The 144,179-nt window shown below is 35.5% G+C and overlaps 2 protein-coding genes and 2 non-coding genes across 53 annotated transcripts; 3 read left to right on the top strand and 1 right to left on the bottom strand.

Annotated features, from left to right (window-relative positions):
* The first annotated feature begins 1,678 nt into the window (after positions 1 to 1,678).
* LOC141390457 (uncharacterized) lies at positions 1,679 to 8,592 on the top strand. Its single transcript, XM_073963409.1, has 7 exons — positions 1,679 to 2,004; positions 2,080 to 2,693; positions 2,745 to 3,001; positions 3,059 to 3,205; positions 7,819 to 7,929; positions 7,991 to 8,148; positions 8,203 to 8,592. The coding sequence occupies exons 1-7, from the start codon at positions 1,833 to 1,835 to the stop codon at positions 8,508 to 8,510; spliced, it is 1,767 nt and encodes a 588-aa protein (XP_073819510.1). The 5' UTR covers positions 1,679 to 1,832; the 3' UTR covers positions 8,511 to 8,592.
* Positions 8,593 to 10,912: 2,320 nt separating this feature from the next.
* LOC141391625 (small nucleolar RNA SNORA11) lies at positions 10,913 to 11,037 on the top strand. The gene has a single exon (XR_012409705.1). It is a non-coding gene; the product is annotated as a small nucleolar RNA SNORA11 (small nucleolar RNA).
* Positions 11,038 to 13,493: 2,456 nt separating this feature from the next.
* LOC141391629 (small nucleolar RNA SNORA11) lies at positions 13,494 to 13,618 on the top strand. Its single transcript, XR_012409709.1, has one exon. It is a non-coding gene; the product is annotated as a small nucleolar RNA SNORA11 (small nucleolar RNA).
* A 17,081-nt stretch (positions 13,619 to 30,699) lies between these two features.
* On the bottom strand, positions 30,700 to 142,087 carry lap (phosphatidylinositol-binding clathrin assembly protein lap). 50 transcript variants are annotated; one of them, XM_073971641.1, is made up of 18 exons: positions 141,922 to 142,049; positions 140,051 to 140,517; positions 105,492 to 105,634; positions 100,200 to 100,275; positions 99,359 to 99,391; positions 99,011 to 99,113; positions 98,817 to 98,938; positions 92,618 to 92,811; positions 92,412 to 92,548; positions 90,586 to 90,615; positions 89,752 to 89,866; positions 89,379 to 89,688; positions 84,862 to 84,954; positions 83,805 to 84,071; positions 68,128 to 68,383; positions 56,149 to 56,248; positions 49,414 to 49,503; positions 30,730 to 31,129 (listed from the first exon to the last, which is right to left on the bottom strand). In XM_073971641.1, exons 2-18 carry the CDS (start codon positions 140,184 to 140,186, stop codon positions 30,923 to 30,925), a joined length of 2,412 nt encoding a protein of 803 aa, XP_073827742.1. In that variant the 5' UTR covers positions 140,187 to 140,517; positions 141,922 to 142,049; the 3' UTR covers positions 30,730 to 30,922. The 50 variants fall into 50 exon arrangements, with proteins under 50 accessions (XP_073827833.1, XP_073827742.1, XP_073827747.1 ...); XM_073971646.1 differs by having other exon boundaries at positions 89,421 to 89,688; XM_073971640.1 differs by lacking the exon at positions 90,586 to 90,615 and having other exon boundaries at positions 89,752 to 89,917; positions 141,922 to 142,072.
* Between the last annotated feature and the right edge of the window lie 2,092 nt (positions 142,088 to 144,179).

Genomic DNA, 144,179 nt, shown 5'->3' with positions numbered 1-144,179 from the left:
TTGACTATAAAAGTCAATGTCATTGACTATAAAACTCAATATCATTGACTATAAAAGTCAATGTCATTGACTATAAAAGTCAATGTCATTGACTATAAAAGTCAATATCACTGACTATAAAAGTCAATGTCATTCACTAGAAAAGTCAATGTCTTTGACTATAAAAGTCAATGTCGTTGATTATAAAAGTCAATGTCATTGACTATAGAAGTCAATATCATTAATTTTAGAAGTCAATATCATTGATTATAAAAGTCAATGTTATTGGCGATAAAAGTCAATATCATTGACTATAAAAGTCATTGTCATTGACTATAAAAGTCAATATCATTGACTATAAAAGTCAATGTCATTGACTATAAAAGTCAATGTCATTAACTATAAAAGTCACTATAAAAATCAATGTCATTGACTTTAAAAGTCAATGTCATTGACTATAAAAGTCAATGTCTTTGACTATAAAAGTCAATGTCGTTGACTATAAAAGTCAATGTCATTGACTATAAAAGTCAATGTCTTTGACTATAAAAGTCAATGTCGTTGACTATAAAAGTCAATGTCATTGACTATAAAAGTCAATGTCTTTGACTATAAGAGTCAATGTCATTGACTATAAAAGTCAATGTCATTGACTATAAAAGTCAATGTCATTGACTATAAAAGTCAATGTCATTGACTATAAAAGTCAATGTCATTGACTATAAAAGTCAATGTCATTGAGTGTAAAAGTTAATGTCATTGACTATAAAAGTCAATGTCATTGACTATAAAAGTCAATGTCATTGACTATAAAAGTCAATGTCATTCACTAGAAAAGTCAATGTCATCGACTATAAAAGTCAATGTCATTGACTATAAAAGTCAATGTCATTGACTATAAAAGTCAATGTCAATGACTATCATTGACTATAGAAGTCAATGTCATTGACTATAGAAGTCAATGCCATTGAATATAGAAATCAATGTTAATAAATATGGAAGTCAATGTCATTGACCACAGAAGTCAATGTCATAGATTACATTGACTACAGAAGTCAATGTCATTGAATATAGAAATCAAAGTTAATATATATAGAAGTCAATGTCATTGACTACAGAAGTCAATGTCATTGACCACAGAAGTCAATGTCATAGACTACATAAATCAATTTTATTGACTACAGAAGTCAATGTCACTGACTACAGAAGTCAATGTCGTTGACTTCTATAGTCATAAAATGCTTTAAAACAGAACAAATTTAAATCAATGTTTTAAATGTCAATTCCATTGCTTATATTTCAAACAAATCCTCTCAAAGAGGGTTAATAGGCCGTTTACATATAACAAGGTTAACCCAGTGGGTCTGGGTTTCAAATGTCATTTCCATTGTATGTACTTCAAATAAATCCTCATAAAGAAGGTTAACCCTGCAAAAAGCTGTAATATAAACAGCATATAAGGCCATGTTTATATTATAGCCTTTTGCTGGGTTAACCTTCTTTATGAGGATTTATTTGAAACATAAGCAATGGAATTGACATTTGAAACCCAGTGGGTTTGTTAAATCCGATTATATATAAACGTACTATAAATGTGCCTTGGTCTTTTGTTCTATTTAGAGAATTTTCAAAATGTGTTTATGTTTCTCCTGAGAATTTTTTTAGAACGACCCTATTATTTATTTGACATTTAATTTTCAATATCAACAATGTTGTTTTTGTAAATGTGTTAGTAGTTGTAATTAATGTGCCTTGGTCTCTTGTCAATATTTTCTTTTTAAACTTTCTAAAACTTACGAAACTGAAAAAATCCTCGCATTTATACGCATTCTGATAATCCTTAGCGTAACAAAATGAAGGCCATAAAAACTAGAGATGTGTTGGCTCCACGTCCCGTGCATCCCAGGGCTATACGTAATCATGGTCTGTTTGAGACAACTTTTCTCAGGCAACATATGGTCATTGATGAACGATGGTCGATGGGAGCGTTAATCGATGAATTTCAGGGAATGGCCGATTTACTGAGTAAGTAGGATACCAGAAGAAGAAGAACCAAGAAATATACAAATAACACTGTCCTACATCCTTTTCCGTTTTAAGGCAAGCGAATGATTTTCAAACGCCTAGAAAATCGTGCCTCTCGCAAGGGTCTACTCAAATCGGCACGTCGTTTGCGTATTCAGTGTCGTGATGGTCGGACCAAATTGCAAAATGTCCTCTTCGGTGATAATGTCCTGTGCGTACGCAATTTCCTAATAAATCACAAGGATATGCAACGTCTCTATGAGAAAATGCCTGTCCATTTGGTGGTGGAAAATATCAATCAAAGGACATTTGTAATGCGTAAGGAACGGGATCGTCTAATGCATCGACTGCGTCAACTAAAATCCGACTATGAATTGAAAATCGTACAGAAGGGAGAAATTGAAAATCGCATTAAATATCAAGATGAATTTGTTCTCGACGAAGAGTTGGAAATGCGTGAATATATGAAAAATATTGAAAATTCCAATACCCGTTTGAGGGCCATTAAGGCTGTCAATGCAACCTATAAAAAAATGATAGAAGTTCTACGCCACGATAGCATTTTCTATGAACCCATTTTGAGATCACTGAGTGAAGATATCAATGATCAGGCAAATTTTATAAAACATATTTTATATTTGGGACAACCGGCCATTACGAAATTTAAACAATTGGGTTTGGAATATAGGGTGAGTAAGGGGACCACATGGACAATTCTAAAAATTCTTATTTTTTCATAGCAAATGGAAGATAAATCTCGAAAATCTGCCCAAATAAAGCTGGACAGCATTTCCGGTTTAAATGATTCGGAATTCCGTCCACCGGGACAAGCTAAGGGTCCAAAACCTCCAGAGTTGGTGGTGAACATGGCAAAACATTATACCCGAGAAACAAAGTCTATGCTAAGCCTTCAACATGAACTGGAGACAATTGAAAAGGTCATCAAACAAATCAAGGAGGCCACATTGTGTTCCAGAGCCACGGAAATATTTCCAAGGTATCTTTGAATGTGTGTTTTTTTTTAATTTGATTTGCAGAATTTCTTTCTTTTTAGAATCAAAACCCAAGTTGAAATCAATTTTAAGCTAATCAAACAAAATGACCTGGATCAAATGCAAAATGATTTCCTCGCTTTCAAGGAGAAAATTGCCGCCGAACAGCAGAGTATTTTGTTGAACAACTATTTTGAGGAGGAAGAGAGGTAATCATGGGAAATAATGGCCTTCTTTAGTCAAAGTCATTAGCTATAGAAGTTAGTGTAATTTAATATAGAAGTCAATATCCTTAGTTATGGAAGTCAATGCCATTAAATATTGAAGTCAGACCATAGAAAGTGATACCATTGACTATAGACGTCAATGACTAAAGTATGAGTACAGAAGTCAATGCCATTGACTTATGAAGTCAATGCTATCGAATATACAAGTACACTGTCATTGAATATAGAAGTCAATGTTATTTACTGTAAACGTCAATATTATTCGAATGCCTTTCCTATAAAAGTCACTGTCATTGACTATGGAAGTTCATGTCATTGACTTAAGAAGTCACCATCATTGACTATAGAAGGTTATGTCATTGACTGCTGAAGTAAATGTCATTATCTACAGGAGTCAATGGTATTGATTATAGAAGTCAAGGATAAATGTAAAAAACATTGAACTTATAAGTCAATTCCATTAACGAAAGAAGTAAAAATCATTGACTATAGAAGTCAGTTCTATTGGCTATAGAAGTCAATCCTATTGACTATAGAAGTCACTTCTATTGACTATAGAAGTCAATTCTATTGTTTATAGATGACAATTCTACTGGCTATACTAGTCAATTCAATTGGCTATGGAAGTCAATGCTATTGACAATATAATTAAATGTCCATACGTTAAAAATCATTGCCACTGACTATCAAAGTCAATGTAATTGGCTATAGAAGTCAATGCCAATCAGCTTAGATACCAATTTCTTTAACCATGGGAGTCAATATCATTGACCATAGAAGTCAATTCTATTGACTGTTGAAGTCAATTCTATTGACTATAGAACTCAATATCAATAACTATTGACTCATTGACTTCTAATGTTATTGACTATAAAAGATAATGTCAGTGACAGCAGAAATATATGTCATGGGTTACAGAAATCAATGTAATTTATTAATGAAATCAATGCCATTGAGGATAGAAGTCAATATCATTGACTATAGAAGTCCACGTCATTGAGTATAAAGGTCAATATCATTGACCACAGAAGTCAATTCCATTAACAAATGAAGTCAATATCATTGACCGTAGAAATCAATGCCTTTGACTAAAGACGTCAATATCATTGACTGTAGAAGTCACTGTAATTGATGTCATTAATGTCATTGACTGTAGAAGTCAATGTAATTTACTATAGAAGTCAATGTCACTAACTTTAGAGGTCAATGGTAGTCAATGCCAATCGTATTATTGACTATAGAAGTCAGTGTCACTGACATAAGAAGTCAATGCACTGACTATAGAAATCAATGTCATTGACCATAGAGGTCAATGTAATTGACTACACCAGTCAATATCATTGAGTTTAAAAGACAATGTCTTTAAATATAGCAGTTAATATCATTGACCATAGAATTCAATTCTGTTGACTATTGAAGCCAATATCATTCACTATTTACGGCAATATCATTGCCTATAGAACTCCATTCTATTGACTATAGAGTCAACTCTATTAACTATAGAAGTCATTATCATTAACTATTGAATATTGAAGTATATGTCAGTGACAGCAAAAGTAAATGTCATTGGCTACAGGAGTCAATGTAATTGATTATAGGAGTAAATGTCATAGACTATAGAAGTCAATGTCATTGACTGTAAAAGTCCAAGTCATTGAGTATAGAAGTCAATAACATTGATATTAGAAGTCAATATCATTGACTATAGAAGTCAATATCATTGAATATAGAAGTCAATTCTTTAGACGTCATTGTAATTGACCATTGAGGTAAATACTATTGACTTTAGAAGTAAATGTCATTTAATATCAAAGTCAGTATCATTGACCATTGACGTCAATTGCAATCCCACGGCAGCGGGTTCTTTCCAGCGACTGCCAACCCAGCATTAAAGCTATGCTTATACGTAGGTTTAAATGCTGCTACAACAACAACAACATTGACGTCAATTCGATTGACTATAGAAGTAAATTCTATTGACTATAAGTCAATGCCATTGCGCGTTGAAGTAAATAACATTGACAACAGTTATTGTCCTTGACTATAGAAGATAATGTCATTGTCTATTGAAGTCATTGTCATTGACTATTGAAGTCAATGTTATTGACTAAAGAAGTCAATGTCATTGACTATTGCAGTAAATGTCATTGACTATAAAAGTCAATTCCGTTGACTAAAGAAGTCAATGTCATTGACTATAGAAGTCAATGTCATTGACTATAGAAGTCAATGTCATTGACTATAGAAGTCAATGTCATTGACTATAGAAGTCAATGTCATTGACTATAGAAGTCAATGTCATTGACTATAGAAGCCAATGTCATTGACTATAGAAGTCAGTGTCATTGACTATAGAAGTCAATGTCATTGACTATAGAAGTCAATGTCATTGACTTTAGAAGTCAATGTCATTGACTATAGAAGTCAATGTTATTGACTATAGAAGTCAATGTCATTGACTATAGAAGTCAATATCATTGGCTATAGAAGTAAATGTCGTTGACAATAGAAGTCAATGTCATTGACTCTAAAAGCCAATGTCATTGACTATAAAAGTCAATGTCATTGACTATAAAAGTCAATGTCATTGACTATAAAAGTCAATGTCATTGACTATAAAAGTCAATGTCATTGTCAATATCATTGGATATAGAAGTCAATTCAATTGACTTATGTTGACTATAGAAGTCAATTATATTGACTATAGAAGTCAATTATATTGACTATATTATGTCATTGACTGTAGAATTTATTGTCATTGACTATAGAATTCAATGTCATTGACTATAGAATTCAATGGTATTGACTATAGAAGTCAATGTGATTCACGATAGAAGAGACAGTCATTGACTATAGAAGTAAATGTCATTGACTATAAAAGTCAATGTCATTGACTATAAAAGTCAATGTCATTGACTATAAAAGTCACTGTCATTGACTATAAAAGTCAATGTCATTGACTATAAAAGTCAATGTCATTGACTATAAAAGTCAATGTCATCGACTATAGAAGTCAATGTCATTGACTATAGAAGTCAATGTCATTGACTATAGAAGTCAATATCATTGACCATATAAGTCAATGTCATTGACTAAAGAAGTCAATGTCATTGACTAAAGAAGTCAATGTCATTAACTAAAGAAGTCAATGTCATTGACTAAAGAAGTCAATATCATTGACTATAGAAGTCAATATCATTGACCATAGTCAATGTCATTGACTAAAGAAGTCAATGTCATTGACTATAGAAGTCAATATCATGGACTACAGAAGACAATTTCCTTGACTATAGAAGTCAATGCCATTGTCTATAGAATTCAATATCATTGACTATAGAAGTCACTGTGGTTGACTGTAAAATTCAATGTCATTGACTATAGAATTCAATGTCATTGACTATAGAATTCAATGTCATTGACGATAGAAGTCAATGTCATTGACTATAGAAGTCAATGTCATTGACTATAGAAGTCAATATCATTGACTATAGAAGTCAATATCATTGACTATAGAAGTCAATATCATTGACTATAGAAGTCAATGTCATTGACTATAGAAGTCAATGTCGTTGACTGCAGAAGTCAATGTTATTGACTAAATAAGTCAATTTCATTGACAATAGAAGTAAATTTCATTGACTATAGAAGACAATGTCATTGACTATAGAAGTCAATGTCATTGACTATAGAAGTCAATGTCATTGACTATAGAAGTCAATATCATTGACAATAGAAGTCAATGTCATTGACTATAGACGTCAATGTCATTGACTATAGAAGTCAATGTCATTGACTATAGAAGTCAATATCATTGACTATAGAAGTCAATATCATGGACTAAAGAAGTCAATTTTATTGACTATAGAATTCAATATCATTGACTATAGAAGTCAATATCATGGACTAAAGAAGTCAATGTCATTGACTATAGAAGTCAATGTCATTGACTATAGAAGTAAATGTCATTGACTATAGAAGTCAATGTCATTGACTATAGAAGTCAATGTCATTGACTATAGCAGTCAATGTCATTGACTATAGAAGTCAATGTCATTGACTATAGAAGTCAATGTCATTGATTAAAGAAGTCAATGTCATTGACTATAAACGTCAATATCATTGGTTATAAAAGTCAAGATCATCATTGACCATAAAAGTCAATATCATCGCCTATAAAGGTCAATATACTATAGTAGTTAGTGTCATTGACTTTGACGTCAATAAGATTGTCTTAGGAGTCAATGTCATGGAATATAGATGTCAATATCATGGACTTAGGAGTCATTGACATTGTCTTAGGAATCTATATCATTGACTTAGGAGTTAATGTAATTGACTATAGGAGTCAATGCAGTGACAGTTTCATTAACATGACATCGACTACTAATGTCAATTTCATTGACTACCGGCATCAATGTTGTTGACTAAAGGAGCTGTATATAATGTCATTGACTGTATAAATCGACATTTTTGTAGAAGTTAGTGTCCTTGTCATTTAAAGTCAATGTCATTGATCTTAGAAGTGTAATGTCATTGATCATAGATCTCATTGTTATTGTCTATAGAATCGATATCAATTTTTTTACTATTCCTAGACGCCTCAAAAACATTAAAAATTTGGAAGAGAAAATCAAGCTGGAGGATGCAAAGGAAATTGAGACACTGGCCCACATGAAAAACCGAGCTGCTGTCTTTGTTATACTCAGGTAAAACATCCTTCGGATTATTCCTATTACATATCGTGCTTTTCACTGTAATTTTTTTTAGATATGCCCTTTGGAACATTTCCGATATTATGCGTCATGTGGGTAGACCACCAAGGGTGCATAAAATACAATATCCAACACCCTATCTAAAATTACCTTTATTAAAATATGAAATGTTAACCATGTATGCTGTACCACCGGAACTTTTTGAAGAAGATAGTGAGTGAAAAAAATCATTTTTAAAAATCGATTTTTACCTTTCTTTTTCTTTAGCAAAAACAATTCTGGAAAATTCTGAACGTAAACTAAAAACTCTTATGGATGCCTATGACAAGTTGCTGGGTGGTCAAAGATCTCGCAAGTCCATACCCTTCGATTACACGCAACTATCCGAAGAATATCATCAGAAATATTTAGCCAGCATGGAAATTGAAGATTTGGCCGAGACCACCGCTAAACCCCTGCCCGAAGAGGAAGATGTCTTAGAAGATGCCAAAATTATCCAAAATGTACCAAATCGTAAACAGTTGAAAGCCCAGAGTGCCAAACTTGTTGAGGAGCTGTCGAAAAGGGAGGAATAGAATGGGGAGGGAAATTAGATTACCGATTAACATATATTTGGGGAGTAATAAACTTTTTTTATGTGAAAATTATTTTGTAAAAGTAGAGTTTTGATTTGGCAATTGGAAGAGAAGATTTTTGAAAATGAAAACAAGTAAGAAAGTATCAGTCGGTTCTGAAGACAGAAGTACAACCGCAGTCGATGACATTAAAAAATCTGCAATTTGTCAACTGTCTACGGGAACAAACGTTTTGGTTTGTGAAAGTAGCATATTTTTATCTGAACTTTTAGGGCCTTATCTCGGGAGGTATTGCCAACGATACCCTCACCCCATGTTTTATATCGTTGCAATTGGGACGCAAATGAGGCAAAAAAGCAATTCGACGCAAGCATTACGAAGGAGCTTATACACCTCCCATATTGATTTAAAAAGTTTCTCATTATACCTCGTAAGTTGCTGAAGAATTCCCAACGTTAAAAACAAAACAACAAATATTTATTCATTAAATTTTTATTTTTTCATAAAGATTTGTTTTCCTCTTTTCACATATGTATGTATATATTTATTTGTATATATTTTTTATTTATATATATATTTTTTTTTAATACATCAACATAAACACTATCTGTATACTCATAATAGGTGTTGTAATGGCCAGGTGTGACTTTGTGTATTGGGTCTGGAAAATGTAACGCTGTGATTTCTTTTTTGAAATATATTTTTTCGTGTAAATAACAAAGGAAATTTTTATTTATATTTTTTATGAATCAACAATTTTTATTTTTATTTATTTTTTTATTTTATTATTTTTTTTTTTTTTTTGGTCTTTTATCAGAGATTTATGTATTCAATATTTGTCAAAAGAAGATGTACAGTTTTCAGATGGTATATAGTACAGTTTGTTTTTTTGCAATGATTTTTTGGTTTTAGTAATTTTTATTACTTTTTTTTAATTTTTATATATATTTCCCAAATTGGTTTTAACACTCAAGCGTTTTTTTCTTAATTTTTTCTTGTTGTTTTTTTTTTCTTAAGAAAAATTAAAAGCATTTATCTTCTTGTGTTTCTCTCTAAAAAATATTGTCATACATTTTTGTATTTTTTTTTTTGTTGCTTTTTAATTTTTTTCAAAAAAAATATTTTTTTCTCTACAAAAAACACACATGGGATAGGAAGATCGCGTTCTTTAAAGTTTTATATTTTTTATAATTTTTTTCTTTTAATTTATAAGCATTTTTATTGATCTGCAATGATTGTTAATAGTTAATAAATTTACAACAACTTTGCCTTGGATTTCGTGAGTTTGAATTTTTTTATTTATTTCCATTTTTTTATAAATTGTTATTATTAATTGTGTGTGAATAATTTTCTGTGCTCTTGGCTTTAAAGTAAATTTTTCATTCGTCCAATTATTTTCTAACATTAATAATTGGCTTAAAAAGTCCCTAAATATTCTTTATTGCATTTATTTATGTTGCCTAAAATCATAAACAGAATAAAATAAAATTATAAACAGAATAAAATAAAATTATAAACAGAATAAAATTAAATTAAATTTAAAAATGAAAACTTAAACATTAAAAAATACCAATAAATATTAACTGCTCGATGACGAAGATTTCAATGGATAAAAACGACCTTCTATGTGGGTCTTCTATCCCTAGAAGAGCTCATAACAGGGTCTTCTATTTATAGAAGACCTCAAAAGAGGAGGTTCTATCTGTAGAGGAGCTAGCTAATAAGACCTCAAAAGAAGATCTCTTAAGAGAGTCTACTGTCTATAGAAGCTCTTTTAAGAGAGTCTTCTGTCTATAGAAGCTTTCTAAGAGAGTCTTCTATCTTTAAAAGTCTCATAAAGGGGTCTGTTGTCCTTACAAAATGGTCTTCTATCTATAGAAGACCTAATAAATTGGTCATATATGTATGTATAGAAGACCTAATAAGTGGGTCTTTTATATACAGAAGACTTCAAAAGAGGGTCTTCTATCTGTTAAGAAGCTCTCTTAAGAGAGTCTTCTGTCTACAAAATCTCTCTTAAGAGAGTCTTCGGTCTATAGAAGCTCTCTTAAGATAGTCTTCTATCTATAAAAGTCTCATAAAGGGGTCTTCCATCTGTTGAAAACCTCGCAAGACGGTCTTCTATCTGTAGTCCTTACAAAATGGTCTTCTATCTATAGAAGACCTAATAAATGGTTCATATATGTATGTACATATGTATAGAAAACCTAATAAGTGGGTATTTTATGTACAGAAGACCTCAAAAGAGGGTCTTATATCTGTTGATAAGCTCTCTTAAGAGAGTCTTCTGTCTATAAAAGCTCTCTTAAGAGAGTCTTCTGTCTATAAAAGCTCTCTTAAGAGAGTCTTCTGTCTATAGAAGCTCTCTTAAGAGAGTCTTCTATTTATGAAAGTCTCATAAAGGGGTCTTGTATCTGTAGAAGACCTAATAATTGGGTCTTCTATGTATAGAAGACCTAATAAGTGACTCTTCTATGTATAGAAGACCTCAAAAAGGGTCTTCTAATTGACAAGTATTAAGACAGAGGATCTTCTATCTATATGTAGGTAAAAGGTATTCTATTTAAAAAATACCTTATAAGAGAGCCTTCTACTTATAGAAGACCTCAAAAGATAGTCTTCTGTCTATAGAAGGCCTCTTAAGAGAGTCTTCTATCTACAAAAGATTTCATAAAAGGGTCTCCTATCTGTAGAAGACCTCGTAAGACGGTCTTCTATCTGTAGAAGTCCTTATAAGAGGGTCTACTATTTATAGAAGACCTCACAAGAAAGGCTTCCATCTGTAGAAGAGTTAATAAGAGGGCATTTTATCTTTAGAACCCCTAATAAATGGGCAGATGACTTTATAAGAGGGTCTTATATTTATATAACCTCAAAAGAAGCCCTTCTATAAATAAAAGACCTCCTAAGAGGGCCTTCTATTTATAGAAGACCTTGTAAGATAGTCTTCTGTCTATAGAAGCTCCCTTAAGAGGGTCTCCTGACTGTAGAATAAGACTAAGAGTTTCTTCTATCTATAGAAGATCTAATACAAAAGACCTAATAGGGTTTTTCTCTATTGATGACCTCATAAGAGATCTCATAAAAGAGTCTTCTATCTGTAGAAGACCTAATAAGACGATATTCTATATTTAGAAGTCCTCATAAGATGACTTCTATATGTAGATGACGTAATAAGAGGGTCTTTTATCTAGAAAAGTCCGCATAAAAGTGTCTTCTATATATAGAAGACCTTATATGGGGTCCTCATTAGATAGAATCCCTTATTATGAGGTCTTCCACAGATAGAAGACCCTCTTATGAGGTCTTTTCTAGATAAAAGGCCCTCTTATTAGGTCTTCTACATATAGAAGTCATCTTATGAGGTCTTTTCTAGATAAAATAACCTTTTGTTAGGTCTTCTACAGATAAAAGATAGGATGCAGTTTTCTATAAATAGAAGACCTCATGAGAGGGTCTTCTATCAAAACCTCATATGAGATCTTCTGTAATTCGAATTATTCCACTTGTAATTCGAGTTATTCCATTTGTAATTTGAATTATTCCATTTGTATTTCGAATTATTCCACTTGTAATTCGAATTATTTTATTTGAAATTCGAATTATTCCATTTGTAATTTGAATCATTTTATTTATAATTCAATACAAAAAATATTTTGTATTTTTTTTCGAATTACAAATAAAATGCTTCGACTTACAAATAGAACAATTCTAATTACAAATGGAATAATTCGAGTTACAAATGGAGTAATACTAATTGCAAATAAAATGATTCGAATTACAAATAAAATGATTCGACTTACAAATAGAACAATTTTAATTTCAAATGGAATAATTCGAATTACAAATGGAATAATTCAAATTACAAATGGATTAAATAGAATAACAAATGGAATAATTCGAATTACAAATGGAATTCTCGAATTACAAATGAAATATTACGAACTACAACTAAAATGTTACGAATTACATCTGAAAAAGGTGTATAGAAGCTCTCTTAAGCAGAGCTCCCAATACTCGCTCGAATTCCACTCTCGAGTTAAACTCTTCTCGAATTCGAGCAAATTGAGGAAGGCAACTTGCCCATTCCACACCAGCAAACAAAAGCTTACGCCACCGTCAAATAAACCTGTTCCAAAACCATCAAAAAACTTCACCAAAAAAAAATTACAACCTCCCCCCAAATTTTCACTCGCGAGTAAGTCGGAGCTCTTCTCTTAAGAGAGTCTTCTATCTATAAAAGTCTTATAAATGGGTCTTCTGTCTGTAGAACCCCCTTCTAGTCCTTATAAAAGGGTCTTCTATCTATAGAAGTCCTAATAAGTGGGTCATATCAGTGTAGAAGAGCTCAAAAAAGGGTCTTTTATCTGTAGAGTATTTAAAAAGAAGGTATTTTATATAAAAAGACCTCATAAAAGGTATTCTATTTATAGAAGACCTCAAAAGAGCGTCTTGTGTCTATAGAAGCATTCTTAAGAGAGTCTTCTGACTATAGAAGAGAGTCTTCCTACTTCCATAAAGGGGTCTTCTATCTGTAGAAGACCTCGCAAGACGGTCTTCTATATGTAGTCTTCATAAAAGGGTCTTCTATCTATAAAAGACCTAATAAGTGGGTCATATATGTATAGAAGAACTCAAAAGAGGGTCTTCTATATATAGAAAACCTCATAAAAGGTATTCTATTTATAGAAGACCCCAAAAGAGCGTCTTCTGTCTATAGAAGCTCTCTAAAGAGAGTCTCCTGACTATACAAGGGCCCTCTTAAGAGAGTATTCTATCTATGAAAGATTTCATAAAAGTGTCTTCTATCTGTAGAAGACCTAATAAGTGGGTCTTCTATGTATAGAAGACCTAATAAGTGAGCCTTCTACTTATAGAAGACCTCAAAAGATAGTTTTCTGCCTATAGAAGCCCTCTTAAGAGAGCCTTCCATCTACAAAAGATTTCATAAAAGGGTATTCTATCTGTAGAAGACCTCGTAAAAGGGTCTTCTATCTGTAGAAGTCCTCATAAGAGGGTCTTCTATTTATAGAAGACCTCATAAGAAAGGTTTCTATCTGTAGAGGAATTAAAAAAAGGGTCTTTTATCTATAGAAGATCTAATAAGTGGGTGATATATGAACTCAAAAGATGGTCTTCTATCTGTAGAGGATTTAATAAGAGGGTCTTGTATTTATATATTACCTCAAAAGATGCCCTTCTTTAAAAAGAAGACCTTCTAAGAGGGCCTTCTATTTATAGAAGACCTTGAAAGATAGTCTTCTGTCTATAGAACCCCCCTTAAGAGGGTCTCCTGACTGCAGAATAATATTAAGAGCTTCTCCTAAAAGAGTTTTTGTCTGCAAAAGACCTAATAGTCTTTTATTTCTATGGAAGGCCTCATATGAGGGTATTCATTTTATACAAGATCTCATAAAAGTGTCTTCTAGCCCTCTTAAGAGAGCCTTCTACCTACAAAAGATTTCATAAAAGGGGTCTTCTATATGTAGAAGACCTCGTAAAAGGGCCTCCTCTCTGTAGAAGTCCTCATAAGAGGGTCTTCTATTTATAGAAGACCTTATAAGAAAGGTTTCTATCTGTAGAGGAATTAATAAGAGGGTCTTTTATCTATAGAAGACCTAATAAGTGGGTCATATATGAGCTCAAAAGATGGTATTCTATATGTAGAGGATTTAATAAGAGGGTCTTCTATTTATATATCACCTCAAAAGAATCCCTTCTATAAATAGAAAACCTCCTAAGAGGCCCCTATATTTATAGAAGACTTTGTAAGATAGTATTCTGCCTATAGAAGTCGCCTTAAGAGGGTCTCCTGACTGTAGAATAATAATAAGAGATTCTTCTATCTATAGAAGATCTCCTAAAAGAGTTTTTGTCTGCAGAAGACCTAATAGGGTTTTATTTCTATTGAAGACCTCATACGAGGGTATTCTTTTTATACAAGATCTCATATAAGGGTATTCTATCTCATAAGATCCTCATAAGATGACTTCTATATGTAGAAGACTTAATAAAAGGGTCTTATATCTAGAAAAGTTCCCATAAAAGTGTCTTCTATCTATAGAAGACCTTATATGGGGTCCTCATTAGATAGAATCCCTCATTATGAGGTCTTCCACAGATAGAACACTCTCTTATGAGGACTTTTCTAGATAAAAGGCCCTCTTATTAGGTCTTCTACATATAGAAGCCATCTTATGAGGTCTTTTCTAGATAAAATAACCTTTTGTTAAGTATTCTACAGATAAAAGATAGGATGACGTTTTCTATAAAAAGAAGACCGCATAACAGGGTCTTCTAGCAAGACCTCATACGGGGTCTTCTGTAAATTAATGATCCCTTACGGAGTTCTTCTATAAATCGAAGACTCCGTAATGAGGCTTCTACAGGTATGACGTATTTTTTAGATACAAGACCCTCTTATGAGGTTTTCTATAGATTGAAGACCCTTTTATGATAAAATTTTAATTTCTGTGAGGGTCAGAAATTATTCTATAGATAGAAGATCCTCTTATGAGATCTTCTATAGATAGAAGACCCCCTTGAGGTCTTCTATAGATAGCTTCTAAAAACACAGGACACTCTTATTGGGTCTTATATAAATAGAAGGCCCTTTTATGAGGTCTTCTATGGGTCCGCAGTAGAAAGAAGATTATCTTATGGAGTTCTTCTATAAATGGAAGACTCCGTATTGAGGTCTTCTACAGTTATGACGTCTTCTTTAGATACAAGACCCTCTTATGAGGTTTTCTGTAGATTGAAGACCCTTTTTATGATAGAAGACCCTCACAGAAAGGCCTCTTATGTGATCTATAGATAGAAGACCCTCTTATTTGGGCTTCTAAAAACACAGGACACTCTTATTAGGTCTTATACATTGCACAATTACCATGGTGCCATGGTCTTATATAAATAGAAGCCCCTTTTATGAGGTCTTCTATAGGTCTTCAGCTGAAAGAAGATTCTCTGGGTCTTCTACAAGTAGAACACCCTCTTACGAGGTGTTCTATAGATAGAAGACCTTCTTATGATGTCTTCTATAGATAGAAGACCCTATTATCAGGTCTTCTGTAGAAAGAGGTCTTCTATAGACAGTAGACCTACATATTAGGGCATCTATAGACAGAATACCATCTTAGGAGTTCTGCTATAGACATACTTCTATTGAGATCTTCTGTACAGGGTTTAAAAGCCAGCATCTAAAAACATTAGCATTAGCCGTACACTTCAACTGCGATTGAGATCGTAACGTATTCGAATAATTGTACGATTTTTGCGTAAGGGAAGGTCCCAGATGTCATTTATGAAATGCTGAACACTTATTTGACTGGTCTTATCACCTTTTTCCACGCGAGCAATATGCAAATATATGCCACTAAATCTACGACCACCCTGTTAACCACATGGACTGCAGAGGTGAATGTCATGGACGATGGTAGCAGAATTTCGACCACAAATAACCCCAAAATTTTAAATATCACATTCCCCAGCTAGCAGCGACAAGCCGCAGCACATGTGGTGCAGATAAAAAAACATTGTTGACTACATATAACGCGATAGGTCAGTTTGTGATAAGCAATGCGGCGCGGCGCACAGTGGTTCAGAATCGTTTTTTCCTGCTCAAAATTTTGTAACTTTTGAACGGATAGAGATATTTTCATATTTTTTCTTTGTTCGACAGATAGCATAATCAGCTTTCCCATGAATAAAAAAACATTCAATGTTTAAGGTCAAAGTTAAAAATTTGAGTTTTTTTCATATTTTGCATCAACATATGGGTGTTTTTGAGTTTTTCATATGTTCTAACTATTTAAAAAAGGTCAAACACCAATAAACAATATCTTAGGAAGTATGGAATTGCACAAGAAAAAAAATGTACCGTTGTAAAGGCAGCCGCAAGGAGTAACTACTGAAAAAATTTCAGGACGATCCGAGATGAGCTCTTAAACACTTTATCCGAATTTTGTGTGGGAGGTACCCGAAGGTAGCTATTTGAGTATGTACCGGCAGGGTTTTGGAGCTTTTGGGCCATTATCTCAGGAAGTATTGACTTACTCCGGAATAAAATTGTACCGTTGTAAATGAAGCCGCTAGAACAACCTACTGATAAAAGAATCTAAACGATGCGAGTGAAGCTCTTAAACTTCACTTTATCCGATTTTTTTGTAGGAGGTACCTAAAGGAGTGTACCAATATAGTTCATATTCGAACTCGATATATATCTGGAAGGAATAATACGATGTGCAAAGTTTGGACCAAATCAATTGCTCCCTTCGAGAGTTATCGTTCACACCATTTTACAGACAAATTTTGAACTTTTGTGGGGAAGGTACCCGAAGGAGTGGACCGATATAGCCCATCTTCGAACTTAAACTAAGTTTGGACAAAATATTACGATACCCAAAATTTGGTTCGAATCGGTTGATCCGTTCGAGAGTTATCGTGCGCACCAGACCGACGGACGGACATGCCTAAATCGACTCCAAATTGTCTGAAACGAATATCGTCCAAACATACTTTGGGTCTAAAACCGTTACTACGATGAGGCAAATTTTTGGTCGTATCAAAGTGTATATACCCTTTCTAGCCTAAAGGCTAAGGGTATAGTAAAAAAGTGTTAAACGGACGGAGCGGGACGGGTACAAAGTATATATGGTCTGAAAGAGGACACTCTCGGGCATCATTCTGTGAAAACGGAACATTGTCCCAAGCTGTTGCCTAAAAGTTCTAGTCCACTTAAAATGGACTAGAAAAAATAAAATAGCTCACTTCGTGTAAGCCTACGGTGACTTATGGAACGGTTCTTAAAGACAACAGTCCTACCTACCTAACGAAAAAACAATGAACACGAGCAGGCAATCATGAATATTTTCCTCGGAATTTTCTTCACGGAAAATAATTTTAACCCCCTGTTTTTATAACTAATTTTTGTTCGTTCGTCTATATTCGTAATAATTTAGACATCCATAGCTCAGCGCCCAGAAGACATACATATCTAATTTATCGTATACCCGTTAAGAATCGTTAAGAATTCCTCTTTTAAAAATCAGTGCTCTACATTTGCGCTAAAGCGAGCAAATCGATCTACAAAATTTGACAATTCGTGTGAATAGAATAAAAAAATTTACAAAAACAGGGGGTAAAAAGTGAAATTCTTTTAAAATCAATATTTTGAAACATTGAAAACCTACTAGCATCACTTAATTAGGGAATATTTGCACCGAGTCGACAAAAATATTCCATTTTTGGACATAAATATTGAAATGAAAAATTGGGAAAGGGAAAACATTCCGCAGGGAAGTTTTATATAAAATATACATATATGAATATATATTATAGTTTCCGAAAGATAGATATTTCTTTCTCCTGAAATATGAAAAAATTACGTATTTTCCAAAATTGCGAAAAAAATAGTCGTCTTTAGGAGCACGCCACGCCCACACCTTCCAATATTTTGGCCTATTTTTTGGTTTCCTTAGTTTCAATATGTTTACTATTGAATCCCATATAGAAATTAACAACCGGTGACGACAGGAAAATCGATTCATGAACCACTTTGCGGCGCAGTATGCTCCGTGAATATAAATGCAACGCGATTGAAAAATCTTCACACCTGTCAGAACGCGGCACAGTGGTTCAGAATCGTTTTTTCCTGGTCAAAATTCTATAACTTTTGAAGGGATAGAGATATATTCATAATTCTATTTGTATTGTTAGACAGATAACACAATCAGCTTTCAGACGAATTATAAGCGGTCAAGTTCGGTCTGGTAGTTGCAGAGAAATTCAAGGTCAAAGTTAAACTTTTGAGTTTTTTAACTATTTTTCATCAAAATATGAGTGTTTTTGTGGTTTTTATATCTTCCTGTGTATTAAAGATGGTCAAGAACAAATAAACAAAATAATTACCAAAAAACTAAAAAAAAATTCGAAAAAATTTCGAAACATTTTTTTTTCAAAAATTTGTAAAAAAAATTTACCAAAAAAATTTAAATTTTTTCAAAAATTAAAAAAATTCTCCTTAGGTTTTAATAAAAATTATATAACTCGTATAAAAACTCATATACTTAAAAAAGTTGTAATTTGGGTCAAAAATCTGTAATTCATATGGAAAAAGTATAGAAAAACACACATTTTTACCCATGTAATTTCAATAAATTGAAAAAAGTGTTAAACGGACGGAACGGGACGGATACAAAAGTATATATGGGCTGGAAGAGGAGACTTTTGGACATCTTTCTGTGAAAACAGAACTTTGTTCCATGTTGTTCCACAAAAGTTCTAGTCCACTAAATTTGGAATTACATAAAATTTAGTACCCGAGGAAAAATAAAATAGATCATGTTGTGTAAACGCTACGGTAATTTACTAAAACGATTTTTAAAGGCCATAATCCTACCTATCTTATAAAAAAACAATGAACACAATAGCTGTTACAGTTTCAGAGAAATAGCTTCGTCTTTCTCCAGAAATTTGCAAAAATGACGTATTTCCCTAAAATGGGGAAAATGCTCGTCTTTAGGGGCACGCCACGCCCACACCTTCCAATATTTGGGCCTAATTTTTTAGTTTCCTTAGTTTCAATATGTTTACTATCGAATCCCATATAGAAATTAAATGTCTTTGACAAAACAAAATTTTGATTTTTGGCCAGGAAAATCGATTCCTGAACCATTGTGCGCCGCACGGTGGTCGAAAGCACTGATCTAGCGGTACGAAATTAATAACTTGCAAACGAATTGAGATACGTCACTGAAATTCGGCACAAACTCAGCTTGTACCTGTGGGTAATAATGGGCCAAATATGAACAATATCGGCTGATGTTTTGGTATAGCCCCCATATAACGGTACTTTAAGATTTTCGGTATTTTGAGGATTTAAGCCACAATTTCGTAGCAAATTACCTGTAAAGTGGTCACAAAATATTTTCACCAAAAATTTTGGACATAGGTGCACGTTTCGATATAGCCCCCATGTAACCGTATTTCCCAATTTAAGGTATTTTGAATATCATGACCACATTTTTAAACCAACTTGGCTGTAATTTTGCATTCCGTGTTCTCACTGCGTATAAAATCTTCTTACAAAATATTTGCAACACGGATTTATGTTTCGATGTGGCCCCTTTTATGGTACCCCCGATTCGTTGAATTTTTACTTGTTATCCCATATTTAATAACATATTTAGCTATAATATGGTATTATAGTGTCTCCGGGGGTAGAAATCCTCCTTGCAAACATTTCTCAAGATAGGTCGATATTTTGATTTAGCTCCCATACAAATGCACAGCTAAATTTGTATGAATTCCGTGCAAAATCCCTTATTTTAAAAGTGCAGTCATCAAAAGATCTGCAAATATTTGCAGCCCTAATGTGGTTATTCCGTATCCAGAGAGTCCAATTTCATTCCCCAAAAAATAATCGAACCTAAGTTCGGCCAAGTTTACAAGATGCACTCTATGGAACAAGCGCGTACAACCCAAAAAAAACACAAAAAAATTTAATTTTTTGAAAATTTATTGCTATATAACTAAATACCTTCAGACCCCAAACTAATTTTTATAATTTAAATCTCACCCTCTGCTATTAATTGAATATAAATCTTGTCCAGTTTCATTACGAACGCATTTAACATTTAAACAAATATGAAGTTAATTTTTTTGCAACAATTTTAAAAATCTGATGCAAAAAAAAAACTTGTTGCTGTGATAGTGAATAACTGAGTGAATATTTACAACAACAAAAATTAAAAAACAAAATCTTTGTCTGCAAAGTGTCTGTAATCGATAAAATGGAAAATATTTCGCAATTTTATATTTCGATTTTTTGACTTTCGCGCCGCCAGATCAGTGGTTTCGACCAGTGTGCGCCGGCCTGTAGTGGAATTCTGTAACTCATTTTTTGAGTTACCGACAAAAATCGGTAACATTAAAACGCAAAATTATGAATGAAAATTATCAACCAAAGTTGACAGCACTGTTGCTGTCGGTAGGATTTAGCAACAGCTTTATTTTGGTTGTTAAATTACCGAAAATTTTCGTTAATTAACGAAATTATTAGCATTTTAATTTTACCGATATTTGTCGGTAACTCAAAAAATGGGTTACAGAATTCCACTACTGAGTACTGCAACAGGATGTCTCCTCATCTGAACATCTACATGAGTAGACAAAGCAACGCAACGACATGCTTTCTTGCAGTACTTCTTGCCGTTAGAACCATCCTAATCACCATATGGTTGATAGGTCCCCCCACGCAGTCATATCAGGAGGAATCTTCAAGATCTAGAAAGAGATTTCCAACGTTACAAGAGAGAATCCCTCGATCAACAACCCTATGAAGCAGGTTTAAATAGCATTCACACGGATGCAGTTGCAGATGCCATAAACAACTATCGTGTAAATGCGGTACTCGGAGAACCTCCCCCTTCTATTGCAGCTGTGTTTTGGCTTAACTAATGTAATTGTTCCACAAACATTCCATAAGGGACAAGGGAGACTTCTAATATATCAATGAGTGCACCCGATTCATATTAGCTCAATGATATGGGACCTACAGTTTATCGCCGAGTCCGAACCGCATATCTTAACACACCACTTGTAGAGAAGTTGTACATGGCTGAAATACTCAGGAAATCTCGCCAACATTACTGAGGGGTATTTTTTGCCACCGTTGAAAATTTGATGTTGCCTGGCCGGGGAATCGAATCCACTACCTTCTGCGTGCATTACGGGTGTGCATACCATTGCACCACGGTGGCTTAACTACGCTCGGGATTATGCAGCCGTCTGAATTCCTAAAGGGCAAGGATCGATGACACAGCGCAAATCATCTGCCCAGCTAGCGGCACAAGCCCGCCCGACACACCGCACCTTTTCAACTGCCCTGTCAAGCCTACTCAAATAACTCCAGTAGATCTGGGGCCTAATTACGTGATTCGATTCGATCGAGTATTTGCTCGTGAAAAAGATTTCGACGCGATAAAAAAGCGGCATGACGAGATTCGATCGAAATCATTGATCGAATGTTTCGAGAGTAACCGGTAGTCGAACTATGAAAACCTATGTGTACTATAGGGAATATTATGAAGGTATATGTAAAAAAGGTGTTTTTTTTTAAAGCAAGAACCAAAAAAAAAAACAAAATTATGAATGAAAAATGTAAATATTTGTGGAATTTTTTTAACAATACATTGAATAATAATTTCGGTATGAAGTTGTGCTAAGAAAATAAGAAAATTATTAATTCTTGCAAAATCTTTTTGACATTGTTGTAACGGATTGCTAATACATCTACCTTAATAATCCTCTCTCAAAATAAATTAAAGAGAGTTTGGTGGGTGTTTTGCATTAGCCTCTCTGAGAGAATATTTCCTTTGGTAAACAACGGGGGATGAAATGTTTAAAATGTACTTCACTTATAAAATAAAGGCTATTAATATTAAATATTTTTTTCTGTTTTGCAGAAATGCTTATTTTTCAACTTATTTTTTAACGACTGCAAAACTAGTTTTTGTTTAATGATTTAATGATTTTGATTCTTAATTTATCACAATTTCTAAAAACGACTGCAAAGGACTTTTCCCAATTTCTCTTGTTATATTGTCTAAAAAATGCTGCCAATTATTTACTAACATCGTTTTTCTTCTATAAAACGACAACAAACAACAATTTTTACATTTTAAACAAAAAGACAATAAGAAATCTTTAATTTTATTTGTTTACGATAGGCAATTTGACCTCGATAAATTACTCGCAAATTTATGCTCAATTACTCGATAATTTTACTCGATAACGAATGTTGTCATCCCAACTTTGATTACTCAGGTCGAAACAACTCGATATCGAATCACATAATTAGGCCCCTGTGGTTACATCCCATCGAAGCAGCCACATTCCTAGAGCTGAAGATGGATCCAAAGCCAGACAAAAAGGAACTTACAAACATAAAATAAAAGCACTGTTACAACAACCACAAATGAGTCAGTAGTGGAATTTTGTATACCATTTTTTGTTTATCGAAAAAAATCGATAAAAATAAAATGCAAAATTATCAATGCAAAGTACAAATAAAAGTTGACAGCACTACTGCTGTCTGTGGGACTTAGCGACAGTTTTATTTTGGTCAAAGTTTGTTATTTACCGAAATTATAATCATTTTAATTTTACCGATTTTTGACGGTAACCAAAAAATCAATTATGAAATCCCACTACAGGACACAAAGCCTAATAAACAACTGAACACTATCCGCCCCTACGGAGTAAAATTAAAGAAATAAAAACAAAAACTTATTATTTAATTGTTTTATTCACTATAACATAATTAAAACTTTATTTCGCTTGGTTGGTTGGTTTAACATAATCAGTTTATATGGTTGTGAGAATTGTATAACTTCTTTTTTTCTTTCATTTCTTTTCTTTTACGCTACTATGTACTTTATCAGTTATTTGTTTGTTTGTTTTTTTTTTATTATTATTATTATTATTATATATTTATGGGTGATTGTGTATTTATATGTAACTATATGCACTGTGTTGTAATTGTAATAGTAGTTTATATCATCTCACTTATTTTCATTCTCAACTGTAAGTGTTAATATTTACAAAGTATATATATAAAAAAATAAAGCAAAGAGGGCACAGTATATCAATACAATAAAAAAAGAAACAAAATAATACAAATTAAAAAAATAATTATTTTTATATAAGTTTTTTTTTCATTTTTTAGGTTGTATTTTTCAAATTTTCTGGAATGCTTAACAAAAATGGTTTCAATTAAAATAAATTAGTTACGTATGTATATATAATTCGATTACAAAATTAAAACACATTGTCTAAAAACAAATTACAATTAAAAAATATATTATTAAAAAACACAGTAATGACACATTAAATTTGATTTCTTTTTTATTTTTGCTTTTTGCAAAATTAATTTAAAAATGTAACAAAAAAACTTTGTTTTTTTACAATTTAACCAATAAAAATTGTTAAAAAAATATAATAAAACCCAAAATATGGACGTTTTTTCATGTTGGAACATAATTTTTATCTGTAACTCAGAATGTATATTTGTTAAATTTTTTATTTAGCATACACATATTATTTAATTTATTTTTTATTTTTTATTTATATGTTGTTAGGTATATATTTGTAATTTTGTTATATACACTAGCGGTCATCTGAATAGGTTCGATTTTTTTTCTTTTTATATGTTAAGGTATCTTCTTATGTGTTCGTATTACAGATCCATACTATTTAGTTTTTGAAAGTCCTATACTATGCCAACATTCCCAAGAAAAAACTTTACGGTGATGCCATATTTTCGGAAAATATCCCAATTATAATAAAAAATTTACAAAAAAGTGTCCAATTTTTGCGATCATCAGAATAGGTTTGAATCAAAAAAAATTGAAAAATTGTACTACCCAAGCAAATATTGCGCAATTTTTTGGTTTAGTTTAGTAAAATGGAACATTCTGATAAATACTACAACAAGTTTGACCCGCTTTATTTGGAACGTGGGTTCAATTCTCAACATGGAAAAGTTACCAAGAACTTTCAGATAAAATCAAGAAATATTCAAACAAAAACGTTTTATAAACTTGCTTTAAGTGACTTTATGATTTCGTTAGATCTCTTCTGAGCCTTGAAAATTGTCTGAAAGCAAATACCAAGTGTAGCCATATCATTAGGATCGATAAAATAGAAAGGTCATTGAAAATAGTTGGTATTGTAGTTCAAGTTTCATTTTTTAACTATCCTTGCAGTACAAATTTAAGTATTATCATGCTCACAAATCCACCATAGTTGACCACATGTATCATAAATGTTCGAAAATTGGTCTGGAAGAATGTTTCATCGACGACAATAAAGTAGAAAATTGTAATTCAAATTTAAGTCAAAGGGGCATGATATCACCGACTTTTATAGTGCTGTAATACCTATATAGTTGGGTCAAAAAGTTTTTTTCTATTCACAAGTCATAAAACAAACACGAATAAGTGCAAAAGAATGGACTACTGAGATTATACAGCACTATAAAAGTCGGTGATATCATGCCCCTTTGACTTAAATTTGAATTACAATTTTCTACTTTATTGTCGTCGATGAAACATTCTTCCAGACCAATTTTCGAACATTTATGATACATGTGGTCAACTATGGTGGATTTGTGAGCATGATAATACTTAAATTTGTACTGCAAGGATAGTTAAAAAATGAAACTTGAACTACAATACCAACTATTTTCAATGACCTTTCTATTTTATCGATCCTAATAATATGGCTAAACTTGGTATTTGCTTTCAGACAATTTTCAAAGCTCAGAAAGATCAAACGAAATCATAAAGTCACTTAAAGCAAGTTTATAAAAAGTTTTTGTTTGAATATTTCTTGATTTCATCTGAAAGCTCTTGGTAACTTTTCCATGTTGAGAATTGAACCCACGTTCCAATAAAGCGGGTCAAATTTGTTGTAGGATTTATCAGAATGTTCCATTTTACTAGACTAAACCAAAAAACTGCGCAATATTTGCTTGGGTAGTACAATTTTTCAATTTTTTTGATTCAAACCTATTCTGATGATCGCAAAAATTGGACACTTTTTTGTACATTTTTTATTATAATTGGGATATTTTCCGAAAATATGGCAACACCGTCAAGTTTTTTCTTGGGAATGTTGGCATAGTATAGGACTCTCAAAAACTGAATAGTATGGATCTGTAATACGAACACATCAGAAGATACCTTAACATATAAAAAGAAAAAAAATCAAACCTATTCAGATGACCGCTAGTGTATGTATATCATCTAATTCGCATAAAGTAAAGCGACGGTTTATGAGAGGTTTCAATTGGATTTATTATTCAGCCGGCTGGATTTGAAACAAATAAATAAGTTATAGAAAAATGCTAATCAGCCCAATTATGAATATCAACTACCCGTGAGTTTGCTCACTATTTCCTTTAAGTTGAAACGACATAAAAACAAAACTCACGGGGAGTTCACATTCATAATCACCCTGAATATGTTGCACGAACAAATTTTCACGAAAAAAATCAAAAAATAAAGAGGAATAAGTAAAGAAGTGCAGTATCAGAACAGGGAGGGAGCTGCGTTGGGTTGAGCCAAATTGGGTACCACCAGATCGCCAACGAAATGGAAAATAATGTACAGCTTGAAAGTAGAACATTTTCGACGTAACATGTCTTCGGCAGCATAGAAGACCTCTGTAAATGTTTCCAAGAGTAAGAGTTACAAAGTAAGTATGTTAAGGCCTTCTAAAGAATAGATGACCTCTGTGGAGGTGTTCTATAGAGCTCTCCTATAGAATAGACGACCTCTGTAGAAGTCTTCTATAGAATAGACGACCTCTGTAGAGGTCTTCTATAGAATAGACGACCTCTGTAGAGGTCTTCTATAGAATAGACGACTTCTGTAGAGGACTTCTATAGAATAGACTATCATTGTAGAGGTTTTCTATAGAATAGAAGACCTCTGTAGAGGTTTTCTATAGAATAGAAGACCTCTGTAGAGGTTTTCTATAGAATAGAAGACCTCTGTAGAGGTTTTCTATAGAATAGAAGACCTCTGTAGAGGTTTTCTATAGAATAGAAGACCTCTGTAGAGGTTTTCTATAGAATAGAAGACCTCTGTAGAGGTTTTCTATAGAATAGAAGACCTCTGTAGAGGTTTTCTATAGAATAGAAGACCTCTGTAGAGGTTTTCTATAGAATAGAAGACCTATGTAAAGGTTTTCTATAGAATAGAAGACCTCTGTAGAGGTTTTCTGTAGAATAGAAGACCTCTGTAGAGGTTTTCTATAGTATAGAAGACCTCTGTAGAGGTCTTCTGTAGAATAGACGACCTCTGTATAGGTCTTCTATAGAATATACGACGTCACTAGAAGTCTTCTATAGAATAGACGACCTCTGTAGAGGTCATCTATAGAATAGACGACCTCCGTAGAGGTTTTCTATAGAATAGACGACCTCCGTAAAGGTTTTCTATAGAATAGACGACCTCCGTAAAGGTTTTCTATAGAATAGAAGACCTCTGTAAGGTCTTCTATAGAATAGACGACCTCTGTAGAGGTCTTCTATAGAATAGACGACCTCTGTAGAGGTCTTCTATAGAATAGACGACCTCTGTTGAGGTCTTCTATAGAATAGACGACCTCTGTTGAGGTCTTTTATAGAATAGACGACCTCTGTTGAGGTCTTCTTTAGAATAGACGACCTCTGTAGAGGTCTTCTATAGAATAGACGACCTCTGTAGAGGTCTTCTATAGAATAGACGACCTCTGTAGAGGTCTTCTATAGAATAGACGACACCTGTAGAGGTCTTCTATAGAATAGACGACCTCTGTAGAGGTCTTCTATAGAATAGACGACCTCTGTAGAGGTCTTCTATAGAATAGACGACCTCTGTAGAGGTCTTCTATAGAATAGACGACCTCTGTAGAGGTCTTCTATAGAATAGACGACCTCTGTAGAGGTCTTCTATAGAATATACGACCTCTGTAGAAGTCTTCTATAGAATAGACGACCTCTGTAGAGGTCTTCTATAGAATAGACGACCTCTGTAGAGGTCTTCTACAGAATAGACGACCTCTGTAGAGGTCTTCTATAGAATAGACGACCTCTGTAGAGGTCTTCTATAGAATAGACGACCTCTGTAGAGGTCTTCTATAGAATAGACGACCTCTGTAGAGGTCTTCTATAGAATAGACGACCTCTGTAGAGGTCTTCTATAGAATAGACGACCTTTGTAGAGGTCTTTTATAAAATAGACGACCTCTGTAACGGACTTCTATAGAATATACGACGTCTCTGGAACTCTTCTATAGAATAAAAGACCTCTGTACAGGTTTTCAATAGAGGTCTTTTATTCTATAGAAAACCATTGTAGAGGTTTTCTAAGGAATATACGACCTCTGCAGAGGCCTTCTATAGAATAGATGACCTGTGCAGAGGTCTTCTATAGAATAGACGAACTCTGTAGAGGTCTTGTATAGAATATACGACCTCTGTAGAGGTTTTTTATAGAATAGACGACCTCTGTAGAGATCTTCTATAGAATAGACGACCTCTGTAGAGGTCTTCTATAGAATAGACGACCTCTGTAGACCTTTGCAGAGGTTTTCTATGGAATAGAATACCTCTGTAGAGGTTTTCTATAGAATAGACGACCTCGGAAGAGGTTTTCTATAGAATATACGACCTCGGAAGAGGTCTTCTATAGAATAGACGACCTCGGAAGAGGTCTTCTATAGAATAGACGACCTCGGTGGAGGTCTTCTATAGAATAGACGACCTCGGTAGAGGTCTTCTATAGAATAGAGGACCTCTGTGGAGGTTTTCTATAGAATAGAAGACCTCTGTAGAGGTTTTCTATAGAATAGACGATCTCTGTAGAGGTTTTCTATAGAATAGAAGACTTCTGTAGAGGTTTCCTATAGAATAGAAGACCTCTGTAGAGGTTTTCTATATAATAGAAGACCTCTGTAGAGGTTTTCTATAGAATAGACGATTTCTGTAGAAGTTTTCTGAAGAATAGAAGACCTCTGTAAAGGTTTTCTATAGAATAAAAGACCTCTGCAGAGGTCTTCTATAGAATAGACGGCCTCTGTAGAGGTCTTCTATGGAATATAGGACGTCTCTAGAAGTCTTCTATGGAATAGACGACCTCTGTAGAGGTCTTCTATAGAATCGACGACCTCTGTAGAGGTCTTCTATAGAATCGACGACCTCTGTAGAGGTCTACTATAAAATAGACGACCTCTGTAGAGGTCTTCTATAGAATAGACGACCTCTGTAGAGGTCTTCTATAGAATAGATGACCTCTGTAGAGGTCTTCTATAGAATAGACGACCTCTCTAGAAGTCTTCTATAGAATAGGCGACCTCTGTAGAGGTCTTCTATAGAATAGACGACCTCTGTAGAGGTCTTCTATAGAATAGACGACCTCTGTAGAGGTCTTCTATAGAATAGACGACCTCTGTAGAGGTCTTCTATAGAATAGACGACCTCTGTAGAGGTCTTCTATAGAATAGACGACCTCTGTAGAGGTCTTCTATAGAATAGACGACCTCTGTAGAGGTCTTCTATAGAATAGACGACCTCTGTAGAGGTCTTCTATAGAATAGAAGATCTCTGTAGAGGTTTTCTATAGAATAAACGACCTCCGTAGAGGTCTTCTATAGGATAGACGACTTCTTTAAAGGTTTTCTATAGAATAGACGACCTCTGCAGAGGCCTTCTATAGAATAGATGACCTGTGCAGAGGTCTTCTATAGAATAGACGAACTCTGTAGAGGTCTTGTATAGAATATACGACCTCTGTAGAGGTTTTTTATAGAATAGACGACCTCTGTAGAGATCTTCTATAGAATAGACGACCTCTGTAGAGGTCTTCTATAGAATAGACGACCTCTGTATTCCTTTGCAGAGGTTTTCTATGGAATAGAATACCTCTGTAGAGGTTTTCTATAGAATAGACGACCTCGGAAGAGGTCTTCTATAGAATAGACGACCTCGGAAGAGGTCTTCTATAGAATAGACGACCTCGGAAGAGGTCTTCTATAGAATAGACGACCTCGGTGGAGGTCTTCTATAGAATAGACGACCTCGGTAGAGGTCTTCTATAGAATAGAGGACCTCTGTAGAGGTTTTCTATAGAATAGAAGACCTCTGTAGAGGTCTTCTATAGAATAGACGACCTCTGTAGAGGTCTTCTATAGAATAGACGACCTCTGTAGAGGTCTTCTATAGAATAGACGACCTCTGTAGAGGTCTTCTATAGAATAGACGACCTCTGTAGAGGTCTTCTATAGAATAGACGACCTCTGTAGAGGTCTTCTATAGAATAGACGACCTCTGTAGAGGTCTTCTATAGAATAGACGACCTCTGTAGAGGTCTTCTATAGAATAGACGACCTCGGTAGAGGTCTTCTATAGAATAGACGACCTCTGTAGAGGTCTTCTATAGAATAGACGACCTCTGTAGAGGTCTTCTATAGAATAGACGACCTCTGTAGAGGTCTTCTATATAATAGACGACCTCTGTAGAGGTCTTCTATATAATAGACGACCTGGGTAGAGGTCTTCTATAGTATAGACGACCTCTGTAGAGGTCTTCTATAGTATAGACGACCTCTGTAGAGGTCTTCTATACAATAGACGACCTCTGTAGAGGTCTTCTATAGAATAGACGACCTCTGTAGAAGTCTTCTATAGAATAGACGACCTCTGTAGAGGTCTTCTATAGAATAGACGACCTCTGTAGAAGTCTTCTATAGAATAGACCACCTCTGTAGAGGACTTCTATAGGGCAGACGTCCTCTGTAGAGGTCTTCTATAGAGTAGACGACCTCTGTACAGGTCTTCTATAGAATAGACGACTTCTGTAGAGGTCTTCTATAGAATGGAAGACCTCTGTACAGGTTTCCTATAGAATAGAATAGAAGACATTTGAAGAGTTTTTCTTTCAAATAGAAGACCTCTGTAGAGTTTTTCTATAGAATAGAACACCTTTGTTTAGTTTTTTTTTTTTTTTTATAGAAGACCTCTGTAGAGCAATAAGATGTATAATTGAAACCCTGTGTAGAGATTTTCATAAAAATCTTTCATCTGTAATCACACAGTAGAATATTATAATCTGGTTTAGGGTCAATATTAGAGATGAATTATCTACTCTGAAAAGGAAATAGAAATTGCAGTGGAAGAAGCAACAGGTTGGGTTGGTTTCATGGGTTCATTTTGAATAGATGGTTTTATATATTTTAAATTTGTTTCACAATTTAATGATTTGTTTTTTTTTTTCTTTTATTCATAATATATTTATAATTATGTAGGTATGTTTTTTTATAATTTTTGTTTTCTTTTTGTGGGTATGTTTTTTTTCGGTTTTGTATATATAAATATATATATAATATTAAATATAAACTAATAAATAATAGTATTTAGTTTTTTTTATCGGTTTCTCAACTTGTTGGGTTTATGATTTGTTGTTGTTGTGGTAATAGTGTTTGTATATATAATATTTAAATATAAATATATATTTGTTTATCATCATCTAAAGTTGGGTTTAATTCTTAATGATCATCAGCATAATCATCAATTATTTTTGTAGGTGTATTTCATAATCGTTATAATTATATAAATTTTGTCTTATTTTTGTTTAACATAATATTTTGTAATAGATTTCTCTTCTTTTCAGTATTTTTATTTTTGAGGAGGGGAAAGAGAGAAGTTGTGTGTGTGTTTGTCTGTACTTCTCTAATTCTTTGTTTGTGTTAAATTTTTAACAATTTTTATTTATTATTTTTTCTCTTTTTCTATTTCTTCTCTTTTGTTTATAGATTTATAATAATATTAGTTATTATTGTGTTGTTTTGTTTGTTGTTGTTTTAATTTATAACGCTCCAAAGGGATCTAAGGGTACGCCTTTATTGCCGCCATTTGTCTGCATCATCGTTTGCATGACGGGCTGCTGTTGTGTTGCCTGCATCAGACCGGCTGGATTACTTGGCATCATCATGGGCGCTGCTGTCATCGTCGGTGGTACGCCAGTCAAAGGGGCTTGGCCCATCATAGGTTGTCCCATCACCGGCATCCCCTGCTGCAATAGGCAAAAAATAACACACACACGCAAAGGGAGAAAAAAAGAAGAAAACAATTTGACCGTTAAGAAGGTCAAATGGGTTGTGTTAGTTAAAATTATTTCTCTTTTAATAAATAATATAAAAAAATATAAACTTTATCTTGGACGCAATCAAACTTGTCATGCACATCATTTCTATAGCAAGTCACAATACAAACTATATTGGATTTTTGTATCTATGTTTAGATGTTTTTGTTGTTATTATGTATTTTACTAACTAATACGTTATATTATCTATTAAAATACGTCTAGTTTTGGCAATAAATAAATTATAAATACAGATTCCAATAGGTTTTTGGTTTGGTGTTATTCGGTGTTGTGGTGTAAAGAGACCAATAGGAAATGTCTTAGAAATAGGGTATCTATAGAAAAGAAAACGTCTGTGGGCTGTTCAAATTAATAGAATATCTCCGTAAAGATATTCCAGGAGTCTTCTAAAGAAAATAAAAAACATGAAGGGGTATTTTATATATGATAAAACATCTGAAGGAATTTTCTATTTAAGATAAAACCTCAGTAAAGGTTATTCTATCGAAAAGAATACCCCAATATATGTCTGTTCTATAGGACAAGACCGCTGTAGGACTTTTATATAGAAGAGAAAACCTGTGTATGTGTTTTATATCCTCAGCATTAATGCTAACGAGGGTATATACACTTTCATACGGACAAAATGTGCCTCATTGAAATAATGGTTCGATTTAGCAATGTCCGTCCGTCTGTCTGGCTGGCTGGTGCGCACTATAACTCTCGAACGGATGAACCGATTTGGTCCAAAAGTTGACTGTCGCAATATTTTGTCCAAACATAGTTTAAGTTCGAAGATGGGTTATATCGGTCCACTCGTTCCGGTACCTCCCCCACAAAAGTTCGGAAAATTTGTGCGCACGATAACTCTTGAAGGGAATAATCGACTTGGTCCATACTTTGCTCATCGTGATATTTCTACCAAACTTAGATGAGGTTCCAATATGGACTCAATCGGTCCACGCCTTCGGGTACCACCCACACAAAATTTCGGAAAAGTTCAGTTTAGAACCTGCTCTCGAATCGCTTTGATTTTTGTTGCAACAACTTGTATTCACTGCCCCCCATACGACGGTACAAGTTTTATCAGGGGCAAGTCCATACTTCCTGAGAAAATAGCCTAAAAGTTGCAAAGAGCCCCTATGACACCGTGTGTAGTAGTTGGAGCGCAAGATAACTCTCGAACGGATCTGCAGACTCGGTCCAAAATTTGGCCTTCGTAATATTTTGTCCAAACATAGTTTAAATTCGAAGATAAGCCATATCGGTCCACTCCTTCAGGTACCTCCCCCACAAAAATTCAAAAATGTTCGGAAAAATTTTGCGCACGATAACTCTTGAAGGGAGTGACCGATGTAATCCATACTTTGCACATCCTAATATATCTAACAGATATAGATCAGGTTCGAATATGGACTATATTTGTCTACTCCTTCTGGTACCTCTCACACAAAATTTCGGATAAGTTCACTTTAAGACCTGCTCTCGAATCACTTTGATTTTTATTGAAGCGATTTGCATTCGCTACCTCCATTACCATAGTAAAAGTTTTTTCAGGGGCAAGTCCATATTTCTTGGGAAAACAGCCCGACAGGTGTAAAAACCGCCTATTTCTCCATATGTGGCGGTCGGAGAGCACACTCTGAAACTGTTCAACCGAGTTGGTCCAACATTTGATCTTCGTCATATTATATTCAAACTTAGTTTAACTTCTAAAATGACCCATATCGGTCCCCCCTAAGGGTACCTGCCTTACAAAAGTTCAACATTTGTGTCTTAGTGCAGTTAATTAATAATCCACATTTTTGTCGGCAAGTTCAAATGTCCAAAAAGGGCCACAAAATTCTGAAGAGACCTTAAATACATTCGATATGTCCGGAAGTGAAAGTTTCGCTTCACATTGGCTGAGGGTATATATCTGTCGGCCTACTGACACTTTTTTTACTTGTTTATATATGATAAAACCTCTGAAGGGATTTTCTATTTAAGATAAAACCTCAGTAAAGTATATTCTTTCGAAAAGAATACCCCAATATATGTCCTATCTATAGGACAAAACCGCTTTAGGACTCTTATATAGAAGAGAAAACCTCTTTATGTGTTTTCTATATAAAAGATGACCCCTGCCTTCTATAGAAAAAAATAGAAGGAGTCTGCTATATAAGAGAAGATTTTGTAGGGGTCTTCCATGAAAGATATGACCCGTGTAGAGTCCTCTGTAAGGGTATTTTATAGACTAGACAAACTCGGGGTAGAGATATTCAATAGTATATAAGACCATCTCTGGTTTCTTCTGTAGAGGGACACCTATGTAGAGGTCTTCTAATGAGAGAAGACCTTATCAGAGATCTTCAATAGATGAGAAGAAGTAGGTCTTAAAGAATAGAAGAAGTAGGTCTTAAAGAATAGAAGAATAACAAGTAAAAAAGTATCAGTCGGCTTGACCGACAGAGATATACCCTCAGCCTGTGTATATTGAAACAATTTCTTCCCAAAAAAACGTATGTATTTAGAGGGTTTAAAAAATTTTGAGCGTATGAAACGACAAAAATGTTGATTAGGATTAAAGAGCAAAAGTTTTGCGGAGGAAATACTTAAAGGAATGGACATTGACCATTATGGAAGTGGATCCCCAGCCACTACATATGGTGCCACAGGGGGTTTTTACACCCTTCGGGCTGTTTGCTCAAGAAGTGTGGATTTGCCCCTGAAAAAAATTTTACCATCGTAATTGAGGCAGCGAATGTAAGTTGCTTCAACAAAAATCAAAGTGATTCGATAGCAGGTCTTAAAGTGAACTTATCCGAAATTTTGTTTGGGAGGTACTGGATGAAGTGGACAAATATAGTCCATATTTGAACCTGATCTATCGAGCATGTTCTGGAATTCACCGTGTATCCATTTCACATCTATCCATTTCAGGTCTTAAAGTGAACTTATCCGAAATTTTGTTTGGGAGGTACTGGATGAAGTGGACAAATATAGTCCATATTTGAACCTGATCTATCGAGCATGTTCTGGAATTCACCGTGTATCCATTTCACATCACACATGCACTTCACCTGTGAAAGCAATTGATGTTCTGTGTTTCACGTGAAAAGAGCTTTCATATTTCACGAAAGAACTTTGGAAAGCTTTATTACAGCTTTCAAACTTTATCATTAATGAAAAAATATCAGTCTGCGTTGGCGCATCAACGAATACACATGCGTGTGTGGGTGTGTACGCTCTGTTTTTTTTGATTGTTTACGTAACAGACGTAAACAAAGAAACCAACTTCAACAAGAGCGCGTACATGTTGAATTTGGTACTTTAGGAAAAAAATGCATTTTTAAATCATATTTTGTTAAGAAAATTAAATATTTTTTTAAATGCTAATAGAAAACACATTAGCTTTTAGTCCTATGCAGTTTTTTGTAGAAAATTTCAATTAGTTTCTTTAAAAAATAAGGATTCACTCAGCTCTCGCCATCAAAATTACAGTGTGAGGAATACACCTCAACTAGGTGTAAAGTGTGTTGCAGAACAGCTTTAGGTGTGTTCTATACACGTGAGGTGCAGATGTGAATGCCAGAACATGCCTGTATATCTGGTAGATATATTAGGATGTGCAAAGTATGGACCAATTCGGCCACACCCTTCAAGAGTTACCGTACGAACAATTTTTCCGAATATTTTTGAACTTTTGTGGGGGAGGTACCTGAAGGAGTGGACCGATATAGCCCATCTACGAATTTAAACTATGTTTTGATAAAATATTACGAAGGCCAAATGTTGACCGAATCGACAGATCCGTTCGAGAGTTGTCTTGCGCTCCAACCACCTCTCACGGTGTCATTGGGGTTTTGTGCAACTTTCAGGCTATTTTCTCAGGAAGTATGGACTTGCCCCTGATGAAACTTGTACCGTCGTATGGGGGGAAGTGAATACAAGTTGCTACAACAAAAATCAAAGCGATTCGAGAGCAGGTCCTAAACTGAACATATCCGAAATATTGTGTGGGAGGTACCCGAAGGAGTGCACCGATTGAGTCCATATTGAAACCACATCTAAGTCTGGTAGACATTTCACGATTTGCAAAGTATGGACCAAATCGGTTATTTCCTTCAAGAGTTATCGTACGTACAAATTTTCCGAACATTTTCGAACTTTTGTGGGGGAGGTACCGGAAGGAGTGGACCGATAAAGACCATATTCGAACTTAAACTAAGGTAAAATATTACGAAAGCCAAATTTTGGACCGAATCGGTTGATCCATTCGAGAGTTATCGTGCGCTCCAGCCAGCCAGCCAGACGGACGGACATTGCTAAATCAACTCCAAATTGTCTGAAACGGATTTCGTCCAAACATACTTGGGGTCTAAAACCATAATTTCGATGAGACACATTTTGCCCGTATGAAAGTGTATATACCCTCGTTGCTGATGGTATAAACACCCGTGTAGAAGTCTTTTATACAAGAAAAATACTCTACAGGGCAGAGCTCCGAATACTCGCTCGAATTCCACTCGCGAGTGAAACTCTTCTCGAATTAGAGCAAATTGACCACCAAAAAAATTGCACCCAAAAAAAATTTCCACCTCACCCCAAAATTTCACTAGCGAGTAAATCGGAACTCTGCTGCAGGGGTCTTCAACAGAGGTTTCTATATAAAAGAAGACCACAATAGAGGTATTCCGTGATAAAGATTTATAGAAGAGTATTTTTGATCACTGTAGTCTCCTCGGTAGGGGTGTTCGGTTTGTAGAACATCTCTAAGGAGGTCTTTCAAAGTATAAGGAACCTTCTCTTGGAGGTCTCCTTAAAATAGGAATTGTGTAGCAGATAACTGTGTAGTTTTTTTATAGACAATACCCCTCTTAAAGCGGGACACCTGTAGAGATTTTCTACAGAAGAGCAGACACCTCTGTAGAGTTTTGGAGTTTTCCATAAAATAAAGGACATCTATAGAGTCTGCTATGTATGGGAAGACATCCGTTGGGGTATTCTATAAAAAAAACCCTCTCTAAGCGTCTTCTGTTGATTCTAAGGGCTCCGTAGAGGTCGTCGGTAGAAAAGATGACTTCTATAGGTGAAACAACCTATGTTGCGTTTTTCTATAGAAGAAAAGACCTGTGGAGGGATCTTCTACCGAACAGAAGACCCCTGTAGGTGTTTACTATTGACCTTTCTTTCAAAGTAGAAATGTTTCCGAGAGGAGTATGTTATAAAACAATAAAATACCATTGTACATATATTTTATAAAATGGGGGACTTCGTTCGAGGTCTTCCATACAAGAGATAACATCTATAGGAGACTTTTATAGAAGAGAAGACCCCTGTCGGGTTGTCTTATAGAAGAGAAGACGTCTTCTATAGGAAAAATACTTCGGTAGGGGTCTCCCATAGAATAGAAGACCTTGATTTGGGTTACCTAAGCAATATAAGATCTCGTTAGGAGTGTTCTATAAAAGGGAAGACCTGGGTAAGAACCAGGGACGTACGCAGGGGGGGGCACTGGGGGCCCGGGCCCCCCCCGGAAATGGTTTGGTCGACTACAATTTTTTGAGCTACTTTAACAAATTATTACGATTTTTTCTCTAAAATAATTTTTGTTTTTAAAACTTCAAATGAAAACTGATATTGTTCTGAAGGTTCTGTACTGAAAATGTACTTTGTTATCAAGTTGTCTAAGAAATATTCAAATTTCTTTTGTTTGAATACTCTTTTTAGAGAAACTTCCAGTAAAACTGAATTCCTTCTTTATGACATGCCAGTGTTTTGGAATTCTGTAATGAATATAAAACTTGTTGCTAAACAGTGGGATAAAATAATGAAGAAAAATGTATTGTTGTGCATTATAAAGTGATAATATCTGCTACAAATAGCGTGCCCATCTGAATTTCTTCCTATCAGTAATAAATTTGTAGCTGAAAACAACCGTAAACGAAATTGATGCTCAAACTTTCGTTATATGGTATTGTATTAAAATCTGCTGTTATTTGTATTGTATATTACAGTGCTCTTGAACCAACTTTAAATGAAAGAAGCTTAGATGAGAAAATAAAAAAAAATAATTTTTAGGGTTTTTAGGTTTTGCTGGGAAACCACAAGCCCTATCAAAATGGAACCAAAGAAAATTTTGTAGCAGTGAAAATTCTCTACAATATTGTTTATAAATGATATTTTCGTAGTTTTTACCAATTCTGAGATATAGAAGTTCAAGTGGACAATTCACTGACTGTATCGTCTCCTTATAAAACAATGTCAGGACTACGATTTCCTAACTTATACTTATATATCTCAAAAATGGTACAACCGAGTAAAAAAATTACGAATCCGATAGGACTTGTGGTTTCTAAGCAAAATCGCGAAAACCTAAAATAAACCTAAAAATGTGAACTTATTTCAAATTCCCTCCAGCGATTTTTTCTTGTTTTTGGATTTTTCTAATCTATGAACATTGCTTTTCAGAATCCACAAAAACTTCCCAGTTGTAAGCTCCATTCATTTAACGTTGGTTCAAGAGCACCGTGATATTGAACCCTCAGTCATTAGGCTAACGATAAAAATGTACCTTATCGAAATAATGTTCTTAGACTAATAATATGTTTTGACGAAACACGCGTCAAACAATTTGGAGTCGATTTATCCCAGTTCGTTCGTCTGTCTGGCTCGTGCCCATTATAACTCTCGGATAGATCAACAGATTTGGTCCAAATTTTGAATCTCGCAATATTTTGTCCAAACTTCCTTTGGACACCAGACTTCAAAATGTTTCCCTAAAATCTTGAGCAAAGTCCAATCCGATTTTTTCGAGACCTAGAGTAGGTTCGAATATGGATTACATCGATTCACCCCTTAGATACCTTCAACACAAAATTTCAATTATCCGATTTGACCGAAACATCCTAAAATTACGTACATATCAAATTCTGAAACTTCTTGGCTATACAATTTATAGAAAAAATTGGCTATGTAGCCCGTATTCGATCTGTCTATATATAAAAGTCTTAACTCATACAGGCTGAGGATATATCTCTGTAGGCAAACCCGATGTTACTTTTTACTTGTTTTCCAGAAAACACAAATTATGAATTTTCATAAGTTTGTATCCGCTGTGCCGACAGAAGTGATTGGTCGTTGGAAAGTTTGTAAGGTCATCGAGTCCATTAACATCTAGTCGTACAATTAAGATAGAAATAAGGGGCAACAACAACCATTGATGTATCAGATGGATTTTTTTCGTCTTAAACTATTTTTTTAGGATTTAGCTAAAATGTTGCCGAGCTTTTTTTAGAGATATTTTTCGAACATGTGTTAGCGCAGTCTCAAACAGTACTGCGAGTTGGATTCGGAGTCTATGAGTCATAGATTGCATCGCCCGGATCCTGATATTTTTTCTCTATTTAATGTAATTTTCTGAATTATTAGTTGGCTTTCACGGACTTTATCACTTCTTGTAAAATAGTAAAGTTTTGGTGTTTATATGCACTTAAAGAATATTTTTTTCTTACAATAATACAAAACTTGTTTAATGGCACTGATGTTAGTGTGTGATAAAGAAGAAACGGCGTTATGTTCGGATCGAACTGTTTATATCCTCCAAACAATGTATATATCTATTCGACATATTCGCGAATGCAATCCCTGCGTTCGAACGTGGATCTATTTTCACCACTTTTTCCATGGAAGTTCTCCCAACAAAATGATTTCCAAAATCCATATTACTGACGATATTTTTTAAAACTATGCTAATAGCCTCGAATATAGAAAATGTTTCGAAAGCTATTCGCTGCGGCATTTAGAACCCAAAATGCCAAATAAGACGTAATGTGGTTGAAAATTCTGGGATACACCAAAACGTACATCTATATGGGTAATATTAATTTGAAAGATTTTTTAGTTATTGCTTCAGTTCTGTTGGAGAATTTGGTTAAAAACTTTTGTAAGGAGACTATGCCGAACGTGGTCTGATATGGTTCATCCAAGGACTGATATAATCAGTTCCAAATTTCAATCTTGTATCTAAAATATTGCGATCTCTCTCTTTTGAATGTATATACTTTGTGGCAATATTGAATATACATAAAATTAATTAATACACCTTTAAAATAGCTTTACGTAACGATACACAACATTTTTAATTTTCATGATTTTTGGTCAAGTTGGGCCCCCCCCCGAAATGAAATCCTGCGTACGTCCCTGGTAAGAACCTTCTATGGAACGGAAGATCTAGGTAGGGGTCTTCAATAGAATAGAAGCCTCCGGTAGGAGTATTCTATAGAATGTAGAGTTATTTTATGCTAGTGAAGACCAGCGAAAAGTAGTTCTATACAAGAGAACCCCTGTTTAGGGGTCTTTACAGATGGGAAGACCTCTATACTCGTAGGAGTCTTCCATAGGTCTGGAATAGAAGACCTCGATATATGCCTTCTATGGAATTTAATACCATGGCAGGGGCCTTCTATAGAATAAAAGACCACAGTAAGGGTTATCTAAACAATAAGATCTCGTTAGGAATGCTCTATAAAACGGAAGACCTGGGTAGAAGTATTCTACAGAACGGAAGATTTAGGTAGGGGTCTTCAATAGAAGCCTTCGGTAGGAGTATTCTATAATGTAGAATGTAGAATGTAGAGTTATTCTATGCTAGTGAAGACCTGCGAATTGTAGTTTTATACAAGAGAACCCCAGTTTATAGGGGTCTTTACAGATGGGAAGACCTCTATAGGGGTCTTCTATAGGTTTGGAATAGAAGACCTCGATATATGCCTTCTATGAAATAGAAGACATCTATATGGGCCTTCTATGCAATAGAAAACGTCGATATGGACCTTCTATGAAATAGAAGACCTATTTAGGGGCATTTTATGTAATAGAATACATCGGTACGGACCTTCATTGAAATAGAAGAACTCGATAGAGGCCTTTTATGTAATAGAAAACCTCGGTAGGAGTCTTTTATTGAAGATAAGATCTTTGTATGCATATTCTATAGTAGAGAAGGCCTTTATTGGAGTCTTCTACATAAATGAAGACTTTTTCAAGACAAGGCCTCTTTTGATGTCCTCAAGGGAGAGATGGCCTCCTTAAAGTTATTTCTTAGAAAAGAAAACCTGATTAGAGGACTCCAATAGAATAGAAGACCTCGATATATGCCTTCTATGAAATAGAAGACATCTATATGGGCCTTCTATGCAATAGAAAACGTCGATATGGACCTTCTATGAAATAGAAGACCTATTTAGGGGCATTTTATGTAATAGAATACATCGGTACGGACCTTCATTGAAATAGAAGACCTCGATAGATGCCTTTTATGTAATAGAAAACCTCGGTAGGAGTCTTTTATTGAAGATAAGATCTGTGTATGCATATTCTATACAGTAGAAGGTCTCTATTGGAGTCTTCTACATAAATGAAGACTTTTTTAGAAGACAAGGCCTCTTTTGATGTCCTCATGGGAGAGATGGCCTCCTTAAAGTTCTTTCTTAGAAAAGAAGACCTGATTAGAGGACTCCAATACAAGAGAAGACATCCTCAGAGATTTTATGTAGAATAGGAAACCATCTCTGGTTTCTCCTGTAGAGGGACACCTAAGTAGAAGTCTTGTAATGAGAGAAGACCTTATCAGAGATCTTCAATAGATGAGAAGACTTTCTCGTAGAAGTAGGTCTTAAAGAATAGAAGAATAAAAAAACACTGTAGATATTTTCTATAGAATAGGAGATCCCCTTCGAGGTCTTTTGGAGAAAAAGCGACCTCCTTAGAGATCTTCAAAGATATAAGAAACCGTCACATAGAAGTCAGCTATAGGATGGGAAACCTTCCTAAAAATCTTCAATAGAATAGGAAATCTTTTTTATGGGTCTCCTTAGTGGCCTTCTTTAGAAGAGAAGATCTCTGCAGAGGTGCTTCCTTTGTAGGATAATTTTATAGAAGCCACTGTAGTTTTCTTCTTTTAGCTTTTTATAGAATATACCGTCTTTCTGGGCGTCTATTATAGAAGACATCTGTAAGGAGTCTTCTGTAAATCGGGAGATATTTGAAGGTATTTTCTACAGAATAGAAGACCTCTGAATATATATTTTACAGCATTGAATACCTTTGTAATAGTATTGTGAAAAATAGGAGACGTCTGTATGACACTTCTAGGGGACTAAAGGGAGTTGGTATACTGTTTAATACTGGTCAAGTTACTTCGGGTGGTTTATTGTAATGTGTTGCCTCTGCTCTGTTTGAGAGAAATTTTAGGCATGTCACTATAACCTTGACGATTTCTTAATGCTTCAAAAATTGTCGACAAAAATCTTTCCGTGGATCCTTTAGATCCCTTGTGGACCAAAAATGATTCGGGGTAGTGTCCCTAAAACAAATAACTACGGTGGGAAACTATAAATGGAAAAGGTTACGGTACAGATTAACGTATTTATTTTATGCGATTGCGTTCCGGCTGATTTAGGTTTTCACCTACCTTGGCACTTGAGACTGTACCCGAGACAAGTACATCACAGTCTACGAATAGAATAGATGACGACCCAGGTATGTTTAAGTATGACGCTACATTCAAGGGACGACATTCCTTCGACTCTTAATACAATAGAGGATAATTTAGAGTAACAGAGTATGGAAACCTTCGGCTATCTGCACTTATTTGTAGCAAAATAGGTCTTCTATAGAATAGATGACCTCAGTAGAGGTCTTCTATAGAATAGATGACCTCAGTAGAGGTCTTCTATAGAATAGATGACCTCAGTAGAGGTCTTCTATAGAATAGATGACCTCAGTAGAGGTCTTCTATAGAATAGATGACCTCAGTAGAGGTCTTCTATAGAATAGATGACCTCAGTAGAGGTCTTCTATAGAATAGATGACCTCAGTAGAGGTCTTCTATAGAATAGATGACCTCAGTAGAGGTCTTCTATAGAATAGATGACCTCAGTAGAGGTCTTCTATAGAATAGATGACCTCAGTAGAGGTCTTCTATAGAATAGATGACCTCAGTAGAGGTCTTCTATAGAATAGATGACCTCAGTAGAGGTCTTCTATAGAATAGATGACCTCAGTAGAGGTCTTCTATAGAATAGATGACCTCAGTAGAGGTCTTCTATAGAATAGATGACCTCAGTAGAGGTCTTCTATAGAATAGATGACCTCAGTAGAGGTCTTCTATAGAATAGATGACCTCAGTAGAGGTCTTCTATAGAATAGATGACCTCAGTAGAGGTCTTCTATAGAATAGATGACCTCAGTAGATGTCTTCTATAGAATAGATGACCTCAGTAGAGGTCTTCTATAGACCTCCAATATGGACTCTATCGGTCCATTCCTTCGGGTACATCCCACACAAAATTTCAGAAAAGTTCAGTTTAGGACCTGCTTTCGAATCGCATTGATTTTTGCTGTAACAACTTGTGTTCGCTGCCCCCATTACGACGGTACACGTTTTATCAGCGGTAAGTCCATATTTCCTGACAAAATAATCCGAAAGTTATAAAAAAACCCCTATGGCACCATGTGTGGTGGTTGGAGCGCACGATAAATCTCGAACGGATCAACCGGTTCGGTCTAAAATTTGGCGTTCATAATACTGTATCCAAACTTAGTTTATGTTCGATGATAGACCATATCGGTCCACTACTTCAGGTACCTTCCCCACAAAATTTTGAAAATGTTGGGAAAAATTGTGCGCCCGATAATTCTTGAATTGAGTAACCGATTTGGTCCATACTTTTCGTATCGTAATATCTCTACTGGACATATATAAGCTTCGAATATGGACAATATTGGTAAACTTCTTCGAGTACTTCCTAAACAAAATTTGTGAAGAGTTCAGTTTAAGGCCTGCACAGTGCTCTTGAAGCAACTTTAAATGGAAGTTGCTTACACCTGGGAAGTTTTTGCGGATTCTGAAACTACAATGGTCATAGATGAGAAAAATCAAAAAAAAAAACAAAAAAAAATCACCGGAGCACTTTTTAAATAAATCGCGATTCAAGTTGACATTTTTAAGGTTTTTTTTAGGTTTTCGCGATTTTGCTTGGAAACCGCAAGTCCTATCAAAATGGAGCTAAAGAAAATGTTGTAGCTATGAAAATTCTCTACATGATTGATATTTATGATAATTTCGTAGGTTTTACCGTTATTGAAATATAGAAGTTCAAATTGGGACAGTGCATTGACTGGATCGCCTCCTTATAAAACAATGCAATTTCCCAACATAAACTTATATATCTCGAAAACGGTACAATCTGGGAAAAAATTACTGAAGCCAATCTTGTAGACAATTTCCACAGCTAAAAGATTCTCTCTAGTCCCATTTCGATAAGACTTACCATTTTCAAGCAAATCGTGAAAACCTAACAAAAAAAGCTAAAAATGTGACCTGAACATCTATATATCTCAAAAATGGTAAAACCTAGGAACAAATCATAACGGTCAATCCTATAGAAAATTTTCACAGCTACAATATTTTCTTTAGTCCCATTTCGATATGCTTTGCGGTTTCCAAGCAAAATTGCGAAAACCTAAAATAAGCCTAAGAATCCGAATTTTGACCGCGATTTATTTAAAAATCCCTCCAGCGATTTTTTCTTGTTTTTGGATTTTTTCTCAACTATGAACATTGTTGTTTCAAAATCCGCAAAAACTTCCCAGGTGTGTAAGCGGTTTTCACTTAAAGTTAGTTAAGACGTACCATATATGACATTGTTTTATAAGCTAGGAATACAGTCAATGCATTGTCCCAATTTGAACTTTTATATCTCAATAACGGTAAAACCTACGAAATTATCATAAAGCTCAATCTTGTAGAGAATTTTCATAGCTACAACATTTTCTTTAGTCCCATTTCGATAGGACTTGCGGTTTCCAAGCAAAATCGTGAAAACCTAAAAACCCCCTAAAAAGGTCAACTTGAATCGCGATTTATTTAAAAAGTGCTCTGGCGATTTTTTTTTTTTTTTTTTTTTGATTTTTCTTATCTATGAATATTGTAGTTTCAGAATCCGCAAAATCTTCCCTGGTGTAAGCACCTTCCATTTATAGTTGCTTCAAGAGCACCGTGAAACTTCTTCGAGTGCTTCCCACACAACATTTGTGAAGTGTGCAGTTTAAGGCCTGCTCTCAAATCGTTTTGCTTCTTCTTGTAATAACTCGCATTCGCTGCCTCTATTACGACAGTACACGTTTTTGCCCGGAGAAAGGCCATATTTTCGGAGAAAATGGCCCGAAAGGTTTAAAATACCACTTTGGCACCATGTGTAGTGGCTGGAGCACACGATAATTCTCGAGATGTTTTCGTTGCAGTACTTGTTTGGGTGTTACCGTGAGAGCCATCCCAATCAACATCTGCTGGATAGGCCCGACACATACAGGCATATCAGGAAGGATATTCATGCTGTAGAGGGAGAGGTCCAACAATATAGGAGAGAACACCTAGGTCAGCAGGCATATCAGGCAGGTTTAAATAGTATTCACACGGATGCAGTTGCTAAGGCCATAAGCAAATATGGTGTGTATAAAGTCCTCGGAGTACATCCCCCGTCTATCGCAGCTAAGGACCGTCAGCCTCTCTGTGTCCAGACTCAAGAATTCTGCAACCTGGACTGGTTGCGTTAATAAAGAATGAGGAGACAGGTGAGTGGGGTTAGCTGCGCAGTTGAATAAATGCAGAGTATCGTGTGGTCCCAATCCACATGCTGGGCATATGTTGGGTATCGTGGCGCCAATTCTGGCCCAATACGAATTGAGGCGGCTGCATCGTCCGGATCTTAACTGAGCTAAAACCACTCGTGTTTTCCTTGGCAGTTGGCGTTCTTCTGCTGCGATGGATGCTGGGCATATGTTGGGTATCGTGGCGCCAATTCTGGCCCAATACGAATTGAGGCGGCTGCATCGTCCGGATCTTAACTGAGCTAAAACCACTCGTGTTTTCCTTGGCAGCTGGCGTTCTTCTGCTGCGATGGATGGGGGATGGTTTCCAAGTACGGCATTCACACTGTATCTTCGTACTGCTTGCGCAACCATGTTGGTGGGAATGCGATTCAAGCCTGCCTGATAGGCTCGTTGATCTAGCGGTTCTCTTCTATACCTTTGGACCTCTCTCTAGATCATGAAGGTCTCTCCTGACGTGCCTGGGTGGGGGGAGCCTGTCCATTAAATCGTGACAGGGATGCTCACTGCGGTAACACCCAAGCAGGTATTGCATCGACAACATCTGGTTGTGCTGACGCACCGGTAAAACCTTCGCCTCCTCATGAAGATGGTCCACTGGTGTCATGAGGAGGCACCCTGTTGCAGTCCTCAGGGCGGCATTCTGGCAGGTTTGAATCTTCTTCCATCTTCTTCGGAATTCTACAAACTACTGGCGACCACACATATAGTTGATTACCCAACGTTTCAAACATGGCTGGAGATTAGTTTTCGAACAGCTTGGCATGGTTGACGGTATCGAAGGCCTTCGATAGGTCAAGAGCCACCATGACTGTTCGGTCGCACGGCCTTTTCTGGTTCAGTCCTCTACTGATATGTGTGGATATGGCGTCTAATGCTGTTGTAGTACTATGCATTTTCCGAAATCCATGTTGATGTTGGGCAACTGGAAAACACCTTCTCATCGTGGGGAGGAGTAGCGCCTCTAGATTCACCTGTACGATTCACCTCTGCTGGCATCCTTGCCAGGCTTCAGTAGCGGGACCACCCTGCCAACTTTCCAGGCATCCGGTACAACATGGGTGGCTAACGATAGGTTGAGAACACTTTTTAAATACTCAACTCCAGGTTCATCCAGCTGCTTAAGCATTACCATCGATATTCGGTGCGGGCCCAACGCTTTGGATGATTAAGCGTTTCGGCTGGAAGAGCTCTTCTTATACGGCGTAGCGCACTTCTCTTAGCACTATCACTCTCGGGGTGCTCTATGAACTGCCGGTTAAAATAACACGCGCACCTCTTTGGGTCAGTTACTGTCACGCCGTTAAAAGTAACAGCCGTTCTGTCATCCTTCTTTTCCGGACTCGAGAGTGATTTAACCGTTGCCCACAATTTACTTATTCCTGCACGAATGTTGCATTGCTTCAGATGGTCTAGCCACTTTTTACGCTTATGTTCGCCCACTAGCCTGTTGACTTCAAGAGTAAGTTCTCTAACTCTTGGGTCTTCGGGGTTCGTACGACGAAGCTCATCACGTTCATTTGCTAGTCCTGTCGCCTCTGCTGGAAAATTTGGTCTTATTTCGGGTATTCGGCCAGCACGTATGTAGCGAGCGGCTACTTTAGTGATGATGTCTCGGAAAGTTCTCTCAGCTACCCGACGATCTGAGGGGGTGGGCAATTGTCTGAAGCGGTGATTGGTAAATTCTCTGAAACCTTGCCAATCAGCTTTCCCATGGTTCAGAAAAGTACGGCGTTCAGAGGTTATGAAGTCGGGTGGTCTGTTTACGGAGACGATGATAGGGAGGTGGTCCGAACTAAGGGATTGCCAAGATACGTCATTTATCAGACCTGGTGCCACAATGGTGATATCTGGCGAGCTGTGGCAGTTTCCTCTAATCCTCGTAGGAGCGTCTTCATTCACCGCGCAAAACGTGGAGCTATCGATTTGCTCTGCCAGCGCTGTACCCCTCTGGTCATTACCTAGGACGGAGTGCCAAAGCTCATGATGATCATTGAAGTCCCCTAGCACCAGACGGTTATCGCCCTCTAAAAGCAAACTAATATTGGGCATATAACGCCGGGCACAGCTATTCATCGGCGGTATGTACACATTAAGCAGCTCTACCTCGGCAGTACCACACTTCACTGCTACCCCCATACACTCCATGTATGGGTCACTAGAGCCAAGCTCAAGCGAGATAGGTCTGTACTGGACAGACTGGTGTATTAGGAAGGCAAGTCCTCCTCCTCCGCTTCTTGTGTGATCCTTCCGCAAAACGTTGTAACCATCACAACGTAAGCTACAGGTGGCGGTGAGATTTGTTTCCTGGATCGCGGCGACCATGATATTTTTCCGACTCATAAAGTCCACAATTTCACTGACCTTATTGCGGAGACCGTTGCAATTGAATTGCAGGAATGATGCATTTCCGAGCCGTTGAAGAACAACATGTGGTGCTAGATGCTGTATCTGTTGTTGTTGTTGGGGAGACTGCGGGGGCGTCTCGTATTCCGACGACGACGAAGAGTCAGACGACGACGTAGAAGACGCACTGGGTGATGCGCTGATGCAGAAACATACCTGTCGCTGTAATCCCGGGTGCTACTAAGGCCAGAGCACCCACGAAAATGCACCCATTCCATACATCCATTACATCTCACCATTGTTGACATGTGGTGGATGCGGATCTGGCAAACGGAACAGATCTATACTGGCCCGGGGTTCATTTCTATCCCGGCACGGACCAGAAGAGCTCGGAGCAGGCATTCCGGGATAAATTGCCGCTCCCATGGTGAAAAAATACACGAACACAAACACATAATTGTTGGTCGAAGATTCCTCCGAGTCAATCCGGTGCATAGTACCGGCCGTCGCGGGATTGGAGTTCGTAGAGTTTTGGCGAGTTCGTATGTTGTTGTTGTTTACTAAGATCTGAGGTATATTTTTCTAGTTGGTTGTTTGCTTCAATTTTGATCGGTTTGATATCGGTAGACTAAAATCCGTGAACAAATTAAAAGGGAAATTTGACTTTGACGTTTTTGACCTTGAAGGTGAGGTTGAATGGATTTTATGTGTTCACAATTATTATTCTTTAAGACGAGAGCTACAATTTTTCTTCGACGAGTAAACCCAAATTATTAGCGGTTTAGAAGATATGTGCCTGACAAAATGATACTTTTTGACATCGAGGCCTCAGGTTTTCGGGGGCCCATAACCGCAAAAGTTGAAGTGACAGGGAAAAACGCCGGGACAAGTGTCTTCTTATTTTTGGTCTTCTATCCTTATGCCGTGTCAGAATATGGTTAATAAATAATATTCGTGTCGCACAGTGTAACAAACACTGTTACAACAACAACATAATTCTCGAACGGATCAGCCGAATCGTCCCAAAATTTGGACTTCGAATCCCTTTGGTTTTTGTTGTAACAACTAGTATTCGCTTTCCCCATTACGACGCTACATGTATTTCTCAGGGGCAAGTCCTTGCTTCTTGAGATAATGGGTAGTACCATTATGGATACAGTGCAATTAATGGGGGGTTTCCATAGTATAGGCGACCTCCTAAAAGTATGCTATAGAATTTACCATCTCTGTGAGAATCTATAGAATAGAAGATTTTTTTTAAATTCCCAACATATGTGGCTCTTAACATTTCTCATTGGTCCGATAGGCTAATGGAAATTTTGTAATATTGGAAATGAAAATAAAAATTTATCAAATCTACAAGAGGAGGGAGATATCAAAATATTAGCATAGTATATACAGTGTGTCAAAAAATAATTTGAGAATGTTATTTCTTTGGGTGGTTTTACGATCAGCCCGATCATGAATATAAACTCCCCGTGAGTTTTGTCTCTCTTCCAATGCATTTTAAAGGAGAGAGCAAGACAACTCACGGGGAGTAGATATTGATGATCGGGCTGATGGCCTTACTCGTACTAAGGCTGAATATATTCCACTATTGCTTTTGTCAAAACATTTTCTTGACATACCGTATCTTATATAAATAACTACTTATGTATATATGTATGTGTTTAATATTACAATTTTCTATATAAATAATATAATTCTAAATAGTATAGCGTGTTGTTTTAGCTTTAAGGCATAACTAGAAATGGAGACGAGGGAATGAAAAGGAAAATGGAAGAAAAGTAAGGAAGTACGCATTGTTTTTGTTTGTCTCGAAATTAAAAGAAAAAGGTTGTCTTTTTTGGTTCAAAGATTGTAGAAGAATGTTTTGTAGATAAAGAGATACGATAGTATACGATTTGTTGCATTTGTTTTTTTTTTCGTTCTTTAGTTAGTGATTATGATGAAGTTGAAAACTTTGTAAAATAGGCGTAAAATCAATGCAACTGAAAACAAAATAATAACGACAATGCTATTAATAACAAAATTAAACAAAAAACGTAAGTACGGGGTTTCAACAAAATAAAATTAAAAACAACAAAAAACTTATATAAAATAAAAATATTACTTTACAAACATTATTTTCAAAATTAAAAGAAAAGAAAATCAATAAAAACTAACTCAAAAAAATCAAATCAAACTAAAAAAATGATAAAATTAAATCTTACCTGCATATAATTTGGTATTACAGGATAATTAGCATGTATATACGGATGATTAATTGTGATTGGCGCAGGACTTACAGTCATGCCATGTGCCTAATACAACAATTATTACAAATTACAACAACACGTAATTTGTATTTAAGACGACATTATTATAGTTAAAAGCAACGAAGAAGTTAACAAAAATAAATATTGTCAATAATCATAAAAATAAATAATTTATGTTAATATTTTTGTTTTTAAATACAAAATATTTTTTTGTTTGTTCATATATAGAAAACAACATTTGTGTGTTTTTAATATTAAAATATAATTCAATTTTCAGTTTTTTTTTCAATTTTTATGATTTTAGAGGTGGTAGTCGGGTAGTATTTTTGTGATCGTTTACAAAAATAATCGATCATTAGAGTTTGGTTCGTTAATTTACAACAACGCATTTCATTGCAACGTTAGAACAACAACAATTGGTTTTAGGTTGAACATTAGGTTGGTTCGGTTGATTTATCGATTGATTGGTTGCATGACGTTGTTTGATGCCGATAATAATGACGATGATGACACAACAATGGCGTGGTTGTAAAGAGGGGGAAGAGTCAGGTTGTGAGCGGGTTACAGTTGTGAGGAGGTAAGGTGGTAAACGCACAAAAAGTAGTTACACAGACACAAACCATGTGGTAGTAGTAGTGGTAGCAAAAAAACCAAAAAAGAAAAAAAATATACAAAATAAAAAAAACAAAAACAAAAAAATGTTAGTTGGAGAAATAAGAAGAAAAAGATAAATAAAAAATATTTAGCATAATGATCAGACTGATATACTTATAAATAACTAAAAACTATTATTGTATAATGTTGGTGTATTAAAACAATAAATAAAGTAATTATAAAGAAAATGTGTGCTTTTTGGGAAAAAAATTCTATAAAATTTCAAAAAAAAAACTTTTTGTATAAAAATGACACTTTTACAAAACTTCTGTAGAGCACAGAACCTCTGCACTACAGAGTTATGGAATCTATCGAAATCTTCTATAGACGGGAGACAGAGGCCATCTTTTGTGGAGCACAAGACCTCTTACCTCTGTAGAAGTTTACTAACGAATAGAAGACCTCTATAAAGGTCCATAGAATGACATATCTACAAAACCTGTATTGATGCCCTCTTCTATTGATTATATGACATCTTATAGAACAGAAGTCCGCTGCAGAGACCTTCCGTAGAATAGAAGATCTCAGCAGAGAATATTAGACCTCTGTAGAAGTCTTCTATAGAATAGCAGACCTCTGTAGAGGTCTTCTATAGAATAGATGACCTCAGTAGAGGTCTTCTATAGAATAGCAGATCTCTATAGTGGTCTTCTATAGAATAGCAACATCTGTAGAGATCTTCTACAGATTAGCAGACCTCTGTAGAGGTCTTCTATATAATAGCAGACCTCTGTAGAGGTCTTCTATAGAATAGATGACCTCTGTAGAGGGTCTTCTATAGAATAGATGACCTCTGTAGAGGGTCTTCTATAGAATAGCAGACCTCAGTAGAGGTCTTCTATATAATAGCAGACCTCTGTAGAGGTCTTCTATAGAATAGCAGACCTCTGTAGAGGTCTTCTATACAATAGCAGACCTCTGTAAAGGTCTTCTATACAATAGCAGACCTCTGTAGAGCTCTTCTATAGAATAGCAGACCTCTTAAGAGGTCTTCTATAGAATAGCAGACCTCTGTAGAGGTCTTCTATAGAATAGCAGACCTCTGTAGAGGTCTTCTATAGAATAGCAGACCTCTGTAGAGGTCTTCTATAGAATAGCAGACCTCTGTAGAGGTCTTCTATAGAATAGCAGACCTCTGTAGAGGTCTTCTATAGAATAGCAGACCTCTGTAGAGGTATTCTATAGAATAGATGACCTCAGTAGAGGTCTTCTATAGAGTAGATGACCTCAGTAGAGGTCTTATATAGAATAGATGACCTCAGTAGAGGTCTTCTATAGAATAGATGACCTCAGTAGAGGTTTTCTATAGAATAGCAGACCTCTGTAGAGGTCTTCTATAGAATAGCAGACCTCTGTAGAGGTCTTCTATAGAATAGCAGACCACTGTACAGGCCTTCTATAGAATAGCAGACCTCCGTAGAGGTCTTCTATAGAATAGCAGACCTCTGTAGAGGTCTTCTATAGAATAGCAGACCTCTGTAGAGGTCTTCTATAGAATAGCAGACCTCTGTAGAGGTCTTCTATAGAATAGCAGACCTCTGTAGAGGTCTTCTATAGAATAGCAGACCTCTGTAGAGGTCTTCTATAGAATAGCAGACCTCTGTAGAGGTCTTCTATAGAATAGCAGACCTCTGTAGAGGTCTTCTATAGAATAGCAGACCTCTGTAGAGGTCTTCTATAGAATAGCAGACCTCTGTAGAGGTCTTCTATAGAATAGCAGACCTCTGTAGAGGTCTTCTATAGAATAGCAGACCTATGTAGAGGTCTTCTATAGAATATCAGACATATGTATAGGTCTTCTATAGAATACAAGACCTCTGTAGAGGTCTTCTATAGAGTAGCAGACCTCTGTAGAGGTCTTCTATAGAGTAGCAGACCTCTGTAGAGGTCTTCTATAGAATAGCAGACCTCTGTAGAGGTCTTCTATAAAATAGCAGACCTCTGTAGAGGTCTTCTATAGAACAGCAGACCTCTGTAGAGGTCTTCTATAAAATAGCATACCTCTGTAGAAGGCCTTCTATAGAATAGCAGATCTCTGTAGTGGTCTTCTATAGAATAGCAGACCTCTGTAGAGGTCTTCTATAGAATAGCAGAGCTCTGTAGAGGTTTTCTAAATAAAAGATGACCACTGTAGAGGTCTTCTATAGAATAGCAGCCCTGTAGAAGTTTTCTATATAATATATGACCACAATGGAGGTCTTCTATAGAATAGATGACCTCAGTAGAGGTCTTCTATAGAATATGTGACCTCAGTAGTGGTCTTCTATAGAATAGATGACTTCAGTAGAGGTCTTCCATAGAATAGATGACCTCAGTAGAGGCCTTCTATAAAATAGATGACCTCAGTAGAGGTCTTCTATAGAATAGCAGAACTCTGTAGATGTCTTCTATAGAATAGCAGACCTCTGTAAATGTCTTCTATAGAATAGCAGATTTCTGAAAAGACCTTTTATAGAATAGCAGACCTCGGTAGAGGTCTTCTATAGAACAGCACACCTATGTAGAGGTCTTCTATAGAATAGCAGAGCTCTGTAGAGATTTTCTAAATAAAAGATGACCACAGTAGAGGTCTTCTATAGAATAGATGACCTCAGTAGAGGTCTTCTATGGAATAGATGACCTCAGTAGAGGTCTTCTATGGAATAGATGACCTCAGTAGAGGTCTTCTATAGAATAGCAGACCTCTGTAGAGGTCTTCTATAGGATAGCAGACCTCTGTAGAGGTCTTCTATAGGATAGCAGACCCCTGTAGAGGACTTATATAGAATATCAGACCACTGTAGAGGCCTTCTATAGAATAGCAGACCTCCGTAGAGGTCTTCTCCAGAATAGCAGATATCTGTAGAGGGTTTCTATAGAATAGAAGACCTCTGTAGAGTCTTCTATAGAATAGTAGACATCAGAAGAGGTCTTCTATGGAATAGCAGACCTCTGTAGAGGTCTTCTATAGAATAGCAGACCTCTGTAGAAGTCTTCTATAGAACAGCAGACCTCTGTAGAGGTCTTCTATAGAACAGCAGAACTCTGTAGAGGTCTTCTATAGAGTAGCAGACCTCTGTAGAGGTCTTCTATAGAGTAGCAGACCTCTGTAGAGGTCTTCTATAGAATAGCAGACCTCTGTAGAGGTCTTCTATAGAATAGCAGACCTCTGTAGAGGTCTTCTATAGAATAGCAGACCTCTGTAGAGGTCTTCTGTAGAATAGCAGACCTCTGTAGAGGTCTTCTGTAGAATATATGACCTCAGTAGAGGTCTTCTATGAAATAGATGACCTCAGTAGAGGTCTTCTATGAAATAGATGACCTCAGTAGAGGTCTTCTATGGAATAGATGACCTCAGTAGAAGTCTTCTATGAAATAGATGACCTCAGTAGAGGTCTTCTATGAAATAGATGACCTCAGTAGAGGTCTTCTATGAAATAGATGACCTCAGTAGAGGTCTTCTATGAAATAGATGACCTCAGTAGAGGTCTTCTATGAAATAGATGACCTCTGTAGAGGTCTTCAATATAATGGCAGACCTCTATAGAGGTCTTCTATAGAATAGCAGACCTCTGTAGAGGTCTTCCATAGAATAGCAGTCCTCGGTAGAGGTCTTCTATAGAATTGCAGACCTCTGTATAGGTCTTCTACAGAATAGCAGACCTCTTCTATAGAATAGCAGACCTATGTAGAGGTCTTCTATAGAATAGCAGACCTCTGTAGAGGTCTTCCATAGAATAGCAGACCTCGGTAGAGGTCTTCTATAGAATTGCAGACCTCGGTAGAGGTCTTCTATAGAATTGCAGACCTCTGTAGAGGTCTTATATAGAATATCATACCTCTGTAGTTGTTTTCTATAGAATAGCAGACCTCTGTAAAGGTATTTTATAGAATAGATGACCTCAGTAGAGGTCTGCTATAAAATGGATGACCTCAGTAGAGGTCTTCTATAGAATAACAGATCTCTGTAGAGGTCTTCTATTGAATAGCAGACATCTGTATAGGTATTCTATAGAATAGCAGACCTCTGTAGAGGTCTTCTATAGAATAGCAGACCTCTGTAGAGGTCTTCTCTGTAGAGGTCTTCTATAGAATAGCAGACTCTGTAGAGGTCTTCTATAGAATAGCAGACCTCCGTAGAGGTCTTCTATAGAATAGCAGACCTCCGTAGAGGTCTTCTATAGAATAGCAGACCTCCGTAGAGGTCTTGTATAGAATAGCAGACCTCCGTAGAGGTCTTCTATAGAATAGCAGACCTCCGTAGAGGTCTTCTACAGAATAGCAGACCTCTGTAGAGATATTCTATAGAATAGCAGTCCTCTGTAGAGATCATATATAGAATATTAGATCTTTGTAGAGATCTTTTTTAGAGTAGCAGACCTCTGTAGTGATCTTCTATAGAATAGCAGATCTCTGTAGAGGTCTTCTAAAGAATAGCAGACCTCTGTAGAGGCCTTCTAGGGAATATTAGATCTCTGTAGAGGTCTTCTATAGAATAGCAGACCTCTGTAGAGGTCTTCTATAGAATAGCAGACCTCTGTAGAGGTTTTCTATAGAACAGCAGACCTCTGTAGAGGTCTTCTATAGAATAGCAGACCTCTGTAGAGGTCTTCTATAGAATAGCAGACCCCTCTGTAGAGGTCTTCTATAGAATAGCAGACCTCTGTAGAGGTCTTCTATAGAATAAAAGACCTCTGTAGAGGTCTTCTACAGAATAGCAGACCTCTGTAGAGGTCTTCTATAGAATAGCAGACCTCTATAGAGGTCTTCTATAGAATATCAGACCTCCGTAGAGGTCTTCTATAGAATAGCAGACCTCTGTAGAGGTTTACTATGGAATAGCAGACCTCTTTAGAGGTCTTCTTTAGAATAGCAGACCTCTGTAGAGATCTTCTATAGAATAGCAGACCTCTTTAGAGGTCTTCTATAGAATAGCAGACCTCTGTAAAGATCTTCTATAGAATAGCAGACCGCTGTAGAGATCTTCTATAGAATAGCAGACCTCGGTAGAGGTCTTCTATAGAATATATGACCTCAGTAGGGGTCTTCTATGAAATAGATGACCTCAGTAGAGGTGTTTTATAGAAATGACCTCAGTAGAGGCCTTCTATAGATTAGATGACCTCAGAAGGTCTTCGTAGAATAGATGACCTCAGTAGAGGTCTTCTATTGAATAGATGTCTACTATAGATGACAACTGTAGAGATTTCCTACAAAAAATATGGCCTTTGTAGAGGTCAAGAGGGCTTTAAAAGATTACTTAGCGGTACGGTCATAGAGAAAGGAGTTAAATCGATCAAGTGCTATCCGATCTAGGATCTCTCTAAAGTTTCAAAAAATTTCCAGTCACTAGTATTAACTTTTTTCTTCCTAGGAAATTTTCTAGCCACTTAGAGCAATCGTGTGCGTCAATAACAACGTAACCAAAATATTTCAATTGATTAAATGGACAAATTAATATTTTTGGTTTTCATTTGAGTTGACTTTGGCAAAACTTCAACACTTTTTCTTAGCTCTAGAAGGGAAAACTAGTATTTTTCTACCACAGCCAATAAAATTGGTTTCAAGCCAATAAAAAAGACTAAAGTGATTTCTAATAAAAAGCATACATAAATATTTAAATAATATGCGCAAAATAATAAAAAATATAAATAAAATAATATTGTCAATAATATAAAAAATAATAATAATGTTATAGCGATTTAAATGCAAAATGACACAACAAACGGCACGTAATTGTTCTTTCAAAAAAATAAACGAAAACGGAACTTCGTCATAATCCTTTTTTTCTTTTTTTGTATATGAACAGAGTCAAAACTCTGAAGAAGTTGTTTTTTGTCAACTAAATTTAAACAAATTTGAAAAAATATTATTGTTTTTATGCTATAAGCCAGAAGTTTTGAAAAAGCACATTTCTTTGGAATTTTAAGAACAAAATATAGCTTTCTTTTACGTAATATTATTTTGTTGTTGTTTTTTTCTAATAGATTGATTTGTTGTTTTTTGTTTTTCTGTTGTTGTTGTGGTTTTTTGTTTAAGCAAAGACAAAACACTCACCATTGGACGATAACCAGCACCAGTTGTAGCAGCCATAGGTTGAGGTGTCCAATTAGCACCGGGTTTCGCGGTATTTTTCGGTGAATTCCATTGCACAGGTCTATGGAAAATGAATAATAATGGGAAGAAGAGTTTGTTTGTTTGTTGGTTTTTGTTTGGGCTTGTGTTTCTTTTTTTTAAGGGGGATTTTTTATGTAGAGATATGATAATGTGAAAAGAGAGAGAGGTATGGGTGGCATTATGAAAAGGATGGATGATATATCATTTTCAAGGAGATATTTTGAGCAGAGGAAACTTGGAGGTTTATGGATACATGGCAAAGGCTTTAGAAATTTTTAGCTATTTTGAAATATGAAATTGCTCTTGCACCACTATTTTCAGAATTAAATATCAAAAATGTTACACTGTGCTACAATATTTTTGGGATTTTAAACAAATTTAAAATGCAATGAATATTGTTTGTAAATTTTTAAGGTTTTCTTGATTCTTGAAATTCGAAAAATCGCATTTTATAACAGTTTTTGTTGAGTATAACAGTTTCAACGAAACTGTTATACACGCATAAATTCAGTAAAAATAACAAGAAAACTCATCTCAAGTAAATTGTAATATTTTTGTGATTAACAGAATGTTGTAGAACTGTTATATTATGGTTTAAAGAGCTATTTACATGCTGGGAAATTAATTAATTGATTTGAAATTTGTATTCATGTAAAAAAACGTTTTTATATGTATAACAGGTTTGCTGCTAACTGTCATATTCGTGGTTTGAAATTTTGGAAAGCGATTTTTTCACTTTCAACAAGTTTTAAATTTGGATATCGAAATATTAAACAGTACAACAATATCAGCAATTTTGTTTCCAACTGTTGTACTGAGTAAAATTAATTTTGAACATTAATATTCATGTTAAAAAAACGTTGTTACATTGTATAACAGGTTTGCTGCTAACTGTTATATTCATGGTTTGAAACTTTGGAAAACAATTTTTTTTCACTTTCAACAATTTTTAAATTTGGATATCGAAATATTAAACAGTACTACAATATCAGCAATTTTTTTTTCCAACTGTTGCTGGGAAATTAATTGATTGATTTCAAATTTGTATTCATGTAAAAAAACGTTTTTATATTGTATAACAGGTTTGCTGCTAACTGTCATATTCGTGGTTTGAAATTTTGGAAAGCGATTTTTTTCACTTTCAACAATTTTTAAATTTGGATATCGAAATATTAAACAGTAGTACAATATCCGGAGATTTTCAACCAAAATTTATAGGTAATGAGCAATTTTGTTTCCAATTGCTGACCTGAGTAAAGTTAATTCAATTCAATGTTCAATGAATATTGTTTGTACATTTTAAAGGTTTTCTTGAATCTTGAAATTCGAAAAATCGCATTTTATAACAGTTTTTGTTTAGTATAACAGTTTCAACGAAACTGTTATACACGCATAAATTCAGTAAAAATAACAAGAAAATTCATCTCAAGTAAATTGTAATATTTTTGTGATTAACAGAATGTCGTAAAACTGTTATATTATGGTTTAAAGAGCTATTTACATGCTGGGAAATTAATTAATTGATTTCAAATTTGTATTCTTGTAAGAAACGTTTTTATATTGTATAACAGGTTTGCTGCTAACTGTCATATTCGTGGTTTGAAATTTTGGAAAGCAATTTTTTTCACTTTCAACAATTTTTAAATTTGGATATCGAAATATTTAACAGTACTAAAATATCCGGGGATTTTCAACCAAAATTTATAGGTAATGAGCAATTTTGTTTCCAACTGTTGTACTGAGTAAAGTTAATTTTGAATAATTTGAAAAATATAGTGATAAATTTGAAGAATATAGTCATAAATTTGAGCAAAATGCATCGTATTGAAACTGTTATACTGGGAAATAAATAACAATTTCTCTTCATTTTTATCTGTTATACTTCACTAAAAGGTGTTTGGTTTGATAAAAACACCTAATTATGGTCAATTTATTTGTTATATTCTGTGAGTAGTTAAAAATACGAAAATATCTAGTGTATAACAGTTCAGATATAAACTGTTCTAAACTGCTATACTGCCGCAAAAATATAGCTAAGAAGGCTCTGATCTGTTATACTTCAGAAAAATATGTAATATGCTTATAAATTGTCGAAGTTGTGAATTTTATTGTTCAGGGTGATTATGAATGTAAACTCCCCGTGAGTTTTGTCTTTCTGCCGTTTCATCTTTTAAAGGAGAAAGTTAGAAAACTCACGGGGAGTTGATATTCATAATTGGGCTGGTTATAATATTGAAAGAAAAAGGTATTGTTATGTATAACAGTTTCAAATATGCAATAAGTCGTATACACAGTATTATAAAGTGTTATATGAAATAATTTTTATTATTAAAAAACATTTTTAGGTGTATAACAGATTCGTTTCAAACTGTTATACTCAAGAAAGTACAAGAATGAGATTTTTTTGGATGAAGTTCATAAATTTAAATCTGTTATATTACAATGTAAAATATAATATTCAAATACATTCAAACTGTTATAGTCCATGACAAATATTGATTTCGTTCAAAGTAAAAAGAATATTTTCTTTGTATAACAGTTTTGCTTAAAAATGTTATAAAAATTAAATTTCTTAAAATTTCGTGAGATAAATCAGAGGAATTATATTGCAACTTTTTTTGAGAGCAGTTTATATTTTTAACTGTTGTACTGCAGTATAAAATGCATTTTCCCGCATTTTTGGTGGAAATTGGAAAATTAGAAATTATGTATTAGGAAATATCATCACAAATATTCAATATTTACAATTTTAATTCTGTTATATAGCATTGTAACATCAAAATTAAATCTTCCCAAACTGTTATACTAAAGTGAAAATATTTAAATCCTTCAAGATGTGATGTATTTCCTTATAAATCGTTAAAACTTGTGTTTAAAACTTTGTATAAAGTTTAAACTAAATCATAAGAATTATGATGGAACATTTTCCGGACCAGGCGCTGGAGTCTTGTTCTATGCAAATTTGAAATGAAAAATATTTCCTTTATAATTTCTTTCATTTGACAGTTTTCTCCTTTATAAAAGTTTCACATTTTCATAGAAACTGAATTGAGCCCCTGTATATAATTTTGTAACTGTTATACTGCAGTATGGAATGTATTTTATAGCCAATTTCGGTGGGAATTTGAAAATTGGAAACTTTTAGGAGTTGAAATAATCACAAATTTTTACAATTGACAAATTTTGATCTGATACTGCATTGTAAAATCCAAAATTGAATGATTTGAAACTGTTATACTATAGTGAAAAATTTGAAATGAAAAATATTTCCTTTATAATTTCTTTCGTTTGACAGTTTTCTCCTTTATAAAAGTTTCACATTTTCATAGAAACGGAATTGAGCTAGCCCCTGTATATAATTTGTAACTGTTATACTGCAGTATGGAATGTATTTTATAGCTAATTTCGGTGGAAATTTGAAAATTGGAAACTTTTAGGAGTTGAAATAATCACACATTTTTACAATTGACAAATTTTGATCTGATACTGCATTGTAAAATCGAAATTAAATGATTTAAAACTGTTATATTATAGTGCAAAATTTGAAATGAAAAATATTTCCTTTTGAATTTCTTTCATTTGACAGTTTTCTCCTTTATAAAAGTTTCACATTAGAAACAGAATTGAGCCCCTGTATATAATTTTGTAACTGTTATACTGCAGTATGGAATGTATTTTATAGACATTTTCGGTGGAAATTTGAAAATTGGAAACATCTAGGAGGTGAAATAATCACAAATTTTTACAATTGACAAATTTTGATCTGATACTGCATTGTAAAATCAAATTGAGTGATTTGAAACTGTTATACTACAGTGCAAAATTTAATTTCTTCAATTTATGAAATATTTCCTTATATCTCATTAAAAGGAAACGTTTTCTTGAATATAACAAATTTGTTTGAAACTGTTATATAGCAATATAACATGTATTTTCTAGATATTTTCGGTATAAATTGGAAAATTAAAAGAAATTAGGGGACTATAATCGCAATTGGCAGTTTTTTCTGTTATACTCAATTTTAAAATCAAAATTAAATGTTTAGAAACTGTAGAAACTACAGTAAAAAAATTATTAGTTTAAATTATGAAGTTTTTCCATTTATTTCATAAAAAAAACTTTTATTTTTTTAGTGCAATATTTCATTTAATACTGTTATACAAAATAAATTTCTTTAAAAAGTTTATATATAAATTACATGGATTTACATATATAATGTTTTAAATGTTATGCTGTTTTTTCTAGCCATTTTCAGTGGAAATTTGAAAATTAGAAGCTCATAGGTACGATATAACCACAAATTTTCACAATTTACTATTTTTAATCTGTTTACTGTATTTTAAAATCAAATTTAAATGCCTTGACACTGTTATACAACAGCGAAAGTTATGAAGTATTTTCTCATAAGTCGTTAAAAACGTACGTTTTCATGAGTAAAACAGTTTTCTTTAAAACTGTTATACAAATTAAATACATACAAATTAAAGAAACAAATGGTTATACTGAAAATTAAATGCCTTGAAACTGTTATACAACGGTGAAAATTTTGAAGTATTTTCTCATAAGTCGTTAAAAAACGTACGTTTTCATGAGTAAAACAGTTTTCTTTAAAACTGTTATACAAATTAAATAGATACAAATTAAAGAAATAAATGGTTATACTGAAAACGGCTGTTATAAACAGTTATGCAAAATAAATTCCTTAAGTCGTCGGTTTATTATTTTTAAACTATTATACAAATGCATCTGCGTATTTTCTTGAGTAAAACAGTTAGTTTAAAACTGTTATACAAAACAAATAACTTGAAAACTGAATAATTTAATCACATACACATTTTTGAGACTGTTTTTTTATATTTTTAAACTGTCATACAGCTATATTCTATGCATTTTCTCGAGTATAACAGTTACGTTTAAACTGTTATACCAAACAGATGTCTTACAAATTCAAAATTTACACGAAAATTGTGTTAAGTATAAAAGTTATACAAAATAAATTTCTCAAAATTGAAGAAATAAATAACACAAACATTATTCAGGCCGGTTTATAATTTTTAAACTGTTATACAGCTTATTTTAAGTGTTTTCTTGATCATAACAGATGTGTTTAAAACTGTTATAGAAAATAAATTACTTAAAAATTGAAGAAGTACCATAATTCTCACTGTTATACAGCTTTATTCGAATATTTCTCCCAGCGATTTTCGGATCTTATATAACCCAATTTTGAAGCACTTAAATCTATAAAAAGAAACTGTTATACAGCCGAATTCTATGCGTTTTCTTGAGTATAACACTTTCGTTTAAACTATTATACAAAATAGATGTTTTAGAAATTCAAAAAAATCGCACGAAAATTTTTATACAAAATAAATTTCTTAAAATTGAAGAAATATAAATAGATGTCGGTTTATAATTTTTAAACTGTTATACCGCTTATTTTAAGTATTTTCTTGAACATAACAGATGTGTTTCAAACTGTTATAGAAAATGAATTCCTTAAAAATTGAAGAAGTACCATAATACAGCTGTTATACAGCTGTACTCGAATATTTTTCCCAGCGATTTTCGGATCTTATATAACCCAATTTGGGTCACTTAAATCTATAAAAATAAACTGTTATACAGCCGAATTCTATGCATTTTTTTGGGTATAACACTTTCGTTTAAACAACTATACAAATTATATGTCTTAGAATTTCACAAAAATCGCACTATACAAAATAAATTGAAGAAATAAATAACACAAACATTTTTGAGGCCGGTTTATAATTTTAAAACTGTTATACAGCTTATTTTAAGTATTTTCTTATTCAGAACATATGTGTTTAAAACTGTTATAGAAAATGAATTCCTTAAAACTTGAAGAAGCACATAATACTCACTGTTATACAGCTTTATTCGAATATTTTTCCCAGTGATTTTCGGATAATTTATATCCCAAATTGGGTCACTTAAATCTATAAAAATAAACTGTTATACAGAGTATAACACTGAGTATAGCACTTTCGTTCAAACTACTATACAAAATAGATGTCTTAGAAATTCAAAAATTTGCACGAAAATTGTTATACAAAATAAATTTCTTAAAATTGAAGAAATAAATAACACGAACCTTTTTTGAGGACGGTTTATAATTTTAAAACTGTTATACAGCTTATTTTAAGTATTTTCTTGATCATAACAGATGTGTTTAAAACTGTTATAGAAATGAATTCCTTAAAAATTGAAGAAGTAGATAATACTCACTGTTATACAGCTGTATTTGAATATTTCTCCCAGCGATTTTCAGATTCTATATAACCCAATTTTGGAGCACTTAAATCTATAAAAATAAACTGTTATATTGCCGTATTCTAGGCATTTTCTTGAGTATAACACTTTCGTTTAAACTATTATACAAAATAGATGTTATAGAAATTCAAAAATTTGCACGAACATTGTTATACAAAATAAATTTCTCAAAATTAAAGAAATAAATAACACGAACATTTTATTTTTGAGGCCGGTTTATAATTTTTAAACTGTTATACAGCTTATTTTATGTATTTTCTGGATAATAACAGTTGTGTTTAAAAATGTTATAGAAAATTAATTCCTTAATACTTGAAGAAGCACATAATACTCACTGTTATATAGCTGTATTGGAATATTTCTCCCAGCGATTTTCGGATCTTATATTACTCAATTTTGAAGCACTTAAATCTATATAAAAATAAACTGTTATATAGCCGCATTCTAGGCATTTTTTGGAGTACAACACTTTCGTTTAAACTATTATACAAAATAGATGTCTTAGAAATTCAAAAAAATCGCACGAAAATTGTTATACAAATTAAATTTCTTAAAATTGCACGAAAATTTTTATACAAAATAAATTTCCCAAAATTGAAGAAATAAATAACACAAACATTTTTGAGGCCGGTTTATATTTTTAAAACTGTTATACAGCTTATTTTAAGTATTTTCTTGATCATAACAGTTGTGTTTAAAACTGTTATAGAAAATGAATTCGTTAAAATTGAAGAGGTACCATAATACTCAGTGTTATACAGCTGTATTCGAATATTTTTCCCAGCGATTTTCGGATCTTATATAACCCAATTTGGGTCACTTAAATCTATAAAAATAAACTGTTATACAGCCGAATTATATGCATTTTCTTGAGTATAACACTTTCGTTTAAACTATTATACAAAATAGATGTATTAGAAATTAAAAAAAAAAGCTCACGAAAATTGTTATACAAATTAAATTTCTTAAAATTGAAGAAATAAATAACACGAACATTTTTGAGGCCGGTTTATAATTTTAAAACTGTTATACAGCTTATTTTAAGCATTTCTTGATCATAACAGATGTGTTTTAAAATGTTATAGAAAATTAATTCCCTAAAAATTGAAGAAGTTAATAATACTCACTGTTATACAGCTGTATTGGAATATTTTTCCCAGCGATTTTCAGATCTTATATAACCCAATTTTGAAGCACTTAAATCTATAAAAAATAAACTGTTATACAGAGTATAACACTGAGTATAACGTTGAGAATAACAATTTCGTTCAAACTACTATACAAAATAGATGTCTTAGGAATTCAAAAATTTGCAGGAAAATTGTTATACAAAATAAATATCTCAAAATTGACGAAATAAATAACACAAACATTTTTGATGCCGGTTTATAACTTTTTAACTGTTATACAGCTTATTTTATGTATTTTCTTGATCATAACAGTTGTGTTTAAAACTGTTATAGAAAATGAATTCCTTAAAAATTTAAGAAGTACCATAACTGTTACTGTCACTGTTATACAGCTGCATTCGAATATTTTTACCAGCGATTTTCGGATCTTATATAACCCAATTCTTAAGCACCTAAATCTATAATTATTTATAGATTTATAAAACTGCATTCTGCGTATTTTCTTGAGTAAAACAGATGGTTTAAAACTGTTATACAAAAAAAATTGGAGAAATTAAACGTAGAAAATGTAATGCATTAATCACATACACATTTTTGAGACCGTTTTTTTATATTTATCAACTGTCATACAGCTTTATTCTATGCATTTTCTTGAGTATAACAGTTACATTTAAACTGTTATACCAAACAGAGGTCTTACAAATTCAAAATTTACACGAAAATTGTGTTAAGTATAAAAGTTGTACAAAATAAATTTCTCAAAATTGAAGAAATAACACAAACAGTTTTGAGGCCGGTTTATAATTTTTAAACTGTTATACAGCTTATTTTATGTATTTTATTGATCATAACAGTTGTATTTAAAACCTGTTATAGAAAATGAATTCCTTAAAAATTGAAGAAGTACATAATACTCACTGTTATACAGCTTTCAGATCTTATATAACTCAATTTTGAAACACTTAAATCTATAAAAATAAACTGTTATATAGCCGTATTCTAGGCATTTTCTTGAGTATAACACTTTCGTTTAAAATATTATACAAAATAGATGTTTTAGAAATTCAAAAATTTGCACGAAAATTGTTATACAAAATAAATTTCTCAAAATTGAAGAAATAAATAACACAAACATTTTTGAGGCCGGTTTATAATTTTAAAACTGTTATACAGCTTATTTTATGTATTTTATTGATCATAACAGATGTGTTTAAAACTGTTATATGTAGAAAATGAATTCCTTAAAAATTTAAGAAGTACATAATACTCACTGTTATACAGCTGTATTCGAATATTTCTCCCAGCGATTTTCGGATCATATATAACCCAATTTGTGTCACTTAAATCTATAAAAATAAACTGTTATACAGTCGAATTCTATGCATTTTCCTTAGTATAACACTTTTGTTTAAATTAGAGGTCTTAGAAATTCAAAAATTTGCACGAAAATTGTTATACAAAATAAATTTCTCAAAATTGAAGAAATAAATAACACAAACATTTTTGAGGCCGGTTTATAATTTTAAAACTGTTATACAGCTTATTTTATGTATTTTCTTGATCATAACAGATGTGTATAAAACTGTTATTGAAAATGAATTCCTTAAAAATTGAGGAAGTACATAATACTCACTGTTATACAGCTGTATTCGAATATTTCTATATATCACAAATTTTCGCATTTTACTATATTTAATCTATTTACTGTATTTTTAAATCAAAACTAATGCCTTGAAACTGTTATATAACAGTGAAAGTTATAAAGTATTTTCTCATAAGTCGTTAAAAACTTACGTTTTCATGAGTAAAACAGTTTTCTTTAAAACTGTTATACAACTTAAATATATAAAAATTAAATAATTAAATGGTTGTACTGAAAACGGTTGTTTTGTTATAAACAGCTATACAAAATAAACGGATATAAAACTGCATTCTGCGTATTTTCTTGAGTAAAACAGTAAGTTTATAACTGTTATACAAAACAAATTACTTGTAAATTGGAGAAATTAAACGTAGAAAATTGAATAAATTAATCATATACACATTTTTGAGACAGTTTTTTATATTTATAAACTGCCATACAGCTATATTCTATGTATTTTCTTGATCATAGCAGTTGTATTTAAAACTGTTATAGAAAATTAATTCCTTAAAAATTGAAGAAGTACCATAAATCTCACTGTTATACAGCTGTATTCGAATATTTTTCCCAGCGATTTTCGGATCTTATATGACCCAATTTTGAAGCACTTAAATCTATAAAAATAAACTGTTATACAGTCGAATTCTATGCATTTTCCTTAGTATAACACTTTCGTTTAAATTAGAGGTCTTAGAAATTCAAAAATTTGCACGAAAATTGTTATACAAAATAAATTTCTCAAAATTGAAGAAATAAATAACACAAACATTTTTGAGGCCGGTTTATAATTTTAAAACTGTTATACAGCTTATTTTATGTATTTTCTTGATCATAACAGATGTGTTTAAACTGTTATAGAAAATGAATTCCTTAAAAATTGAGGAAGTACATAATACTCACTGTTATACAGCTGTATTCGAATATTTCTCCCAGCGATTTTCGGACCTTATATAACCCAATTTTGAAGCACTTAAATCTATAAGAAACTGTTATATAGCCGTATTCTAGGCATTTTCTTGAGTATAACACTTTCGTTTAAACTATTATACAAAATAGATGTCTTAGAAATTCAAAAAAATCTAACGAAAATTGTTATGCAAATTAAATTTCTTAAAATTGAAGAAATAAATAACACAAACATTTTTGAGGCCGGTTTAAAATTTTTAAACTGTTATACAGCTTATTTTAAGTATTTTTTGATCATAACAGATGTGTTTAAAACTGTAATAGAAAATTAATTCCTTAAAAATTGAAGAAGTACCATAATTCTCACTGTTATACAGCTGTATTCGAATATTTTTCCCAGTGATTTTCGGATCCTATATAACCCAATTTTGAAGCACTTAATCTATAAAACTAAACTGTTATATAACCTATTCTACGCATTTTCTTTAGTATAACAGTTACTTTTAAACTGTTATACAAAATATATGTCTTAGAAATTCAAAAAAAATCGCACCAGAATTGTTATACAAAATAAATTTCTCAAAATTGAAGAAATAAATAACACAAACATTTTTGAGGCCGGTTTATAATTTTTAAACTGTTATACAGCTTATTTTATGTATTTTATTGATCATAACAGTTGTGTTTAAAACTGTTATAGAAAATGAATTCCTTAAAAATTGAAGAAGCACCATAATACTCAGTGTTATACAGCTGTATTCGAATATTTTTCCCTGCGATTTTCGGATCTTATATAATTCAATTTGGGTCACTTAAATCTATAAAAATAAGCGTTATACAGCCGAATTCTATGCATTTTCTTGAGTATAACAGTTACGTTTAAACTGTTATACAAAATATATGTCTTAGAAATTCAAAAAAATCGCACGAAAATTGTTATACAAAATAAATTTTCTTAAAATTCAAAAAATTACACGAACATTTTTTAGGCCGGTTTTGTAATTTTAAAACTGTTATACAGCTTATTTTATGTATTTTCTTGATCATAGCAGTTGTGTTTAAAACTGTTATAGAAAATGAATTCCTTAAAACTTGAAGAAGTACAATAATACTCACTGTTATACAGCTGTATTCGAATATTTTTTCCCAGCGATTGTAGTGACCGGTTAACAATTTGTAAACTGTTATACAGCTGTATTCGATGAATTCCCCAGCGATTTTCGAATGGAATATAACCCAATTTCGTAGTATTTAAATCAATAAAAATAAACTGTTATACAGCCGTATTCTATGCATCTTCTCGAGTATAACACTTTCGTTTAAACTATTATACAAAATAGATGTCTTAGAAATTCAAAAAAAATCGCACGAAAATTGTTATACAAAATAAATTTCTTAACATTGAAGAAATAAATAACACGAACATTTTTGTAGATGGTTTATAATTTTTAAACTGTTATACAGCATATTTTCAGTTTATTCTTGATTAACCAGTTGTCTTTAAAACTGTTATACAAAATAAATTCCTTCAAAATTGAGGAAATACATCATACACACATTGTAGTGACCCGTTAACAATTTGTATACTGTTATACAGCTGTATTCGATGAATTCCCCAGCGATTTTCGAATGAAATATAACCCAATTTCGAAGTATTTAAATCTATAAAAATATTTGTTGCACTATGTAATACTTTTCTGATATTTTTATTTGAATTCTGAAAATTCTGAATTAACGATATTTAAAATGTTATGAATGTGAGCGAGCAATGGAATAGCCAAATTATGGAGAAATACAACAAGTTGGTAAAAGGAGCGGAGTAAAGAGAGAATGATAAAGGGAAATGGAACCATGATGGATAGGCATGATGGATCGATCAATGGAGGTGACATGCATGCATTGCGGTGATGGTGAAATGCATTGTTTTGTTTCTTGTTTTTTACTCACTTTGTAGTAGACGTTTTATTAATGTTTAAATTTTCTACAAGCGACATTAGTGAACTATCCAAATCGCCGGTCAAGATCTTTCCAGTGCTGGCTGGTTGTTGTTGCTGCTGCTGTTGCTGATGTTGGTGGTCACCTGAAGTTATAACATTTGTTTGATTTACGGAAGTTTTCATGCCACCACCTGCTGCCAGGCTGGCTGCAGTGGCTGAGGTGGCTGTTATGCCGGGCTTTAGGACATCACCCAAGGCATCAAAGCCTTTTTTTTCATTTTTTGTTATTCACATTTACAGGACATTGTTTGGTTCCCAAAAAAAACATTTTTATTTCCCAACAACCATTAACATTAAAAGGACGTATGTGAGAGAAAGAGCATTTGCGTGTCCATTGAAAAAGGAAATGAAGTGCATATATGGGTGTTTCCATGGGCCACAATTTTGTTTTGTAAAATATTTACATAATGATGGAATATGAAGTCAAAACACACATTTATAATTTGTTTTTACAAAAAAAAATTACAAATTACAGTTAAGGACATTAAATTGAGATGAAGAACCACCAAAACCCATGGATAAATATGAATGGACATTGAAATATACATTTAGTTATAAAATTATAGATTTTCATATATGTAGGTTAAGCCGTTCGTTGTTGCATAATTTATTCCACCAAAATTTTATACACGTTGTTGTTGTTTGTTGTTATTAATATTTTTTTAGGTTAGAACGTTGATTTGTGCCACACCACATTTGGAGTATTGTTTTGCCCCAAAAAACACATATTTTGAGAGATTGATTTAGGTTTTCGTTTCACGACATGATTTGATTTTTTGTGGGTGTTTGTTTTACAGATAAATGCGTTATTTTTTAATTGTAATTTTAAAAAACATAAAAAGAGAAGAAGAAAAAAATACATTTGCAAAATAAATATTGATGAATTTGATTGAAAGGGGTTGGTTTTTGCTTTGCTTTTTTGTTGTAATATATAAAAATGTGTTATACTAAATAACTATTAGGTTCTAATAAGAAATAATAAAGAATAACAAAAAAAAGAAAGACAAGAAAGACGGCAAAGGAGAACGAGACTGTTGAGGAACTTAAGGCTGGGACACATCAGTAGCTTGATATTCTTGCATAAGACATCGGGACAAAGTTCGACCCAGAAATAAAGTAAACCAGAAAATTAGCCTCTTATGTGTCTCAGTCATTATGGCAGGATCCACATTATAAATGCATTGATGTTGGGAAATTGTAAATAATTTGAGAGAATTTGAGAGAATCTAATGACAAAATTGTACTCAGATGTTTTATACCTAAACGTTTGTCGTCAAGTTTCAGCTGAATCCGATGATAATTTAATCCTAAACTCAACATGGGTAATTTGCAGATTTATATTTGTAGGAAATCCATCTTTAAAACGATTCTCATCGCATCTATTTGTCTAATCATATATTTAAAAATCGAGCAAATAGTGTTTTTCTTGTATAACTAATTTTTTGAAAACTGTTATACTCGAAAAATCGGTAAAAAAAACGTAAGAAATAGTTGTTGAAGCAGCATGAAACCTACGTAGAAGCATAGGTTTGATACTGGGTTGGCAGCCGCTGGCCGAAACACTATGATTTCGGGTCAATCCGGTACGAAAGAACCCGCTGCCGTGGGATTGTGGGACATACTCTAAACATAATACGTACAAAAAATATTTTGGGTTGTATAACAGTTTTAATGAACAGTTATACTGTTGAATTTGTTCAAATTATACTTAATACTAAGTCTAAAAGTCTCCTTTTAAACTGTTACTCGAAACAAATTTCTTAAAATAGCACAATATGTAAAAACTGTTATACTTTATAATTATAATTGTTCCACAAACATTCCAGACGGGACAAGGAAGACTTCTCTCATATCAATGAGTGCACCATATTAGCTCAATGATATGGGTCCTACTGTTTATCACCGAGTCCGAACGAAATCTCTTATGACATCACTCGTATAGAAGTTTTATATGACTGAAATACTCAGGAAGTGTCGCCAGTATTACTGAGGGGTATTTTGTCACTGTTGAAAATTTAATGGTGCCTGGTCGGGGAATCGACCCCACGACCTTCAGCGTGCAAGGCGGGTGTACATTAGAGTTATGACTTGTTTACAACCTTATATCCCAGTATCTAATTTTGATGAGCTTTTACTTAAGATTGCATAAAATCTTCATTATAATGTGAGTCGATAAAAAGAGCTTCCTACTTGTATAACAGTTTCAATAAAAGTGTTATAAGCACAAAATGTGTACTGTAACACAATTTAATCTAATTAAAAAAACTGTTGAACCTAAAAAAATTTAGAGAATACATCGATTGTTTATATTTGGGGGATTTTTTATTTTGAAGCAAACGGAACCAACGATCGATCACTATGTCCAAACTGAATCCGCTTGCATAACAGTTTCATACAAAACCTTAAACATGAAAAAACATGGATTTGATCATATTGATGGGTCTTTAGATGGCACAGTTAGTCCATTCATAGAAATCCTCTCTACAGGTCACCTGAGGTCCATAGAGGACCTCTACAGAGGTAATCTATTTTATAGAAGACCTCTACAGAGGTCATCAATTTTATAAAAGACCTCTACAGAGGTCATCAATTTTATAGGAGACCTCTACAAAGGTTGCTATTCTATAAAAGACCGCTGGAAGGAAAGCTTGTTTATATAGAAGACCTCTACAGCGGTCGCCTACTCTATAGAACACCTCTACAGAGGTCATCTATTTTATAGAAGACCTCTACAGAGGTCATCTATTTTATAGAAAACCTCTACAGAGGTCGTCTATTTTATAGAAGACCTCTACAGAGGTCATCTATTTTATAGAAGACCTCTACAGAGGTCATCTATTTTATAGAAGACATCTACAGAGGTCATCTATTTTACAGAAGACATCTACAGAGGTCATCTATTTTATATAAGACCGCTACAGAGGTCATCTATTTTATAGAAGACCTCTACAAAGGTCATCTTTTTTATAGAAGACATCTACAAAGGTCATATATTTTATAGAAGACTCTACAGAGGTCATGTATTTTATAGATGACATCTACAGAGGTCATCTATTTTATATAAGACCGCTACAGAGGTCATCTATTTTATAGAAGACCTCTACAAAGGTCATCTTTTTTATAGAAGACCTCTACAGAGGTCATCTATTTTATAGATGACATCTACAGAGGCCATCTATTTCATAGAAGACCTCTACAGAGGTCATCTATTTCATAGAAGACCTCTACAGAGGTCATCTATTTCATAGAAGACCTCTACAGATGTCATCTATTTTATAGAAGACCTCAACAGAGGCCATCTGATGTATAGAAGACCTCTACAGTGGTCATCTTTTTTGTAGAAGACCTTTACAGAGGTCATCTATTTTATAGAAGACCTTTACAGAGGTCATCTATTTTATAGAAGACCTTTACAGAGATCATCTATTTTCTAGAAGACCTCTACAGAGGTCATCTATTTTATAGAAGACCTCTACAGAGGTAATCTATTTTATAGAAGACCTCTATAGAGGTCATCTATTTTATGGAAGACATCTACAGAGGTCATCTGTTTTATAGAAGACCTCTACAGAGGTCACCTATTTTATAGAAGACCTCTGGAAAGGCTGTTTATTCCATAGAGGACCTCTACAGAGATCATCTATTTTATAGAAGACCTCTACAGAGGTCATGTATTTTATAAACGGCCTCTACAGAGGTCATCAATTTTATAGGAGACCTCTACAAAGGTTGTTAATTCTATAAAAGACCTCTGGAAGGAAAGCTTGTTTATATAGAGGACCTCCATAAAGGTCGTCTATCTTATAGAACACCTCCACAGAGGTCATCTATTTTACAGAAGACCTCTACAGAAATAATCTATTTTATAGAATACCTCTACGGAGGTCGTCTTTGTTATAGAAGACACCTACAGAAGTCTTCAGATATAGAATACATCTGCAGAGGCAGTCTATGATAAAGAAAACCTCTAAAGAGGTTGTTTATTCTATAGAAGACCTCCAAAGAGGTCGTCTATTTTGTAAAGAGTTTTTCCATTCTTTAGAAGACCTCCAGAGAGGTCGTCTATTCTATAGAAGACCTCCAGAGAGGTCGTCTATTCTATAGAAGACCTCCAGAGAGGTCGTCTATTCTATAGAAGACCTCCAGAGAGGTCGTCTATTCTATAGAAGACCTCTAGAGAGGTCGTCTATTCTATAGAAGACCTCTAGAGAGGTCGTCTATTCTATAGAAGACCTCTAGAGAGGTCGTCTATTCTATAGAAGACCTCTAGAGAGGTTGTCTATTCTAAAAAAGACCTTTACGGAGGTCGTCTATTCTATAAAAAACCTCTATAGAGGTCGTCTATTCTATACAAGACCTCTACAGAGGTCTTCAATTCTATACAAGACCTCTATAGAGGTCGTCTATTCTATACAAGACCTCTACAGAGGTCGTCAATTCTATACAAGACCTCTATAGAGGTCGTCTATTTTATACAAGACCTTTAGAGAGGTCGTCTGTTCTATAGAATACCTCTACAGATGTCATCTGTTCTATAGAAGACCTGTACATAGGTCGTCTATCCTATAGAAGATATCTAGAGAGGTTGTCTTTTCTATTGAAGACCTCTAGAGAGGTCGTCCAGTCTATAGAAACCCCTTAGGGAGGTCGTCTAGGCTATAGAAGACTTCTAGAGAGTTCGTCTATTCTGTAGAAGACCTCTACAGAGGTCGTCTATTCTATAGAAGACCTCTACAGAGGTCGTCTATTCTATAGAAGACCTCTACAGAGGTCGTCTATTCTATAGAAGACCTCTACAGAGGTCGTCTATTCTATAGGAAACCTCTACAGAGGTCGTCTATTCTATAGAAGACCTCTACAGAGGTCGTCTATTCTATAGAAGACCTCTACAGAGGTCGTCTGTTCTATAGAAGACCTCTACAGAGGTCGTCTATTCTATAGAAGACCTCTACAGAGGTCGTCTATTCTATAGAAGACCTCTACAGAGGTCGTCTATTCTGCAGAAGATCTCTACAGAGCTCGTCTATTTTTTAGGAGACCTCTACAAAGGTACTCTTTTTTATAGAAGACATATACAAGATTGTCTATCCTACAGAAGGCCTCTACAGATATTGTATATCCTAGAGAAGACCTCTATAGAAGCCATCTAATCGTTAGAAGACTTCAAACGAGGTCGTCTATTCTAGGAAAACTTTTACAGAGGAGTCTATTCTATTGAACACCTCTACAGAGATCGCCTATGTTATAGAAGACCTGCTATAGAGGTTGCCAATGATAGAGAATACCTCTACAGAGGCGGTCTATGATAAGAAGACCTCTACAAAGGTCGTCTATGATTAGGACCTCTACAGAGGTCGTCTATGATTAGAGGACCTATACAGAGAGGGCCTCTACAGAGGTCGTCTGTGATTAGAGGACCTATACAGAGAGGGCCTCTACAGAGGTCGTCTGTGATTAGAGGACCTCTTCAGAGGTCGTCTTTTATATATAAAAAACCTCGTCTATAAAGGACCTCTACAGAGGTCGTCTATTCTATAGAAGACCTCTACAGAGGTCGTCTATTCTATAGAAGCCCTTTACAGAGGCCGTCTATTCTATAGAAGACCTCTACAGATGTCGTCTATTTTGTAGAAGACCTTTACAGAGGCCGTCTATTCTATAGAAGACCTCTACACATGTCGTCTATTTTGTAGAAGACCTCTACAGAGGTCGTCTATTCTGTAGAAGACCTCTACAGAAGTCGTCTATTCTGTAGAAGACCTCTACAGAGGTCGTCTATTCTATAGAAGACCTGTACATAGGTCGTCTATTCTATAGAATACCTCTACAGTAGGGCTATAACCAAAAAAATACCACCACATAGCCGTGTAGAGCATGAAAAACTATTATGAAATGCGGTGTAAATTTTTCTCTATCGCGAAAAAAGTTTCCGCACCAAATGCATGCAAGTTCAGAAATGCATTTTTTAATTTTATCTGTTATAACAACATATTTGTTTTTCATTAAAATTTTTATTTTTTTGTAGTCTAATTTAAAATCATTATCAAAGCGTTCTGGACCAATTTGATCTCAAATCGCGCCATTTCGGAGCATATTAGGAATTTTTGACACTATTGCAATTTTTGGTTTTTCTTTATAAACTCGTGAATTTTATGTTTATATTTTTTGTACCTATCGGACAAGAGAATTTGGGGTCATTTGCAACGAATTCGCGAAAGTTACAGGCTGTTTTTGTTGACCTTGCCTGTGAGAATTGTATTCGTTTTCTACAAAAATACAACACCTGTACCATGTGGGGAATTTTGTCCTAATAATGAAACCGCGTTTCTAAGATCGATTCGATGAAAAAAGTTTCAGCACCGACCGCAATTACTAAAAAGCTTTTGGTATTTTTTCTACTTATAATTTTAAATTTACTTGATTTGAATAAATATTTATAGACAAAAATACATTTCTCACAGGCAAAGTCAGTAAAAACGGTCTGTAACTTTCGCGAATTCGTTGCAAATGACCCCAAATTCTCTTGTCCGATAGGTACAAAAAATATAAACATAAAATTCACGAGTTTATAAAGAAAAACCAAAAATTGCAATAGTGTCAAATGTTCCTAATATGCTCCGAAATGGCGCGATTTGAGAACAAATTGGTCCAGAACGCTTTGATAATGATTTTAAATTAGATTACAAAAAAATAAAAATTTTAGTGAAAAGCAAACATGTTGTTATAACAGATAAAATTAAAAAATGCATTACTGAACTTCAATGCATTTGGTGCGGAAACTTTTTTCGCGATAGAGAAAAAATTACACCTTATTTCATAATAGTTTTTCATGCTCTACACGGCTATGTGGTGGTATTTTCGATATCTACAAAAAAGTGCAAAAAGTTATATCCCTACTCTACAGAGGTCGTCTATTCTATAGAAGACCTCTACAGAGGTCGTCTATTCTATAGAAGACCTCTACAGAGGTCGTCTATTCTATAGAAGACCTCTACAGAGGTCGTCTATTCTATAGAAGACCTCTACAGATGTCGTCTATTCTATAGAAGACCTCTACAGAGGTCGTCTATTCTATACAAGACATCTACAGAGGCCGTCTATTCTATAGAAGACCTCTACAGAGGTCGTCTATTCTATAGAAGACCTCTACAAAGGTTGCTTATTCTATAAAAGACCTCTGGAAGGAAAGCTTGTTTATATAGAGGACCTCTATAAAGGTCTCTATCTTATAGAAGACCTCCACAGAAGTCATCTATTTTACAGAAGAACTATACAGAAATAATCTATTTTATAGAAGACCTCTACAGAGGTCGTCTTTGTTATAGAAGACACCTACAGAAGTCTTCCGAATACCTCTGCAGAGGTAGTCTATGATAAAGAAAACCTCTAAAGAGGTTGTTTATTCTATAGAAGACCTCCAGAGAGGTCGTCTATTTTGTAAAGAGTTCTTCCATTCTATAGAAGACCTCCAGAGAAGTTGTCTATTCTAAAGAAGACGGAGGTCGTCTATTCTTTACACGACCTCTACAGAGATCGTCTATTTTATACAAGACCTCTAGAGAGGTCGTCAGTTATATAGAATACCTCTACAGTCTGTTGTATAGAATACCTCTACAGAGGTCATCTGTTCTATAGAAGACCTGTACATATGTAGGTCGTCTATCCTATAGAAAATCTCTAGAGAGGTCGTCCAGTCTATAGAAGACCCCTAGAGAGGTCGTCTAGGCTATAGAAATCCCTTAGAGAGGTCGTCTAGGCTATAGAAGACTTCTAGAGAGTTCGTCTATTCTGTAGAAGACCTCTAGAGGGGTCTCTATTCTATAGAAGACCTCTAGAAGGGTCTCTATTCTATAGAAGACCTCTAGAGGGGTCTCTATTCTATAGAAGACCTCTAGAGAGGTCGTATATTCTGTGGAAGACCTCTAGAGAGGTTGTATATTCTATAGAAGACCTCTACAGAGGTCGTCTATTCTATAGAAGACCTCTACAGAGGTCGTCTATTCTATAGAAGACCTCTACAGAGGTCGTCTATTCTATAGAAGACCTCTACAGAGGTCGTCTATTCTATAGAAGACCTCTACAGAGGTCGTCTATTCTATAGAAGACCTCTACAGAGGTCGTCTATTCTATAGAAGACCTCTACAGAGGTCGTCTATTCTATAGAAGACCTCTACAGAGGTCGTCTATTCTATAGAAGACCTCTACAGAGGTCGTCTATTCTATAGAAGACCTCTACAGAGGTCGTCTATTCTATAGAAGACCTCTACAGAGGTCGTCTGTTCTATAGAAGACCTCTACAGAGGTCGTCTATTCTATAGAAGACCTCTACAGAGGTCGTCTATTCTGCAGAAGATCTCTACAGAGCTCGTCTATTTTTTAGGAGACCTCTACAGAGGTCGTCTATTCTATAGAAGACCTCTACAGAGGTCGTCTGTTCTATAGAAGACCTCTACAGAGGTCGTCTATTCTATAGAAGACCTCTACAGAGGTCGTCTATTCTGCAGAAGATCTCTACAGAGCTCGTCTATTTTTTAGGAGACCTCTACAAAGGTACTCTTTTTTATAGAAGACATATACAAGATTGTCTATCCTACAGAAGGCCTCTACAGATATTGTATATCCTAGAGAAGACCTCTATAGAAGCCATCTAATCGTTAGAAGACTTCAAACGAGGTCGTCTATTCTAGGAAAACTTTTACAGAGGAGTCTATTCTATTGAACACCTCTACAGAGATCGCCTATGATATAGAAGACCTGCTATAGAGGTTGCCAATGATAGAGAATACCTCTACAGAGGCGGTCTATGATAAGAAGACCTCTACAAAGGTCGTCTATGATTAGGACCTCTACAGAGGTCGTCTATGATTAGAGGACCTATACAGAGAGGGCCTCTACATAGGTCGTCTGTGATTAGAGGACCTATACAGAGAGGGCCTCTACAGAGGTCGTCTGTGATTAGAGGACCTCTTCAGAGGTCGTCTTTTATATATAGAAAACCTCGTCTATAAAGGACCTCTACAGAGGTCGTCTATTCTATAGAAGACCTCTACAGAGGTCGTCTATTCTATAGAAGCCCTTTACAGAGGCCGTCTATTCTATAGAAGACCTCTACAGATGTCGTCTATTTTGTAGAAGACCTTTACAGAGGCCGTCTATTCTATAGAAGACCTCTACACATGTCGTCTATTTTGTAGAAGACCTCTACAGAGGTCGTCTATTCTGTAGAAGACCTCTACAGAAGTCGTCTATTCTGTAGAAGACCTCTACAGAGGTCGTCTATTCTATAGAAGACCTGTACATAGGTCGTCTATTCTATAGAAGACCTCTAAAGAGGTCGTCTATTCTATAGAATACCTCTACAGAGGTCGTCTATTCTATAGAAGACCTCTACAGAGGTCGTCTATTCTATAGAAGACCTCTACAGAGGTCGTCTATTCTATAGAAGACCTCTACAGATGTCGTCTATTCTATAGAAGACCTCTACAGAGGTCGTCTATTCTATACAAGACATCTACAGAGGCCGTCTATTCTATAGAAGACCTCTACAGAGGTCGTCTATTCTATAGAAGACCTCTACAAAGGTTGCTTATTCTATAAAAGACCTCTGGAAGGAAAGCTTGTTTATATAGAGGACCTCTATAAAGGTCTCTATCTTATAGAAGACCTCCACAGAAGTCATCTATTTTACAGAAGAACTATACAGAAATAATCTATTTTATAGAAGACCTCTACAGAGGTCGTCTTTGTTATAGAAGACACCTACAGAAGTCTTCCGAATACCTCTGCAGAGGTAGTCTATGATAAAGAAAACCTCTAAAGAGGTTGTTTATTCTATAGAAGACCTCCAGAGAGGTCGTCTATTTTGTAAAGAGTTCTTCCATTCTATAGAAGACCTCCAGAGAAGTTGTCTATTCTAAAGAAGACGGAGGTCGTCTATTCTTTACACGACCTCTACAGAGATCGTCTATTTTATACAAGACCTCTAGAGAGGTCGTCAGTTATATAGAATACCTCTACAGTCTGTTGTATAGAATACCTCTACAGAGGTCATCTGTTCTATAGAAAACCTGTACATATGTAGGTCGTCTATCCTATAGAAAATCTCTAGAGAGGTCGTCCAGTCTATAGAAGACCCCTAGAGAGGTCGTCTAGGCTATAGAAATCCCTTAGAGAGGTCGTCTAGGCTATAGAAGACTTCTAGAGAGTTCGTCTATTCTGTAGAAGACCTCTAGAGGGGTCTCTATTCTATAGAAGACCTCTAGAAGGGTCTCTATTCTATAGAAGACCTCTAGAGGGGTCTCTATTCTATAGAAGACCTCTAGAGAGGTCGTATATTCTGTGGAAGACCTCTAGAGAGGTTGTATATTCTATAGAAGACCTCTACAGAGGTCGTCTATTCTATAGAAGCCTCTACAGAGGTCGTCTGTGATTAGAGGACCTCTTCAGAGGTCGTCTTTTATATATAGAAAACCTCGTCTATGATATGAAGGACCCTACAGAGATCACCTAGGATATGGGAGATCTCTACAGAGCTCGTCTTTGATATAGAAAACCTCTACAGGTATCACCTATAATATAGAATACCTCAACAGAGGTCGCCTACGATATATTACACCTTTATAGAGATCGTCTATGTTATAGAAGAGCTCTCCAGAGGCCAACCATTCTATAGAAGACCTCTACAGAGATCATCTATTCTATAAAAGATTTCTCCATAGGTCGTCTATTCTATAGAAGAGACCCTCTATTCCATACGAGACCTATACAAACTTCCCGCTTTTTTGAAAATCATATTGAATGTCAGTAGAACAGATTTATCAATACTATTATACTTGTAAAAATTGTTTTCAAATATATATTTATGATTAAGTATTAATTATTTGAATCAGTTAAATTGTTAAACCCCCTATTGACCTACTTTTGACCTAATGACATTCCCCATCAATGCATTTACAATATGAGTCGACTATCCTTCGGGTAACGTTTTTCTTTCTGTTTCAATATGAGGGAGACATTTAGAAAGAATTATCATATTGTGGACAATGACGAACGAACGAAGAGAAAAGAAAACAAAGCAAGCATATGAAAGATAGAGAGAGAGATAAGTTAATGAGTATGAGTAGATTATTTACAATAGTATTTTGTAATCTTATTATTATAACAACCACCACCATTTGATTTTTTTGGAAATATTTACACACATTATTATCATTTTTTTTGCACAAGTAAAACCAGATTCCTAAGAATTTTATCCAAGCCCTAAAGGTTTCTTGCCCTAACTCAATAAACTATCGAAAAATTGTTAAACTGTTACAAAAATAACCGAAACGATTAAAATTTCAAAGGAAGAACATTATTAGTGAGTCGATTTTTAATAATGAAAAAATACAAATTTAAACAAATAAATGAAAATTCAAATATAAAACTGTTATAATTACGAAAAATTTAGTTTTAAATAAGAAAATAGTTATTCATTATATATAAACCTATCATAGCGATCATGAATACTCACGTAGGGAGCTTCTCACGAGTGAGTTGCAGCTCACTTCTCACGTCTCGACCTATCACAAATGACAAGGGAGGAGCGAAAAAAGTGAAGAGGGGTTCACAAGTTTGAAAATTGAAAATAGTGCCGCATTTTGTGAACCCTTGAAAATATAATTTGCGTTGCCATATCGTTATTTTATTTACAAATAATTTTGCAATAACTAAATTCGTAATTTTTTTTATAAAACATTAATTTATTTTAAATTAAATTAATATTTCTAAAACGAAAAATAATTTTTATCAACAATCCACTTTAAAAATACTTGGTAATTGATAAAAATATTAAATGTTTGATATGTGGCAACATCTGTAACAGCTGTTTTTGTTTTGACAGATACATACATACATACATATGAAAAAATTGTTTATGTGTGTTCGTTTACTCAAAATTTGTACAAATTGTTACTGGATGTTGTTCGTTTACTCTACAGTACAATGCATAATACCTTAGCCGATTACAAGTAGTTACTGAACTTGTACAAATTTGTACAAATTGTTGAGTAAACGAACAGACCTTTTATTTACGCCCGAAGAATTTCTGCAATTTGCAAAAAAGTGAACAAAAACCGTTTAAAGGTCATTAAATGGCAAAAAGAAATGAAAATGTTTAATATTGCATTTTGAATGATGTGCGAAACGACAAACGCTGAGGAATACAAAGAAAACCAAGCAAAATTTTGTGGAAGTCGTTCCATGCGATGCCAATATCTCACTGGATCTTTTGTATTAGTCCAAATTAAGTTGTGAAAGATCCCATTTTCAGCATTTGGAAGGAATTTCAAGAATTGTAAATAAATACAATACGTGAAACATCCGATCTCTTCTCCAGCAATAGGACCAATCATATGAATGCTAAGTACAATTCGTGAAATTCGGATCCTATTCAACATTTGAACCAATTTCATGGATTTTAAATACAATTTCTCAATTTTCAAGAAGGTTAACCCTGCAAAAGGCTATATAATATAAACATGCCCCTTTTTATGAATTTAATCCTTCCTATTGTGGCTTGTTCGTGGAATATGCCATGCCAAGGTGGTTGTTAAGATACCATTCCACTGGGTTATTGAAGATGCCATCCAAAATGATTTGGATCTTTTAGGGGTCACAGTCTTGTAAACAGAATGGGCGAAGGTGGTAAAAAGGTGACATATAACTTGCACTCATGCTTGAATAGAATCTTTGGCATCGAATATTTTGCTGGGAACCTTAGCGAAGTACCTACAAAAAATTTTTAGAAAGGTGTTGCTCCTGATAGGATCCTCTTCCATTCCTGTTTTCATCATATGATTCTGAACCGCTTCCCATATCTGAAAAATTTTGCCCAACTTCAATTCCACCTCCAAATTACGCCAAACTCGATTGAGGTCTTCCTTGCTTCATTGATACATGGATAAACATGTATAGTTGCCAAAAGAATTTCTAATTGTTTTTTATTTGTTACCTTTAACGTAAAACACAAATAAATACAATTGATTATCATTGCAAAAGATTCGTTTCTTGTCGATTTTTTCTATAAAAAATGTCCATAGTTACATTTTTTTGTTCAACTCACCTTGATTTCTGTGGTGAGAGAAAATTGCCTCACATTCTCACTTTTTTGACATTTATGATAGCTACTTTTCTCACGAACGTGAGTTTTGTTCTCCCTTATGATGTTTATAATAAGGGAGGAGGCGAGAGTGAGAAAACTCACGGTGAGATGATGTTCATGATTGGGCTGTATATAATTACAAAATTTACACTTTTACCAATATAACAGTTTTGTTGAAACTGTTATACTGTCAAAAATTCCAACTAGAATAAAAAAAATTGGAAATGTCTTACAAAACGTAAATTTCAGTTGTTTCTTAATGTCATATAATCAGAATCTGAGAAATTTTAACTGTATAACAGTTTATTATTACATTTAGATATTATAAGAGAAAAAAATAGTTCGGAATGACGTACAAATATTCATTTTGTGAATATCGTAAGTTATATATTCATGAAATTGAGCAATTTGATGTATATAACAGTGTTGTTAAAACTGTTATACTTTGAAAAATCCCGCAAAAATAAGGAAATAAAAAGAAACTTTTGCGAATCTACATTTTAATTACTGGTAAAATTAAAAAAAAATATATATTTTTTAAAAAATTGTATTGTTTTGAAAACTGTTGTAGTTTTCAAAACAAAAATTGCATTTGAAGAAGGAAAAGTTCAATGACAGAGAATCCACTCCACAGCCGATATGTCTGATGAGCCGCTCTACCAACGGCGAAACATGCATGTCACATAGTGGTGGTTGTGTGGGTTCGAATCTTCGGCATTCCTTTTCACTTGCAAAAATAAACGGTCATTAAGCTCGATTCCAACTAGAAATTAATTAAATTCTTTTCAAAACTGTTTTATTCCCATTTAAATCTAAATTTAAGGAAAATATATTATACAAAAAAAGAAATTATGAAAAATTTCACAAAATCTGAACAGAATATCGTTAAAAAAATCTTATAATGCGTATAACAGTATACTTTTAGAGTAATATGGTATTTAAAGTGACCAAAAATTGGTACAGTAAACCAAGAAAATATTTTTTTACAATATTTACTAGTGTATAACAGTTTTTGAAAACTGTTATACTACTGGTTTAGTTCTTAAAAAACTTAAATTTAAAATACAAAAAATTGAATAATAATAAATATAAGGAAAAATTTACATAATATGGGTCAAAATACGCATAGAAATGTAATTTGTAGTAAATGTTCTTCCTTCTTGTACCCTGAATTCTAACCTCTAACTGTACAGCAGTTTTCAAAACAAATACAAACATTGCATTTGAAGAAGGAAAAGTTCGATGACAGAGAAGCCACTCCACAGCCGATATGTCTGATGAGCCGCTCTGCCAACGGCGAAACATGCATGTCACATAATGGCGGTTGCGTGGGTTCGAATCTTGGCTTTCCATTTCACTTGCAAAAATAAACGGTCTTTAAGCTCGATTCCAACAAGAAATTAATTAAATTGTTTTCAAAACTGTTATACAACTCTTTTATTCCCATTTAAATCTAAATTTAGGGAAAATATATTATACAAGAACAAAAAATTTTGACAAATTTTACAAAATCTGAACAAAATATCGTCAAAAAAAACTTATAATGAGTATAACAGTATACTTTTAGAGTAATATGGTATTAATTATGACCAAAAATTGGTACAATAAACCAAGAAAATATTTTTTACAATATTTACTCGTGTATAACAGTTTTTCAAAACTGTTATACTAGTGGTTTAGTCCTTATAAAACTTAAATTTAAAATACAAAAAATTGAATAATAATAAATATAAGGAGAAATATACATAATACGTCTCAAAATAAGCATAGAAATGTAATTTGTAGTAAATGTTCTTCCTTCTTGTACCCTGAATTCTAACCTCTAAACATTAAACCCTTTTTTTCATTTCCTAGGAAAGGGAGACAAATATTTCTAAAATCTCCATACTTATGACACAGACATGAAGACACTCGCGCTCACAATCAAAAATCATTTTGAAATGAAAACAATTTCAAAATATTTTAAGCAAAATAATGATGATATTTCTAACACAAAGAAAGACGAATAAAATATTACAAAAAATGGGACAAAAACATTTAAGAGGTGGAGAAAGCAAATATAACGAAAAGATATACAAAATTGAAATAGTAAAAAAATAACAAATGGAAGCAGCAAAACAAAGAAAAAAATAAATATGATTTAAAACAACAAAAGAAAAATATATATGACTTAGAGATGGACACAAAAAGGACAATTATGTGGTACATCAAGAGATCATATATAGGACGAATACCAATAAAAAAAACTGAAGGACAATTTAGGCCACATAAGCACGTCGTACTCTTCTAAAAAGGCTTAAAACTCAAAAGGAAATCTACTTTTGCAAAAACAAAAATGTGCTCCCCGCGAATGGAGAGGCAGAGCGACAGAGAATTACATTAAAGGTGAAAGGTGTGAAAGATTTATGGTTGGCACTACTTGAGTACGGCTTTTGAAAGCAAATTTCAATTGTGATATGGAGTACAAAAAAAGTTTTATAGATCACCTGGTGGCAAAGAACTTGGCTGGGCCGTCTGAGCCGAGACGGGAGCTCCAGCCATAAAGAAATTTGTTTGATTCGGTTGTAATGGAATGGAATTGAAACTGTTGCCGCCGCCAACATTTAATGGTAGCGATGATGACGTCGACGACGATGTTACCGATGAAGAGGCTAACAATAAAGATGATGGATTCGAAGTTGTGTTTTGATCATTGAATAAATTTTGGGGTTCCATTGAATCAAAAAAAGGATTTGCTAATGCTGCTCCAGTTGCTAAATCAAAAGAAAATAGGAGGTTCCAAAAAAATTAGGAGGGAGGTTAAAAATGACACGTTCTTTTTTTGGTTACAATTTCAAATTGTAAACAAAACAAAATGCAAAATAATACAACAACAAAACAAACTAAAATCCTAGACAAAAGAAATACTTTAAAGGACGTTAAGGGGGGTTTTACCAACTAAGACAAAACGCAAGGTAACTCTCTCAGCTAAGATTCGTTATTTTGTTAAACAAATTAAAATACTTTCAACTTAATTACAAAAACAAAACAAATAAACAAAACAAACAAAAATTATATATAACAAAAAATTATAATTTTACAAAAAAAACTGAAAACTATGAAAATATGCCGTAGTAGTTATTATTTGTTAGCGATGATGAAAGAGAGAGATAGAATATTGACTGTACGATATTTGTTTGTTAGAATAATGCTATGGGACAACAGATTAGTTAGTAAGTTTCTTATGTAATTTCTTTTTGTTATAAACAATATAAATATTTTATATATGATTATGTGTATATTTTTTATAAAAAACATATTCAAAACTCTGTTAGGGGGGGTTAGGCTGTGTTTAAATATATATTTTTTATCAAGTTGCTATTCAGATTAGTAAGTGGAGGGTTTAGTTTTGTTAATAATATTTCATAACTCTTTGTAACGAAACAAGAACTTTAAAATTGTCTTTTTTTTCAAATGAAAACATAAAACAAACAAAAGGACTAGAGGAAAGCAAACAAATGCACATTTTTGTTTCTTAATAAACAAAAGTAACATCAAACTTACCGGCTGGTTCAGTATTACCAAATACCGATGAGAAATTGCTGTCAGAGACAAATGCATTGGCAGCAGCCGAAGGTACAGAAGATCCATTGAAACCTAGAATTGGGGAGAGGCAAAAAATGTTTAGAAAATGGACAATAAAGAAAAGGAAGTAACTATTTATTTGTGTGGATACAAAGATAACAAGAGATAAATGAATACATAAATAAAAGACTTGATAATTAAATAATAAATATAAATTGCTATGTAAAGAATATAGAATAATAAAAGAAACTGTCGTACTCATAACAAACTCAGCCGAACTTTCCAATAAATTCGATAAGGACATTTCCTTCCTAACCAACAAAAAAAATATTTTGAGCAAAAGGCTCCAGAATACTCTACATAGGTCATCTATTCTATAGCAGAGCTCTACAGAGGTCATCTATTCTATACAAGACATCTACAGAGGTCATATATTTTATAAAAGACCTCTACAGTGGTAATATATTCTACAGAAGACCTTTACAGAGGTCATCAATTCTATAAAAGACCTCTACAGAGGTCATCTATTCTATAGAAGATTTCTACAGAGGTCATCTGTTCTATAGAAGACCTCTACAGAGGTCATCTATTCTATAGAAGAGCTCTACAGAGGTCATCTATTCTATAGAAACCCTCTACAGAGGTCATTTATTCTACAGAAGACCTCTACTGAGGTCATCTATTCTATGGAAGACCTCTACAGAGGTCATCTATTCTATAGAAGACCTCTACAGTGGTCATCTATTCTATAGAAGACCTCTACAGAGGTCATCTATTCTATAGAAGACCTCTACAGAGGTCATCTATTCTACAGAAGACCTCTACTGAGGTCATATATTTTATAGAAGACCTCTACAGAGGTCATCTATTTTATGGAAGGCCTCTACAGAGGTCATCTATGCTATAGAAGACCTCTACAGAAGTCATTTATTCTACAGAAGACCTCTACAGAGGTCATTTATACTATAGAAGACCTTTGCAGAGGTCATCTATTCTATAGGAAACCTCTACAGAGGTCATCTATTCTATAGGTCGTCTTTATAGACGAGCTAAAGGTCGTCTTTATAGACGAGCTAAAGGTCGTCTTTATAGACGAGCTAAAGGTCGTCTTTATAGACGAGCTAAAGGTCGTCTTTATAGACGAGCTAAAGGTCGTCTTTATAGACGAGCTAAAGGTCGTCTTTATAGACGAGCTAAAGGTCGTCTTTATAGACGAGCTAAAGGTCGTCTTTATAGACGAGCTAAATGTCGTCTTTATAGACGAGCTAAAGGTCGTCTTTATAGACGAGCTAAAGGTCGTCTTTATAGACGAGCTAAAGGTCGTCTTTATAGACGAGCTAAAGGTCGTCTTTATAGACGAGCTAAAGGTCGTCTTTATAGACGAGCTAAAGGTCGTCTTTATAGACGAGCTAAAGGTCGTCTTTATAGACGAGCTAAAGGTCGTCTTTATAGACGAGCTAAAGGTCGTCTTTATAGACGAGCTAAAGGTCGTCTTTATAGACGAGCTAAAGGTCGTCTTTATAGACGAGCTAAAGGTCGTCTTTATAGACGAGCTAAAGGTCGTCTTTATAGACGAGCTAAAGGTCGTCTTTATAGACGAGCTAAAGGTCGTCTTTATAGACGAGCTAAAGGTCGTCTTTATAGACGAGCTAAAGGTCGTCTTTATAGACGAGCTAAAGGTCGTCTTTTTAGACGAGCTAAAGGTCGTCTTTATAGACGAGCTGAAGGTCGTCTTTATAGACGAGCTGAAGGTCGTCTTTATAGACGAGCTGAAGGTCGTCTTTATAGACGAGCTGAAGGTCGTCTTTATAGACGAGCTGAAGGTCGTCTTTATAGACGAGCTGAAGGTCGTCTTTATAGACGAGCTAAAGGTCGTCTTTATAGACGAGCTAAAGGTCGTCTTTATAGACGAGCTAAAGGTCGTCTTTATAGACGAGCTAAAGGTCGTCTTTATAGACGAGCTAAAGGTCGTCTTTATAGACGAGCTAAAGGTCGTCTTTATAGACGAGCTAAAGGTCGTCTTTATAGACGAGCTAAAGGTCGTCTTTATAGACGAGCTAAAGGTCGTCTTTTTAGACGAGCTAAAGGTCGTCTTTATAGACGAGCTGAAGGTCGTCTTTATAGACGAGCTGAAGGTCGTCTTTATAGACGAGCTGAAGGTCGTCTTTATAGACGAGCTGAAGGTCGTCTTTATAGACGAGCTGAAGGTCGTCTTTATAGACGAGCTGAAGGTCGTCTTTATAGACGAGCTGAAGGTCGTCTTTATAGACGAGCTGAAGGTCGTCTTTATAGACGAGCTGAAGGTCGTCTTTATAGACGAGCTGAAGGTCGTCTTTATAGACGAGCTGAAGGTCGTCTTTATAGACGAGCTGAAGGTCGTCTTTATAGACGAGCTAAAGGTCGTCTTTATAGACGAGCTAAAGGTCGTCTTTATAGACGAGCTAAAGGTCGTCTTTATAGACGAGCTAAAGGTCGTCTTTATAGACGAGCTAAAGGTCGTCTTTATAGACGAGCTAAAGGTCGTCTTTATAGACGAGCTAAAGGTCGTCTTTATAGACGAGCTAAAGGTCGTCTTTATAGACGAGCTAAAGGTCGTCTTTTTAGACGAGCTAAAGGTCGTCTTTATAGACGAGCTGAAGGTCGTCTTTATAGACGAGCTGAAGGTCGTCTTTATAGACGAGCTGAAGGTCGTCTTTATAGACGAGCTGAAGGTCGTCTTTATAGACGAGCTGAAGGTCGTCTTTATAGACGAGCTGAAGGTCGTCTTTATAGACGAGCTGAAGGTCGTCTTTATAGACGAGCTGAAGGTCGTCTTTATAGACGAGCTGAAGGTCGTCTTTATAGACGAGCTGAAGGTCGTCTTTATAGACGAGCTGAAGGTCGTCTTTATAGACGAGCTGAAGGTCGTCTTTATAGACGAGCTGAAGGTCGTCTTTATAGACGAGCTGAAGGTCGTCTTTATAGACGAGCTGAAGGTCGTCTTTATAGACGAGCTGAAGGTCGTCTTTATAGACGAGCTGAAGGTCGTCTTTATAGACGAGCTGAAGGTCGTCTTTATAGACGAGCTGAAGGTCGTCTTTATAGACGAGCTGAAGGTCGTCTTTATAGACGAGCTGAAGGTCGTCTTTATAGACGAGCTTAAGGTCGTCTTTATAGACGAGCTAAAGGTCGTCTTTATAGACGAGCTAAAGGTCGTCTTTATAGACGAGCTGAAGGTCGTCTTTATAGACGAGCTGAAGGTCGTCTTTATAGACGAGCTGAAGGTCGTCTTTATAGACGAGCTGAAGGTCGTCTTTATAGACGAGCTGAAGGTCGTCTTTATAGACGAGCTGAAGGTCGTCTTTATAGACGAGCTAAATGTCGTCTTTATAGACGAGCTGAAAACTTTGTACCGCCGCAATTGGCTCCGCGAGCACTATCTGCTATAAACATTTCAAGAAGATCGGAAAGGTGATCTTAAACTTCTCTATTGCGAATCGAACCTAAATTATGTCTGGTAGAAATATCACGATATGCTAAGTTGGAACCATATTGGTTACTTCCTTCGAGAATTATCCTGAGTACCATTTTAGCAACATATTCCGAACTTTTGTGGGAAAGGTACCCGAAGGAGTAAGTTTGGACAATATTAACTTGCGCCCGGAAAACTTTGTACCGCCGCAATTGGCTCCGCGACCACTACCTGCTATAAACATTTGAAGAAGATCGGAAAGGTGATCTTAAGCTACACTGCTGCGAATCGAACCTATATTATGTCTGGAAGAAATATCACGATATGCTAAGTTGGAACCATATTGGTTACTTCCTTCGTGAATTATCCTGAGTACCATTTTAGCAACATATTCCGAACTTTTGTGGGAAAGGTACCCGAAGGAGTAAGTTTGGACAATATATTACTATGTTTATAGTTTGGACCGAATCGGGTGATCCGTTCTAGAGCTATCATGCACACTACACCTTTTTCAGATGCAATTCGAATCATTTTAGTTGTAATTCGATAATTCCATTTGTAATTCGGAACATTTGTTATTTTTTTTATTATTATTATTATTATTTTTTTTTTTTGTAAATGGAATAATTCGAATTACAATTGAAATGTTTCGAATTATAACTGGAATTCTCGAATTACAAATAAAATGTTACGAATTACAAATAGAATAATCGAATTACAAATGAAATGTTACGAGTTATAACTGGAATGTTTCGAATTACATGTGAAAAAGGTGTAGCTAGACTTCATGTTGCCTGAACGGATATCGTCCAAACACACCTGGGTCCAAAACCAATATTTCGTTGAGGCGCAATTTTGACCGTATCTAAGCCTCAGTATAAAAGCTGAGAGTATAAATATTAAAAATTAATCATACAATATAATAAGAAAATAAATTAAAATACAATATAATAAATAAATAAATTAAACTAAAATAATAAATTATACCAAATAAAAATATTAATAAAAAAAATCGAAATAAAAAGAAAACAAAAAAATTGACTACCATTATTGTTCATCCAAATATTATTTGAATTTTGATTAGCACCTGTTGCAACACCAGCCGTTCCAGCACCACCCAAGGGAGCATCAAACATATCGGCAAATGGATTACCCAATTGGAGTAGATCATCTGAAGCTTTGGTAGCACCAGCGGCGGCGGTGGAGCCAGCATTGGCTGGCTGGGCTGAGGCGGCACCAAACAAATCAACTATCGGTGCACTAGCCTGGGTAGCTGGTGGTGACGATAAGAATGGATTTGTTAATGCAGCGTTAGCAGCAGCAGCACCGCCGCTGGTTGGTGAAGAGACCTTAGACTGGAAGAACAAAGTCGGAATTAAATTAATTAAATATTAAAAATTATTTTTAATTAATTTTACCTTATATTGATTCATGGCAGCCTCTTCATCGGCCAATGCCTGGGCTTTCAATTGTTCATCAATGCCATTGGTGGTATCGAATTTACTGGAAGCAGCAGCTGTACCAAATGAAGTGCTAGTAGAAGATAGGGCAGAAACAGCAGATTTAACGTTCTTTTGGTTGTTACTTTTGTTATTGAATTTGTGTGAAAAATGTTACGAAATTTACGTTCAAGGGAAAATTGATGATAAAAATTGCAACAAAAGTAATATGCAAATAATGTTATCAATAACAACCAATAAGAAAATTAAAAGGTGGAAAGAAAGGAATGTAAAAGAAATGGCAAGGGAAAAGAAGCGGAGTGTAAATTGTTCAAATTAAAGTAGAAGGAGGAAGTGATGTGTTTTTGGCAAAACAGAGGGGTTTTAAAGGAAGCAGAAAAGAAATAATAGGGAAGGCAAGGTTTTGGAAATGTGAAGAGAAAAAAGAAAAAAATATAAAATAAATCAAAATTGTGCTAAAATCTAATTAAAAATAAAATAAATCTAGGGAGAGGAAACAAAATTAAAAAAAAAACTTTTTTTATATAAAAAGCGTAAGAAATTGGCCAGGGAACCTATGCAACCTTTGGAAAGTTGGGAAAACATACTAAGAATTTCTCATTTTTAGCATTATGCAAAATTATCACAACTTGAAATTTGAAAATTATACCCAGATGAAAACTTAGAAATTTAGACTGAATGGAAAGTCAATAAAAATTACATACTTCATTAGCATAGTGAAGGTTTCAATACTCATCGTTAAATGTTCTTTCAAAATCAAATTGTTTAAAATGAAGATGCCTTTTGACATACCTAGTATTTTCCCTTTCTCTTGGTACCTCCCTTTTAACAAAACAAATGAAAAACAGAACGTCAAGAAAATGTAGACAAAACTGACCATGTTAGTATCCTACACCACCACGCCATACTGCCGAAAACTATTGAAATTTTTATTTCAACTTACAGTGGCCTTCTACTTTGTTAAGACACCAAGGGGGTCTCCTATTTTATCTTCCTCTTTCTATTGTATAGAAGACCACAATACGAGCTTTCTATACCATAAAAGACCCCAAAAGTTGTCTTCTATACCATAAAAGACCCCAAAAGTGGTCTCATATACCACAGAAGACCCCATCGGTGGTCTTCTATACCATAGAAGACCCTAACGGTGGTCTTCTATACTATAGAAGACCCTATCGGTGGTCTTCTATACCATAAAAGACCCCTACAGTGATCTACATATACCATAGAAGAGCAAAGGAAGACCCCTTTGGTGGTCTTCTATACTAAAAGAGACCGCTATGGTGGTCTTCTATACTATAGAAGACCCCATCGGTGGTCTTCTATGCCATAGAATACCCCATCGGTGGTCTTCTATACCATAGAAGACCCTAACGGTGGTCTTCTATACCATAGAAGACCCTATCGGTGGTCTTCTATACCATAAAAGACCCCTACAGTGATCTACATATACCATAGAAGAGCAAAGGAAGACCCTTTGGTGGTCTTCTATACTAAAAGAGACCGCTATGGTGGTCTTCTATACCACAGAAGACCCCAATGCTGGTCTTCTATACCATAGAAGACCCCAACGGTGGTCTTCTATACCATAGAAGACTTCAACAGTGGTATTTTACACCGTAGAAGACCCCAGCGGTGGTCTTCTATACCATAGACGACCTCAACGGTGGTTTTCTATACCATAGAAGACCCGTAACGATGGTCTTCTATACCATAGATGACCCCTAACAATGATCTCCTATGCCATAGAACACACCTAACGGTGGTCTTCTATACCATAGAAGACCCTTAACGGTGGTCTTCTATACCATAGAAGACCCATCGGTGGTCTTCTATACCATAGAAGACCCCATCGGTGGTCTTCTATACCATAGAAGACCCCATCGGTGGTCTTCTATACCATAGAAGACCCCATCGGTGGTCTTCTATACCATAGAAGACCTTATCGGTGGTCTTCTATACCATAAAAGACCCTTACAGTGATCTACATATACCATAGAAGACTTCAACAGTGGTATTTTACACCGTAGAAGACCCCAGCGGTGGTCTTCTATACCATAGACGACCTCAACGGTGGTTTTCTATACCATAGAAGACCCCTAACGATGGTCTTCTATACCATAGATGACCCCTAACAATGATCTCCTATGCCATAAAACACACCTAACGGTGGTCTTCTATACCATAGAAGACCATTAACGGTGGTCTTCTATACCATAGAAGACCCCATCGGTGGTCTTCTATACCATAGAAGACCCTAACGGTGGTCTTCTATACCATAAAAGACCCCTACAGTGATCTACATATACCATAGAAGAGCAAAGGAAGACCCCTTTGGTGGTCTTCTATACTAAAAGAGACCGCTATGGTGGTCTTCTATTTTAAAGAAGAACCCTTTGGTGGTCTCCTGTTCTATAGAAGATCCCTACGGTGGCTTCCTTTTCTACAGAAGAAGACAAAAAGCCTTCTTAGATAAGACAAAAAATGTTTCCATAAAATCGAACCTAACAGTCTTTTAGTCTTTAAAAGGTTCTGATTAAAAATTTCCTTCCACAACATGGTGGTGTAGGATAAAAAAAAACACAAAACCCTAATCTCATCATTTCATATCGACAAACCTTGCAGATTGTGTTGGAGTATTAGCAGCCGAAACTTTACGACCCTCTAGTGTAGCCAAATGTTGTTCCAATGCATCCAATAGGGAGCTGGGTGCCTTTGTTAGATCTGGTATATCACCCTTATCGATACCGACATTCTGCAAACGGAAACAAAAGTTATTAGAAAAAAACAAATATAGGCAAGCAATTTGAAAATGCCAACTTACCTCAGCCACCTTCAGGAATTCACCAACACGATCCATGCGTACCAAAAACTTTTTATACAAATCCAATGCATCACGAGCCTGTTTCTTATTCATATCGAAATATTTTTCCAATAAATTAATAATACCATCATTGTAACAGGCAAATAAACGAATGAGATCACGGAATAACAGCATAAATGACATATTGATGACACCTGTGGAAGGAAGGGTAGGAGAAAGAAAAGTTTTTAGAAAAGGAGGCATATAAAAGTGTTTATAGAAGGCCACTGAAAGGGGTCCTGTGTCTATAGAAGAAATCCTTAATGGGGTTTCGTTTTATAGAAGGACTCCCGAAATAGTCATCTCTAAATACCTTCTCAAGGGGTCCTTGCTCTACAGAAGACCGTTATAGAAGACTCTTACAGGTCTTAGGAAGATTTTCTAAAGGGGTTTTCTGTCTATAGATCTGTCTTCGCTCTACAGAAGACCTCCTAAAGAGTTATTCGGGTATTTTCTACTGACAGAAATCATCCTTAAGGTAGTTTCTCTCTACAAAAGAGCTCCTAAGCTAAAGCTTTATTGGCTTTATAGAAGACCTAACATAAGGTTATTTTTTAATGGTCAAAGATCGTCACTCTATCGAACACCTCTTAGAAGGGTCTTCTCTCTATAGAAAACCTTCTGAGATGTTCTTTGCTCTATAATGGCCCTCCAAAAGGGTTCTCGTTCTGTAGAAGACCTGCTAAAGGGAGCTTCTCACTATATAAGATCTACGAAACGGGTCTTCTCCTTATAGAAAACCACTTTAAGGGGTCTTTCTAAAGGGATTTTCTGTCTATAGATCTGTCTTCACTATACAGAAGACCTCCTAAAAGAGGTATTCGGAAATTTTCTACTGTCAGAAACCATCCTTAGGGTAGTTTCTCTCTGCGAAAGACCTCCTAAGAAGGCGTTTTACGTATGAAAGACCTTCTAAAGCTTTATTGGCTTTACAGAAGACCTAACATAAGGTTATTTTTAATAGGGTCAAAGTCTTCAGTCTATCGCACACCTCTTAGAAGGGTCTTCTCTCTATAGAAACCCTTCTGAAATGTTCTTCCCTATAAACGACTTTCTATAAGAGCCTTCTCCCTATAGAAGGTCCTCCAAAAGGGTTCTCGCTCTGTAGAAGACCTTCTAAAGGGAGCTTCTCACTATAGAAGATCTAAGAAACGGGTCTTCTCCTTATAGAAAACCTCTTTAAGGTGTCTTCTTTCTATACAAAACCTCCTAAAAGTGTTTTCGCTCTATAAGAGAACCCATATTTATGGAAGACTTCCTAAAATCTTGACAATATAAAACCGTCTAAAGGGGTATTCTCTCTTTAGAAGCGGTCTTGGCTCTACAGAATATCTCCTAAAGAAGTATTCGGTTATAAAGGACATTTTAAAGGAATTGTCTATGGACAGAAAACATCCTTAAGGTAGTTTCTCTCTACAAAGACCTCCTAAGTAAGTCTTCTTCGTATTGAAGATCTCTTAAAGGTGTATTGCCTCTATAGAAGAACTTATAAAAGGATCTTCCCTCTATATAACACCTCTTAAAAGGGTCATCACTCTGTCGAACACCTCCTAGAATGGCCTTCTTTCTATAGAAAACTTCCTAAAAGGACCTTCGGTTCCATAAAAGACCTCCTAAAGTGGTTTTCTCTCTATAGAAGCGAACCCCAAAGTCTCTCACTCTATATAAGATCGCTTAAAAGGGTTCTTCTCACTATAGAAACTTTGCGAAAGGGGCGTTCTACTTATAGAAGACCTCCTAAAGAAGGTCATCCTTAAAGTAGTTAACATCTACAAAAGGCTTTCTATGAGGTCACCTCCGCATTGAAGACCCCCTAAAGGGGTATTGGCTCTTTAAAAGAGCTCGTAAAGGGGTCTTATTTCTATAGATGACCTCCCAAAAGTTTCCTCGCTCTAGAAAATACCTCCTACTGTGTACTCTATCTAAAGAAGACTTCCTAAAATATCTTCGTTCTATAAAACCTCATGCAGGGGTATTCTCTATTTAGAAGGGTCTTCTCTCTATAGAAAATCTCCTAAAAACGACCATAAGGTCTTCCAATAGAAGGCCAAAAGGTCGACTTATTGATGACCAAAAATGATTCTTATAGAAGTCCAAAATGTTCTTCGAATAAAAGACCAGAGAATTTTCTTATAGACGACCATATTTATTCGTATAGATGCCGAAATTTCTTCAATATAAGACAAAAGGGTCTTCCTATAGAAGACCAATTGGTATAAAGGTGGAAAAAGACCTAAAGGTTTTAAAAAAAGAAGACCACTAGGGTCATCTTATAGGCGACCAGAATGTCTTCAAATATAAGATCCAAGAGTCTTCAGATAGAAAACCAAGGGGTCTTCAATTGGAAGACCAAAAGGTTTTCCTATACACCACTAAAGAGTCTTCCTCTATACCACTAATGGGTCGTCCTATTGACGACCAAAATGTCTTCCAAAGGAAGACAAAGGTTTTCAAAAAGAAGACCTTTGGAAAGGATCTTAAGAAGCACCCTTTCCTTTGGAAAGGATCTTAAGAAGCACCCTTTCCTTTGGAAAGGATCTTAAGAAGCACCCTTTCCTTTGGAAAGGATCTTAAGAAGCACCCTTTCCTTTGGAAAGGATCTTAAGAAGCACCCTTTCCTTTGGAAAGGATCTTAAGAAGCACCCTTTCCTTTGGAAAGGATCTTAAGAAGCACCCTTTCCTTTGGAAAGGATCTTAAGAAGCACCCTTTCCTTTGGAAAGGATCTTAAGAAGCACCCTTTCCTTTGGAAAGGATCTTAAGAAGCACCCTTTCCTTTGGAAAGGATCTTAAGAAGCACCCTTTCCTTTGGAAAGGATATTAAGAAGCACCCTTTCCTTTGGAAAGGATCTTAAGAAGCACCCTTTCCTTTGGAAAGGATATTAAGAAGCACCCTTTCCTTTGGAAAGGATTTTAAGAAGCACCCTTTCCTTTGGAAAGGATCTTAAGAAGCACCCTTTCCTTTGGAAAGGATCTTAAGAAGCATCCCTTTCCTTTGGAAAGGATCTTAAGAAGCACCCTTTCCTTTGGAAAGGATCTTAAGAAGCACCCTTTCCTTTGGAAAGGATCTTAAGAAGCACCCTTTCCTTTGGAAAGGATCTTAAGAAGCACCCTTTCCTTTGGAAAGGATCTTAAGAAGCACCCTTTCCTTTGGAAAGGATCTTAAGAAGCACCCTTTCCTTTGGAAAGGATCTTAAGAAGCACCCTTTCCTTTGGAAAGGATCTTAAGAAGCACCCTTTCCTTTGGAAAGGATCTTAAGAAGCACCCTTTCCTTTGGAAAGGATCTTAAGAAGCACCCTTTCCTTTGGAAAGGATCTTAAGAAGCACCCTTTCCTTTGGAAAGGATCTTAAGAAGCACCCTTTCCTTTGGAAAGGATCTTAAGAAGCACCCTTTCCTTTGGAAAGGATCTTAAGAAGCACCCTTTCCTTTGGAAAGGATCTTAAGAAGCACCCTTTCCTTTGGAAAGGATCTTAAGAAGCACCCTTTCCTTTGGAAAGGATCTTAAGAAGCACCCTTTCCTTTGGAAAGGATCTTAAGAAGCACCCTTTCCTTTGGAAAGGATCTTAAGAAGCACCCTTTCCTTTGGAAAGGATCTTAAGAAGCACCCTTTCCTTTGGAAAGGATCTTAAGAAGCACCCTTTCCTTTGGAAAGGATCTTAAGAAGCACCCTTTCCTTTGGAAAGGATCTTAAGAAGCACCCTTTCCTTTGGAAAGGATCTTAAGAAGCACCCTTTCCTTTGGAAAGGATCTTAAGAAGCACCCTTTCCTTTGGAAAGGATCTTAAGAAGCACCCTTTCCTTTGGAAAGGATCTTAAGAAGCACCCTTTCCTTTGGAAAGGATCTTAAGAAGCACCCTTTCCTTTGGAAAGGATCTTAAGAAGCACCCTTTCCTTTGGAAAGGATCTTAAGAAGCACCCTTTCCTTTGGAAAGGATCTTAAGAAGCACCCTTTCCTTTGGAAAGGATCTTAAGAAGCACCCTTTCCTTTGGAAAGGATCTTAAGAAGCACCCTTTCCTTTGGAAAGGATCTTAAGAAGCACCCTTTCCTTTGGAAAGGATCTTAAGAAGCACCCTTTCCTTTGGAAAGGATCTTAAGAAGCACCCTTTCCTTTGGAAAGGATCTTAAGAAGCACCCTTTCCTTTGGAAAGGATCTTAAGAAGCACCCTTTCCTTTGGAAAGGATCTTAAGAAGCACCCTTTCCTTTGGAAAGGATCTTAAGAAGCACCCTTTCCTTTGGAAAGGATCTTAAGAAGCACCCTTTCCTTTGGAAAGGATCTTAAGAAGCACCCTTTCCTTTGGAAAGGATCTTAAGAAGCACCCTTTCCTTTGGAAAGGATCTTAAGAAGCACCCTTTCCTTTGGAAAGGATCTTAAGAAGCACCCTTTCCTTTGGAAAGGATCTTAAGAAGCACCCTTTCCTTTGGAAAGGATCTTAAGAAGCACCCTTTCCTTTGGAAAGGATCTTAAGAAGCACCCTTTCCTTTGGAAAGGATCTTAAGAAGCACCCTTTCCTTTGGAAAGGATCTTAAGAAGCACCCTTTCCTTTGGAAAGGATCTTAAGAAGCACCCTTTCCTTTGGAAAGGATCTTAAGAAGCACCCTTTCCTTTGGAAAGGATCTTAAGAAGCACCCTTTCCTTTGGAAAGGGTCTTAAGAAGCTCCCTTACCAAAAAGGTTTTCTAATAGAAGATCATAAGATCTTCCTATAGACAACCAAAGATAGAAAAAAAAAGTCTCCAAAAAGAAGACCAAAAGATCCACAAATAAAAGACCCAAAGGTGTTCAAACAGAACAACAAAAGATCCTCATATAGAAGACCAAAAAGTATATAAAAAGAAGGCCCAAATGTCTTAAAATCAAAGACCTAAAGATCTTCAAACAGAAGCCCAAAGGTCGTCTTATAGAAAACCAAAAGGACTTCAAATAGAACCCCCAAAAGGTCTTCTTATAGAAGACCAAAAGCTCTTATTATAGAAAATCAAAGGTTTTTTTAAAAGAAGATCAAAATGTCTTCTTATAGAAGACCAAAAGCTCTTCTATAGAAGACCAAAAGCTCTTCTTATAGACAATCAAAGGTTTTTCAAAAAGAAGATCAAAATGTCTTCTTATAGAGGAACAAAAGGTCTTCTTGTAGAAGAACAAAAGGTATTCTTATAGAACAACAAAAGATCTTCTTATAGACGACCACCAAAGGGTCTTTAGATAGAAGAACAAACGGTCCTCCTATAGACGGCCAAAAGATCTTCAAATAGAAGACCAAAAGAGTATTCAAATAGAAGAACGAAAGGGCCTTCGAATAGATGATTAAAGGGCTTTAAATAGTAGACCAAAGGAAGCAAAATGTCTTCTTATATAAGAGCAAAAGGTATTATTATAGACGACCAAAAGGTCATCCAATAGAAGAGTGGTCTTCTTATAGACGATCAAAGTAGACCAAAAGGACTTCAAAAAGTAGGCCAACATATCTTCAAATAGAAGACCGAAGGTCTGCAAAAAGGCCAAAGGTCTTCAAAAAAGATCAAAGGTATTGAAATAAAATACCAACGAGTCTTCCTATAGACGACTAAATGTCTTTCTATAGAAGGTCTTCAAATGTCTTCAAATAGTATACCAACAGGTCTTCAAATAGAAGACCAAAGATATTCTAAAACTACTGATGCATGCAACACTGCTATGATGCTGCCAGATTTTTGCATTTTATGTGGTAGTACTAGGGTTACCTAATACTATGAAACGACAAAAAGATCTTCCAAAAAAGATGTTTATAGAAGACCAAATTGTCTTCAAATAGAATACCAAAAGGTCTTCAAATAAAATTCCAAAAGGTCTTCAAATAGAATACCAACAAGTCTTCTTATAGACGAATTTATTCAAACAGAATATCAAAAGGGTTCGATAAAATATCTTATTGACGGTAAATGATTCTTCTTATAGACTACAAAAAGTCTTCCTATAGACGACCATAAGGTCTTCAAATAGAAGACCAAAGATCTTCTTATAGACGATCAAAACAAAAAGTCTTCTTCATTATATAAAAGATCCAAGATCATATAGAAGATAAAAAGTTCAAAAGGAAGACCGAAGGATCCTTCTTCAGAAGGCCACAATGCCTTTTTCCTTATAATATAGATCTATATATGGGTTTTCTTTGCATTCTCTCACCATTTGTTAAATCACTTGATTGGCAATCGAATTCCAATAGGGCATCCAATTGTGCTTGTAGTACGGGCAAGGTTTTTAACAATTTATCGGCATGCATGGTGCGCAACGAACCCTCCTCTTTGCTGTAATGAATAAACAAATAAAATTATTATTAAATAAGTGAATTAATAAAAATAATATTTCCTAAAACTTACCCTCTTTTAACTTTGCAAAAATCAAAAGCCATTGCACGATAAGACAAGGATTTTTCATTTAAATATTTGGCATAACGTCTGATAAAGGGTGACATATCATAACCTAGAGGAAATTTTCAAAATAAAAAATTATTCAATTCCAAAAACCCATGAAAGGAAACCAAAACACTACCTCAAACCAATTTCAATAATTAAAAACGAAAAAGGAGGGGAAACAAGTTGTAAATCCCAGGTTAGAGATTTCAACTGATGTCCCTACTCCTCTTTTTCAAATCAAACATTTTTTGCTAAAAGCAAATTTCTACAGTAGCATCTAAAACTTAACCTAAAATACTTTTAATTACTCACCCATTCTGCCACCAGGTACCGACATACCACCATCTGGTTTTAAAGCATATTTTTACAGTTTGGAGTTGGAGAGTTTTTGTTTAAAAGGGGGAGCATGATGATTGAGTAGTGGTGGTAGTAGTAGTAGTAGAAGTTACAGTGGAGTACAACAAGGAGTAGTAGTAGAGTAGTAAGCGTTTACACACGGGAATACAAGAACACAATTGGTATATTTTTTGTTAAGCATGATAAGAGTTACATTTCAAAATACAAAGTTACAATTTATTTATATTGTTTTTTATTGATTAATTTGAAAATGTTTTTTTTTAACAAAATAAAATAAGCCATGAATAGATGTTGTCATGAATGTCGTGTGTTTCCAAAATTGTTAAATAGGGCGATTGATTTTGTTGTTTTAGAATTATCCACATTAGAGTTGTATGTAGGGTATGTAGAGCGAGAGAGAGAGGGTATGGAGTAGGGCATTATGCAGGAGAGGTTTATTTGGTTTTGATATGTTTGCGTTATGTTGTAAAAATGGAAAAAAGAGAGAAAAATCATAAAAAAGCATCAAATTGTTACCACAACAAAAATTCAAATTATAACTAATTTTGAATGAAGATAATGAGGATCATCAAGTATTATTTTGGGTATGAAATAGGGATATGGATAACATGATAAGGACAAATGTATTATTAATTTTGTTTTTAAAATTAGATAATAATAACAATGGAATGTTGTTATGTATGTATGGGTTAATATATTGTCAATCTGTCATTAAAATGTATTAGAGAAAGTTATGTAAACTTTGAAAAGCAGCCGCCTCAGCTTTAGAGCTTTGCTTGCTTTGATTTTTAGTTACCTTGTACACCTCCTTTATCCAAAAAATTACTGAGGTTAAATGTGGAATTCGATGATGCCAAATACTGCATAAAACGCTGAAAATGGATAAAGAAAATATATAAATTGTCATTTATTATCAAGATTTGTTAAACGTGTAGGATTTTATGGATAGGGTGGATAAAGTTATAAATTTACAAAATTATAAACACGAATATGGATTGTTTATCCCAACACAACTCATTTCTGACGTCAACAAAATATATTAAGTCTTTTAGCCTAATGAGGGAATAAACTTATTGACAGATACCAAATTTGGCATATTTTGGGGTGAAACCGACTACATTTCGCCAATCCTGGACATTAACACAGCTGAGGTAATAATCCCTCCTTATAGGAGTGAGTGGACGCAGGGCAGATCACTTCCTGATGGCCTATCCATCTTCACTGATGGGTCGAAGATGAAAGAACAACAACATTTTTGAGAATCATCAGACCAATAATCGTGGATTTTTTAAATGAATATTTTTGAGGACCATCAGATCAATAATCGTGGATTTTTTTTAAATGAATATTTTTGACTACCATCAGATCAATAATCGTGGATTTTTTAATCAATATTTTTGAGGACCATCTGACTAATAATCGAGGATTTTTCTAATCAACATTTTTGAGGACCATCAGAGCAATAATATTGGATTTTTTAAATGAATATTTTTGAGGACCATCAGAACAATAATCGTGGATTTTTTAATCAATATTTTTGAGGACCATCTGACTAATAATCGAGGATTTTTCTAATCAACATTTTTGACTACCATCAGACCAATTACACTGGTCAACACGACTTTTGTTTCAACCGAAATTGTTGTTGTTTCTAAATGAAATCGGCGAGCTATTTTCAAATCTGGTCACGGTTTTTCTCCATCAGCTCTTGTTCTTGAGATATAGCTCAAAATCGGTTTTTACGAGTTTTACCCAGAATTTCGATATTTTCGGATACAAACAAATATTTTTTTGCGGGTTTTTCGACACTAATATATTAAGAAGATGTTGTACGCTTGATACAAAACGTTTTTTGAAATAATTATGGCGAATATTTATCAAAAAATATAGAAAACATACGATGAATCTTGTAAAAATTGCATATTTTGCGTACTTTAAGCTGTAATTACGTCGTCGGGGGAAATCATAGAAGCTTCATATGGCATTCCGGATATGCTCAGGGTGTCTACTATATAGTCCTGTATTCAAATATTTAATATAAAGTTCATAGCGCCCACGATTCGCCCATAACCTAAAAATCGTTATGAAGACTGCCATTGAAAAGTAAATGGCATATTTGGTAATGATATCACAGGTAAATGATTTCCCTTTAGCAGTCTTCATGACGATTTTTAGGTTATGGGCGAATCCTGGGCGCTATGAACTTTATATTATATATTTGAATACAGGACTATACAGTAGACACCCTGAGCATATCTGGAATGCCATATGAAGCTCCTATGACTTCCCCCGATGACGTAATTACAGCTTAAAGTACTCAAAATATGCAATTTTTACAAGATTCATCGTATGTTTTCTGTATTTTTTGATATATATTCGCCGTAATTTTTTCAAAAAACGTTTTGTTGTGAGATTACAACATATTATTAATATATTAGTGTCGAAAAACCCGCAAAAAAATATTTGTTTGTATCCGAAAATATCGAAATTCTGGGTAAAACTCGTAAAAACCGATTTTGAGCTATATCTCAAGAACAAGAGCTGATGGAGAAAAACCGTGACCAGATTTGAAAATAGCTCGCCGATTTCATTTAGAAACAACAACAACTTCGGTTGAAACATTCAACTTTTTCAATTTTGTTGAGCAGTGTTATCGTGGATTTTTTAAATGAATATTTTTGAGGACGATCAGACCAATAATCGTGGATTTTTTAATCAATATTTTTGAGGACCATCTGACTAATAATCGAGGATTTTTCTAATCAACATTTTTGACTACCATCAGACCAATTATCGTGGATTTTTTAAATGAATATATTTGAGGACGATCAGACCAATAATCGTGGATTTTTTAATCAATATTTTTGAGGACCATCTGACTAATAATCGAGGATTTTTCTAATCAACATTTTTGAGGACCATCAGAGCAATAATATTGGATTTTTTAAATGAATATTTTTGAGGACCATCAGAACAATAATCGTGGATTTTTTAAATGAATATTTTTGAGGACCACCAGACCAATAATCGTGGATTTTTTAAATTAATATTTTTGAGGACCATCAGACCAATAATCGTTGATTTTTTAAATTAATATTATTGAAGACCATCGGACCAACAATCGTGTATTTTTAAAATAAATATTTTTGAGGACCTGGATTTTTTAAGTTAATATTTTTGAGGACCTGGATTTTTTAAGTTAATATTTTTGAGGACCGTCAGACCAATAATCGTGAATTTTTTAATGAAAATTTTTGAGCACCATCAGACCAATAATGGTGAATTTTTTAAATTAATATTTTAAGGACCTTCACACCATTAATCCTGGATTTTCAATTTCAATTTTTGAGGACCATCAGACCGAAATCGTGGATTTTTAAATGAATATTTTTGAGGACCTCCAGACCATTAATCCTGGATTTTTAAAATTAATATTTTTGAGAAGTTTCAGACCAATAATCGTGGATTTTTTTTAATTAATATTTTTGTGGACCATCAGACCAAGTATTATTATTTTTTGGACCCTGATCCACCAAATCAGGGGGTACACAGGCTGCTAAAGGAGAACCTGGTCGTTTGTAACGTAATCCTTGGATGTGACGCCCACCATTTCCATTGGGGCAGTAAGGATACAAACACTACATAGAGGTGAGTCAATTTTCAACATTATACTATCTTATAATCTAAGAATATGTAATAAAGGAAATGACCCTACCTTTAAAATTAGAGACAGGGGGGAGGTCATTGACCTAACTCTGTCAAATTTAGATGATTCTGTCGTCCAGAACTGGAGAGTATCCAACAAATGCTCCTTTTCGGATCATATGAGGATATACTTCGAAATCTCTTTCGACGGAGTCCGCCAAAATCCTTATAGGAACCCGAGAAGGACGGACTGGGCAGGTTCACTGATCTGACGAACCATCAACTGACACCCACTGGAAGGATAGTAACAGTTGCTGAGCTTAATATTAAAGTGTCCAACCTAACAGAAACCCTTCTTCGCTGCCATAAGGATGCCTGTCCATTAACTTATCCTGGGAAGAAATCCCACCCGTTGTGGTGGAACAAGGACCTTGGCGATCTGCGGAAAAACACCAAATAGCTATATAACAGGGCGCATGCGACGAAACTTGACTGTTTCTGGATATCGTATAAAGCGAGTTTCAACAAATACAAGAGTGAAATCAAGCGCGCCAAAAAGAAGCCATGGGTTTGTTTCTTCGAGTCTGTAGAAGGAGTTTGTTTCTCTTCTTTTGTCTTTTCAGGTACTTCTAAACTTCTTTTTCTGATTTATGGATGATCACAATGGACCGAAAGGTCTCCGAGTGACGTAGTCAACATATTGGCTACACATCCCCAAACCTAACCTAACCTAACCAAGTATTTTTCAGGAAGAAGTTTTTGCAGTTCTCAAAGTCCTAGAACTACTAGTGGGAATGACAGACTTTGCAGATAGTATAGTCACGGTATACGAGGATAGCCAGGTTGCTCTAAATTCGTTAGGATCCTTCACTATTAAATCTAATACCAGGATACTACAAATGAGGGATATAAGACAGTATATGGACTTTCATTACGAATTCCTCAAAAAAATCCCGTGCGAAGTAATGGATTTGGTCCAAACTTTCCACATCATAATAGTTGTTTCAGATATAGATCTAGGTCTACTACTTGAAGTACCTTGCACACAAAATTTTAATTTTTTTTCGAATAGCTGCACAGTTCATAATTTTGAAAAAAAAGTTGAGGCAGGTTCTTCTTGCAGTTTCTTCGGGACAAGCACATACTTTCTGTTATAATGAACCCGATAACATAGGAATTGCGTATGCGATTTAACCAAAACTTTGCACATACGAAATTTCTTCCAAATGTGCATCAACTTCCAAAAAGGTCCCTCACAAAAGTTCAATATGACTTGAGTGCAGTTTAAGGGCTGTTTGTTCGAGGGTCGTTTTTAAAGTGTTACCAAAGATACTCATTGCCGCTTTGCTTGCTATCATAATGATCCAAACGATTTAAAAAGAAAGATGGCTGATAGGCAGGATAACTATCGTGTGTGAGTGACTGACATTGGTCCAACTTTTACCCATCGTAATCTTTCTTCAAAACGTACATTAAGTTCCAAGAAGGTCTATATCGGGCATGGCTGAAATACTCAGGAAATATCGCTGAGGCGTATTTTTGCCACCCATTAAAATCTGATGTTATCTGCCCTGGAAATCGAACCCGGTCATTTAACATGCAAAGTGGGTGTGTTTACCATTGTAACATGATCACAGCCACAGGACATTGTACCGTCGAATGAACCCCCTAAGTCGTTGTATCTAACACATATTGCACGGAACGAGAAAGGTGGTAAGAGCGACTCATCGTTCAACAAAATGGTCAGTGATACCTTAAAAATTGCCACTAAGCAAGAAATCACATCGATGGAGATTGATTTACCGCAGGCCAATACATCAAAGAAACAGCATGTTTCACTATGTCGAACGAAAAAGAAAACGAAAGAAAAACTACCTAACTCGTGTATGATTTTCAAATGTTGTAGTTGTTTTGAAGCAAAAACAAAGTCAATATTACCATGAAAAGCAAAGTTTAGGTGTTTTTCGTTCGCATTCATATTCTTTCGACATAGTGAAGCAGGCCCAAAGTACTATTAAGGGGTTACCCCCACTTGTCAATTTCGAAAAATCGAAAATTAAATAAGTCGATCGGTACAAAATTGACAGAAATGTGATTGTTGGAAGGGAAAAATCATTGTGTTTTGTATCTAACATTTAAAAATTTAAACGCGTTTATTTTGAAATACCATTTTTGTAGTCGCTGTCGGCGGCCGTATTAACTACATAAAAATATTTTTAAATTTTTTAATTCCACTTATTTAAAGACAAGAATATTAGGTACGTAATAATCCCACAATAATATATGTTGATCGGTTCGGTCCAACCGTGTTCGAGCTAGATTGGAATCAAAACTTTTTTAATACAAGGTGAGAGGCTTAAGTAAATTATTTTATATATATTCCCACTTCCCAAAAGACAATTGCATCCACACATGACAACAACAACAATAACAAAATACTCACCTCATTTCCATATGCCATCAAATGATGTGTGGTTATTAACGCCTTGTACACCACCACCCAATGGGTATTCTGTGAGCGTTCGATAAGTAAATTGGCCAGATGTGGTATTGATACATTGGGTTCATTTGTACAATGTACTAAATCTGCAACAAAACAAAAAGAGGGAGAGAAGGAGGAATTAGAATGAAACCAGTGTACGAACGCTTATCAAAGAAATAAATAGAATAAATAAATTATATTCAAAAAATACAATAAAAAATATTATCATAATGTTCGTAATTATGAATAAACATTTACTGCACTCTCAATTGAAGACTTCTTTGTTTATAAGAAAAAAAACAAAGTATATTTTATCAAAACAAGTAAAAAAGTATCCGTCGGCTTTGCCGACAGAGATAAACACTCAGCCTATCCTAATTTAAACTATCATCTACGGACAGATCGAATGTATTTAGGATCTTTTCAGAATTTTGTGGCCCTTTTGGACATTTTAACTTGCCGACAAAAATGTGGATTAGGATTAAAATTCAAAAGTTTTGCGTAGAAGGTACTTAAAGGAATGGACTGACATAGTCCATTACGAAAGTTGATCTTATTTTTTATAGATATCGCGCGCACTATCATTTCAGTGGGTCATCGCATAAATTTTGGACCAGAAAATCGATATCGGTCATTTTGGAAGTTAAACTAAATTTGGACAACATATTAGGAGATCCAAAGTTTTGAACAAATTGGTTGGCCCGTTCAAGAGACATCGTACATTCCATTTTGCATTTTTAGTGAAATGTTTTAAATATTGAGGGGAAAGTACCGGAAGTTGTTGCCCATCTTCGAACTGAGATTAAGTTTGGACAAAATATGACAAAAGCCAAGATGACAATAAAAAGGTTGATCAGTTCGAGAGTTATAGTGCTCTCCAGCGACTACATATGGTGCCATAGGGGTTTTTACACCTTTCGGGCAGTTTTATCACGAAGAAGGGACTTGCCCCTGTAAAAGCTTCTACCGTCGTAATTGAGGCAGCGAATGCATGTTGCTTCAACAGAAATAAGTTTGGACAAAATATGACAAAAGCCAAGATGACAATAAAAAGGTTGATCAGTTCGAGAGTTATAGTGCTCTCCAGCGACTACACATGGTGCCATAGGGGTTTTTACACCTTTCGGGCAGTTTTATCACGAAGAAGGGACTTGTCCCTGAAAAAGCTTCTACCGTCGTAATTAAGGCAGCGAATGCATGTTGCTTCAAAAGAAATAAAAGTGATTCGAGAGCAGGTCTTAAAGTGAACTTATCCGAAATTTTGTGCGGGAGGTACGCAAAGGAGTGGACAAATATAATCCATATTCAAAACTGATATAAATCTGGTAGATATATTAGGGTGTGTAATGTATGGACCACATCGGTCATTCCCTTCAAGACTTATCATGCGCAAAATTTTTCCGAACATTTTTGAACTTTTGTGGGGGAGGTACCTGAAGGAGTGTACCGATATGGCTTATCTTCGAACTTAAGCTAAGTTTGGACAAAATATGACGAAGGTCAAATTTTGGACCAAATTGGCAGATCCGTTCGAGAGTTATCTTGCGCTCCAACCACTACACACGGTGTTATAGTTTTTTTTTGTACTTTTCAGGCTATTTTCTCAGGAAGTATGGACTTGCCCCAAATAAAACGTGTACCGTCGTATGGGGGGCGGTGATGTTACAACAAAAACCGAAGCGATTCGAGAGCTGGTCCTAAACTGAACTTTTCCGAAATTTTGTGTGTGAGGTACCCGAAGGAGCGGACCGATTGAGTCCTTATTGGAACCTCATCTAAGTCTGGTAGACATTTCACGATGTGCAAAGTATGGACCATATCGGTTTCTTTCTTCAAGAGTTATCGTGTGCACAAATTTTCGGAACATTTTCGAACTTTTGTGGGGGAAGTACCGGAAGGAGTGGACCGATATAACCCATCTTCGAACTTAAACTAAGTTTGGACAAAATATTACGAAAGCCAAATTTTGGACCGAATCGGTTGATCCGTTCGAGAGTTATCGTGCGCACCAGCCAGACAGACGGACGGACAGACATTGCTAAATCAACTCCAAATTGTCTGAAACACATTTCGTCCAAACATACTTGGAGTCTAAAACCATTATTTCGATGAGACACATTTTGCCCGTATGAAAGTGTATATACCCTCGTTAGCATAAATGCTGAGGGTATAAAAATTGAAAATTGTACATACAAAAATTGTTGTACCTATTATTAAAGTATTTGTTGCATAAGAAAATATGTTAAATGCATAAATTTTGCATATGCAAAATTTTATGCATTTTGCATATGTCATATGTTTCGATTGCAATTTAATCCGAAGCCAAAAATATGCCCAGTCCCAAAATTTGACATGAATCGGACCAAAAATAGGGGTTGCATAAAATTCCGCTGTCTACATATAAATTATAGAAACCCTAAAAAATGCCTTGCAAGAAGAATGGGGAAAAATTCCGATTACTTGCACCGAAAATTTAGTTAATGGCCAGTTTCTCTAAGTCGATTCGAATTCAAATTCGTTCGAATGACTACCAAACTTCTGTTATTGTATACAAATTTTGTTTGATTAAAAACAAAAATGATTAAAATATTTTTCAACAAGCAGAAGTTTGGTAGTAGTTCGAACGAATTTGAATTCAAATCGTCTTAGTGAAACAGGCCATAAATCTATGCCAGAAATGCTAAGAGCTGTAATGGATAACAAAAGTTATCATACCAAGTGCCAAACACCTAAGAAATCCTTTTTGTTAAATAAAACTTTTAGTGTGGATACTTTTGGTAAAAATCTTTTTATTTTTTTATCTAAAATTACGAGATTTTTGCTAAGTTTATTTTTTAATTTTAAGTTAAGTTGAATTAGTTGGCAACCCTATGCCTGAGTAGAGGTGTTTTATTAAGCGCAGCTGATCTTTTTGTTTATATCGCTGTTTACGTTTGTTACAACTGAAATTGCTGAAATATTGTTGTTAACAATATAGAAATATAATTGTTTTATATTGAATTTTGCTGAGATACTATATTTTTCGGATTGAATTGTGATTGCTGTGTGTTGCATAAGCTTGCGGTGTTGCTGTTGTTGCATTGTAGCTGTTTTTCTTTTGGCTTCAGACATCTTTTTTTGCTTTTCTGTTGTTTTCTGTTTGGGTGCTTTTGACATGCCGACTAAATGCAAAATTTGCAACCAATCTGTCTCCAGGACACTAGCCAGTGTTTCATGCAGGGCTTGTAATTGCTGCATCCATGCTTCTTGCGCAAATATTGAAGAGAAGAATCTATCAGTTTTAAAGACTGTCAAATCTTTTGTGTATATCTGTGCTGTGTGTGAGCCTGATCTTAACAATGGAAAAACTGATGGTGTCATTGAAAAGATTAACAGTTTGACGACAAAACTCGACAACTTCATGCTTAATTATCAGTCTGAGCAAGATCGCCTTAAAGATATTCTTAGTGATATCAAGAAAGAAGTGAGTTCTTGTGTTGCTGAGATGAAGTCTGATATGAAGCAATGTAATGAGAATGTTCGCCGTCTTGAAGATTCTACTATAAAAAAATTTGTTGCCCTGGAAAAAGAAGACAATATTATTCATAGACGGATGAATCGTTCTGATATTCTTATAGGCGGCCTGCCTGAGGGTTTGGATGATTTGGAGGCGCCGGTGATTGCCTTGGGATCCTTTTATAACGTGCCAGTTACCAGTATGGACATTAACCACGTATGTTATATCAATCATAAGAAGCAGATTCTGGTCAAATTTAATAAGGTGGCTAAACGTGATAATATTATGAAGGAGTATTTTAAAACGAGAAATCTTCGCATTTCTGATATTCTGGTTGGTCAAGGTGGTGATCTAAGTAACCGGGTATACCTTAACGATCACTTTTCTCCTGCGGCGGCACATTTGAATTTTGTGTGTAAAAAACTTCGCCATCTGAAAGTGATTAAGAAATTTAAAATCCTAAATTCTGACCGGCTTAAAGCTTGGCTTGTGTTTTCTGATGACAGAGAGGACACTTACAATATCAGTCAGTGTGAGGCGCTGCTTGGTGGTGTAGAAGGAGGCAGAAACTGAGTTTATCTCTTTTTTTATATACTTTAATATTGTTAATTTCTCTTTTATTTTTTTTTTTTAACGTAACAATATGATCTCATTTTGCAGTATTTGATCAGCTGTGTTAGAGTTGTGAATATTGTGTATTTATGAATTTTGTAAATTTAAAAAATATCTTTTCTTATTCTTATAAATGGTTCCCCACCATAACTACGCCAATTACTTTTGATGTCTTTTGATGCAAATTTTGGGCCAGTGGCAAGCAACAATGTTTATATTAGATCTGTTTTAGGATCATGTAGTAACAAGTTCAATATTGCACACATAAACTGTCGTAGTATAAAACCATCCACTAATTCCGTAAAGTTTTGTGAACTTAGATCCATTTTATCAGGATCTGGTTTAGATATTATTGGTATCTCCGAAACATGGTTGAAACCTAATATTTCTACTCGTATGGTATATGTGCCTGGGTATAAGTTTGTTAGGAGTGATCGCATTAGCTCTAGAGGTGGTGGTGTTGGAGCATACATTGCGAATGGCATTTCTTATAAAGTTGTCTTTAAATCGTTTGTTTTAGGAAAATGTGAATCGCTCTTTATTGAAATTATGGCTGGCGATGTTAAGGTCTTGTTTGGGGTAGTTTATTTGCCTCCTCCAGGTGACTTTATGGCCTTTGAAGATAAGCATACTAACTTACTGTTGGAATATTCTAAAATAATAATAGTGGGTGATTTTAACTTGAATATGTTCGATCTTCAAAAAGCCGTGTCTGTGCGATCATCTTGCTTCCGTTTGAACTTGACAGTTTTGCATAATTCCAAGCCTACTCACTATGATGCTTCACATCACTCGTCATCGTTAATTGATTTTATGTTAATTAGTGATTTTTCTATGGTTCACTTGTCAAATCAAGTCATTTGTCCTTCTATATCCGACCACTCGCTCATTTTTGCCTCATGTAATATTGCCGTTAACACATTTTGTGACTTTATTGAGTATCGTGATTATGTGAATATTCACTGGCCCGGATTTTTTTCATATTTATCAAATTTTAATATTGATATAGTGAACGTCTCTGATATAGACATTAAGTGTTCTATACTATCAAATCTTATTACTCGGTTGTTTGACTTTGTTCCTGTAGTGCGCAGAAGAATACGTACTGATGAGAAATGGATAAATGCGAACCATATAACTTTTGCTCAGTCGCTTCGTGATTTGGCTTTTAGGGCATACCAGTGTAACAAAACTAATGCTAATTGGAAAGTTTTCTGTAAATATCGTAATAAAGCAAAGTCCGTCATTCGGCGAGAGCGTCGGAACTTTTATTCTAAAAAGTTTAGAGCTATGGGTTCAACTGCCTTATGGCGCTTTATAAGGACGTCAGGTTGTATGGGTGGAGAAGATGTGATTTCTGATATCGATGTTAATGTTTTAAATAATTCATTTCAATGTAGGAATTCACAAATGCTTAATATTGATCTCCAATTTCTCGATGTGCCTGACAATGGGTTTTCTTTTCATTGTGTTGATGTTGATGACGTTATATTGGCTCTCGGTAGGATTAAATCGAAATCTATCGGAATTGATGGTATACCAGTGGATTTTTTGAAATTGATTTTTCCATATATTTCGTATGGTGTTTTAGATTTAATCAATTCTATTTTAACATCTTCTTCTTTCCCCCTTATGTGGAAGAAGGCCCGAATTGTTCCAATACCTAAGGTAAATGTAGTTCATGGTTCTGAAGATCTCAGGCCCATATCTAATCTCCCTGTTTTGTCGAAGGTGTGCGAACATGTCATGAAGAACCAGATACTTTTGCATGTGGATAGATACATATATAATGGTCAATTTGCATTCCGTAAAAATCACAACACGACTGGTTTACTACTTTACTTAACTGACATGGTGCGGCATAATGCAAATCGGAATAGTAATACTGTAGTTGTATCATTGGATTTGACTAAGGCCTTTGATTCTATTTCGCATCCAATACTAATAAGAAAACTAATGAATGAATTCAGTTTTTCAGCGACAGCATGTAAACTCATCCTATCTTATCTATCTGGCAGGTCTCAGTTTGTTGTTTATAAAGGCAACTCTTCAGAAACTACTTTACTTACGTGTGGTGTACCACAGGGCTCTGTATTGGGGCCGTTACTTTTTATCCTATATGTTAATAGCCTCACGGAGTGTTGTCGTGGTGTCGACTGTACCCCACTTTTATTTGCTGATGATGTGTTTCTTGTATTTTCGGACTCTTATGCAAGTCCTGTTACTTTTGAAAGTGAAATAAATAACTGTCTTACACGTTTTAAACAATGGTCTACAGACAACTTTTTGACTTTCAATCCCTCCAAAACAAAAGCTATTAACTTCGGCTGTCGTGATTATAATCCAAATATTTATCTAGATGGTAATCTAATTAGTTTTGTAAACTGCCATAAAATATTGGGTGTTTTGGTAGACAACAAACTTTCATTTGAAATGCATGTTGATTCAATTCAAAGAAAAGTGTTTTCTGTGATTCGTAGACTTTACTCGACTAATTTATTTCTTCCGTCATGGGTTAAAAGACGTATGGCCTATGCTCTTCTGATGCCTCAAGTTAATTATGGATTAGAACTTGTGTCTGGTACGATTAATGCAATTTTTTTAAGATATAAGCGGATAGTTAATTCTATTGTTCGTTTTACCTATGGTATTAGAACTCGTGAACATATCTCTGATTATGTCGTGAGTTTTCTGGGATCTAGTTTTGAGCAATATGTTTCTCTTAGAATTGTGTGTTCTTTTCATAAGATTATTAAGGAGGGTGTGCCTGCTTTTTTAGCTAATATGTTTAGTTTTTCTATTTTTAGGAGGAATACGCAGATAACTATACCTAGGATAAACAATGCTACCTTTGAAAACTCATTTGTCATACGCGTTGCTAGACTGTGGAACTATCTACCTATTGAATTGAAGGTATTTTCTCAATCTAATAATGCTTTTAGGTTAAAACTTTTGCACCATTTTCGGAATCCTAATAATAATCACACATTATGATCCCGTTATCATATCGATTTCCTGTAGTTTGTAGTCTTTACTTACTGTTATGATGCTGGCATGCAATATCTCATAGAGATACTTGCATTTTAGTTAATTGCTATGTTTTTTGACTATGTTTGATTTATGGAGATTGGTTTTGGACATACTACTGTCGACAGTTTTGTAACTTGCTTATTGTTGCTTGTTATGGTCTTCCATTCCTTATGATTTTTGTAGTTTTGGTTGGGGAGCCATTTATTACTGTTTTTATTGAGATTTGCTCTTAATTATTATAAGTTTCTACTTAGGTTATAAAAATTTTTGTTAATACTATTTATTGGCCTTGGAGGCTTTAGTATTAAAAATGAATTGAAGAAATAAATAAATAAATAATAAATAAATAAGTCACTAATGTAAAAATATATAAAAAATAAAACCATTTCCATCAATTTACTATTAGCAATCGCAGTTTTAAAGCTTCATTTGACCTATGCATTTCCACGCAATTGACCTAAAGCCCAAGCTATACAAAAAAATCGACTTTTGATGAAAAATTTAAATATGCGATAAAAGTTTAATCATAAATGTTAGAACCATATAAAGTCAGGGATTTGTTAGGAATATAGCAAGAGTACACCTTTATTACCCTCCATGGTTGTTGGCACTTTTAAAAGAAGGCCCGATTGCAGGAAAACTATACGTTTTAGAGAAAAAAGTAATTTATTAAAAAATGCTTAAAAATTCTCAATATAATTTCCATAAACAATTTTAAGTTTTCTCGCAAAAAAAAATCTCGGCGCTAAATGTGGATGGACTTGGACTGGATTAGTCAAAACACATGAGCAATTCTTTGTCTATACCTTATTAGTATACGAGTATGTGCCCGAATACCAAAATAGAGTTTGTATCCATCTGTCCTAAATGATTGGGGAAAATAAATTAAAGACAACTCTTCTTCTTGTTCACTTTGAAGTTTGTTTTCTTTTTGGCAAATTGTACAGCTATTCGCTCTTCTCCAACTCTCAGTTCCAATAGTTGATGTCATTGATTGTTCAATTTTGTATGTACTATTTATTTTGGTGTTGTTGGGGGGTATTGTTTGCTTAAGTTCTTATCATTATATCTCTGCCTGCCCGCTTTATGTTGTTACTACTTGCCTCGAGACTATTGTCTCCAAGTGTTGGAAACATTATGCGAATGAGGAGTTGAATTTCTTTTACGGATGAATCATCATACATAACTTGAGTTTCTTTACATTTCGTTTGTGTGTATGTCTTTGTCAGTAGTTGAAGGGAGTTTTATTTAGGCCCTCCTTGAAAGTTTATAAATATTAAAAATAGACTCAAATAATATTGAAAGATTTTTTGAATTTAAACAAATATTGTATGAGTATTAATATTAGTAGAAAACAATTTAAATAAAACACTGTAAAAAAAGGCCACTGTGGTTCAATGGGAAGATAAAAAGGATGCTCTCATTGTAGGGAATTTCAGGTCTAATAACATCGATTTACTTATGTGTCCTCACGTTAATGGCCTGTGCCTGCTTTATAAACAATCGCCTTTGGTATATTTTTCTCACTTCGTTAGGTCGTTATGTATCTACTTCCTTGTGGTACTTTCGCTTTCCGTAGGCTTTCACATGGAAACCTTTTTAGGTGGGTCATTGTTACACTCGTTTTACATGGCCTAGGCATAACGACCACTATATTTTGATAGTATAATAGCTTCTGTTCCCAGGACATACTGTGATGTGCGAAATAATAGAGCCACTGAAGTTACAACACATTAACCGTTTCTAAATCACTTCTGAAAAGTGTTTTATGGCCCAAATTGCATTTTTATAGTGGAACATTATCCCATAAATAAAATGCAGTCAACATTTGTCCAATTTGGGGGTTGACCTTGTATTAGGCAGGGTAGAGCCTGTAAAGAGGTGTGCGAAATAATAGAGCCACTTTAGGTAAATAAGACAATTTCTTAAGGAAATTTAAACTTGACCGTCAAAATCATAGGGAAAACTTTAGTTTTCCTTCCTAACATTATTTTCCTGAATGAACCTGCACTAAAAATTAAAATTGTAATTCCCCTTCTAGAGTTAATGGGGCTGAAAACCCATATGGACCCAGAATCAAAGATAATGCCCCATAAGGACCTCCAATATATTGCAAATTGCAATAATATTTGTGATTGTGAAGAAAATGTGCTAAACTACTATCAAAAATAAGAAAACATTAAAAACCCGTCGAAAAAAGTTAATATTTTTATGATTTTAGAGGTACAGAAATCACGAATCCTTAACATAAAGACAGAATATGTTTACACGTGATCGTAGATGAACGCGTGGGTTGGCCTATGGCTGAACATTTTCCTTGACAGGTGGTACAACATTTATTTAACTCGAACGGACAGCTTCGGATATCATTTTCATTCACCACTTGTAGCCTGGGCATTTAATAAAGCTAACCTCGATGTTTTATGAGGCCTGAAATACTCAGCAATAAAGGAGGTAGCCAGAGATGGGTATTCTTCGAGAACTGTTATCAACATACTCTGTCTTTATGTTTAAGATTCGTGATTTCTGTACCCATAAATTGTTTAAGTCTGTTTTTAAATCACACCTAAGATCTGTTAGAGTTGATAATAATCCATTATTTACTCGTTTATTGGAGCAGAGGAGCTACAAAGCGTAATATTCCGTACAGGACCTCCCATATTTTTGCTCTAAAATCATAAAAATATTAACTTTTTTCGATCGGTTTTTAATGTTTTCTTATTTTTGATAGTAGTTTAGCACATTTTCTTCACAATCACAAATATTATTGCAATTTGCAATATATTGGAGGTCTTTCTGGGGCATTATCTTTGATTCTGGGCCCATATGGGTTTTCAGCCCCATTAACTCTAGAAGGGGAATTACAATTTTAATTTTTAGTGCAGGTTCATTCAGGAAAATAATGTTAGGAAGGAAAACTAAAGTTTTCCCTATGATTTTGACGGTCAAGTTTAAATTTCCTTAAGAAATTGTCTTATTTACCTAAAGTGGCTCTATTATTTCGCACACCTCTTTACAGGCTCTACCCTGCCTAATACAAGATCAACCCCCAAATTGGACAAATGTTGACTGTATTTTATTTATGGGATAATGTTCCACTATAAAAATGCAATTTGGGCCATAAAACACTTTTCAGAAGTGATTTAGAAACGGTTAATGTGTTGTAACTTCAGTGGCTCTATTATTACGCACATCACTGTATCTTTTTAGTCACGTTGAAAGCATCCAAAGACAACATAATTATCATTCCTTCTTATAAAATGCCTGTTATGATATGAAGAAAATACAAGTGTTCATATATATACATATTGTATACATACATTAGGGTTATGACTTTTTGACATTTTTTCTCAAAAATGAATTCCTGTAGTCAGAATGAATGAACTTTTGCCTATACAACAATTAATACATATCATACAGGGATACGAGGTTGTAAAAAGTCATAACCCTAACATACATATGTATGTATGTGTTTTGTAGATTTTTTACACTTTCATACGGGCAAAATGTGCCTCATTGAAATAATGGTTTTAGACCCCAAGTGTGTTTGGACGAAATGTGTTTCAGACAATTTGGAGTCGATTTAGCAATGTCTGTCTGGCTGGCAGGTGCGCACGATAACTCTCGAACGGATGAACCGATTTGGTCCAAAATTTGGCTTTCGCAATATTTTTCCAAACTTAGTTTAAGTTCGAAGATGGGTTATATCGGTCCACTCCTCTTGAAGGAAGTAACCGATTTGGTCCATATTTTGCACATCGTGAAATTTTTAACAGACTTAGATGAGGTTCCAATATGGAGTCAATCGGTCCGTTCCTTCGGGTGCCTCCCACACAAAATTTCGGAAAAGTTCAGTTTAGGACCTGTTCACGAATCGCTTTGATTTTTGTTGTAGCAACTTGCATTCACTGCCCCCCCATATAACCGTATAAGCTTCATCAGGGGCAAGCCCATACTTCCTGAGAAAATAGCCTGAAAGGTACAAAAAAGCCCTATAACACCGTATGTAGTGGTTGGAGCACAAGATAACTCTCGAACGGTTTTGCCGATTTGGTCCAAAATTTGACCTTCGTCATATTTTGTCCAAACTTAGCTTAAGCTCGAAGATAAGCCATATCGGTACACTCCTTCAGTTACCTCCCCCACAAAAGTTCAAAAATGTTCGGAAAAATTGTGCGCATAATAAGTCTTGAAGAGAATGACCGATATGGTCCATACATTACACACCCTAATATATCTACCAGATGTATATCAGTTTTGAATATGGATTATATTTGTCCACTCTTTTGCGTACCTCCCACACAAAATTTCGAATAAGTTCACTTTAAGACCTGCTCTCGAATCACTTTTATTTCTGTTGAAGCAACTTGCATTCGCTGCCTCAATTACGGCAGTAAAAGTCTTTTCAGGGGCAAATCCATACTTCTTGAAAAAACAGCCCGAATGTTGTAAAAAACCCCATATGCACCATATGTAGTGGCTGGAAAGCTCGAACCGAATACTGCGTTCGTCCACACTTTAGATATTGTAATATTTCTTCGAATATTTAGATGAAATTCGAAGGTGGTGCTTATAGGTCCACACCTTCCGGTACCTCCACCACAAAAGTTCGAATATATTCGCTAAAATGGTACGCGCGATATCTTATAGATTTGGTCCAAACTTTGGATCTCTAAATATTGGCCAAACTTAGTTTATGTTCAAATTTGGGCCCTATCTGTCCAATCCTTGTGGTACCACCCACAAAAATGTTCAACAGTTTTGTGTGGTTCGAGGATCCTTTGGACATTTTTACCGAAGGTTTTCCTAGTGGCCCTGTTTACAGCCCTATCTATCGATAACCCCGCAAATTTTTGAGCTTTAATTCTATCCATACTTTTGTAGGTTCATACGCCCAAAATTTTGAAAACCCCATAAATACATAAGTTTTTTTGGGAAAAAAGTATTTCAATCCACACAGGCTGAGGGTATGTCTGTCGGCAAAGCCGACTGATACTTTTTTACTTGTTCTATTTAAAATTCTTTTCAGACAAGTCAATAAAATAGAGAAATGTATAAATAAACACAGCCTCAACCTTCAAAATACCGAAAATCGGGAGGTATCGTTCTATGGGACTATATGAAGGCTTGAACCTAAACCTACAAATTTTAGGTGGAAAGTTGTTTACCTTCATGGAAATACCAAATTTCAGCCATTTTGGAGGGATATTGAGGCCACAACCTTTAAAATACCGGAAATCGGGAGGTATCGTACTATGGAGGCTATATGAAGACGTGGACCTATACCGACAAATTTCAGGTGGAAAGTTTTATACCCCCAACGAAGACTTAATACCAAATTTCAGCCATTTTGGAGGGATATTGAGGCCACAACCTTTAAAATATCGGAAATCGGGAGGTATCGTACTATGGAGGCTATATGAAGACGTGGACCTATACCGACAAATTTCAGGTGGAAAGTTTTATACCCCCAACGAAGACTTAATACCAAATTTTAGCCATTTTGGAGGAATATTGGGTCCACAACCTTCTAAATACCAGAAAGCCGGTACCTCCGGCTTTCTATGGGGGCTATATGAAGACGTGGACCCATGCAGACAAATTTCAGGTGGAAAGTTTTATGCTCTCAAGGAAGACTTAATACCAAATTTCAGTCATTTCGGTGGGATATTGAGGCTACAACTTTCAAAATACCGAAAATCGGGAGGTACCGTTCTATGGGGGCTATATGAAGATGTGAACCTATACCGAGAAATTTCAGGTTGAAAGTTTTATACCCCCAACGAAGACTATATACAAAATTTCAGTCATTTCGGTGGGACATTGAGGCCACAACTTTCAAAATATCGGAAATCGGGAGGTACCGATCTATGGGGGCTATATGAAGACGTGGACCCAAGCGGACAAATTTCAGTTGTAAAGTTTCATACCCCTAACGAGGACTTAATATCACATTTCAGCCACTTCTGTGGGATTTTTAGACCACAAATCCTTGTATATATTTTTATACCTTACACCACTATGTGGTAAGGGGTATTATGTCTTTGTGCATTTGTATGTAACATACAAAAGGAAACGAAATAGACCCATAGTTCCTTTTGGGGATATACATATAATCACTTTCTGAGTCGATTTATGCATGTCCGTCCGTCTGTCCGTCTGTCCATGTATTTTTGTTCGCAACGTACAGGTCACATTTTTTGTACGATTCAGCTGAAAATTGGGGACTACAACTTTTTTTAGCCATAGGAAGAACGCTATTGCTAGAAATAAGTGTGCCAAATTATATAGAAATCGGTTCAGATTTGGATATAGCTCCCATATATATTTTCGCCCGATTTCAGGTATTTGCTGCACCAAACACGCTATATACGTCCGATTTTGATGAAATTTTGAATGTGTGACTGAATTCCGTCTAGAAATAAGTGTGCCAATTTATATAGAAATCGGTTCTGATTTGGATATAGCTCCCATATATATTTTCGGCCGATTTCAAGTATTTTCTGTACCAAACACGCTATATATTTCCGATTTCGATGAAATTTGGAATGTGTGACTGAATTCAGTCTAGAAATAAATGTGCCAAATTATATCGAAATCGGTTCAGATTTGGATATAGCTCCCATATATATGTTCGCCCGATTTCACGAATTTGCTGCACCAAACACGCTATATACGTCCGATTTTGATGAAATTTGGAATGTTTGACTGAATTCGGTCTAGAAATAAGTGTGCCAAATTATATAGAAATCGGTTCAGATTTGGATATAGCTCCCATATATATTTTCGGCCGATTTCACGTATTTTCTGTACCAAACACGCTATATAAGTCCGATTTCAATGATATTTGGAATGTGTGACTGAATTCGGTCTGCAAATAAATGTGCCAAATTATATCAAAATCGGTTAAGATCTGGATATAGCTCCGATTTATATTTTACATATTCACAGTGGTGTAGGGTATCATATAGTCGGCCACGCCCGACTTTGATCCTTTCATTACTGGTTGCATATGGTTTTACATATGCTCATTTTATGCAAATATGTGAAAAAATATTTCAAAATATGCAAAAATTTCTGGGCCTAATTCGTTTTATTTTGTGATAAAACGAGTTTCTGTCTAATCAGATTTTCTCTACGACCATCCTAACCATATATGCATTTGCATAGGATTCCGCTGTCTATTTATATGTTATGAATTCTTATATGTGTCTCCAAAATACTCTATAAATTTTCTATAGGATTCAAATCCGGGGATTGGGGTGGTGTTTGAATCACTTTTGAACAGTTATATAGCTTCCATTCTCAAACAGTGTCTGATTTGTGCTAGGGGTCATTATTTTGATAAAATTGGTATGTTGTCCTCAATCTCGTTTTTTCAGCGCTACATTTGAAATTATCCTTCAGACCTCTGACCCCATACCGGTATTACAAGATAAAGAAATTTTAAGGATTTTTTTTTGCATTATTTATTACCAATGTTTTATTAGCATAGACAAAATTTGTAATTTTTCTTTACTCAACGAATCAATTGCAAATAATTTGGCAGATTTTGATCCATCTTTAAGTGTTCTAATTTTGTTCTGCCAACAATGATGCTCTTCACAGTTAAATTCCAATTCAAAAAGCACACTCCCTGAGTACCACTCTAATGTAACAAAAAACACAGCAACAACACAACAACAATTACTTGCATATATGTTAATGTTTGTTGTGGGAAAATAGGTTAGAAAAGTAATAAGGAAAATTGGCATTTGCAACACATGATAGATGTTGTTGTTTGTGTTGCAGTTTCTTTTTTTTAAATAGAGAAAAAGTTATACAAATGCATGCATTCATGAATACAGAAAAAAGAGTTGTGCGCACACCATACTCTAGCCCCCAATAACTCCCACGACCCACATCCACACGTAACTTTTCTTCATAGGCATCAGTTATTTTGTTTTCCTAAAACCAATAACAAACAATCTTTTCTGACGTAATATAAATAAAGAGAGAAAAACGGAGAAGAAAGTACTAGTGGAGAGTGAGTGCAAAAGAAAGTAAACAACACTCAGAGACATACCTAGTTATGTTGTCACGATATTGGTTACTGACGCCGTATTGTTGTTTGTTATTAGACTCGTAAACGTCTTAAAGATTTTCATCATAACAAAATAACTGCAATGAGGATTATGGTATGGAAGAAATTTTTTGGTGACACGAAAATACAAAGGAATTTGTCTTAACAACTAACCGAGGTTATCGTAGCTACATTTTATTCGATACAATACACAAAAAGTGGGGAGCAAAGGCTATAGTCGGGACGGGACGACCATGAGATACCCTACACCACTACCCCCAATCCCACGGCAGCGGGTTCTTTCGTACCGGATTGACCCGGAACAACACAAAATCATCGTTCCGGCCAGCGGCTGCCACCTCAGTGTACATATGTTTGTATTTGTTTCGTTTTTCTCTGTTGGGAGCTGCATATCCCGGAATGCCTGCTCCGAATTCTTTTGGTCAGTGCCGGGATGGAGGAAAACCCAGGACCAATATATTTGTGCTCGGTTTGTCACATCCGCATCTTCACCCACATCCTGCCTTCGGTGAGATGCAATAGATGTCAGGTGTGGGTGTATCTAAGGGTTTGCTCTGGACTTGTCCACGTGAGGGACTACGACAGGGACTATGTTGCTGCATGCTGTGTGAATACAGTCCCCAGTGAGTCGTCATCGGATTACGAAACTCCCTCGTCGTCTGATTTGAGACTCCCCCGCAGTAAAATCGACAACAACCGCACATGCAGCCTTTAACACCAGCCGTTGTTGTCCCAATCCCAGAGAATACATCCTTTTTGCAATTTAATTGCAATGGACTCCGAGGTAAGATCGAGGAAATAGTAGATTTCATGAGTCGGAAGAACATCTAGGTCGCTGCGGTGCAAGAAACCAAGCTCAACAACAACTGTAGCTTACAACATTGTGATGGTTACAATGTGCTAAGGAAAGATCGCACCAGAAGTGGAGGTGGGGGATTAGCTTTCCTAGTGCACCACTCTGTCCAATACAGACCTATCCCGCTTGAGCCTGTCTCTAATGACCCGTACATGAAATGTATGGGGGTAGCAGTCAGGTATGGAACTGCCGAGATAGAGTTGCTGAACGTATACATCCCGCCGAGAAATAGCTGAAGATCTCAGATGCGCATCATGAGATGTGGCATTCGGCCCTCGGAAACGACCAGAGAGGTACAGCGCTGGCTAAGCAGATTGACAGCTCTACGTTTTGCACGGTCAATGAGGACGCCCCTACCAGAATTAGAGGAGAGTGTCACAGCTCGCCAGACATAACCATCGTGTCACCTGGTCTGACAAATGACGTTACCTGGCAACCCGTCATTTCCCTTGGATCAGACCATCTCCCCATAATTGTCTCCATTAGCAGACCACCCGATTTCATTACCTCTTAACGCCGCACATTCGTCAATCATAAGAAAGCTGATTGGCCGGGTTTCAGAGAGTTCACCAATCACCGCTTCAGAGAACTGCCCAATCCTTCTGATGTTCGGGTAGCGGAAAGAACGTTCCGAGACATCATCACTGCTGCAGCAGCCGCTCGCCATACCCCTGCTGGTCGAATACACAAAGTAAGACCAAACTTCCCAGCAGAGGCGACAGGGTATAAGTGAATTGGGGGGAACGGTTAAGTCACTCTCGAACCCTGGCCCGGGCCACCAGTCCCGGTTCCGTTTGGGGACCAACTGGTAGTAGTCTTATGGTTACGAGGTCGTACCAGAGACTTAATTCTGGGACCACGGGTACCAGTTGCCCCTAGGTCTAATGGCCTAGTCTGGTAGTTGGTGTCGGCCCCCTTGTGGGAGTATCGTGGTGGCTGTGGTTGCACCCAGATCGCGGGGAGAGTCTTCGGCTTGAATGTGGAGTTGCATTAACAACCGGCTGTCTGAGCCATAGAAAGACAGGAGCTTTGGATGGTGTTCCGCACCAAACCAAGGTTATGAACAGTGCCAAACACTTGAACACAATTGGTACCTCACTATGGTGCAAGAGGCGTTGGTTGGTCGCCTGTAATCAACCCGGTGCTGAGAACACCGTGGGGTTGAGCAGTCAAGGCAGGTACCCACGCTAATCATCACCACACACTCTCAGACCCTGGAAGGAGGGAAGATAAGACCTCAGTCACGTTTGTCGACGTTACGTTGACTGACCTGAAGAGGTGCGCAAGTTATTTCAATCGACAGTTTGTCGAGCACCCCTGGAGTGACCGGATCTCTTCCTGTCGAGGATGAAACACCAAAGTTTACAGTGCGTTGGGCACTGATGGAATCTCCATGGTAATGCTGAAACAGTTGGATGAGCCGGGAGTGGAGCATCCCACTAAAATTCTCAACCTGTCGCTTGCCACCCTCATTGTTCCCGTAATCTGGAAAATGGGCAGGGTGGTACCGCTACTGATGCCAGCAAGAGTGAATCGCACAGGCTGATTTCGTTTTTGTCGCCTGTAGCAAAGACCCTTGTCCTCACAAACGTCAGAAATAGCTATCTAGTTTCCGATCGTCAGCATGGATTCCGTAAGCAGCACAGCACGACAACAGCGCTGCAGGTTATCTTCACACATATTTGTCGAGGACTCAACCAAGATAAGCCGTGTGATAGAACAGTGATAGTGGCGCTTGACTTATCTAAAGCCTTTGATACCGTCAGGCATTCCACGCTGTTTCAGGACATTGAGCAGACAACCCTCCGGCGAAGTCTGAAACGTTGGATAATCAATTATATGTGTGGACGTTAGTCGTACGTAATAATCAGGAACAAGATGTCCAAACCCCGTAGAGTGAAACAGGGAGTTCGCCAATATGGGGTTATACCTCCAGAACTGTTCAACCTCTACCTCTTCTGTATTCCGCCCCCTCCAGACGTAACATATTCGGATGATTGTACGATCCTGGCGTCAGGTACGTTCCCTGATAACATCTGTGAAAGACTTAACTCCTATTTAACCGATCTTACCACATTTTTCCGCTCGAGGAGATGTCCGCCACTATATCTACGGCCACTCTGTGTACCACATGGACGGCGCAGGTGAGAAGAGAGTTGAATATCGTAGTCGATGATAGCAGAATTCCGACCACAAACTGACCCAAAATTCTAGGGGTCACATTCGACGCTACGTTCACGTCGTCCGTGCATGCCGCAGCTCTCTGCGAGAAACTGAAAAGTAGGAACAAGGTCCGCAAGTCCCTACCCGACAGCACTTGGGGTGCAAATAAAGAAACCTTGTTGGCCACATATAACGCGATAGGTCGGTTTGTGGTAAGCTATGCGGCGCCAGTTTAGTACCCTAGTTTATGTGATACCCAATGGAATAAGATTCAAACTTGTCAGAATGCTGCCCTGAAAACAGCAACCGGGTGCCTCCTCATGTCTTCAGTGGACCATCTACATGAGGAGGTAAAGATTCTTCCAGTACAGCAACACAACGATGCTTTCGTTGCAGTACTTGCTCGGGTGTTACCGTGAGAGCCATTTCAATCAGCATCTGGTGGGTAGGCTTGACACACTCAGGCACATCAAGAAGGATATTCACGTTCTAAAAGAAGAGGTACAACGATACAGGAGAGAATCTATAAATCAACAAGCATATCAAGCAGGTTTAAATAGCATTCCCACGGCAAACCAGAGTAGTTTTGACTCAACAACGCTCGGAATATTGCAGTCGCATAAATTCTTATAGATTGAAGATTGATCGCACAGCACAAAACATCTGCCCAGCATGTGGCATGGGCCCGCACAACACACTGCACCTTTTCAACTACCCTGCCAAACATACTCATCTAACTCCAGTGGATCTGTGGTTACATCCAATCGAAGCAACCGCTTTCCTGGAACTATAGATAGACCCAGAGCCAGATTGAGCAGAAGAACGAATATACAATAACTGTTACAACAACAAATCAGAGTAGTTTTGGCTCAACTAAACTTGGGATGGTGTAATCGTCTAAATTCCTATAGGACAAGAATGGATGACAACGTGCAAAACATCTACCCAAAAACTTTTTTTATTTTGTTGCTGCCGTAGACTGAACGCGACTGATACTTTTTACATAGACCCACTGTAAATCATTGTTCGTTCACCTAGTTTTATAAATATAGACATTTAACTAATTTGTTGACATAGCAGCACCTAACCTACGAGTATGTATGTGAATGTTTTTTCCTCCTCCTCCTCCTCCTTACCAATTACAATCAATAAATCGATTCAGACAATATAATTTCTTTACTATTTGTTTTTGTGTGACATACGTCATTTTGCGTTTTATTTCATGAATAGTTGCTTTATTTGTTGTTATTCTTCACATGAAGACATTACTCTCATTTCAACAACAACAACAACAATTTGTATTCCGCACATTCACGTAACAAATTGTTCATTAAGAAAAGAAAAAAGGGGGAGGCGGCATAAAGGTGGTTGTTAGTGAAGAGCCTGTCATATGAACATATGACCGGCTTTAAATAACTGCAAAGTTAGATTGAAAAACGAATGCATTCAAGCAAATCAAGCATGAGTAACTTTTCTTGACAAGCAATCTGACGACGTTATTGTAAAATCATCACACGTGATTTAGGATTGCCAAATGTATCAGAAAATTGTAATTTAAATTTTGAGAAATTTGGAACTGTTTTTTTAGGTTCTTTAAGATCCATAGAAATAATAAAAGTATCCAAGAAATAATAATAATAATAATAATAATAATAATAATATATTCAGCCCTGAATGCCGTTAGATCGAAACAAGGTAATGGTGATAAAGAAAAACATTTTTGAAGAAAAAAGTCAAAAAAGTTTTGTTTACTCGCCAAGATAGACGTGTTTTGCGTTAGCTCCAAAGTTTTACTTACGGCAACGGATCTGTACGCCACACAGCATCCGGAAACTGTTCCTGCACAAGCAAAATCCATCTAGCAGCACTTGTTGATGAAGGAGTTGCAGTTTTCATGTTGACGGTGATTATTTATTTACATTATTTCTTTGAAATATTTCTTAAAAAACCAACGAGAACACACTGGAATAACAAAAAACACAAAATAACACTAACACTACTGAATGCGAATGCAAAACAACAGCTGGACTACTCTGTCAAACGATAATTTCAGCCAACCGATAACTCAGTAAAAACAGCTGGCGATAATAGTGTTATCAAAACGCAACTGGTACGTTTTTCATTAAGGTGTCTCTGAATGGTTTATGCCTTAAGATATGCTACAGATTTAAGCAAATGACTTCAAAGAGAACACTATTATCAACATCACCAGAACTAACAGATAACACTCGAAAAAAACGTATACCACACAACAATATGAGTTCTGCAAATGCTGATGTGTTTTCATGGACCAAATTACGTGAACTATTAGACGAAAAGTTACAAGATGTCGCAAAAAAGGAGGACTTAGTTGCAATGAAGAAAGAAATATGCGAATTAAAACAAGAAAATCTCCAACTTAAAGAGGATATTAAGAAGCTATCAAACCGTATGGAAATAATAGATCGAAGATCACGATTATCAAACGTTGTCGTGAGCGGCCTATCTTGCTCTACAGCCTCAATTGCCAGAAAAGAGTTCATAAAAATATGCTCAAATGAACTGAAAGTGGATATTGGTGTAACTAGTACGAGGATGGTGGCATCAGGTAGACTATACGTATTCAGTCTTGAAACATGCAACCAAGCACAAAAGATATTGGCAGCAAAGAAAAACTTAAACGGAAAAAGAATTTTTATTCAGCGCGATTATACCGAAAGCGAGCAAAATACCAGGTTTAATATTAGACGAATCAAAAAGGAAGTTTTGCAAAGAAGAAATGACGTTAACGTTCGTTTGGCTGAATTCTCAATATACATTAATGATAAACGTTTTTATTGGTCGCAAGGGAAAATAATTGCCCATACAAACAGCGATGCTATTTTTTTACGTGAAATACTTGGCAATGATGTCTTCGATGTAATTTCTAAAGATAGTTATAAGAACATTGGTTATACTCACACTTCTACCTCAGAATAGCAATACGCATCGTACCATGTTTTAGCATACAATGTTTCAAATCTTCAAAGAGCGATAAATTTTGGAAATTTTTTAACGTATATTAATAAATTTGAGATCTTTTTTTTATTCGAAACCCACGTAGAAAGCAATAAAATACCATATTTTTCTTCGTTTTTCAAAAATTACTATACCCACTGGATAGAAGCTACTAAAATAAATCGCGCTGGCCGTGCAAGTGGTGGCTGCCTTTATGGATTTAAGAAGGATATTAAAAGTAATCTGAAATTAGAATTTATTAATAGAATGGATTATACTGTATTATCTGCAAATATCAATGGTTGTGTTTTCTATTTCATCCCTTCATATTTAAACTGTACAAGATGGAAAATGGATTCAGATATTTTAGACCTCTTTTTAAAAGAGTTTAGTCCAGAAAACTTTTGTATTGTAGGTGATCTTAATGCACGAATTGGCACAGAGCAGACTCTAGATGAAAACTTGGTTATCAGTCTTCCACATATAAATGAATGTCGTCGGTCAAAGGACATATCGGTTAACGCTAATGGTAGAAAGTTACTGAGAATGATCGAAGATGTTGGAGGAATCGTTTTAAATGGTAGAACTAGAGGTGACACCGAAGGTAATTTTACATTTTGTGGAGTAATGGGAAGTTCCGTAATAGAGTATTATATATGCTCATTTAATTTTCTGCAATTTGTCGATAGACTAAGTGTGGATCTCAAAGTCTTCTCGGACCATATGCCTCTTCATTTGGAAATTAGAATTTTAAAAAGTAGTCAATCAGATTTTGATACGAACCAACTTCCAGTACAAAAACTTCACTGGAACAGTAAATATGCGGAACTGTATAAACGAAATCTTTCTTCTCTCCCCACAAATCAATTGTGTTCATCAAATAATACGGTAAATGATATGGTTTTAAAAATTGTTGCTATAATTAAAGAAGCAAACATCGTAAAACGCAATAAATCGGTTTTTGAACCTCAACAAAAATGGTTTGATTGGGGATGCTATCGCCTTAGAACGACCATGATAAAAAACTTAAAAAAATATAGAAGATCTCACACTTTATTAAATAGAAAAAACTATTTCCTTTCCAGAAAAAAATTCCGGAACTTATGTTCCAAGAAAAAACAGTTGTTTTATGATAACAATCTTAAAAAATTGGATGACATAAAATGCAGTAAGGACTGGTGGCGCTTTTCTAAGTCCTTAAAAACACAGGAATATAAACCGAAAGGTAATATTAGCTCTGATAGTTTCAAACTTCACTTTGAACGTATTCTGCAACTTAGTAATGATGAACAATCTATAAAATGGTGCCTCCCGTTTTTTGTAGACCCCTACTTAGATTCTCCTTTTGAGTTCTGTGAATTGATATATGTAACAAAAAGGCTAAAGGCGAATAAGTCACCTGGCCAAGACGGCATACCCTATGAATTCTATAAGAATGCACCCCACTGCCTACTAACTGATGTCCTAACCCTTTTCAATAAGATATTTTTATTTGAAGACATACCAACATCTTTCAAGCAGTCTATACTGATACCACTCTTCAAGAAAGGTGATCCTAACGTTGTGACAAACTATAGAGGCTTGTCGCTTATGAATACCATTTCAAAAATTTTTAATAACATCTTGTTAAACCGTATTACAAGTTGGATAACCAGAAAAGATGTACTCAATGAATTCCAAGCAGGATTCAGGAAAAACTATTCTACGGTAGACAATATTTTTAATCTTGTTAATACTGTATATCTCCACAATACCTACAATAAACATACTTATGCTTTCTTCGTGGATTTTTCCACAGCTTTCGACCTGATTCCCAGAAACAGTCTTTTCTTTAAACTTTCAAGTATGGGACTATCTACAAAGCTTATTCGAATTCTACAGGGTCTATACGATAATACATCAACTAAAGTTTGGGATGGTTACACGTTTTCAGAGTCATTCTCTGTTAACTCCGGGGTAAAACAAGGTTGCATATTTAGTCCTACCCTTTTCTCATTATATATAAATGATTTACCATATGTTTTACCGGGGGGAGTCAATGTCGCGGGGACTACAATTAAAGTTCTGCTTTATGCAGACGATATTGTGATTTTATCCGATACGCCAACACATCTGCAGCAAATGATAAATGCTCTCCATGAATACTGCCTTCAATGGCATTTGAAAGTAAACTTAACGAAATCAAAAATACTCGTTTTCAGAAGAGCCACTAGAATATCTGCAAATTTAAAATGGTATTATGACAACCAAGAAATTGAAATTGTGAACAGATATGTCTATCTTGGTGTTGATCTAACATACAATTTATCGTTCAAATCTCATTTAGAAACAAAACTTATCTCCTCAAAAATGGCAATCAACTCATCTTGGTCTAAGTACGTATCCCATCCAAAAATATCAAAAAACAATAAACTGAAAATTTTTAATGCGTGCTCCAGATCTATTATGTTTTACGCAGCACAGATTTGGGGATTTGAAAAGCATGAAGAAGTTGAAAAATTGCTAAGATTTTTTATTAAAAAAATGTTAAAGCTCCCTAATAATACCCCTAACTATATGATTCATCTAGAGACTGGTCTATCCACATTATATCTTGATACGTTAAAAATGCACTTCTGGTACATAAACAGGGTTTTAGGACTAAGCTCTCAAAGATTACCTCGAATTCTCGCGGAAAGAATTATTGAAGAAAAAATTTTTTGGGCGAAGGAATGGTTTGATTTATGTCAACAAATACAATATCATCCTCCCAATCCGAACACTCCATTAAGTATGTATTGGAAGGATGTAATTGTAGCATTACAATTAAAGGAGTACAGTGAAGCACGTAACAATGCCGAAAATTCACAATTCCACGATTTGTATGGCAAATTAGAATATACACAAATGGCAAATCTTACCAACAATCTGTCCACAAATATGACAAGCTGGATTATAAAAGCCAGAGGAGGTCTACTCAATTTGAATTCCAAATGTTTCACAAGAAACAACACGAATGTTCTTTGTACAATATGTAATATGAATGCAATTGAAAATACAGCTCACTTTATCGGGGTATGCCCTATCTATTCTGAATATAGGAAAATATACTTTGGAAAGAATGTCCTTGATGAAAATGAAGTATTGTATGTCTTGAATGGTGCGAATTATATATTTTTATATAAGTATCTTACAGTTTGTTTTAAATATAGAAATCTTATACTCAATGAATATAATATCTAAAGCAACAAATGTAAGAAGTTGTCTTTGGATCTACTGAAGTAACAAAAATATGGCTAACAGCTAAAATGCTAAGCCAAATTTAGATGTAAATTACAAGAAACGAATATTATGTAGTAATAAATAATTTATGTATGAAAAATTTGTAATCATCTATTAACAAAATAAAAATAATAAAAAAAGTCAAGACCCATATTTATGGAAGTATTGATTAATTACTCCCGTAAAACTTTGTCGTTGTAATCAGTATAACAAGGACAACTTTTGATAAAAATTTTAACTCCATCCCTGAGGTGCTCCTAAACAACAAATGCTGTTAAAGTGAAACATTTTTAAAAAGCCTAGACGTACATGTACTTCCCCATGCCGCATACCGGGCAGATGTCTTGCACGGTGCGATCGATTCCCGTCCAATAGGAATTTAGGCGACTGCAATATCCCGAGCGTAATTGAGCCAAAACTACTCTGGTTTTTCGTGGCAGCTGACGCTCTTCAGCTGCGATAGATGGGGGATGTGCTCCGATGACTGCATTCACACAATAATTGCTTATGGCCTTAGCAACTGTGTCCGTGTGAATGCTGTTCAAACCTGCCTGATATGCCTGTTGATCTAGAGGTTATCTCCTATATTGTTGGACCGTCGTCTCTATAGCATGAATATCCTTCTTGATATGCCTGGGTGTATCTTTGGCCAGCAGATGGTGATTGGGATGGCTCTCACGGTAACACCCGAGCAAGTACTCAACGATAGCATCTCATTATGTTGTCGTACTGGAAGAATCTTTGCCTCCTCATGTAGATGATCCACTGTAGATATGATGAGGCACCCTGTTGCTGTTCTCAGGGCGGCGTTCTGACAAATTTGAATCTTATCCCACTGCGTGTCACATAAATTCTGGGACCACAGACCGACCTATCGCTTTTTACGTCGTCAACAAGGTTTCTTTATCTGCACCCCAAGTGCTGCCGGCTAGGGACTTGAGGACCTTGTTCCTACATTTCAATTTATCGCAGATAGCTGTGGCATGCGCGGACGACGTGAAAGTGGTGTCGAATTTTGGGGCAGTTTGTGGTCGGAATTCTGCTACCATCGACCCTGATATTCAACTCTCTTCTATACTGCGCCGTCCATGTGGTGAACAGAGTGGCCGTCGATTTAGTGGCGGATATCTGCATATTCCTCGCGTGAAAAAAGGTGGTAAGATCGGTTAAATAGGAGTTCAGTCTCTCACATATGTCATCAGGGTAGGTAACTGACGCCAGGATCGTACAATCATCCGCATACGTTACGATCTCAATGCTGTCTGGAGGGGGCGGAATACAGGAAAGGTAGAGGTTTAACAGTTCCGGAGATATCACCCCTCCTTGGGGAACTCCCTGTTTCTCTCTACGGGGCTTGGATTTCTTGTTCCTGAATTCCACATACGACTGGCGACCACACATATAGTTGATTATCCAACGTTTCAGACTTGGCCGGAGGGTTGTCTGCTCGATGTCCTCGAACAGCGTGGAGTGCTTGACAGTATCAAAGGCTTTTGATAATCAAGCGCCACCATCACTGTTCTATCGCACGGCCGCTCCAGGTTGAGTCCTCGACAAATATGTATGGAGATGGCATGCAGCGCTGTTGTCGTGCTGTGCTTCTTACGGAATCGATGCTGATGATCGGCAACATGATAGCTATTTCTAATGCTGGGGAGGACTAAGCGAAATCGGCCTGTACGATTCACCTTTGCTGGCATCCTTGCCTGGCTTCAGTAGCGGGACCACCCTGCCCATTTTCCAGACTTCGGGAACAATAAGGGTGGCTAGCGACAAGTTGAGAACTTTAGTGAGATACTCCACTCCCGGCTCATCCAGCTGTTTCAACATTACCATGGAAATTCCGTCAGGGCCCAACGCTTTCGATGATTTAGCGTTCCTGATGGCATTCGCAACATCATCCATTGTAAACTGTGGTGGTTCATCCTCGGCAGTAAGATATCTAATGCGACGAAACACTCTTCTCTTCGCCCTGGCATTTTCGGGGTGCTCGACAAACAGTCGATTGAAGTAACTTGCACACCTCTTCGGGTCAGTCAACGTAACGTCGCCAAACGTGACTGAGGTCCTATCATCCCTCCTTCCGGGGTTCGAGAGTGACTTAACCGTTGTCCACAATTTACTTATACCGGCTCCAATGTTGCAACTCTTCAGATGATTTAACCACTTGTTCCGCTTATGCTAGCCGATCAGCCTGTCAACTTCCAGTGTCCCTGACTTTGGGGTCGTCGGGGTTGGTTCGACGAAGCTCATCACGCTCATTTGCTAATCCCGTCGCCTCTGCTGGGAAATTTGGTCTTACTTCGGGTTTTCGACCAGTAGGTATATGGCGAGCGACTGCAGCATTGATGATGTCTCGGAACGTCCTTTCCGCTGCCCGAACATCAGAGGGATTGGGTAATTCTCTGAAGCGGTGATTGGTGAACTCTCTGAAACTCGGCCAATCAGCTTCCCATGATTGACGAATGTGCGGCGTTCAGAGGTGATGAAGTCGGGTGGTCTGCTGATGGAGACAATTATGGGGAGATGGTTTGATCCAAGGGAAATGACGGGTTGCCAGGTGACGTCATTTGTCAGACCAGGTGACACGATGGTCATGTCTGGCGAACTGTGACACGCTCCTCTAATTCTGGTAGGGGCGTCCTCATTGACCGAGCAAAACGTAGAGCTATCAATCTGCTCAGCCAGCCTATACCTCTCTGGTCGTTTCCGAGGGCCGAATGCCACATCTCATGATGCGCATTAAAGTCCCCCAGGACCAGACGATTATGACCTTCCAAAAGCGGGCTAATGTCAGGCTTATAATCTGAGATACAGTTATTTCGCGGCGGGATGTATACGTTCAGCAACTCTATCTCGGTAGTTCCACACCTGACTGCTACCCCCATACATTCCATGTACGGGTCGTTAGAGGCAGGCTCAAGCGAGATAGGTCTGTATTGAACAGACGTTGTAACCATCACGACGTACTGAGCTGTGGTCGTTCAGCATGGTTTCTTGCACCGCCGCGACATTGATCTTCTTCCGATTCATAAAGTCCACTATTTCAATGCTGCGCGTGCGGCTGCTGTTGGGGGGACTGCGGGGGAGTTTCATAATCTGACGACGACGACTCACTGAGGGCTGTGGGCTGTGTTCGCGCAGCATGTAGCAACATAGTCCCTATATTAGTCCGCGTGGGCAAGTCCAGAGCAACCCCTTAAATGCACCCACTCCTCATATCTATTGCATCTCATCGAAGATGGGATATGGGTGAAGATTCGGATGAGACAAACCGAGCACAAATATATTGGTCCTGGGTTTTCCTCCGTCCCGGCACGGACCAAAAGAATCCGGAGCAGGCATTCCGGGATATGCCGCTCCCAGCACAGAAAAACGAAACAAATTAAAACAAATGTACACTGAGGTGGCAGCCGCTGGCCGGAACGCTGTTGTTGTGTGGTCCCGGGTCAATCCGGTACAAAGAACCCGCTGCCGTGGTATTGATGACTGTGTGTTAGTGTGTTTTAATGCACGCTACAAAACAAAAACAAATCAAATCATTATCTCTCTTTCGTACGATCTTTCTGTGCATTCGGGTCGTATGTGTGTAATTTGCCGAAAAGCTTCGGCACCGCCGTGCCAAAGAAGAACACATTGGCTCTAGATCATGGATAGGCAATGTGCTGTACTGTACTGAGAGCAAGTGAGCATACATTTCAATGCATTTTACATTGAAGTTTTCGCTCACTTGCTCTCAGTAAGCGCACATTGCCTGACCTGGCTCTAGATCACTGATACACACGCCTTTAATTTAAATTTTAAATTATGTCTCACCATACACGAACATACAGTAATACTCTATTGGTGTTCATCTCAGCTCTAGATCATGAAAGATATCTCCTGACGTAATTCGATGGAATTTTTTTCTGTATTTTGAAGTTTTTTTTTTAAGTTTTGTATTAAGTCTTCGTTGGTGGTATAAAAGTTTCCACCTGAAATTTTTCGGCAAAGGTCCACGACTTCATATAGCCCCCATAGAACGGTACCTCCCGATTTTCTGTATATTGAAGGTTGTGGTCTTAATATGCCACCAAAATGACTGATATTTGGTATTTAGTCTTCCTTGGAGGTAAAAAACGTTCGACCGGAAATTTTTAGGTATAGGTCCACGTCTTGATATAGCTCCCATAGAACAGTACCTCCCGATTTCCGGTATTTTGAAGGTTGTGGCCTCAATATACCACTGAAATGGCTGAAATTTTGTATTAAGTCTTTGTTGGGGGTATAAAACTTTCCACCGGAAATTTATCGGTATAGGTCCACGTCTTCATATAGCCCCCATAGAACGGTACCTCCCGATTTTCGTAATTTTGAAGGTTGCGGCATAAATATCCCACCGAAATGATTGAAATTCGGTATTTAATCTTCGTTGGGAGTATAAAACTTTCCACCTGAAATTTGTCGGTATAGGTACACGTCTTCATATAACCCCCGAAGAACGGTACCTTCCGATTTTCTCTATTTTGAAGGTCGTGGCTGTGGTTATACATTTCTATATTTTATTGACTTGTCTCAAGAGAATTTTAAACAGAAAATGTACACTTAAACATTTTTGAAGATATTATTGAAATACTTGTTGCATACGAAAATATGTAAAATGCATAAATTTTGCATATGCAAAAAATGAAATTTGCATAAAATTCCGCTATCTATTTATAAATATCCACGATTAACAGCTCGGGGGACTATATTATTTCATTTGATATGGCAACCCTATCTAAAATAAATTGTTTAATTTATTATGCGGCTTAAAGGAAATCAAGAAAATTTTCACACACAATCAGCCAACAAATAGACACTGCAGACACGAACGACATCGTCGTCCGTTGAATGGCAAAAGGCAAAAATTTCTACCAACAACAAATTATTGCATTCTGCAAAATATAGTGCAACAACAACAACCACAAAAACAAAACATCGATGTTGAAAAGGTGAGTGAAGTGTTTGGAATGCATCAGTGATGACAAGAGTGAAACAAAAAAAAAATAAAAAAGACAACAAAACAAATAACATACAACAAATACAAACGAGAAACATGTGCAAAAGAAAAACAAATAAACAGTCCCCCGTCAGTCAGTCGGTGAATCGTGTTGTTTTTTTAGCAACGACTCTTTCATTATGGACTAATGTGTGTATGTTTGTACGAATGTATAATTGTTATTTAATGAATTAATTTTTGTATTTTCTTGTTTTCATAAATTAAGTACCGTTAGACGCCTTGGGTGAATAATTAATTTTAGTAATTGTTGTTGTTGTTTTTACTAACCGGCAAAAAGCAACACAAAAATAAGAGGGTGATGAGAAATAGAAAAAAAGAGAGCTTTTCACTCTCCCCTATATTGGGAGTATGAATATGGGGAGACCCCACGAGAAAGAGAAATAGATGATATTGCAATCCATTAAGACTTATTGGACTGCTGTTTTCATTGTTTTACGGAAAGGAAAATGCAGAAGTATTGTAATAAGAAACATTTTACGAATTTTAATTGTTGCTACTAAACTGCAGCTGTTCACGAATTAAAAGTTGGAATTACATTATATGTCATGAAAAACTAACACATATTACTATTTTGTTCGATAACGTGGAACAAGTCTCGTTTAGGGGCACCTCTCCGATCGGGCTGAAATTTTTACCATAGGTAGTCCTTGAGACCCTTCCCGAGATATGGGTCTTGACATTTCGGGAAAGTCCTTCTTTAACACCATTACTTTATTTATGGGCACCTCTCGGATCGGGCTGAAATTTTCACCATAGGTAGTCCTTGGGACCCTAATCACAACTATATATATCTTTCCAGGGGGAAGTCCATACTTCCCGAGATTTAAGTAGCCGGCCTTCGGCCGGAATTTAAGACTTTCTCCTATGGACAGGAGCAAATGTCGTACGTCGTAATCAAAAGTACTCACCACGAGCTTTAAAATGATACCCATATTGCCCAAGTAAAAATAGTAAACTGTCAAGACCCATATCTCGGGAAGTAGGTACTTCCCTCGGAAAAGTTATATATCGTTGTGATCAGGGTCCCAAGGACTACTCATGGTGAAAATTTCAACCCGATCCGAGAGGTGCCCATAAATAAAGCAATGGTGTTAAAATAGGACTTTCCCGAAATGTCAAGACCCATATCTCGGGAAGTATGGACTTCCCCCGGGAAAGATATATATAGTTGTGATCAGGGTCCCAAGGACTACCTATGGTGAACATTTCAGCCCTCCCGAGGTGCCCCTAAACGAGACTTAAGTCGATAACGTAAAGGAAAAATTAGTAGCTTCTTGCAGGTTTTGGAACAGAGCATATATGTCTTAAAAAAATTTAATACATAAAATGTCCGGTTCAGAACCTGCACGAAGCTACGATTTTTTACTAAAAAAAATAGTAAAAATTAGTACATTCTTGCAGTACAGAAACAGACCAAAAGCCAGAAAAAATTCCTTATTTTTGTAAGAACGAACTTTAAAAATTCGTCTCATCTGTTAAGTACTTCAATTTTTTAAAACATTAGTCATTTAAGCATATTCTTATAAGTTCGTTAACACTTTTAATTTTTCTTTTGTTTTAGCATTTTCATCTTCCACTACTGCAAGCGTCTCCACGACCCATTCACAAAAAAAAAAACGATTATGAAAAATCTTATTTTGTCAAATGTTTGAAGAAGGAGACGCAAATGTGGCAAAATGCATTATCAGTTTAAAAAATTATACACACAAAACAAATGTCAGGCTTTTCATTGCACTTCTGCTGGGGCTGCTTTTGAATGTTATTGAGAATATAACGATTATAAAATGAAAGCTGATAATAACATCCGTTTGAATAAAGAAAAGGGTCAACAACATGCTGTGAATGAATAAATGAAGAAAAGAAATGTATAGCCAGCCGGCATGTAGGATAAGAGGTTTGTTGTAAGTTAGTGAACGATGTATGTATGACCTTGTGGTTGAGCTGCAAATGCATGCCAGCCAGCCGAGCCAGTTCCATGATGCGGGTCTAGAAATTCAAATGCTACAATTGTCTCGATAATATCTGAAGATAATGAATGTGCATGACTAAAATATATCGTTTAACAAGAGGAGATAACACAACATGTCTTATCGCTGGTTAATTTGAGTATATTTCTTATATTTTTTCTTATACACACAATCAGCAAACAAATATAAAGATCGAGATCGAAAAGATGTGTGCGATCTTCGCTGAATCGATGATGATGATGGCTACTCTGGTCGTAGCTGCAATTCTTTCCGAAAGGGTAATTAGAAGCACCCTTTCTTTCAGAAAGGGTTCCGTAGAAGCAACCTTTCTTTCAGAAAGGGTCTATGGAAACACCCTTTCTTTCAGAAAGGGTGTATGGAACCACCCTACAGAAGCCCCCTTTCTTTCAGAAAAGGTCTATAGAAGCACCCTTTCTTTCAGAAAGGGTCTATGGAAACACACTTTCTTTCAGAAAGGTTGTATGGAACCACCCTACAGAAGCCCCCTTTCTTTCAGGAAGGGTCTATAGAAGCACCCTTTCTTTCAAAAAGGGTCTATAGAAGCACCCTTTCTTTCAAAAAGGGTCTATAGAAGCACCCTTTCTTTCAGAAAGTGTCTATAGAAACACCCTTTCTTTCAGAAAGGGTCTATAGAAGCACCCATTCTTTCGGAAAGGGTCTATAGAAGCGCCCATTCCTTCGCAAAGGGTCTATAGAAGCAACCCTTACTTTCAGAAAGTGTCTATAGAAGCACCCTTTCTTTCAGAAAGGTTCTATAGAAGCACCTTTTCTATCAGAAAGGGTCTATAGACGCACTCTTTCTTTTAGAAAGCGTCTATAGAAGCAACCCTTTCTTTCAGAAAGGGTCTATAGAAGCAACCCTTTCTTTCAGAAAGGGTCTATAGAAGCACCAATTCTTTCAGAAAGTGTCTATAGAAGCACCAATTCTTTCAGAAAGGGTCTATAGAAGCACCAATTCATTCAGAAGGGGTCTATAGAAGCACCAATTCTTTCAGAAAGGGTCTATAGAAGTGCCCATTCTTTCAGAAAGGGTCTATAGAAGCACCCATTCTTTCAGAAAGGGTCTATAGAAGCACCCATTCTTTCAGAATGGTTCTATAGAAGCACCCTTTCTTTCAGAATGGGTCTATAGAAGCACCCTTTCTTTCAGAATGGGTCTATAGAAGCACCCTTTCTTTCAGAATGGGTCTATAGAAGCACCCTTTCTTTCAGAATGGGTCTATAGAAGCACCCTTTCTTTCAGAATGGGTCTATAGAAGCACCCTTTCTTTCAGAATGGGTCTATAGAAGCACCCTTTCTTTCAGAATGGGTCTATAGAAGCACCCTTTCTTTCAGGAATGGTCTATAGAAGCACCCTTTCTTTCAGAAATGGTCTATAGAAGCACCCTTTCTTTCAGAAATGGTCTATAGATGCACCCACTCTTTCGGAAAGGGTCTATAGAAGCACCCTTTCTTTCAGAAATGGTCTATAGAAGCACCCTTTCTTTAAGAAATGGTCTATAGAAGCACCCTTTCTTTCAGAAATGGTCTATAGAAGCACCCTTTCTTTCAGAAAGGGTATATAGAAGCACCCATTCTTTCAGAAAGGGTCTATAGAAGCACCCATCCTTTCAGAGAGGGTATTGAAGCATCCTTACCTTCAGAAAGGACTATAAAAGCTCTCCTCTTTTCAGAAAATGTATATAGAAGCAGCCTTCCTGTCAGAAAGTGTCTATAGAAGCCGCTTTCCTTTCAGAAAGGTTCGACTGAAGAACCCTTTAAGAAAGGATCTATAAAAGCACTCTTGTTTTAAGAAAGTGTCTATAGAAGCATGCTTCCTTTCAGAAATTGTCTATAGAAGCACCCATCCTTTCAGAAAGCGTCTATAGAAGCACCCTTCCAAGCTGAAAGGGTCTATTGAAACCATCTTTCTTTCAGAAAGGCGGGGTGATGTCTCCGGTACTGTTTAACCTCTGTTTTACCATTCCACACCAAACGGCATAGTGATCGTAATGTATGCGGACGATTGTACGAACTTGGTGTCGGATGCTCTCGTCGATGACATATGTGATAGGTTAAATATATACATACATAGCAGACTTAGTGATGCAGTTCTTCCATCTGTGGAAAATGAAAACATCCGCCTCTAAATCCACCATCACCTGAATGGCTGAAAAGAGACCCCTTCAACATAATGATTCCGACCACTAATATTGGGTGTACTGTTCAATAGAATATTTTAGTCGTCCACGTAAGACAGCTGTGGCTGCGACAAGATCAGAAATAGGACGAGGTCATTAAGTCGCTGGCCAGCAGCACTTGGGGTGTGTGGTGAACTAATCGGCGCCAGTGCGGTATGCAAATGTTAGCGTTACGCAGTGGAAGTATATTAAACTCTGGCAGAATGGTGCCCTGAGTACTACAACAGTGTGCCTCCTCATGACACCAGTGGACCATCTTCATGAGTGGACGAAAATAGTCGGGGATGCACATAAAAGTAATGCGCCGACATAGCCCATCTTGGAAATTCATCGTAGGATTTTTTGGCATTTTGGTTAACTAACTCAAGTACCACAAGGACTAACATCTAAGCTACAACAATGAATACTCCTACCCCTGCAATATTTATTTCTTGGGAAGGTTACTTCATCCTCTTGACATCCCTTATCTATTGGCCTCATTCATTTATAAAGACAGCAAAATATGTCTGAAATGAAAGTGTAGAATGGTTATTCTATTTATCATATCAAAGCAATGTGTAAGCACCATAATACGTTTTGTATGTAAATGATGTGTGTCCCCGCAACTTTACTACTGATATCACAAAATTTTCAATACAATGAACTTGTCTCGCCAACCAGAAAGACAAACATCCAGTCAGCACTTAAAAAATGGGGGGCGTCGATACAACAGACAGCATCAGAATATGCACATAACACTGAATTGATACTGGCAGCAGATGTCTTGCATTAACAATAAATTTAATTGAATATCAATACATTGTATAAATAATAATTGAAATGGAGATACTTACAATCTAAATGTTTCTTCTTGGGTCCAATGCACTCTTCCGTTGTGGCCTTGCATACAGATTTGGCCAAACCTTGACCGGCCAAACTGTGCCTGGCAGCCAATAATCTGTCGTTGATGGTTTGTCCAGCCATAGACATGATGACTTTAGTTTTGTTGGATTGTTTTAATGCAGAATTAACAAATTAACCAAAATTATGTAGTTTTTTGTTGATTCGGTTGGCCTTGTGTTGTTTTTTTAGTTGAATTTTAGTTGTGGTAAGTTTTGCAATGCGTTAATTCTTGTGACAGCCAGCCAACAGTTGTTTAATTTGTGAGTGTTAGAGAGAGCACGTAGAACAAGAGAGTGAGGCAATTTATTTGTTTGCATGCAATTGTTGTGACAATTTGTTGATTAATTCTTCTTTTGTTTATTTCACCCGTGTTTCTTCGTAGATAAGTAATGAAAGTACCAGCTTTGATTACTTTAAACTGCAATTAAAATGTTAACAAATTTTGTTTTTAATGGAAATAACACAAAACACATACACACATATCTAAGGCCCCACAAATTATATGATTGAACGACGATAAGAGACACGAGTCATAAGTAACAACAACGAAGACGGGCAACGACATAAAGGAGCCACAATTTCAATAGAAAAAATTGTAATAGGAATGACCCACAAAACAGTGTTTTATTTGGCACATCTTTTCAAGTGGCTTGACATGTAAACGCCCCCTAAATAACCGAGAGCAAACAGAGAAAAAACACCCCTTAAAAAAATACAAAAGTTACAATATTATGACGTTTACTTTATTATTACAAATCCTTCGTCGTTCTTCACTCGCGTTCAACGCGAAAGACAACGTTCACTTTTCAACATTATTTTTCTTCCCAGTATTTCGTATGCTTCTTTCTTTTGTAAATTTATTGATTTTCTCCACAAACCATATGATTTCTATGTAACAAATAAACCACAACAACAATACTAAAAACCCAATTAGAAAACAGAAGAAAAAGACACTTTGCATGGAACAAGTGGGAACAAGTGTGTGGAGGTGGGAAAGGGAGACACTGAGGAGTATTAAAGTAGTACACCACACCACCACACCATCAACAGACAAACAACAATAACAAGTTGTAGAGAGGCTGGCTCCTCCATCACATTAACCTATGAGGAATGTCAAAAAGATGTTGGAGCGTTCAGCTGTGCTGCTTGCTTTGTGCTGCTGCAGGCGTTGTATGGTTAACAATATGTTGTTTTTTTTTTTTTTGTTATCATTGCCCATTCTCATTCATTACATACAACACACACACTTTTTTCTTCACTTCTTCTCAAGAACTATTTGTTCTTCTTCTTAATGTCGTTAACATCGTATCGTAGTCATATTGGAATCAACATTTATTTTTCTTATTTTTTGTATCCACTTTTTTCTTCTTATGTTTGTTACTTTTTGGTGGCTGGCAGGCACGAAATTCTCTGCCACTCTTAAATATAACAGCAACAGAGAAATTTAGAATAACTACTACTTGGACTGACGGGCTCTCAATAATACGTGGCTCAACTTGGGGATTTTTTGGATAACTATTTTTTTCTTGTTTAGCACAATACACCAACAACATTAACGTGAATAAATTTGCACATAATTCTCCAAAATCCTCCGTCTTTATGGAAATTATACCGTTGCTTTTAAGAACAAACGCACACACATCAAAAGAAATTGTAATGCAAGAAGAAACCAACGTAATTCACTTTTTTCCGTCACTTGACGAAACATAGAAGGTAACCAGAAGTAAATTTAAAATTCTTTTTTCGCCTTTTTTTCAATGGCCTTTTATTTGCAACATTTACACTTCTTTCCGTCGTTTAGATTAGAACATTTTATATTTACTTTTATTGTGGGCTTCACTTTTTTGCTTGAAAATTTGATATTTTCTTGAACTTTTTCGCGTTCGTCAAAATTGTATGTATTTTTTCTCCCCTTGCTAGTTCTTTCTCATTCGATTTTTCAATAGTAATGAGAAGGTATTCAATTTGCCTGTGGTTATTGATTACTCACTCATCACGACAGATTACGACGATCTCCACTCATAACGGCAAGTCACAATGAAAACAGCTGGCGTATGTCGTGCGAAATAAATACGTCGATGTTGTTTATACTTATGCTTGGTTTACATTCGGCGCCGTTTCTTGATCTCATCTCACAGAATCGCACTACTGGTAGATTTTGGCTGGATTTAGCAAATAAAACCTGATAATGTCCACGGGGACCACCGTGGTGCAATGGTTAGCACGTCCGCCTTGCACTCAGAAGGTCTGCGGTTCGAATCCCAGGCCAAGCAACATCAAATTTTCAACGGTGGCAAAATTCCCCCTCAGTAATGCCGGCGACATTTCCTGAGTATTTAAGCCATGAAAAACTTCTCTACAAGTGGTGTCGTAAGACACGCCGTTCGGACTCGGCAATAAAAAGTAGGTCCCATATCATTGAGCCAATATGAATCGGCGTGCACTCATTGATATGAGAGAAGTCTCCCTTGTCCCTTCAGGGATGTTGTGGGAACATATGTATGTATGTATGTATGTAATGTCCTAAACCCGGCTAATGAAGTCATATCTGAATGGGCTATTATTATTGTATGGGAAATCTGGTAGATTTTGGCTGGATTTAGCAAATAAAACCTGATAATGTCCTAAATCCGGCTTATGAAGTTATATCTAAATGGGCTATTATTTTTGTATGGGAAATCTGGTAGATTTTGGCTGGATTTAGCAAATAAAACCTGGTAATGTGCTAAATCCGGCTAATGAAGTCATATCTAAATGGGCTATAATTCAATTTATAGTACGTTTATACACTCCACGTCAGTAGAATAGAACACCTACATTTTTGTTAATGTTCGCTTATTTATCCCAAAACGAATGAATCTTCGTTTTTAATTTTGTGGGGATTTAAAGTCTATGATGTTCCGTATCAAACACAGAAAAAATTATGTTTCTAGCTCTTCGCGAAATGATTTTCTGATCAATTTTCAGATAGTACTATGAAAAATAGACATTTATTTTTGGTCATCAGGATAGAACAGTCACTTTATTTTCGCGAATTTTTGAGATATTAACGCCGAAATTTCTTTCAGTCGATAAAGCAAGGCTTTCTAATCATTTTCCACCAAAGAAAACCTAAAAATTATTCCGCGGACACCGAAATAACAGCGTTAAAGGGTTTAATTTGACAGATATTGGAAACATCTCGGAATATCAATAGGAGTCGCGTAGTTATGTCATATTTCTTCACAATAAGATAGAATATGACACAGACAAGCTCGACGGATACAATCGAGTGCTTCGGATGCTGTTAAGATGGAACATTTTCAAAATAATTATGAAAAGCGTCAAAATTTCTCATAAAAAAGAAGTCTGCCGTTCAACGGTTTGGAAGTAGGCTCCAGATTTGAAGGAAGATAATCTGATACGAAAACAACCGCTATTTTAATACACTGAGGGAAATTTTAGCTCATTTCCAAAAAGCAGATTTCCAAAAAACTCCAACTCCACTTCAAAATAATTTGCGTCAATTACAGTAATGTTCGTAACTTTAGTTTGTATTTCTTTATTTTTTTAAACAAATTCTTATAATTTTAGACACTCTTTCTTGTGTTCAAAAAAAAAAAAAAAAGACTGCGAAATTTTTAGGGATCAAAAAATTGGCTTGCATGGCTAGGTATCTTTAAGCGAGTGCTTCAAAAATGTATCAAGCTGAGTGCATTTTTCATAACTCCGTGTGGACTGCATCGAAAGATGTATTGAAATCATAACTCTGCTTTGCACTACTCCAACCCTTTTTTGCTGGGTTTTTCATGGCGAATTCCTAGTTTTTTGACGTTTTAGATTCGATCAGCTGGGCTGAGGCATCTACCTAAGTAATTGTACCATGTATCTACCTGAATTGACAGAAAAGAAATTCGCCTCAAAAATTTTTTCGCCTCTGTTTATGAATTTTGACATTTAAAATCTTCGTTTTTCTTTGAATTCGCTTGATGGAGGACCTATTATTGGGCCATGTGGCAATGCTGTAAAAGAGAGCCCATATTCATGCTCTGAGACACAATTTGCATTGAAAATCAATTGCCTTTTGTCAAATTTCCATGT

This window comes from Musca autumnalis, unplaced genomic scaffold (assembly GCF_047663935.1).
Source record: "Musca autumnalis isolate F117 unplaced genomic scaffold, ASM4766393v1 scaffold_1, whole genome shotgun sequence".
Classification (NCBI taxonomy): Eukaryota; Metazoa; Arthropoda; class Insecta; order Diptera; family Muscidae; genus Musca; species Musca autumnalis.
This window is presented reverse-complemented; position numbering and strand designations above follow the sequence as displayed.

Bases quoted from the DNA above. Each gene is read 5' to 3' on its own strand.
- lap (XM_073971640.1), bottom strand. From the start codon at position 140,186: ATGTCTATGGCTGGACAAACCATCAACGACAGATTATTGGCTGCCAGG. The intron at 105,635-140,050 runs GTAAGTATCTCC...GTTTTGTTGCAG, and splicing joins CAAGAAGAAACATTTAGATT to ATTTAGTACATTGTACAAAT. The intron at 49,504-56,148 runs GTGAGTGTTTTG...TTGTTGTATTAG, and splicing joins GTGCTGGTTATCGTCCAATG to GCACATGGCATGACTGTAAG.
- LOC141390457 (XM_073963409.1), top strand. From the start codon at position 1,833: ATGAAGGCCATAAAAACTAGAGATGTGTTGGCTCCACGTCCCGTGCAT. The intron at 2,694-2,744 runs GTGAGTAAGGGG...ATTTTTTCATAG, and splicing joins AATTGGGTTTGGAATATAGG to CAAATGGAAGATAAATCTCG. The intron at 8,149-8,202 runs GTGAGTGAAAAA...CTTTTTCTTTAG, and splicing joins GGAACTTTTTGAAGAAGATA to CAAAAACAATTCTGGAAAAT.